The 144,179-nt window shown below is 46.5% G+C and overlaps 1 long non-coding RNA gene and 11 other non-coding genes across 12 annotated transcripts; 10 read left to right on the forward strand and 2 right to left on the reverse strand.

The window, feature by feature from the left end:
• Positions 1-6,021: 6,021 nt before the first annotated feature.
• LOC138759780 (uncharacterized) lies at positions 6,022-14,459 on the reverse strand. Its single transcript, XR_011355081.1, has 3 exons — positions 14,408-14,459; positions 6,738-6,900; positions 6,022-6,579 (listed from the first exon to the last, which is right to left on the reverse strand). It is a non-coding gene; the product is annotated as an uncharacterized lncRNA (long non-coding RNA).
• Positions 14,460-36,557: 22,098 nt separating this feature from the next.
• On the forward strand, positions 36,558-36,629 carry trnam-cau (transfer RNA methionine (anticodon CAU)). The gene has a single exon. It is a non-coding gene; the product is annotated as a tRNA-Met (tRNA).
• A 1,799-nt stretch (positions 36,630-38,428) lies between these two features.
• Positions 38,429-38,500, forward strand: trnam-cau (transfer RNA methionine (anticodon CAU)). The gene has a single exon. It is a non-coding gene; the product is annotated as a tRNA-Met (tRNA).
• Positions 38,501-44,320: 5,820 nt separating this feature from the next.
• On the forward strand, positions 44,321-44,392 carry trnam-cau (transfer RNA methionine (anticodon CAU)). The gene has a single exon. It is a non-coding gene; the product is annotated as a tRNA-Met (tRNA).
• Positions 44,393-46,191: 1,799 nt separating this feature from the next.
• Positions 46,192-46,263, forward strand: trnam-cau (transfer RNA methionine (anticodon CAU)). The gene has a single exon. It is a non-coding gene; the product is annotated as a tRNA-Met (tRNA).
• A 7,691-nt stretch (positions 46,264-53,954) lies between these two features.
• Positions 53,955-54,026, forward strand: trnam-cau (transfer RNA methionine (anticodon CAU)). The gene has a single exon. It is a non-coding gene; the product is annotated as a tRNA-Met (tRNA).
• An 8,682-nt stretch (positions 54,027-62,708) lies between these two features.
• On the forward strand, positions 62,709-62,780 carry trnam-cau (transfer RNA methionine (anticodon CAU)). The gene has a single exon. It is a non-coding gene; the product is annotated as a tRNA-Met (tRNA).
• Positions 62,781-66,762: 3,982 nt separating this feature from the next.
• Positions 66,763-66,834, forward strand: trnam-cau (transfer RNA methionine (anticodon CAU)). The gene has a single exon. It is a non-coding gene; the product is annotated as a tRNA-Met (tRNA).
• A 5,791-nt stretch (positions 66,835-72,625) lies between these two features.
• Positions 72,626-72,697, forward strand: trnam-cau (transfer RNA methionine (anticodon CAU)). Its single transcript has one exon. It is a non-coding gene; the product is annotated as a tRNA-Met (tRNA).
• A 2,790-nt stretch (positions 72,698-75,487) lies between these two features.
• Positions 75,488-75,559, forward strand: trnam-cau (transfer RNA methionine (anticodon CAU)). The gene has a single exon. It is a non-coding gene; the product is annotated as a tRNA-Met (tRNA).
• A 2,790-nt stretch (positions 75,560-78,349) lies between these two features.
• On the forward strand, positions 78,350-78,421 carry trnam-cau (transfer RNA methionine (anticodon CAU)). The gene has a single exon. It is a non-coding gene; the product is annotated as a tRNA-Met (tRNA).
• A 9,288-nt stretch (positions 78,422-87,709) lies between these two features.
• Positions 87,710-87,781, reverse strand: trnam-cau (transfer RNA methionine (anticodon CAU)). Its single transcript has one exon. It is a non-coding gene; the product is annotated as a tRNA-Met (tRNA).
• Positions 87,782-144,179: the final 56,398 nt, after the last annotated feature.

Here is a 144,179-nt window from a genome sequence, read left to right on the forward strand (position 1 = left end):
GATTTAGAACCAACAGTAGCTGCCAGACCCTGATGTACAGGCAAAGAACACAGATTAAGGAAGGTAAATCTATATACAGTGAACCACGATGGACCTCAGGTGCGCACCACGATCAAATCCCCCATCCCGCACACCACACAACTGTCCCTTGGACTTCCAGCACACCCCAGGTATTGAGTCATGCAACTTTAGGAAAGGAGGCTGGCTAAGTCGGGGGTATCTGATTTTGATTGACGAGGGAATGATTGATAAGGAAAGTGACCTTTGACCAGTGTGGTGGTGTTGTTGAGGAGTCTGATGGTGGAGGGGGAGCAGCTGTTCCTGTACCTGGTGGTGAGAGTCTTGTGGCACCGAGACCTCTTTCCTGGATGGCAGCAGTGAGAACAGAGCATTTGCTGGGTGGTGCGGATCCTTGATGATCGCTGCTGCTCTCCGATGGCAGCGCTCCCTGCAGATGTTCTTGATGGTGGGTTGGGATTTGCCTGTGATGTCCTGGGCTGTGTCCACTACCCCTTGCAGGACTTTCCTTTCACTGGTTCCAAGCCTTGATGCAGCTTGTCAGCACATTTTCCACTACACATCTGTAGAAGTGTGTGCCAGGGGTCCGAAGAATGTGGTTTCCTCCCATGTTCCAAAGATGCTCAGGTTTAGCAGGTATAACACAGAGGGTCTCCCCACTCGTAAATTCACCACCCAGGCTATGGCCTCTTCACACTGCTTTCAATAACCGGCATGGATTTAAAAGGCCGGCATCGGAGTAAATAAAATTTCAATTTAATTCAAGCTATTTGGAACTACTGAGGTTTAGAACCAACAGTAGCTGCCAGACCCTGATGTACAGGCAAAGAACACAGATTAAGGAAGGTAAATCTATATACAGTGAACCACGATGGACCTCAGGTGCGCACCACGATCAAATCCCCCATCCCGCACACCACACAAGACTAGAGGTTCCCTGACTGATTGGCTTTTATTACCATAAACAGAAGGCACATCTCACGTTGCTGAGCCAAGACTCGATCTTGTTCTGGGGGAGGGGTAATGGTGTTGCTACCTTTATTAGGAGAATCAAGGGAGAGGAGCCACGGGTGCAATCAGCAAGAAGCGGGCCAGCCATACATGTACAAACAGTATTAACAGTGGTTCCACCACATTCAGGGAGGAGGTACAGGAGCCGGAAGACGAACACCTGGCTTCTTCCCCTTCGCCATTAGACTTCTGAACCATAGACACGACCTCACTTTCTCCTCTTTGCATTTATTTATGTTTTCCTATATGTAATTTATAGCAATATTTGCAGCTGTAACACTGCCACAAAAAAAAACCAGATTTTGTGATATGGTCGTGACAATAAACTCTGATTCAGTTCAGTGTGCAGTACACAAACCTACTGGAGAAATTCAGCAGGTCACGCAGTGTCCATGGGAAGTAGCAGGAAGCCAGGTCTAAGCCAGGTCTAAGCTAGGTCTAAGCAAAACAAGCAGGGATCTAAATAATTAATTGGGGGGGGGAGGGCAGGGGGGGAAAGTCGTTCCACAGTTTGAGGGATGCAATAGTGAAGGCACGATCTTCTCTGAGTTTACGATTTGAGCGCGGAACAGCCAAGTACCCCAAATTAGCCGACCTGAGGGGTCTTGAAGCGGAATAAGGAGTTAGGGGATCAGTGATGTAAGAGCGGGCTAGCTTTACAGGCTGTGGTGGATGTCTGCCAAGCTGCCTGTCTCCCCTCTGGTGAGCCTTGCTGTACTAACATTGGCTGTGAATTATTTCTACTGTAAAGGACACTCCCCTTCGGTATAACTGTATAGGCACCTATTGTCTTTCATTATTGTACCATGAGTTTCTACTAATAAAAGCCATGATTATTGTTTGACCACCTCGTCTTTGTCGATTTCATCAACTGGGCACTTTACAGACAAACAGGAGAACTTTCAAATCAATTCTGAGCCACACTGACAGACCATGGGGGGAGGCCAGGATAAGAGTGATTGGGTCCCTCTTCCTGGCCCGTGTCGGAAGCCTGGCTGTAGCATTCTGAACCAGTTGCAGACAGGATAATGAAGACTGATTAATCTCAGTATATTGAGAGTTAGAATAGTCTAAATGGGAAAATATAAGGATATGGATAACTTTCTAAAGATCTTCAAATGAAAAAGGTATAATTTAATTTCTTCCTCCAAAGCCTGAGGAAAGTCCATCTCCCACCCTCCATCCTCACTACATTCTACAGAGGATGTATCGAGAGCATCCTGTGCAACTGCATCACCACCTTGTTTGGAAGCTGGACCTCCTCAGACCGCAAGACCCTGCGAGGATCATGAGGTCAGAAGAAAAGATCATTGGGGAACCTCTCCCTCACATGGAGGGCATCTACTACACTCGATGCAGGCGGAAAGCAATAAACATTGTGAAAGACTCCACACATCCCACATGTAAACAGTTGTGCTGTCTGGCAAAAGGATCTGTAGCACTCGGGCCCCTACATCCAGAGTGGGAAACAACATTTTCTCCCAAGCCATCAGACTCCTGAACTCCCAGTACAGATGTGCATAGTGTACTGTAACGTGGATTTTCAGGGTATAGATGTACCTTAATATTTTAATGTGTTAACTGTTTTCCTATCTTCTATCTATGTAAATATGCTCCGTGGTCCCGGAGGAATGCTATCTCGTCCTACCATGCGAGCGTGGCATGAACAATAAATAAACTTGTCTTGACTTGACTCTGGATTGAAGGCGTCCACTTAGAACAGAGATGCAGAGGAATTTCTTTAGCCAGAGCTGGTAAATCTATGAAATTTGTCACCACTGGATGGTTGTGGAGGCCAGGTCATTGGGAGTATTTAAGGCAGAGATTGATAGGTTCTTGATCAGCCAGGGCATCAAAGGTTATGGGGAGAAGGCGAGGCAGTGGGACTGAGTGAGAAAATGGTGGGGAAGACTTGATGGGCTGAATGGCCTGGTTCTGCTGCGATAGCTTATGGAGTGATGGTCTTGTGCTGGAAGATCGGTTCAGGTAGCAGTTAGCAGAACTCTATTACAGAGCCATTCAGTTTCAAATCCGAAGCTGTCTGTAAGGGGTTTGTATGTTCTTCCCCGGGAGGGCCTGGGTTTCCTCCAGGTGTTCCGATTTTCTCCATCTTTCAAAACCTGTGGGGGTTCTTGGTCAATTTGGATGTAATTGGGTGGTACATGTTTAAATGGCTGGATCGGCTTCTACCATGTTGTAAATAAATGTACCAGCAATATATTCCACTCATTTCAACAATCCCACCATATTTCATTAAAAGCTTCTCCCAAACCTGTAACCTCGACCAGCTGCAGGGTCAAGGGCAGTAGAGACATGGAAGCCACCTCTACTGCAAGCTCTCCTCTCAGGTAAGGATTTCTCTATCCCAGTAATACATTCCCTCTCTCCGTGGGAGCTCCTTCACCGGTCGGACTTCAGTGGTTGAAAGCAAAAATGGCACCGCTGCCGGAGCTGCCGTAAGAGCAGCATTGCTACTGGTGCGGACAAGGGAGAGCGGAGATACAGTGCTGTTCTGAAGGGTTCATCCGCCCAATCCTAACCCCGATGGTTCTGTACAGGCTTTAAAGGGCCTGTTAGAAGAAACATAAGTGCCTTTATTTAAAATCCTGTGCCCAAGATGGCGGCGCCTGGTCTCAGCAGCAGGCTGTGAGGGATTGCAGATTCCAACAAGCAGCGGACCAGTGCAGGACACCAGAAATGGGGAGAACACACCTTTGCTGAGAAGGAGAGACACAGGAGACAACCCACGGAACAGAGACCATGGCAGCAGACCAGCGAGGTGGGACTCAGCGGCTGAAGGACCCACACAGGCTGTGTGGTGACTTGCCATTGAAGGGTTCACAGCTCAGCGGCTGTAACCAGTACAAACAGGATGAACTTGGGGATTAGGATGCAGGAAAGCAGAGTCAGCACGATTAACATAAGAATCTTCTAGTCTTTGTGACAAGACCATAAGACTAAGATAAGGAGTGGTAAGGAACAATAGAATGTAGGAAGTTGAGGTAGTCTGGATCAGATAAGGGTCTCCTAGCCCTGGACAGAAGTACCAAGTCCTACATATCTAATTAGCTAACCTTACACAGATTTATACATATTAAATTAGCCAGCCCTAGATAGGATAATTCAACTCCGCATACCAAGAGACTGTAGCCCCGAGAATCAGGAAGGTCCGAATAAGGACAATAACATGAAGGGATACCGACAGGATACCCCCGGTCCTCCAAGTGTACTGAAATTGCACGTAGGCAGGCAGGATTGCCTAATGCCAAACCCATCCAGCAGGAGGCAGAAGAATGTAAGGGGGAGGGTATTCCTATACTGAAATCAACTGTATAAAAGTTGGGTGAGCCCCAGTATGTGTGTGTATTCCCAGGGTAAGGGGAAGCACCCAACTTTGCATTGTTGCTGTAATAAATGTTCTTTGTTCTCAATTTTTGTCTCGAGCAATTTCTTTAAAGGTACTTCTATTTCTAACAGGAACCTGGATTTAAGTTGGCGCTGAGGGCAAGAAAGGTGTAGGGAAGGCCTCAGGCACTGAAGGCTTCCTGATAATATAGGAGGTTTGGGTCTACTCTGCGGCTGCAGAGGCCGTGGGAGTGCAGGAGCCAAATCCACCGACAACAGTATCTCTGAGGGGGCTCTCTTTTGCTTCTCATTTTCTTATTGTTAGGGGCTCTGGGCAACGTTCATGGTGGCTCTTTGTTTCCCTTACACCAAACAAACTTTGAAGTATACCATGTCTGTTACATTTTTTAATGCATGATAACGTAACAATAAACCTGTAAACTTCACCTTCACCTTCTCGAGGAGCATGTGGAGTGGGCTAATATCTGGCCCAGTACTGTCAGGAGTTTGTTTGCATGTTCTCCACATGTCTGCATATTTTCTCCAAGTGGACTGGGGTTTGCAGGCTGATTGGGGTATTTGGACGGCTCAGGGTTGTGGGCCAAAAGGGCCTGCAACTGTGCTCCAGGTCTTCATTTGAAAAAAAAAAAAAACTTTTGACCTGTCAGTTGCAGCCAGATAAAATACAAAATGATTGGTTCCAATGCCCAGGGCACTTTGTGTCTATACACAGTGATTTAAGTACAAAGGCTTATATGTTTTCTCTCAAATAATTTTGAAGATAAAAACTGCAAATGATCATTTCCTTTGAGAAAGGCAAATGGATGCAATTTAATTGAAACAAAATGAAACAGAATATTTCAATAATATTGTGAATGGTGCGCTGAAGGTTGTCGTAGGTTTACATAGTATATGGACGGGTTCCAGACTTGGGCAAAAAAGTGATAGATGAGATTCAATTTGATGAAGTCTGAGGTGATGAGTTTTGGGAGGCTGAGTACATGGTTAAAGGTAGGATACTGAACAGTGTGGAAGTTTAAATCCATAGATCCCTCAAGGTTACTGTGCAGGTTGATAGGATGGTTAAGAAGGCCAATGGTTCACTGGACTTCATTAGTCAGGTGATTGAATTCTATAAATCTCTGGTGAGACCACATTTGGAATATTGTGTTCACTTCAGGTCACCTCATTACTGGAAGGATGTGCAAAGGGTGAAAAGGAAATTTACCAGGATATTGGTTGGATTGTAAAATACAACTTATGAGGTTAAGTTAGCTGAGATAGGACTTTTCACTTTTGACTGAGGAAGGATGAGAGGTGACTTAATAGAGGCCTAAAAGATTCTGAGATGCAAACGGCGAAAACAGCCAGCACCCTTTTCCCAGGGCGGGAGTAGCAAATGCCAGAGACATCAGTATGAAGTGAAGGAAGGAAAATTTACACTGATTTTGTGGGTGCCTGGGATGACGGTGGAGGTTGGAACAATAGGGGCATTTAAAAGAATCTTAGAAAGGCACACAGATACAACAAAAGTTGAGGGTTATTGTTAAGCCTCAAAACAGGAATAACAGAAGACGCAATTCAAATGGGGTTAAATTTTAATTCTATATTTATTAATGACTTTTAACAATATAATGTCTTAACCCAATTAACCCCACTAAAAGTATACAGATATCATATATTTATAAACAGTGTGTATGTAAAAATAACCCAGACCATTACAATCTGTACCCAATATTCAAAAAGAGAAAAATTCCCAAAAAACCCAGGTCAGTCAGTCCACAGTCCACAGAATTCAATCCCAAGACTCAATGTCCAAATTCAGTTCCCCAACTGAATGACAAAAGGTCGTCGTATTGAACGCTGGGGAGAAAAATGACTGATATTGAGTTGCTGTAAGCTTACATATCCTTTTTGTCAAGCCCTCCTTAGATGACTTCCCTCAGTTCTCAAATTGACTTAAGAGGCATGTCCCTTTCACACAGCTCTCCATTTGTTCTCTGCCACTCCACCTGCAGTTCTGCTGCTCCAACTGGTGCTCAAACTGCCGGCCCAACTGTCATTCGAAATGTTCCATTCTTCCTCTGACTGTACACAGAGTTCCCAGCAGAATTCCATCTTTTTTGATGACAGTCCACAGTCTAACAGGTCAGTCCCGGGGAGGTGACATGGTGGTGTAGGGAATGCAGCGCTCCCTTACGACTCCTGGGGATTTTAATTTAAAGAGTGTTAATGAAGTTTGTATTTATTAAAGTTAATTTAAAGTCTTTTTAAACTACTAATAACTTTAACTACAATGTCGCCGATAAAAGAAAAAAACACTGAAAACATGAACTGAAGAGAGAAAAAGAATCTGGGCCTACCTCTTCAGCCGTCAGAGTTCTTCCTCGACCCGCTTGAGACAGCGCTGGAAAGATGGCACCGTCCCAAAAACTTCTTCACACTGCGCATGTACGCTGCAGATGAAAAAATTAAAGGGAAAAAAAATCTTCACCCCTCTTATAGTGCCAGTCCAGTGGTGCAGGTCTGCAAGAAGAAGAAGAACAAGAAGACTTGTGCGGTATGGAAGAGAATTATAGTGAAAATCCAAAATGTAATTACAGATCCAGCAGGAATGAATCTTATTGTAAATTGTCAACTATTTTCTGAAGAATGGACTCTATTAAATATTTATGCACAGAATTTGGATAATCATAAATTCATTCAGGATACTTCTTAAAAAGATTTAGTGAATGTACGTGAAATGTTTTAGTGGGTGGTGATTTAAATTTTTGTTTAGAATCTATATTAGATAAGCCTTCAAGACATACAGTGAAATTAAAAGCAACTAAAACATTGTTACCTTTAATGAAAGATTTTAATTTTATTGAAATATGGAAACGAATGCACCCTAAGGATAGGATTATTCTTTTTATTCTAGCAGGTTTGATACGTACTCGAGAATTGATTTTTTTCTTACTCTCTGCTCAAAATCAATCAAGAGTGATTGCTCTAATTTATATCTAGATTATTATCTGACCATTCTCCTCTTTTAATTGAGTTGGAATCTGTCGAAAAACAAAAGAGAGTTTATAGATGAAGATTGAATTTTTTATTATTGAAAAGACCAGAGTTTGGTTATTTATAAGACAACATATTCAATTGTTTTGTGAAACTAATTTAAATTCAATAGATAATACGTTTGTCATTTGGGATACGTTGAAAGCCTATTTACGAGATCAAATTATGTTATTCTTCAAAACTTCAAAAAGAATATTTGGAAAGGGAGATAACTTTATTACAACGGATGACGTGAGTTAATTTTCCTTTAAATGCTGACTTGTTTCATTAGGAAATTTTGAAAGTGTAACACCTAAATTATTGTTGTCAGATTCCCAATTAATATTTGTTAAGTTGGTCTTATAATAGCAAGGAAATGTGTCACTGCAACATGGAAATCTGATGTTTCATTAACATTAGACAGATGGCACGCTGATATTCAAAGTTGTATTCCATTAGAAAAAAATTACGTATAATTTAAGGGATAAATATTTTTTTATTTTTGCAAATTTGGGGACCATATGCACCCTAAGGATAGGATTATTCTTTAAAAATCTCTTGAGCACCGGGCAAAGCTCATGGCAGCTTTTGATCAAGATATACTTATTTTATGATGTTTTTGAGGTCTTTGAATGTCAACTGATGGAATTGGACTTAATTATTTGTAATGAATAACTTGTATATTAATTTTGGGATCAGATTAGTTTGGGGGAGGGTAGGTTACTGGGGTTTTTTGTAGTTTGTTGTTTTTTCAGTTTTTAGATTTTAGTATTTTAGTTTTTATAAGTAGATTTTCAACATATATTTTTTTAATATTCTATTATGTAACTATGTTATAATGTTCTTAATATTTGACATTATATATGTTGAATAAATAAAATATTTAAAAAAATCAAAGGTCAGTCCATGGTCCATAACAGTTATGAATTAGGGAGGTTTTTTTTGGTAGGTACATATAGGTTGGCTCAACATTGTTGTCTGAAGAACGTGTATTGTGTGGTAATGATCTCTGTTGTATGTTTAGTTTTAACTTGCAAAAAGGATGAGTGAGAAATTAATAAAACAAAGGAAAGGTATTTGAGAGGGTGAGACAAGGGTTGCAGTGGGGATAAGATGTCGATAAATCTATTCGATTAAATTTGTTAATTAGAACATTTTACAAAAACAAAGGAATATGCGATAGCAGTGAAATATGTTGGAAAGGTCCATGAGATCAAGCACGTGGAGAGAAAAAAAAGTGTAAATATAGGTGCAAGGGAGATTGTTATATTAGCTCTATGCCAGAAAACTTTCAGTCCCTTTCCTGTTTTGTGTTTCATTGTTAGGATGGTGTTGGAATGGTTAGGTCTGTGCCCAAGATGGCATCATCTATGCTGGACAGTGTGCCACGAGGAGTTGCAGACTCCAGGGGCACGGCAGACCAGCACAGGACACCAGAAATGGGGTGAACCCCCACCTCTCCCTCACCGTTGAGAAGGAGCAACATGGGAGAGGACCCTACAGGACAGTGGCCACGGGAGTGGCCAGAGAGGGGCTCAGCATCTGAAGGCACCACATAGGCTGCTGGAGACTGGCTCATGGGAAATAGGTATTGGAATTGAGATTCAAGAGGACAAGAAGAGCTCCTGAAGGGCCTTGGGCATTGAAGGCTTCCTGATCATCTTGGAGGTTTGGATCTGGAGCTCGGGTTGTCGATAGTACAGCTGCAGAGACTATGGGAGCGTTGGAGGTGAATCCACGGTGGAACTTGCTTTTGCCTCCCATTCTCCTATTGTTAGGGGCACCGGGCAAAGCTCATGGCAGCTTTTGTTTGCCTTATGGCAGAAAAAACTTGAACTATATTATGAATGTGACATTTTATGTGTTATGTGAGGTGGCTCGAGTTTTCACAGGGAAGGGGGTGTATAAGATTGGTGGGAGCAGAAAGGAATGTGGAGCTCTTGTTAGCTGATCTTGTTAAGTGACAGGGAAGATTTGAGGGTCTTACTCCTGCACCCAGACTAGAGGAGTCTAAAACTGGAGGGTATAGATTGAAAGGGAAAGATTTAAAGGGGACCTGAGGGCCAACTTCTTCACATAGAGAGTAGTGGGTGTGTAGAACAAGCTGCCAGAGGAAGCGGTATGATGGCAACATGTAAAAGACATTTAGATGGTTAAGAAAGGTTTGGGGAGAGACAAGCCAAACACAGACATATGGGACTTGCTCAGTTAGTCAATGAGACCAACATAAATGAGTGGGGTCAGAGTCTTTTTCTGTAGTGTAAAACTCCAGATAGTTGCACAGCAGATCAGGAAGTACATCACAATAATGGATGTATAGGGATATATGTGAATGTATATGGATAGAAGTTAGGAGTCACATTGATGGAGTTATAGTCTTTAAAATTCATATGAACAACCTGGTAAGTCACCCTTCTGCCCACGAGCTCATGCTGTCCAAATATACCAATTAAGCTACAATGCCCATATGATTTTGGAGGGTAGGAGGAAACAGGAGCACCCAGAGGAAACCCATGCAGACACAGGGAGAATGTGCAAACTCCTTAGAACAGCACTGGATTCGAACCCAGGTGGCTGTAAGAGCATTGTATTAACCACACTATGCCACCCCCAGTAGAGATTATGAGAACAAAATATGGAGGCAAATCACAAGGGGAGCAAAAGGAGTCGATTCGATGGAGTCTACATGGTTATGTGTAGGGGAAATCTTGTCCCACAAGCCTGGTGGAATTTGTTTCAACTGGTAAGAAAATTAATGTAGATGGGACAATGCACATGATTTACAAGAACCTAAGCTAGGATTCTGGCAATAGTTGGTCTGGCAATATTTTGGTATTCTGGTCTGGATGTGGAAGAATGATTTCTATCTCACTTATATTTTAATTCTTTTGACTTATATCTCAATGCTAAAGCTTTTGCTTTTAACATTTAGAGACAGACAAGATGGCTGACGAACCTTTAGTGTGTCGTAAGATGGCTGAATACAGTTAGACAGCTGCAGATATAAACTTGCAGACATGCTGCGAGAATAGGCACCTACTGTACAGACTGCAAGGACAGATTAGAATATGGCTTGCATAGAAACAATTAGAGATAAATGTAGCATAAATATCATTCATTTGATATTTTTGGACGCAATGGCAGAATATAATATATTACATTCTGCTTGTGAAAGATAAACACCAAACAGCCAGGCATCAGGGCGGAGAAACATTTTTTTTTAATATAGAATGATGTAATATAATGAGTGAGGGTCATTTTTCCCTTACTCAATTGAAATTGTATAAATATAGAAGTATGCATCTGTATTTTTGAGGTGAGAGCGGAGACTTCAGAAAGATGTCTGCTTGAGAAATCTCCTGACAAGTTGTCCTCACTTCCTGGATACGAGTTCCTCATTTAGAATAAAAATCTGTATCCTTTCAAGAGATATTTTTTGCTGTGTGTTCTTTTGCAGTCTGATTTCATTTCAGAGCTGTGGGCTGATTCCATACAGATGTTTTGGGCACATGACAATGTCCTGCTATCCTGCATGCCAGAGGTTTAGGGCAGTGATTCTCAACCTTTTTCTTTCCACTCACATCCCACCTTAAGCAATCCCTTACTAATCACAGAGTGCTGATGGCAGAGGGATGACTTAAAGTGGGATGTGATTGGAAAGTAAAAGGTTGCAAACCATTGCCATAGGTACTCTGTGGTTGGTAAGAGGTCACTTCAAGGTGATATCTGAATAAAAAGAAAAAAGGTTGAGAACCACTAGCATATATGATTCAAGAGTTAAAGAGCTACAGAGTGTTGAAACAGAACTCTGGCCACTTGCCCAATTAATTCAGATTCTGCTGCAATCATTGCTACAATACCAAACACTACAGTGCTACTGTGACAGAGTATATAGAAATGTTTTTGGGAGATAAATTGGGAATGGTTTGTTAGAGTAGGTCACCTACAAACACTTTAAAATGATCTTATTTTAAATACTGGAGCTCCTTGGAGATTTTGCAAGAGCTTTGAAGAGTGCTTAAGGGACTTCAGTAATGGATTGTTGTTTACAAAAGGCTACAGATAAAAGAGCATGTCGGAGCCACTGCTATCTGAAAGAGAGCTTGCTGTTCTAAGAGATTCATGTGGTTTTTGAAGCAGAGAGAGTAAAATGGGCTTTCTCTCAGAGAGAGAGAGACAGAGATCACTTGTACAGTGTTACAGCCAGTAGACAGCAGCTGGGACTGGAACAGTACACGCTCGCAAGCTTGTAGAATGCCCCATTTTGGAAGATGGCCTGGTCAAAGCCCTTGTGGTTCATGCAAGAGGAGAAGACTGGTTTTCTAATGTTTCACTTGGAATAAGTGAAACAAAAAGGCAATCTGTGATGACCTGAAAGAAAGAGGTTATCATCTGGAGAACCCTGCGGGGGCAAGTTTTGTCAGCAAGACAATGAAGTGGCTGATTAGAAAGGAACCACAAATCTCTCCCTGAAAACCAACAAGAACCTTCCTGAATGGTAACCATTTACCTTTCAAGCACCAAAGCCTGGTGAACTTCATAAATGTTCAATTCTGTGCACCATATAAGAATTGTCTTCAACCAGTGAACTTGGAAGAATGCAAAGTGAGATTGGACTGTGAACCAAAGAACTTTTCTGAACTTACACACACATTACACACATGTGCTCTTAGAATTAGAAGGGGGTTAAGTCAATAGAGATAAGTTGAAGTTTGATTCAAAGATAATTAAAAGCAACTTTGGTTTAAGTAACCATTTGTCATGGTGAATATCTATTGCTGCTGGGTTTTGGGGACCTCTGGACTCATAACAGTTATCTGCAAATTTGCTAAGTTTTCACCTCAATCATTGATGTGAATGAACAACAGCAACGGGGCCAACACAGGACCCTATGACACACCACTGGTCACAGGCCTCCAGTCTGAGAAAATTCCTTTCACCCTAATCCTCTGCTCTTTTTTTACCATGAAGCCATCTTTCTATCCAATCTGATATCCCACCTTGGATCCATACCATCTAACCTTCCAGAGAAGCCGACTGTGCTATGTTAGTAAACTGGATCTAAAATTGGTCAAAGGGTGCATATCTGATGGGAAATCCGTAATCAGTGGTGTTCTGCAGGGATTGTTCCAGGACATATGTATATCAATAACTTAGATGAGAATTTCAGTGGACTGATTGGTAAGCTTTTAAATGACAAAAAAATTGGTGGAATAGCAGAGAGAAAGAAGGTCTAAGATCTGTTTGAAGGGTGTCTAAGGGTGAAATGGAAAGGTTTAGGGCAAACGTGAGGTGGAACTACACAGAGATTGGTGGGAGTGTGGAATGAACTGCCAGCTGAAGTGGGAAATGTGGGCTCAGTTCTAACATTTAAGAAGAATTTTGACCAGTACATGGATGGGAGAGGTATGGAAGGCTATGGACTGGCTACAGGTCAGTGGGATGAAGCAAATAATGGCTCGGCAGTGTGATAGAACAGATTCTATCCCCAATGTGTATGTATAGATTGTAGTGTAGGATGACTGTGATTGGCTGAGAGTGTAGCCACACCAACTGCAGGTCTTAGAGGATTGCTCCTAGCCAGATCAGGTCATCCTGGACTGGTCGACCTCCATGTGATACGCTCCAGTCTTCTAGTTAATAAAAGCCTTGGTTTGGATCAACAAGCCTTTGATTCTTTCGACATGCACTACAATTTTATTAACTAGAAAGTTTTAAAGGGATGGAGCGTATACTACGGCTGGGATCCCTCAACATCGACCCACAGTCGGCTACAGCCTCAATTGACTTTAAGCACTGGTGAGGTACTTTGAAACATACTTACAGCTCTCTGACCCTGCAGTGATAGAGGTCAGCCATCGACTACTAATATTGATGACTATGGTGTCCTCGAGAGTCTACCAGAGCATCCAGGACGTGACCACTTACGCCACAGCCTTGAAGGTGCTGAAAGGGCTCTACGAGCGACCGGTGAACAAGGTCTACACTCAGTACAAACTAGCGACAAGGAGGCAACAGCCGGTGAGTCCTGTAGAGCTTATATTCAACACTAAGGGCACTGGGCAGGGACTGTGCCTGCACAGACAGAACTGCTGCAGAGACAACAGATGATCTCATTCGGGATGCCTACGTAGCCGGGTTCCGATCGAATGAGGTGAGGCAGTGCTTGCTAGAGCACGGGGGAGAAAACCCTAGAGGACGTGATCCGAATCGCAGAGACAATGAAGGATGTGGTCTTAAGTATGGACGTGTACTCTCAGGGCTGGACCCCACACTCTGATGTGAGTAGGATGCCCTCCCTCAACCCTACTACCCCCCGGAACACTGACGGCCTATCGGCTGCTACTACACTGCCCGATATGACCCCGAAGTGCTATTTCTGTGGGAGGGCCAAGCACAGCAGGTCCCAGTGTCCGGCGAGAAAAGCCATGTGCCAGAAGTGCCTTAAAAATGGTCACTTTGCTGTAGTCTCTCACTCCAAAATGGCCACCATCAAACATAGTGCCTAGTGTGATGCCCAACTGCCACCCTCCCATTCAAACATTTCTTCCTCAGAGCTCTCATCCAATGAGAGTGAGGTCTCCACCGCACAACAGTGCCTGACGTCATGGGGCAGACACCGAGCGTGAAAGGTACAACCCACCCTCGCCGCAATGACATTGGCCAGCTTCACCCTCCCTCATGAAGCAACATCCAACCAGGCCCCAGCCCTGACTTCAACGGCTGCCGCCGCTGCCGACCAGAGACCCGACGCCACCATCACTGCTGAGCCCATCGCTGCCATCAGCGCTGAGCCCGCCACTAAAGCTGCCGACCAGGGACCTGCTGCCGCTGCTGACCAACGACACGCCACACCCGCCGCCGCTACCGACGCTGCCGACCGGGGTCCTGCCACCACGCAAGTACCCAGTACACTCCACCGTGACTGCCGATGACCACCCGACTGACCAACCCACCACCGAGAGCAAGCAGCAACCCCCAGCAGTTACGTTACCGTTGGCTGGCCGACACCCCCAGCAGGTTGCAGGCAGCAGCACCAACTCCTCGGCATTGACTGCTCTGGCCTGACTGTTTCTGTGACATCACCACGTAGGATTCCACTGTCCCCATTACAAGTCACTGCATCAGTAGCCCTAGACCAGGACTTCCCCCAGCCCCTCACAAAAACAATGAAACTGATTAAAGTGCATGGACACCGTACCAATTGCTTATTTGACTCGGGGTCAACTGACAGTTTTATCCGCCCAGACCTGGCCCACCGTTGAGGACTGGCTATTCTCCCCACTGCCCAGAGGGTTTCATTGGTGACCAGATCGTTCTCGACTGGGGTAAAGGGGTACTGCGTGGCGACCCTGAAAGTCCAGGGCATCACGTTCACAGACTTCAAACTATTAGTCCTTCCCCAATTGTGCGCCCCTGCATTGCTGGGATTGGATTTTCAGTGCCAGTTCCAAACCGTTTCCCTGCACTTTGGGGGGGCCTCACGCTCCGCTCTCTGTCTGTAACCACTCCACCCTGGAAGCCACCTGCCAGTGGCAGCCTGAGCCACCCACCCCCACGCCCCGGGGCCTCACCTTGCAGCCTCTACACCCTCTGAGTTACTCCGCCAGCGCTCTTCGCAAACCTCACTCCTAGGTGGAAGCCTGTGGCCACCAAAAGCTGGCAATATAGTTATGAAGACAGGAAATTTATCACAAGTGAGGTGCACAGACTGCTGGACGAGGGCATTATCGAACCTAGCTCAAGTCCCTGGAGGGCCCAGGTGGTGGTTGTTAAAAATGGGGAGAAGATGCAGATGGTGGTTGACTACAGCCAGACAATCAACCAATTCACGCTTCTGGATGTGTACCCCCTCCCACAGATCATGGATGTGGTGCCTCAGATCGCCCAATACCGCGTGTTCTCCACCATTGACTTATGTTCGGCCTATACCAGCTCCCGATCCGCCGAGAAGACCAAACTTTCACGGCCTTCAAAGCAATGGGCGGCTGTATCAATTCCTCAGGGTACCCTTGGGGTCACAAATGGCGTCGTGGTCTTCCAGCGGGAAATGGACCAGAACGGGCTGACTGTTACTTTCCCATATCTGGACAATGTCACCATCTACGGCCATGACACGGAGGATAATGATGCCAACCTTGAGAAATTTTTTCAGACTGCAACTCGGCTGCATTTGACTACAATTTCGACAAGTGTGTTTTCTGGACCACTCGGCTTGCAATTCTAGGTCGTGTGGTGGAGATCGGGGTGGTCATGCCTGATTTGCATGTGTCCCCTCATGGACTTGCCCTCCCCCCACCCCCCCCCCCCCACACCCAGAAGGCACTCAAACGCTGTCTGGGTTTTTTCTCTTAATACGCCCAATTGGTTCCACACAATGCAAACAAGGCCCGGCCACTCATCAAGACCACCTCCTTCCCTCTGTCAACCGAAGCCAGAGCGGCCTTCAACCGCATCAAATCGGAAATCACTGCTGCAACGCTGCACACCATCAACGAGTCCATCCCGTTCCAAGTTGAGAGCGATGCGTCCGACTTTGCACTGGCTGCCACTTTGAACCAGGCTGGCTGGCCGGTAGCCTTCTTCTCAGAACCCTCCAGGGTCCTGAGAGCCAACACTCCTCTGTCGAGAAGGAGGCCTAGGCCATTGTTGAACCAGTACGTCATTAGAGACACGACCTCATTGGCAGGCGCTTTACACTGCTGACCGACCGATGCGTGGTCTCCTTCATGTTTAGCAATACCCAGGAAGGTAAGATCAAGAATGACAAAATCGCCAGGTGGAGAATCGAACTCTCCACCTATAATTATGACATACTGAATCAGCCAGGTAAACTCAATGACCCACCAGATGCTCTCTCCAGGGGGATGCCCCAACATGCAACTGGACAGGCTGCAGAGACTCCACAAGGAGCTCTGTCATCCAGGGATCACTAGGTTTGTGCACTTTGTCAAAGCTCGCAACCTGTCCTACTGGGTCGAAAAGATTCGCTCCATACCCGAGCCTGCCCGGTGTGTGCTGAGTGCAAGCCCTACTTCTTCCATCTGGAGAACACCCACGTCATCAAAGCCACCCGCCCCTTTGAGCGTCTCAGTGTGGACTTCAAGGGGCCCCTGCCCTCGACCAACCATAATACCTACATCCTTACGGCCATCGACGAGTACTCCCGCTTCCCGTTCGCTGTGCCCTGCTCGGACATGACCGCTTCCTCAGTCATAAAGGCCCTGCACAGCATCTTCGCCATCTTTGGGTACCCCAGTGACATCCACAGTGACAGGGGGTCCTCGTTTATGAGCACAGAGGTCTGGCAGTACCTTCTGGAGTGTGGTATTGCTTCAAGCAGGACCACCAGCTATAACCCACGAGGTAATGGGCAGGTCAAAAAAGAGAATGCCACCATCTGGAAAGCGGATATGCTTGCCCTCCAGTCCAAAGGTCTCCCCTCCTCTTGCTGACAGGACGTGCTCACTAGTGCCCTACACTCCATCCGCTCCCTCCTATGCACCGTGACCAATACCACCCCCCATGAAAGGATGTTCTCTTTCCTGAGGAAATCCGAATCGGAAATGACCATACCAGCATGACTCATGGTTCCCGGGCCGGTCCTCCTGCAACGCCACATCCAGTACTCAAAGAACGACCCCTTGGTTGACCAAGTGACTCTGCTCCATGCGAACCCGTATTATGCCTACATGCATAAGGGACCTACCCCAAGCCGAATCAGGCCTAGCAGTGCTTCCAACCCAACCTCCCCCAAATCCTTTTCCCCAGGTCACGTGCTTGAACAGAGGGACCAGCACCACCCCACCAGCTCAGGCCAGACTGTCGACAACACTGTTGGGGAATTGAGCGAAGCAGTGGCCGCACCCGACGAGCCTGCCGGCGACATGACTCCAGCAACCCCAATCCCGGCACCACGGCAGTCACACTGGATGTTCAGGCCACCTGACCGGTACAGCCCATAACCTCCACCGGGTCCTTTCTTTCTCTTTTTTTTTACAGCCCTCCATCCACCCCGGGGTCAGTTCTCAAAGAAGGGGTGAATGTGATAGTACAGATTCTATCACTAATGTGTATCTGTAGAGATGGTCGTGTAGGATGACTGTGATTGGTTGAGAGTGTAGCACCACCTACTGGCAGGTCTTAAAGGATTGCTCCTAGCCAGACCAGGTCATTCTGCACTGGTCAACCTACATATGATACGCTCCAGTCTTCTAGTTAATAAAAGCCTTGGTTTGGATCAATAAGCCTTTGATTCTTTCGACGCACTCTACAGGCACAGACTAGAAAGGCCAAAGGGTTCTGTTTCTGAGATGTAATGTTCTATGGTTTATGGAAAGATGGGTGGAGAGGTGAAGGATGGAATTTAGTCTGGATAGGAAAAGGGTCTGTTTCTCTGTTTTAATTTTAGTGGTATAGCTTGGTAGAAAGGCCCTTCTGGCATGCCTCTAAATTACATCCAATTAAAATTCAACTCCTGTGCATTTTTGGAGGGTAGGACGAAACCAGAGAACCTGGGGAAAACTGCACAAGTCACGGGGAGAACATAAAAATTCCTCAGAGACAGCGCTGGATTCGAACTTAGGTCACTGGCACAGTAACAGAACTGCAGAGTTACATCATTGTGTTTGGAAAAAGCATTATACAGCTCTATAAAGCTTTAATTAATAAAGTGTTTGACACCCAATACCATCACATCTTAAATAAAATCTTTACTCCTGTATCATCTATCCAACACATGAGAGACATGCAGGAAAAGAAAGGCTTAGATTTCTGCACAGATCAGTGGGAAGTTTCTCTTTATGAACAGACAGGCAATAGATAGATAATTAACACTGTTGACAATTTCACACTTTCAAGTCTGAATTTCCTGACAACAGTGGCAGAAATCCAGAGTAAGTTCCAGTTTATTTTTAATTCTCTAAGTACATAATCCAGATGCAATAAAGACTTTACTTGCTACATACAAGTACATAAAATGGCAATTCGGTATGTCACCGAAGGCTCTCCAAAACATCTACAGGTGTATAACGGAGAGCTTTTTGCTGGATGGTATGGAGGTACCAACACTCAGGGCATGAAAATGAGAAACAACCAGAGGGTTGTTAACTCGGCATGCGGCTTCACAGGCCCCAGACTTCACTCCATCGAGGACTTCTACAAGAGGCAACGTCTTAAGAAAGCAGCCTCTGTCCTCAAAGACCCCCATCACCCAGATCATACCCTCTTCACTCTGTTACCATCAAGAAAAAGGTGCAGGAACCTGAAGACGAGCACTCAGTGGCACAAGGACAGCTGCCATCAGATTCCTGAATGAACAATGAACGACAGACACTGCCTCACCTTGACTTTTTCTTGCCATTTTTTTTAAGGTGGTTTATATAAATGACCACAGAGCCCACCTCACTGACAAAAGACAAAGGAGGAAAAACCCAACACCCAACCTCAACCAACCAATTTTCCCTTGCAACCGCTGCAACCCTGTCTGCCTGTCCCGCATCGGACTTGTCAGTCACCAACGAACCTGCAGCTGACGTGGACATTTACCCCTCCATAAATCTTCGTCCGCGAAGCCAAGCCAAAGAAAAGAAAGAAGACTGTGATGCTACAGCAAAACAATAAATTTCATGACACATTCTGAAACTGATTCTAAAGGTTACCCTAGGGTTCACGATTAGTATAACAGTGAAACGCTACTGCAGCGCCAGCAGCCCGAGTTTGAACCCACCGCTTTCTGTGTGGTGTTTGCATGCTCTCCCCGTGTATCCTCCGGGTGCTGCGAGGTTAGTTGGGTGTAATTGGGTGGGATGTTGGGCCAGAAGACCTGTAGAAATGTAGAAGGTTGTGTTCATAGGATAAATGTAGGAAGTTGTGTTTATAAGATAGCTACAAAAATTGTTTATAAGAAAACCAACAAGTTTTACTCAGTCAGAAGCTTCCAGAGAACATGTCATAGGTTTAAAGCTAACAAACCTCCCAGACAGGAATCATAGAAATATAGAAGCACAGAAAATAAGTGCAGGAGTAGGCCATTTGGCCCTTCAAGCCTACACTGCTACTCATTTTGATCATGACTGATCATCTACTTCAGTACCCAATACCTGCCTTCTCCCCATACCCCCTGGTCCCCTGAGCCACAAGTCCCAAATCCAACTCACTCTTAAATATAGATAAAGAGCTGGCTTCAACTACTTCCTGTGGCAAAAATTCCACAGATTCGCCACTCTCTGAGAGAATTTTTTTCTCAACTCAGTCCTAAAAGACTTCTCCCTTATCCTTAAACTGAGACCCCCTGGTTCTGGTTTTCCCAAACATCGGGAACAACCTTCCTGCATCAAGACTGTCCAATCCCTTAAGATTTTTATATGTGTGATGCACTGTGGTGACAGTAAGTAAACACAAGATTCAAAGAATGGACAACAGGCTTTATTCCACTTAAAGTCCCTGCTGCAGTTAGCGGAGGCTCCGTGTGACTGACCTCGAGGGGCCGGATGTGGCTTATATCCCAGCAGATGATTGGCAGCCGACTGGGTGGAGCTTGGTCCATTCAGGTCGGCTGATTGACAGCCGGCGAGGTGTGGTCTGTCCTCCGGTGCTCTTCCTGCAGGTACACAAGGTCTCCCCCTGCAGTCAGCTAGTGGTGTATCACCACATTCACCCCCTTCTTTAAAATTGGGGGGGTGAGGTTACATCCAATGTTCCACAAGGCGCTAAAATGTGTACATATTTACAAATTTAAATAGTCTGACGGCCGTTGGAGTCTCTGTGACCATGGCAGGGTTTGCGAGGGTAAGCGGGGGATAGTCAAGGGGGCTGGGGAGGGGACCGGAGTGGCTGGCATGATGCAGTGCGGTGGGGTTGCTGGGGTGGCCGGAGTTGGAGCATGTGTGAGGCATTGGATGGGTGGGGGGGGTGGGGTCATCCCCCATGGTTTGAGTGTATCCGGGGTGCCCGGAGTTGGGAAGGCACGGCAGGCCAATGTGGTCCTGGGTGCCTCACAGCTGTCCAGGGCAGGGTAGGGTGCATTGTGCCAGCATGGTCCTGGGGTTATGGAAGCTGTGGTGCTGCAGTGGGTGCTCCTGCTGGTGCCAGAACCCTGGTTGAGATGACGTCATCCATGCTCCTGGGATAACTAATGTAGGTGTAATTGTGTTGGCAAATAGGAGGAACACCTACTCAACCAGGAGGTCAGCCTTGTGGGCCCACACATGTCTACCCAACAGGATGGGGAGTTGGGTGATAGGCTGACTTCAGGTCAATAGTGGAGAAGACCCTGTAGTGGGCTGTCTCATTGACCATATCCTCAGTAAGGGGTAGGTGGCCAGCTGGGGGTATTGGTTGATGCTCTAGCTGTAATCTATGGCCATCCTCAGCTTACTGCCCCCTTTGATCATCAGGACTTGCACTCTCCATGGGCTGTTGCTGGGTTCTACGACACCTTCTACCAGAAGCCGCTGAACTTCTGCCCTCATAAAATCTCTATCAGCTGCACAATTGCACTTATTTCTGGTGCTATCAGCTCGCAATCAGGCGTGAGGTGTGCAAAGACGGTGGGGGGGGGGGGGGGGCATTGCACAGCATGGAGAGGTCGCAGGTTGGCCGGGGCTGGTTGGACGGTGCACTGTGGAGCGTGAGTGGGGATAGGCCCCCCCCCCTGAAAGTGAGGGTGATGCTCTGCAGGTGGCATTGAAAGTCTAAGGCCAGGAGGACTGGGGCGCATAGTTTGGGGGGTGACCAGGAGCCTGAACCCGGTGTATGTCTCACCCCCTCCCCCCACAGTCAGATCAGCAGAGCAGTGCTCGAGGGTGTTAATAGTTTGGTCCTGGGCAGCGAAGACGATAGAGATGGTGGTTGGGTGGATTTTGAGCTTCAGAGAATGGGCCACGTTCAGGTGAATGAAACTCTCAGTGGTGCCACTGCCGAGTAAGTTACCTGCCAATAATCTCGACATCCATTATGGAGTGCCCGAGTCCGTGAGGGATGTCTCTGGACAGTGCAGTGGCCGCTAGGACCATCTCGAGGTCTGGGTCACAGTTCCCAGACGGTGGAGGTGAGTTACAGCCGGTGTCATCCTCTGCAGGCATGGGGTGCATTGGGAGAGGTGAGTGTTGGCCGGTGGGATTCTCCGTAGACAAGGGGTGCTGTGGGTGGCGATCAGGAGTATCTGCAGGCGTGGGATGTGTCGGAAGGGCAGCCTGGTCAGCGCCCATGTTGATCTCGTCATCATTGTCGGTTCTGGTGAGGTCGGCACTGTCGCAGTGTAGGCCTGGGAGTCTCCGAGTGGCTGTGGAGTCTGCGCCCACCCAGCCTAAGATGGCTGTGGGGCATGGCTGGCCTTCTGCTTCAGCTGCGCTGGTTGTGCCGGAGGAAGTGACATCGTCACGGGCAGCGGATGTGACATCACGGAAATGGCGTCATTGTAGTCTGCAGATGCGGTGTCTTACCTGGGTGGTGCTCGCATGGCCTTGGGCTGGTCTGGATGTATGGTGAGCACATGGCGATAGTTGCTGGCAAGGCCAGAAGTAGGGCTGCTGAGGCTGGGAAGGCCGGAAGTCACTGCGGGGCAATGGCATCATCTGCAATCGCAAGTGTCCGGGACCTGGAGGGAGGGGTGTTGGTCATAGAGGGCTGCTGGGCTGGTGGCAGGCATACCTTAGCGTGGTGACTTTTCTTGCTGCATTTCGAGCAGAATTAGCTCCTGGCTGGGCAGTTTCATCGCGACTACCGATCCGACCCACATTGAGACCCACAGTACTTACAAGGGCGTGGGGTGCCCAATGCTGCGATGCTGTTGTCCATCAGCTGGTTTTGGGCCACAGCTGCAGTCCACAAGGATACCTGGGGAAGTCTGGAGTCAAAGGCTTGGTCTGTAGGACTGTTGTCTCCAAGGCTCATATTACCTCCGCAGTTTGGCCAGGGAGTAAATATTGTCCTCCAGTAGCTTCTGCCTGACGGCTCTCAAGTGCAGACCTCAGACGCAGGCATCTCTGATCAGCCTTTCAGCTTCCTTTTCGGTCACCCCGGGTTTGGCCATGCATGGTCGGGCTCACACAGAGCTCCCAGGTAGGACTCGGCTGTCTGTCTGGGCTGCTGGGCACGAATGCTTCTGAGGTACCTAGCGAAGACCAAGTTTGTTGGGGGTTTATACATGGTCTCCAGGGTGTTCATCGCCTCCAGGTACTTGGTACAGTCTTTGAGGGCCTGGAGGGTTCGGAAACCCAGCTTCGAGTGGAGCAGGGCGAGCTTTTTCCTGTCAGAGTCTAGGACGTCGGCATGTGCCTCGATGATTGTTTCTACCGTGTGCCTCCAGATTTAAAAGCGTGCTTGCACTTCTGGGTGATGTGGGTCGACTTCAAGGCTCCCTGCGCTTAGGAGCTTCTCCATAGCAGCTTAAATTTTAAGTAGAATAAATTGTGATGCACTGTGGTGACAGTGAGCAGAAACACGATTCAAAGACTGACAACAGGCTTTATTCTACTTAAAGTCTCTGCTGTAGTTAGCTGTAGCTCTGTGTGACTGACCTCGAGGGGCTGGATGTGGCTTATATCCCGGCGGATGATTGGCAGCCGGCCGGGTGAGGTCTTGGTCCATTCAGGTCAGCCTGCAGTCAGCTAGTGGTGTATCACCATGATACCTTTCTAGAAGATCCCCCCTCAATCTTCTAAATTCCAGTCGATCCAGCCTTTCTTCATATGTAAATCTTGACATCCCTGGTACCAATCTAGTGAACCTTCTCTGCACTCCCTCTATGGCAAGGATGTCTTTCCTCAGATAAGGAGACCAGAACTGCACACAATACTCCAGGTGTGGTCTCACCAAGACCCTGTCCAGCTGCAGTAGAACCTCTCTGCTCCTGTACTCAAATCGTCTTGCCATGAATGCCAACATACCATTCACTTTCCTCACTGCCTGCCGTCCCTGCACATCCACTTTCAATGAGTGGTGCACAGTGACACCCAGGTCTTGAGCATCTCTCCTTTTCCTAATCGGACACCATTGAAGTAATAATCTTCTCTCCTGTTCTTGCCTCCAAAGTGAACAACCTCACATACATCCACATTATATTGCATCTGCCATGCATTGGCCCACTCACCTCACTTGTTCAAATCACCCCACCTCCTCATAGCATCCTCTACACAGCTAACCCTAATCAATTCTCACCTCTTCTACAGAACACCCAGGCTCCAGATATCCTGATACCTGCCTGATATCTTTAATGCAATAGCGCTACTGTTAGAGTCAACGAGCTGTCAAAAGGCAGCCCGTTCATCAATGAGTTTCTCGGCCAAATACAGCTGATTGAGTTGCTACCTGTCAGGCGCGATGTAAATTGTCGAAGGCTGCATTAAGCGTCCAGCAACACTGATGGCACCACTCAGTCCCTGGTTGACATTGTTTCTGCCCAAAAGTTTTGACCACTATTGTTAACTTTAATAATTTAAGATTTGCATGTGTTAATTGAAAACCTGAAATCAGGCAGGCAGAGAATGGATGTTGATGTGTATTCAGAGCAAGCCATCCAGACTTCTGTTGATTTTTCTATACAAGAAAGATGTGTCTTAATTATGACGTACATAAGAATAAATGATTGACCACAATCCATTTCCCCATCTCTAGGAAGAGGATATGCAAAATGCAAAACATAAGATGTAACAAGACATTCAAAGAAATAATATCCAATTTGTATGCAGGAAAATACCTTAAATATTGTACCCTGTGACTGTTCTTTGAATGAGACTAAACAGTCTTAGTGAGGTGACCTTGTCTAGCCAACACTAACAACTGCTCATTCCCGTAGCGTTATTCAAATAACGTCTGTTTGAATTGTACTGTGTGGCTTGGTTGTACTTTTTGTACCTTGACAGGAGCGCGACTATCACAGACCCAAGAAAGATAATCACAGGACACTGTCCACTGATAACCCAGGTCCCAATGCCGGCCCCAAGAGTCAAGAACATACAACAACCTCACATCAGATGATCATTAAATGCATTTTGAATTGAGCATCTGATCCCATGCCCCACTGGCTTTGGACACCATCAATTGCCGCCCCCCCCCCCCCCCCACTTCTCACCAACAACCTCTATAGCTGAGGAACAGCAGATGAATTCACATGAAGTACTGTGCCCACATGTTCAAGTTCTAGTTTAGTGTCACATGCACCAAGAGGTTGATGTGGGAGAGTAGGAACAATAGGCAGTTGAGGAATCGGGCCTGACCCCTTCATCGGGCAAGATCAGCACTTCCGGATGAAGGGCTTAGGACAGAAACGTTGACTGCCTATTACTTACTATGTGTCAGAAACACAAATTCTCACAAATGAGTCTCTTTAAGATCGGTGACACGACAAGCTTTATTCTCAAGTCTGCAGAGTTGGACTCAACCGGCTTCTTGCCAAGTCGAGCCCTGATACATACAGTGCGTTGTTTTTTATACAATTTGCTTGTCCTTCGGCATCTCCACTACACTGCTTTAATTGGTTTGGAGGAACCTGGTGGCGCAGCTTGTTGTGGGTCGTCGGGGGTGTTTTGTTCCTCCTGCTTGTTTTGCCCTGCCTCATTCCCTGTCTGCGCAGCCTCGTGACTTCGATGGTCCAGCAGACAACATGCAGCCAGGGGCCCCGGGAGACCCGGTTAGGATTTTAGTCCAGCACGAGATTGATCTATCAGAAGATGGTTCTCTTCCCTGGGTTAAGATCCCCATTCAGAAATAGTACACACATTTTAAAGAAAGAAAGGGGTGGATTGTTATAGATAGAGAATTTGGGTTAAAAAGGGTTTAAGTTAAAATGTGATGATTAGTCATAAAAGGGGGCTAACCACTAGAGTTTAGCTGGAAAATGTTACAACAGACTTGCAACAGATTTAACTACAGGGAGACATGCTGGAGCCAAAGATTGATAAAGAGTGAAAAACAGGATTTGGTGTGAGCAGAGGTCATGAATGATCGTGGTGTGCGTGACTAACAGTAATCAGGATGATTCTGCAAAAACTAACCAATTAAAGCAGTGTAGTGGAGATGCCGAAGGACAAGCAAATTGTATAAAAAACAATGCACTGTATGTATCGGGGTTTGACTTGGCGAGAAGCCGGTTGAGTCCAACTCTGCAGACTTGTGAATAAATCTTGTCGTGTCACCGATCTTAAAGAGACTCATTTGTGAGAATTTGTGTTTCTGACACTATGGATGCACCCTGACCGCTTGAATTCCTCCAGTCCTTTTATGAAATGGCAGAGGTTGTTTTGCTCGAGACCAGTAGATATCTCACACATAGTACCACATATAAATGCACAGTACTAAAGTGCAGAGTTGCGAAGAGAGATCAGTTGGTATGGAGCAAAGGTGATAAATTGTACTGGTGCAAGGTTCATTCAGGAGCCTGATAATGTCCTTAAATCTGATCTCGCGTTCTTCCCCGCTGGGGGGGTGGGGGGAAGGGGGATGAGTCTTTCAAGTTAAAATGTACGTTTATTGCCATCTGACTGTACGTACTGTGTACAACTAGATGAAACAGCAATTCTCTGGACACACATACACAGTAAATAATAATCCCATATATATAGTCCTTAATGTTAGAATTTAAAATAAATATAATACTTTGAAATGATTTATTCAGTTACAGGATACTGTTTATCAATCTCACAGTCTGCAGGAAGAAGCTATTCACCAGCTTTGCAGTCCTGATATTTATGCTCCTATACCTTCTTCTTGATGGAAGTGGGTCAAAGATACTGTGTTCTGCACAAAAACGGTCCTCAATAATTTTTTGAGCTCTATTTAACCAACACTCCCAGTGAATGTCAATAGAGGAAAGGGAGACCCCAGTGATCCTCTCAGCCCATTTGATGATCCTCTGTATTGATTTACAGTCTGATGCATTGAAGTGTATCGGATTTGCATTAATCTTTAGATTAATGTTAAATTATATTTCTCATCTATACAAATATCTTATTAAAGTAAATTATAGTGTTAAAATATTCTAGCTGTATTCTTAGTTAGTTGTGGGCTGGTACAGGGTCACACACACGTCACAGCACCTTTACAGATACACATTGTACTCAGAGAAGAGTCCAGGTGTCTTTGAAATTCAGAGCTAATGGGTATGAAGTGGTTCTTAATTATTCAACAGCAATAGGTGTTATTTCAGAAACACCTGTATAAACGCATGGCCATGTTAGTTCTAAGGTAAGCAGACTTCTCGGAGACATCAGTGGACTTAAATACTTTTAGCACATTTGTGTCAAAAGATTTTATAACCTTCAAAGACAGAAATGATGTCACATACCATGTGATGAGAAATGGGCTGGAAATATATTATCGAAATGAGAGACAAAGACATCAGTGTTCAGTTTGGAGTTGACAGAAGTCAACACCCTGTGACACACAAGGGTTGAAACCTTGTGAAAGACAGGTCTGAGCTACAGTAACCCAAATTGCTGCAGTTGTGTGTTACTCCTGGGGAGAGTGGAACATAGAATCAGTGGCTTTTAAAATAAGGAGCCATTTTGCTGTCTCTTTGGAAATGAGTACAGATATCTACTGTGTTTATTTTTGTATGGCCACTTCATTTAATCCTTGCCTGGGTCTGTGAATTCATTGTGGAAGAAAACAGCCACATTCTCTATCTCAGAAGAAGGCAGAATTGTGGGTAAAGAGACCTGAAGATATGGTGTTTAAAAGCATTTTGTAATTATTTCTGAACTAAGAATTTAAGACCTTTAAGCAAGACTAAAATGATGCTGAAGTTTTAAAATTGACTTATGAGAGTGGGACTTTATTACACACACACACATTTACATTTGTGCACAGTGGGGTTAAATTTAGAGTTAAGTAAGAAATGTTATGTTATTGTTTGTTTAAAAAAAATTATTGTTTTGAATTTACCATTGTCTGGTGAATTTTCCATTGCTGTTCCTGAGTTAGTGCTAACAAAGTCCCTTTAGTCCCACAAATAATTGAAAGGGTTATTAGTTTGTAACAGCAGCTACCATCTCACACAATGATGCAGTCTGACAGGACCTTCTCAATTGTGCTCCTGTAGAGTATCGTTGAGATGGGGGAACGATAGCCTTGCCCTCCTCAACCTTGATAGGAAGTAGAGGTACTGCTGCATCTTCCTGACTAATGAGGAGGTGCTGAGAGTCCAAGATAGGTCATTCTTTTTCTGCACACCAAGGAATTTGTGTTCTTCACTCTTTCCATGAACCGTTCCTGTGACCCAGCTGCTATTGATTAATCTGCAAACTTGATTCATCTGTTTGAAATGAATCGGATAGTGCAGTCATGAGTTGGCATCATGAACAGGAGCTGACGTGCACCACTGCTCAGAGTGGTAGGATTTTGCTGCCATCCTGGACTGGCTGCGGTCTTTCAGTCAAAAAGTCCAGGATCCAGATGACAAGAGGCAGCAGGAATTATAGATGGAGTCAGTGGAAGGGTGTGTGTGCGTGTCAGAGATGGTCTTGTACTATTTCATGCCTTTCCTTAGCTATGCAGCTGCTCTCCATAGCAATACCCAGCCAGACACAACTTGTTGGCATGCTTTGTTCCTGAAGCCAATGAGAAGCTGGAGAGACTCAGCGGTCAGACAGTATCCACGGATCAGGACCATTCATCGAGTCTAAGGCGGGAAGGGAAAATAGCAAGTGTAAAACAGAGGTGGAAGGAGTTGGAGAGCAGTCAAGGTCACATAATGAAAAAGTGACATACATGTGCCTGCCATAAGGCAAAGAGTCACCATTACAGTACAAGAGAAAGGGAAGCAAAAGAGATTCCCAAAAAAAACCCCGTGATCCTCTCTGCCGCTCTCCCGTGGATTGACCTCTGATCCAATGCTGTACAGTAACGGCACCACATGGTGATAAAGCCAGCCAGGACGCTCTCGATAGAGTTCCTGCAGAAGGTTGACAGGGTGGCCGCCTCAGTCTTCTCAGGAAATACAGCCGCTGTTGCGCCTTCCTGTCATGTGTCCAGGTCAGGTCACTTCTTCAGTGGACTCCGAGGAACTTGGTGCTCTCTACTCTCTCCACTAATGTGTAGTGGAGGTTGATTGTCCCTGGTCTTCCTGAAGTCTACAATCATCTCCTTTGTCTTGTGGTCTTGTTCATGTTGAGACTCAGGTTGTCATTCGCACACTATTTCTGTGCTGTTTCCTTGTCTGAATTTATTTAATTCTAATTGAATGATGACAATTGAACTGAGAAAATGGAATGACTTCTTGAATTCTGCAATGAAAGCCATCCACTTCAAAGTTGTGTAAACCATCTTCTGCATGGTCAGGTAAGTCGTTGTGTCACCGTGGACGCACTGGCCTGCCTATCTCTGATAATACAATATTTAGGGTCATTTACATCTCCAACCTGCCTTCAGCTACACAGAGTTGAACTGACGATTACGGACCATCATTTTCCCCTGCAGATGTTAATCTTATCAGTGTTTACATATTAGCCCAGCTGGACAATTTATTATTTATTGAGTCTGCCAGCTTCAATCAATCTAAATGTCATACAACTTCACAAACTCCCCCTTATTGAAAGGAACTTGTCATCATAGACGGCAGGAGCATTTAACAAGCTGAAGTGATGACAGGAGTCATATCAAAGCATTAGCGTCGTGTGGCTGAGAAACAGGCCCATCGGCCCATCTGCTCCATTCTACATTGTGATCACTCATCCTCGCTACCAGAGCGTACTTCACAGCCTTCAGCAGCAGATGGTCAGAATCCGGTTTATTGTCACGAGCACGTGTCATGAAATTTGTGGTTGTGCAGAAGCACATACTTGGTGGGGGGGGGGGGGTATAGGTTAATTGAGTGTAATTGGGTGGCATGGGCTCATGGGCCAAAAGGGCCTTTTACCATACTTTATGTTAAAATTTGAAGCTGTTTTTATTCTGTGAAGTGAGTGTCTTCAGGCTCCTTCCTGCAGGTAGCGGTGAGAAGGGGCCATGGCCTGGGTAGTGAGGGTCCTTGAGGATAGAGGCTGCTTTCTTGAGACACCTCCTCTTATAGATGTCCCGAATGGAGTGAGGATAATGACCTAATGACTTAGTTTACAAACGTCTGTAGCATTTTGCTGTCATGTGCATTGGCACCTCCATACCAGACAGTGAAGCAACCGGTCAGAATGCTCTCCACAGACACTTGAAAGTATCTTCGGTGACATAGCAAATCTCCTCAAACTCCAAAAGCTGACGAGCCTTCTTCATGATTGCATCAACATGATGGTCCCAGGATAGATCTTCAGAGATGTTAACGCCCAGGAACCTAAAGCTCTTAACCCTTTCCACTGATAGCCCCTCGATGAGGACTGGTTTGCGTGCTCCTAGCTTCCCCTTCCTGATGTCCGCAATCAATCCTTAGTTTTCAAACTTGTTCCCCTCTCCGCCAAATCCATCTGCACCTCCCGCTGCCCTGGAAAACATTTTAAAAGATTCATTGCAGCTCTGGCCACACTCTCTTCTCTTCCCCCCATCCCACCTACCCATCAGGAAGGAGATCCATGACTGTGAGACCATGCTCCACCAGATTCAAGAGCAGCTTCTTGCCTATAGTTATCAGACGCCTGAACAAACCTCATATACCGTGAAACTAAAATGGACTTGGCTCCATCCTAACGGACTCCCCTCTGTCACTCTGCATCACATGCCTTGTTTCAACTGCTGTACAATGTACGTGTTGACTAACTGGACTGCTTTCAAAAGAAACATCTTCACTGTGCCTCAGTACATGTGCCAAAAAACTTGAACTTCCCTGCTTGGCGATTCTCAATACTCAGGTTCCAGATTCCAAACACTCTCTGCAGTAAAAGAATTCTTCCTCTAATCCCCTCTCAAATTCCTACCCCTTAGCTTTAACCTGTAACCATAGAACCATAGAACAATACAGCACAGAAAACAGGCCATTTGGCCCATCTAGTCTGTGTCAACCATCATTCTGCTAGTCCCATTGACCTGCTCCCATTCTGTAACCCTGCAAACCTCTCCCATCCATGCATTTATCTAAATCATTCTTAAAATTTAAGATCGAGCCCACATTCACCACATCAGATGGCTGGTCATTCTACACTCCCACCACTCTCTAATGTTCCCCCTAAACCTCTTCAGCTTAAAACTATGAGCTCTCATGTTTATCTCCTCCAATCTAAATGGAAAAAGCCAACTCGCATCCATTCTGTCTATACCTCTCATAATCTTGTGTACCTCGACCAAATCTCCCCTCATTCTTCTACGCTCCAAGGAATAAAGCCCTAGCCTGTTTAATGTTTCACTTTAAACCGACTCCTGAAGACCTGGCAACATCTTATAAAATCTTCTCTGCACCCTCTCAGTCTTATTGATATCCTTTCTGTAGTTAGGTAACCAGAACTGCACATAATATTCCAAATTTAGCCTCATAAACTTCTTAAATAACTTCAACATAACATCCCAACTCCTGTACTCAATACTTTGATTTATAATGGGTTAAGATACAAAAAGTTTGCTTTACAACTCTGTCCACCTACGACACCACCTTCAGGGAATTATGTATCTATGATCCCAGATCTCTTTGCCCCTCCACACTCCTCAGTGCCCTACCATTTACTGTGTATATTTTACCTTGGTTTGCCCTTCCAAAATGCATCACCTCACACTTGTCTCCATTAAACTCCATCTGCCATTTTTTGGCTCATTCTCCCAGTTGGTCTAAATCCCTCTCCAAGCTTTGGAATCTTCTTCCTGTCTACGCCTTCTATCTTCATGTCATCAGCAAATCTGATGGTCCAACTTCCTACATCATCATCCAGATCATTGATAAGCAACAAACAACGATGGTCCCAACACAGATCCCTGAGGCACACCACTCATCACAGGCCTCCAGTCTGAGAAGCTGTCATCCACTGCCACTCACTGTTTTCTCCCACTCAGCCAATTTCAAATCCAGTTTGAAACCTCTCCTTGGATACCTAATGTCTTAACCCTCTGAACTAACCTCCCATGTGGGACCTTGTTGAAGGCCTTACTAAAGTCCACGTAGACAACATCCACAGCCTTGCCTTCATCTACCTTCTTGGCAACCTCCTCGAAAAACTCTACAAAATTCGTTAAACACAACCTACCACACACAAAGCCACGCTGACTGTCCTTAATCAGCCCATGGCTGTCCAGATACTTATATATCCTATCTCTCAGAATTCCTTCCATTAATTTACCTATTACAGACATCAGACTCACCGGCCTATAGTTACCTGGTTTATTTTTGAGCCCTTTTTAAACAACGGTGCAACATGAGCTACCCTCCAGTCCTCTGGCACCTCACCCATGGCTAAGGACATTTTGAATATTTCTTGCAGGGCTCCTGCAATTACTACACGAGGCAATATCATATCTGCCCCGGGGGATTTGTCTACCTTTATCTACTCAAAGGCACCAACATCTCCTCCTTCTTAATCTCCATAGATTCCATGACTCTTCTGTTTGTTTCCTTTCCTTCCTTATGCACTATTTGCCAGTTTCTACTAATCAAAAAAAAAGCTGTTTAAAATCTCCCCCATTAAACAGATTGCACACATAGAGGACCACTCTGATCTTCTAGGGGATCAATTTTATCCCTTACTATCCTTTTAATCTAAACCCTTTGGGTTTACCTTCACATTATCCGCCAAACAACCTCATGTCTCTTTTTGCCTTCTTAATTTCCTTCTTGCATTTTCTGGACTCGCCAAGAACCTCATTAGCTCCTCGTTGCCTATACTTGCTGTACACCTTCTTAACCAAATCTCCAATATCCTTTGAAAACCAGGGATCCCTATAATCCTAACTGGAACATGCAAACTCTCCAATTTTAGACAGCATTTCAGACAATTTTAGACCCTTCTGATATTCTTTGATATGTCATTTTTTTTTCCAGGTGATTGGCTGTGTGTATAGTCTGCCGAGGTATTGGCGAATGAGGCCATGATCTAACCATGCTATTCCTACATCATTTTGTACTCTGTTACCGTGCCAGCGACTCGTATTCCAATCCCGCGCTGTCTGTAAGGAGTTTGTACGTTCTCCCCATGTCTGTGTGGGTTCCTCCAGGGTGCTCCTGTTTCCTCCACCCTTCAAAACGTATCGAGTTGTAGGTTAATTTGGGTGGGACGAGTTTAAATGGTCAGAATCAGCTTCTGTCATGCTGTAAATGAAATTTTAATAATTTTTTAAAAGCTGTGTGATGGAGGGGAGAGAAAATCGAGGGTTATAACCAGTAAAGAGTGATGTGGATGGTGCAAAGGAGGTAACAGGGAACCAAAGACAGACCCAACACTAGAGCCATGAAATACTGCAGCCGTTTTTCAGGAACCCAATAAATTATGTCGTAGAAACTGTGCTTTTCTGTTTATAGGAAATTGGATTTATTTTTAAGTTACAAACATAAAATGCAATGAAATTTAGACTCATGGTTAACTCAGGTTTCGCACCACATTGTTATAGCACCAGCTATTGGAACTGGGGTTCAAATCCCCGCTGTCTGCATGGGAGGGTGTGGGGAGGGGTGGACAGAGACCCCAGTGATCCACTCTGCCACTCTTATGGTCCTCTTTCAATCTTACTGATATCCTTCCTGTAGTTTGGTGACCAGAACTGCACACAACCCTCCAAATTTGGCCTCACCAGTGTCTTATACAACCTCACCCTAACACCCCTATAGTCAATACTAAGATTTATGAAGGCCAGGATGTCAAAAGCTTTCTTTACAACCTTTTATTTCTTCACATGAGTACGTTGTGTACAGTTGTTTTTACATGACCAATAAGTGGTCATTCTGCCTGGCCCGCAGGAAAATGGATCTGAGGATTGTCCGTGATGTCACGTATGTTCTCTGACAATAAATCTGAAATCTGAATGTTCCCGGGACTGGGGGGTTTGAATTATAAGGAGAGATTGGACAGGATGGGTCAGGGTGGGAGGCTGAGAGGTTCATCACATCATGAAAGACATGGATAAGGTAACTCGCCTTTTCCCCAAGATGTAAAACCAGAGGCAGAGATTTAAGGTGAGAGGGGGAAGGTTTAAAAAGGACCTGAGGGGCATCATTTTCACACAGAGGGCGGTGGGGCGAAGGGGACGAGCTGCCAGATGAAGAGGTGAATCCGGGGACCTTTGTAATGTTTTAAGGACATTTACCCAGGTGCAGGTTCAAAGGGATATGGGCCAGACGCAGGCGAATGAGACCAGCTGAAGTGGACAACCTGGGTGACATGGTTGAACTGGGCTGAAGGATCGGTCTCCGTGAATTACAACTCTATGAGTCTCTAATATCAGTGACTGTACAATCTCTTCCATAGACCAAGAGAATACTTGAGCACAGCAACAGGTTTTTTGGCCCATCTAGTCTGTGCTGAAGTATTATTTTGTCTAGTTTACTGATCTGTACCTGGACCATAGCCCACCATACCCCTCGCATACATGTACCTGTCCTTAGAAATCAAGCCAGTTTTCATGATTTCAGCTGGCAGCTCGTTCCACACTCCCACCATTCTCTGTGTGAAGAAGTTCCCACGAAATTTCCCTTTCAACATTTCACCTTTGACCCTTGACCCTTGCACTCTGGTTCTTGTGTCACCTAAACTCAATGGATAAAAAGCCTGCTTGCATTTATTCCATTAACACAACACATAATTCTGTGTCCATGTAAGCAGAGTGGTGCAGCAGAAGCGTGCTGGGCCCATAACCCAGAGGTTGATGGATCAAAACCATCCTTTGCTAGATATTCTTTGGGAGTAGTGGTTAGCACAACTCTTTTACATCGCCAGCGATTGGGTGCAGGGTTAAATCACTTGCTGTCTGTAAGGAGTTTGTTCGTTCTTCCTGAGTTTCCTCCGGGGGCTCTGGTTTCCTCAAACCATTCAAAATGTGCTGGGGGTGTAGGCTAATTAGGTGTAAATTGGGAAGCACAGATCCATGGGCCAAAATAGCCTGTTGCCGTGCTTTACATCTAAATCTATCAGCCTGAATTGTCCACTGCCTTTTACTTCCGATGGAGGCTGCAGGTCCTGCTGGGTTTCCCCAGTGTGTCACTGGACTGTAAACAATTGGTGGAGTTCTGCTCCCCCTGCTGGGCTATTATGGTACTGCAGAACCATGGCTGATTGAAAGGTTGTGCCAAATGGTCCTTTCCATGTTAAAGTTCATATATACATATTTAAATTTAGACATTTTAAAATCAAGACAGCATTCACCACTTTAGATCGCAGCTCGTTCCACACTCCGACCCCTCTATGCAGGAAGAAGTTCCCACGAATGTTCCCTTTCAATACTTCACATTTCACCCTTGACCCATGCCCTCTTGTTCTTGTGTCACCTAAACTCAATTAATAAAAAACCTGCTTGCATTTATTGCATCTATACCACTCATAATTATTTTTCCATGAAAGCAGAGTGGCGCAACAGAAGCACGTTGTGCCCATAACCCAGAGGTCGATGGATCGAAACGATCCTCTTCTAGATATTGTTTGGGAGCCACTGCAAACCAACTGTGGCCATTTGGCACTACCTTTCAATAAGCCATGGTCCTGCAGTACCACAACAGCCCAGCAGGAGGTGCATAACTGCACCAAAGGATTACACCTCAGTGACCCATCACACTTCCGCTGAGCCACAGGATTTTCAACAGGCTGAACTCAGAACCCACAACCCGCCTTCAAAATGGGGTTTTTCAACAAGCTGCCAGCCCCGTACTCACCCACCAGCCGCCCCAGCCCTTCAGTCCTGCGCTGGAGGGCTGTCAAGCAGCTAGGAGGGGGTTGGCAGGCAGCGAAGAGGTGGCTGTCAGGCAGCAGTTAGGAGGTTGTCAGCCAGCATGGAGGTGAGCTGCCAAATGCTGCCCCTGTCGGACTCTGGAGCTGGTGTTTGCTTTGTGGACCCACTCCCCATTTCAGATCTTTCAGATTGCAGATCACCTGCAGCGCTGGCACCCAAATTTCTCCTCACAGGCCCTTGCAGCCTGCTCCGGAGCCACATTCTCCAGGCAATTCCACCTGAAAGCAGCTAATGTCCCACTTCAGCAAATATGTTGCATTTTAAATGCGATGTTTTTTGTTTCTCAGTTTATGGAGTAACTGAAACCAAACTCCCATAATCTATATTAAAGACGTATTTTAGTATCAGTTATTCTAACCTATCCTGTAACAGGTGTAATTGTGCAGCACGGGCAAATGGGTTGAAAGGGCCGGTTACCGAGCTGTATGTCTAAATGTAAATAGTTAAATATAAAATTTAACTTAGAAACAACTAATCAGGTTCAACCTTTCAATCAGCTGTGGCCCTGCAGTACCGTATCAGTCCAGTAGGGGGCACAGAACTCCACCAAAGGTTTACACTACAATGACCCTCCAAACACTGGGGAAACCCAGCAGGTCCCGCAGCCTCCATCGGAAGTAAAACCCAGTCGACGATTCAGGCTGATGCATTTCTATCGCTGCTGGGTTTTTTATTCAAAGTCAATTTTCAGTGTCAATTCATTAATATAAGAAGAGGCTGGATATATGCATGGATAGGAGGGGGTTGGAGGGTTATGGGTGGAGAATAGGCAAGGGGATCGAGAAGAGTGGTTTGAGTGAACCGGCATAGAAGTGTTGAGATGGCCTTTTTCCATGCCATATGCCATATGTGATTATATTGACCTATTGGCTCATAACACACAAAAGTAACTTACAACCGTGGTACATTTTGAATGGTGGGAGGAAACTGGAGCATCCGATGGATCCCTACACAGACACTGGGAGAACGTACAAACATCTTACAGAGAGTGGCAATTCGGAACCCAGGCCCAGTCTCTGCCGCTGTAAGAGTGTTACACTAACTGCTGCTCTAACCGTTCAACTACAGTCCGTATGAACCCAGTCCGTATCCAATCAACCCAATCTCATCCAGGGACCTGTCCAAACTTTTATTAAATATTAAAATCAAGCCAGCATTCACCACTTCAGCTGGAAGCTCGTTCCACAATCCCACCCCTCTATGCGGGATGAAGTTCCTCCGAATGTTACCTATCAACAATTCACCTTTCACACTTGTCCCATGCCCTCTGGTTCTTGTGCCAACGCTGCAATGGATAACTCAATGGATAAAAAGCCTGCTTGCATTTATTGCATCTGGACCACTCATAATTCTGTATCCACGTAAGCAGAGTGGCGCAGCGGAAGCGTGCTGGGCCCATAACCCAGAGGTCGATGGATCGAAACCATCCTCTGCTAGATATTCTTTGGGAGCCTTGGATGGTGTAGCAGTTGGCACCCTATTTTACAGCACCAGCAATTGGGCCCAGCGTTCAAATCAAGTGCTCCCAGTGTTTGTGCGGGTTTTACCCCGGGACTCCGGTTTCAAAACATTAAATTGTGTGGAACAGACTCATGGGCCGAAAGAGACTGTTACCGCACTGTACGTCTAAACCTATCAGCCTGAATCGTCGACAGCCTTTTACTTCCGATGGAGGCTGCGGGACCTGCTGGGTTTCCCCAGTGTGTGGAGGGTCACTGTCGTATCAACCTTTGGTGGAGTTCTGCTCCCCCTACTGGGCTGATATGGTACTGCAGGGCCAAAGTTGATTGAAAGGTTGAACCTGATTAGTTGTTTTTTAGTTAAATTTTATATTTAACTACTTACATTTAGACAAACAGCTCGATAACCGGCCCTTTCGACCCATGTGCCCGTGTTGCACAATTACACCTGTTACAGGATACGTTAGAATACTTAAGTATAAAATACGTCTTTAATAGAGATTGTGGGAGTTTGGTTTAAGTTACACCACAAACTGAGAAACAAAAGACATCGCACTTAAAATGCAACAGCTTTGTTGAAGTGGGACATTAGCTGCTTTCAGGTGGAATCGGCCTGGCGAATGCGGCTCCGGAGCAGGCTGCAAGGGTCTGTGAAGAGACATTTGGGTGGCAGCGCTGCAGGAGGTGATCTGCATTCTGAAAGATCTGAAATGGGGAGTGGGTCCACAAAGCAAACACGGACTGCAGAGTCCGACAGGGACAGAATTTAGCAGCTCACCTCCCCGCTGCCTGACAGCCTCCTAACTGCTGCCTGACAACCCTCTCTTCACTGCCTGACAGTCCCCTCTTCACTGCCTGACAACCCCCTCCTAGCTGCTTGACAGCCCTCCGGCGCAGGACTGAAGGACTGGGGCGGCATGTGGGTGTGTACGGGGCTGGCAGCTTCTTGACAAACCCCATTCTGAATACGGGTTGTGGGTTCTGAGTTAAGCCTGTTCAACACCTTTATAGTCCTCACAAGAGGAAGTGACTGGTTGGAGTGTTTCTCTTGAAATAATGGAAACAAGAGGAACTCTTTGCTGACCTGCAAGTAGAGGTTATCATTTGCAAAACCCATGATGAAGCAAGTTACTTCGGCAAGAGATTGAAGTGGCTGATTGGAGGAAATCAGTTTGTGTGTGTCCGAGCAATAAAACTCTGAAATCAACAAGAACCTTCCTGAGCGATAACCACTTAACTTTAAGCTCCAGAGACTGGTGGAAATGATAAAAGATGAATTCTGTCTACAGCATGAGAATTGCCTGATACCGGTGAACTTGGAGAAGTGAAAAGTGAATGATTGGACAGTGAACCAGAGAACTTTCCTGAACATGTACCCATTACATAAATGTAAGCTTAGAGCTTGTTCAAGTAACCATTGTCTTGATGCATTTCTATTGCTGCTGGGTTTCAGAGTCGTTCTTTAATTTAAGAGGAGGATGGATATATCCATGGATAGGAGGGGGTTGGAATGTTATGGGCGGAGAATAGGTAGGGGGATCGAGCGGAGTTGTTTGAGTGAACCGGCATAGAAGGGCTGAGATGGCATTTTTCCATGACATTTGCCATATGTGATTATATGGTTTTGGTGACTTATTGGCTCATAACACACAAAATTAACTTACACCCCTGGTACGTTTTGAATGATGTGAGGAAATTGGAGCATCCAACTCAATGGATAAAAAGCCTGCTTGCATTTATTGCATCTGGACCACTTGTAATTCTGCATCCATGTAAGCAGAGTGGCGCAGCGGAAGCGTGCTGGGCCCATAACCCAGAGGTCGATGGATCGAAACCATCCTCTGCTAGATATTCTTTGGGAGCCTTGGATGGTGTAACAGTTGGCACCCTCTTTTACAGCGCCAGCAATTGGGCCCAGGGTTCAAATCAAGTGCTCCCAGTGTTTGTGCGGGTTTTACCCCGGGACTCCGGTTTCAAAACATTAAATTGTGTGGAACAGACTCATGGGCCGAAAGAGACTGTTACCGCACTGTACGTCTAAACCTATCAGCCTGAATCGTCGACAGCCTTTTACTTCCGATGGAGGCTGCGGGACCTGCTGGGTTTCCCCAGTGTGTGGAGGGTCACTGTCGTATCAACCTTTGGTGGAGTTCTGCTCCCCCTACTGGGCTGATACGGTACTGCAGGGCCACAGTTGATTGAAAGGTTGAACCTGATTAGTTGTTTTTTAGTTAAATTTTATATTTAACTACTTACATTTAGACAAACAGCTCGATAACCGGCCCTTTCGACCCATGTGCCCGTGTTGCACAATTACACCTGTTACAGGATACGTTACAATACTTAAGTATAAAATACATCTTTAATAGAGATTGTGGGAGTTTGGTTTAAGTTACACCACAAACTGAGAAACAAAAGACATCGCACTTAAAATGCAACAGCTTTGTTGAAGTGGGACATTAGCTGCTTTCAGGTGGAATCGGCCTGGCGAATGCGGCTCCGGAGCAGGCTGCAAGGGTCTGTGAAGAGACATTTGGGTGGCAGCGCTGCAGGAGGTGATCTGCATTCTGAAAGATCTGAAATGGGGAGTGGGTCCACAAAGCAAACACGGACTGCAGAGTCCGACAGGGACAGAATTTAGCAGCTCACCTCCCCGCTGCCTGACAGCCTCCTAACTGCTGCCTGACAACCCTCTCTTCACTGCCTGACAGTCCCCTCTTCACTGCCTGACAACCCTCTCCTAGCTGCTTGACAGCCCTCCGGCGCAGGACTGAAGGACTGGGGCGGCATGTGGGTGAGTACGGGGCTGGCAGCTTGTTGACAAACCCCATTCTGAATACGGGTTGTGGGTTCTGATTTAAGCCTGTTCAACACCTTTATAGTCCTCACAAGAGGAAGTGCCTGGTTGGAGTGTTTCTCTTGAAATAATGGAAACAAGAGGACCTCTTTGCTGACCTGCAAGTGGAGGTTTTCATTTGCAAAACCCATGATGAAGCAAGTTACTTCGGCAAGAGATTGAAGTGGCTGATTGGAGGAAATCAGTTTGTGTGTGTCCGAGCAATAAAACTCTGAAATCAACAAGAACCTTCCTGAGCGATAACCACTTAACTTTAAGCTCCAGAGTCTGGTGGAAATGATAAAAGTTGAATTCTGTCTACAGCATGAGAATTGCCTGATACCGGTGAACTTGGAGAAGTGAAAAGTGAATGATTGGACAGTGAACCAGAGAACTTTCCTGAACATGTACCCATTACATAAATTTAAGCTTAGAGCTTGTTCAAGTAACCATTGTCTTGATGCATTTCTATTGCTGCTGGGTTTCAGAGTCGTTCTTTAATTTAAGAGGAGGATGGATATATCCATGGATAGAAGGGGGTTGGAATGTTATGGGCGGAGAATAGGTAGGGGGATCGAGCGGAGTTGTTTGAGTGAACCGGCATAGAAGGGCTGAGATGGCCTTTTTCCATGACATATGCCATATGTGATTATATGGTTTTGGTGACTTATTGGCTCATAACACACAAAATTAACTTACACCCCTGGTACGTTTTGAATGATGTGAGGAAATTGGAGCATCCAACTCAATGGATAAAAAGCCTGCTTGCATTTATTGCATCTGGACCACTTGTAATTCTGCATCCATGTAAGCAGAGTGGCGCAGCGGAAGCGTGCTGGGCCCATAACCCAGAGGTCGATGGATCAAAACCATCCTCTGCTAGGTATTCTTTGGGAGCCACGTTTTGTGTAGTACTTGGCACCCGCTTTTACAGCACCAGAATTTGGTCCCAGGGTTCAAATCAAGTGCTGTCTGTAAGAAGTTTACACCTTCTCCCCGTGTCTGTGCGAGTTTTCCCCCGGGACTCCGGTTTCAAAACATTAAATTGTGTGGAACAGACTCATGGGCCGAAAGAGCCTGTTACCGCACTGTACGTCTAAATCTATCAGCCTGAATCGTCAACAGCCTTTTACTTCCAATGGAGGCTGCGGGACCTGCTGGGTTTCCCCAGTGTGTGGAGGGACACTGTCGTATCAACCTTTAGTGGAGTTCTGCTCCCCCTTCTGGGCTGATACGGTACTGCAGGGCCACAGCTGATTGAAAGGTTGAACCTGATTAGTTGTTTTTTAGTTAAATTTTATATTTAACTACTTACATTTAGACAAACAGCTCGATAACCGGCCCTTTCGGCCCATGAGCCCGTGCTGCACAATTACACCTGTTACAGCATAAGTTAGAATAACTGAGACTTAAATACGTCTTTAATTGAGATTCTTGAAGTTTGGTTTAAGTTACTCCACAAACTGAGAAACTAAAGACATCGCATTTAAAATGCAACAGCTTTGCTGAAGTGGGACATTATCTGCTTTCAGGTGGAATCGCCTGGTGAATGTGGCTCCGGAGCAGGCTGCAAGGGCCTGTGAAGTGACATTTGGGTGGCAGCGCTGCATGAGGTGATCTGCAATCTGAAAGATCTGAAATAGGGAGAGGGTCCACAAAGCAATCACCGGCTCCAGAGTCCAACAGGGGCAGTGTTTGGCAGCTCACCTCCCAGCTGCCTGACAACTTCCTACCCGCTGCCTGACAGCCCCCTCTTCGCTGCCTGACAGTCCACTCTTCATTGCCTGACAACCCCCTCCTAGCTGCTTGACAGCCCTCGGGCACAGGACTGAAGGGCTGGGGCGGCTGGTGAGTGAGTACAGGGCTGGCAGCTTGTTGAAAAAACACATTTTGAAGACGGGTTGTGGGTTCTGAGTTCAGCCAGTTGAAAATCCTGTGGCACAGTGGAAGTGTGATGGGTCACTGTAGTGTAAACCTTTGGTGGAGATATGCACCCCCTGCTGGGCTGTTATGGTACTGCAGGACCATGGCTGATTGAAAGGTTGTGCCTAATGCCCACGGTTGGTTTAGCAGTGGCTCCCAAAGAATATCTAGCAGAGGATGGTTTCGATTCATCGACCTCTGGGTTATGGGCACAACGTGCTTCTGTTGTGCCACTCTGCTTTCATGGAAAAATAATTATGAGCGGTATAGATGCAATAAACGCAAGCAGGTTTTTTATCCATTGAGTTTAGGTGAGACAAGAACCAGAGAGCATGGGTCAAGGGTGAAAGGTGAAGTGTTGAAAGGGAACATTCGGGGGAACATCATCCAGCATAGAGGGGTGGGAGTGTGGAACGAGCTGCCAGCTGAAGTGGTGAATGCCGGCTTGATTTTAATATTTACTAAAAGTTTGGACAGGTCCCTGGATGAGATTGGGTTGATTGGATACGGACTGAGTTCATATGGACTGGGGTTGAACGTTTAGCGCAGCAGTTAGTGTAACACTCTTAGAGCGGCAGAGACTGGGCATGGGTTCCTAATTGCCACTCTCTGTAACATGTTTGTACGTTCTCCCCATGTCTGTGCAGGGATCCATTGGGTGCTCCAGTTTCCTCCCACCATTCAAAAGGTACCAGGGCTGTAAGTTAATTTTGTGTGTTATGAGCCAATAGGTCACCAAAACCATATATTCACATACAGTTTATGGCATGGAAAAAGGCCATCGCAGCCCTTCTATGCCGGTTCACTCAAACAACTCCGCTCGATCCCCCTACCTATTCTCTGCCCATAACCCTCCAACCCACTCCCATCCATGGATATATCCATCCTCCTCTTAAATTAAAGAACGACTCTGAAACCCAGCAGAAATAGAAATTTATCAAGACAATGGTTACTTGAACAAGCTCTAAGCTCACATTTATGTAATGGGTACATGTTCAGGAAAGTTCTCTGGTTCACTGTCCAATCATTCACTTTTCACTTCTCCAGTTCACCAGTATCAGGCAATTCTTATGCTGTAGTCAGAATTCAACCTTTATTATTTCCACCAGGCTCTGGAGATTAACGTTAAGTGGTTACCATTCAGGAAGGTTCTTGGTGATTTCAGAGAGAGTTTTATTTCTCGTTGGACACACACAAACTAATTTCCTCCAATCAGCCACTTCAAATTCTTCTCGAAGAAACTTGCCTCATCATGGGTTTTGCAAATGAAAACCTCTTCTTCCAGATCAGCAAAGAGTTCCTCTTGTTTCCATTATTTCAAGAGAAACACTCCAGGCAGGCACTTCCTCTTGTAAGGACTATAAAGGTGTTGAACAGGCTTAACTCAGAACCCACAACCCGTCTTCAAAATGAGGTTTGCAAACAAGATGCCAGCCCCGTACTCACCCACATGCCGCCCCAGCCCTTCAGTCATGCGCCGGATGGCTGTCAAGCAGCTAGGAGGGGTTGTCAGGCAGCGAAGAGGGGACTGTCAGGCAGCGAAGAGGGGACTGTCAGGCAGCTGGTAGGAGGCTGTCAGGCAGCAGGGAGGTTAGCTGCCAAACGCTGCCCCTGTCGGACACTGGAGCCGATGTTTGCTTTGTGGACCCACTCCCCATTTCAGATCTTTCAGATTGCAGATCACCTGCAGCGCTGGCACCCAAATGTCTCCTCACAGGCCCTTGCAGCCTGCTCCGGAGCCACATTCTCCAGGCAATTCCACCTGAAAGCAGCTAATGTCCCACTTCAGCAAGTATGTTGCATTTTAAATGCGATGTTTTTTGTTTCTCAGTTTATGGAGTAACTGAAACCAAACTCCCATAATCTCTATTAAAGACGTATTTTAGTATCAGTTATTCTAACCTATCCTGTAACAGGTGTAATTGTGCAGCACGGGCAAATGGGTCGAAAGGGCCGGTTACCGAGCTGTATGTCTAAATGTAAATAGTTAAATATAAAATTTAACTTAGAAACAACTAATCAGGTTCAACCTTTCAATCAGCTGTGGCCCTGCAGTACCGTATCAGTCCAGTAGGGGGCGCAGAACTCCACCAAAGGTTTACACTACAATGACCCTCCAAACACTGGGGAAACCCAGCAGGTCCCGCAGCCTCCATCGGAAGTAAAACCCAGTCGACGATTCAGGCTGATGCATTTCTATCGCTGCTGGGTTTTTTATTCAAAGTCAATTTTCAGTGTCAATTCATTAATATAAGAAGAGGCTGGATATATGCATGGATAGGAGGGGGTTGGAGGGTTATGGGTGGAGAATAGGCAAGGGGATCGAGAAGAGTGGTTTGAGTGAACCGGCATAGAAGTGTTGAGATGGCCTTTTTCCATGCCATATGCCATATGTGATTATATTGACCTATTGGCTCATAACACACAAAAGTAACTTACAACCGTGGTACATTTTGAATGGTGGGAGGAAACTGGAGCATCCGATGGATCCCTACACAGACACTGGGAGAACGTACAAACATCTTACAGAGAGTGGCAATTTGGAACCCAGGCCCAGTCTCTGCCGCTGTAAGAGTGTTACACTAACTGCTGCTCTAACCGTTCAACTACAGTCCGTATGAACCCAGTCCGTATCCAATCAACCCAATCTCATCCAGGGACCTGTCCAAACTTTTATTAAATATTAAAATCAAGCCAGCATTCACCACTTCAGCTGGAAGCTCGTTCCACAATCCCACCCCTCTATGCGGGATGAAGTTCCTCCGAATGTTACCTATCAACAATTCACCTTTCACACTTGTCCCATGCCCTCTGGTTCTTGTGCCAACGCTGCAATGGATAACTCAATGGATAAAAAGCCTGCTTGCATTTATTGCATCTGGACCACTCATAATTCTGTATCCACGTAAGCAGAGTGGCGCAGCGGAAGCGTGCTGGGCCCATAACCCAGAGGTCGATGGATCGAAACCATCCTCTGCTAGATATTCTTTGGGAGCCTTGGATGGTGTAGCAGTTGGCACCCTATTTTACAGCACCAGCAATTGGGCCCAGCGTTCAAATCAAGTGCTCCCAGTGTTTGTGCGGGTTTTACCCCGGGGCTCCGTTTTCAAAACATTAAATTGTGTGGAACAGACTCATGGGCCGAAAGAGACTGTTACCGCACTGTACGTCTAAACCTATCAGCCTGAATCGTCGACAGCCTTTTACTTCCGATGGAGGCTGCGGGACCCGCTGGGTTTCCCCAGTGTGTGGAGGGTCACTGTCGTATCAACCTTTGGTGGAGTTCTGCTCCCCCTACTGGGCTGATATGGTACTGCAGGGCCAAAGTTGATTGAAAGGTTGAACCTGATTAGTTGTTTTTTAGTTAAATTTTATATTTAACTACTTACATTTAGACAAACAGCTCGATAACCGGCCCTTTCGACCCATGTGCCCGTGTTGCACAATTACACCTGTTACAGGATACGTTAGAATACTTAAGTATAAAATACGTCTTTAATAGAGATTGTGGGAGTTTGGTTTAAGTTACACCACAAACTGAGAAACAAAAGACATCGCACTTAAAATGCAACAGCTTTGTTGAAGTGGGACATTAGCTGCTTTCAGGTGGAATCGGCCTGGCGAATGCGGCTCCGGAGCAGGCTGCAAGGGTCTGTGAAGAGACATTTGGGTGGCAGCGCTGCAGGAGGTGATCTGCATTCTGAAAGATCTGAAATGGGGAGTGGGTCCACAAAGCAAACACGGACTGCAGAGTCCGACAGGGACAGAATTTAGCAGCTCACCTCCCCGCTGCCTGACAGCCTCCTAACTGCTGCCTGACAACCCTCTCTTCACTGCCTGACAGTCCCCTCTTCACTGCCTGACAACCCCCTCCTAGCTGCTTGACAGCCCTCCGGCGCAGGACTGAAGGACTGGGGCGGCATGTGGGTGTGTACGGGGCTGGCAGCTTCTTGACAAACCCCATTCTGAATACGGGTTGTGGGTTCTGAGTTAAGCCTGTTCAACACCTTTATAGTCCTCACAAGAGGAAGTGCCTGGTTGGAGTGTTTCTCTTGAAATAATGGAAACAAGAGGAACTCTTTGCTGACCTGCAAGTAGAGGTTATCATTTGCAAAACCCATGATGAAGCAAGTTACTTCGGCAAGAGATTGAAGTGGCTGATTGGAGGAAATCAGTTTGTGTGTGTCCGAGCAATAAAACTCTGAAATCAACAAGAACCTTCCTGAGCGATAACCACTTAACTTTAAGCTCCAGAGACTGGTGGAAATGATAAAAGATGAATTCTGTCTACAGCATGAGAATTGCCTGATACCGGTGAACTTGGAGAAGTGAAAAGTGAATGATTGGACAGTGAACCAGAGAACTTTCCTGAACATGTACCCATTACATAAATGTAAGCTTAGAGCTTGTTCAAGTAACCATTGTCTTGATGCATTTCTATTGCTGCTGGGTTTCAGAGTCGTTCTTTAATTTAAGAGGAGGATGGATATATCCATGGATAGGAGGGGGTTGGAATGTTATGGGCGGAGAATAGGTAGGGGGATCGAGCGGAGTTGTTTGAGTGAACCGGCATAGAAGGGCTGAGATGGCATTTTTCCATGACATTTGCCATATGTGATTATATGGTTTTGGTGACTTATTGGCTCATAACACACAAAATTAACTTACACCCCTGGTACGTTTTGAATGATGTGAGGAAATTGGAGCATCCAACTCAATGGATAAAAAGCCTGCTTGCATTTATTGCATCTGGACCACTTGTAATTCTGCATCCATGTAAGCAGAGTGGCGCAGCGGAAGCGTGCTGGGCCCATAACCCAGAGGTCGATGGATCGAAACCATCCTCTGCTAGATGTTCTTTGGGAGCCTTGGATGGTGTAGCAGTTGGCACCCTCTTTTACAGCGCCAGCAATTGGGCCCAGGGTTCAAATCAAGTGCTCCCAGTGTTTGTGCGGGTTTTACCCCGGGACTCCGGTTTCAAAACATTAAATTGTGTGGAACAGACTCATGGGCCGAAAGAGACTGTTACCGCACTGTACGTCTAAACCTATCAGCCTGAATCGTCGACAGCCTTTTACTTCCGATGGAGGCTGCGGGACCTGCTGGGTTTCCCCAGTGTGTGGAGGGTCACTGTCGTATCAACCTTTGGTGGAGTTCTGCTCCCCCTACTGGGCTGATACGGTACTGCAGGGCCACAGTTGATTGAAAGGTTGAACCTGATTAGTTGTTTTTTAGTTAAATTTTATATTTAACTACTTACATTTAGACAAACAGCTCGATAACCGGCCCTTTCGACCCATGTGCCCGTGTTGCACAATTACACCTGTTACAGGATACGTTACAATACTTAAGTATAAAATACGTCTTTAATAGAGATTGTGGGAGTTTGGTTTAAGTTACACCACAAACTGAGAAACAAAAGACATCGCACTTAAAATGCAACAGCTTTGTTGAAGTGGGACATTAGCTGCTTTCAGGTGGAATCGGCCTGGCGAATGCGGCTCCGGAGCAGGCTGCAAGGGTCTGTGAAGAGACATTTGGGTGGCAGCGCTGCAGGAGGTGATCTGCATTCTGAAAGATCTGACATGGGGAGAGGGTCCACAAAGCAAACACGGACTGTAGAGTCCGACAGGGACAGAATTTAGCAGCTCACCTCCCCGCTGCCTGACAGCCTCCTAACTGCTGCCTGACAACCCTCTCTTCACTGCCTGACAGTCCCCTCTTCACTGCCTGACAACCCCCTCCTAGCTGCTTGACAGCCCTCCGGCGCAGGACTGAAGGGCTGGGGCGGCATGTGGGTGAGTACGGGGCTGGCAGCTTGTTGACAAACCCCATTCTGAATACGGGTTGTGGGTTCTGATTTAAGCCTGTTCAACACCTTTATAGTCCTCACAAGAGGAAGTGCCTGGTTGGAGTGTTTCTCTTGAAATAATGGAAACAAGAGGACCTCTTTGCTGACCTGCAAGTGGAGGTTTTCATTTGCAAAACCCATGATGAAGCAAGTTACTTCGGCAAGAGATTGAAGTGGCTGATTGGAGGAAATCAGTTTGTGTGTGTCCGAGCAATAAAACTCTGAAATCAACAAGAACCTTCCTGAGCGATAACCACTTAACTTTAAGCTCCAGAGTCTGGTGGAAATGATAAAAGTTGAATTCTGTCTACAGCATGAGAATTGCCTGATACCGGTGAACTTGGAGAAGTGAAAAGTGAATGATTGGACAGTGAACCAGAGAACTTTCCTGAACATGTACCCATTACATAAATTTAAGCTTAGAGCTTGTTCAAGTAACCATTGTCTTGATACATTTCTATTGCTGCTGGGTTTCAGAGTCGTTCTTTAATTTAAGAGGAGGATGGATATATCCATGGATAGAAGGGGGTTGGAATGTTATGGGCGGAGAATAGGTAGGGGGATCGAGCGGAGTTGTTTGAGTGAACCGGCATAGAAGGGCTGAGATGGCCTTTTTCCATGACATATGCCATATGTGATTATATGGTTTTGGTGACTTATTGGCTCATAACACACAAAATTAACTTACACCCCTGGTACGTTTTGAATGATGTGAGGAAATTGGAGCATCCAACTCAATGGATAAAAAGCCTGCTTGCATTTATTGCATCTGGACCACTTGTAATTCTGCATCCATGTAAGCAGAGTGGCGCAGCGGAAGCGTGCTGGGCCCATAACCCAGAGGTCGATGGATCAAAACCATCCTCTGCTAGGTATTCTTTGGGAGCCACGTTTTGTGTAGTACTTGGCACCCGCTTTTACAGCACCAGAATTTGGTCCCAGGGTTCAAATCAAGTGCTGTCTGTAAGAAGTTTACACCTTCTCCCCGTGTCTGTGCGAGTTTTCCCCCGGGACTCCGGTTTCAAAACATTAAATTGTGTGGAACAGACTCATGGGCCGAAAGAGCCTGTTACCGCACTGTACGTCTAAATCTATCAGCCTGAATCGTCAACAGCCTTTTACTTCCAATGGAGGCTGCGGGACCTGCTGGGTTTCCCCAGTGTGTGGAGGGACACTGTCGTATCAACCTTTAGTGGAGTTCTGCTCCCCCTTCTGGGCTGATACGGTACTGCAGGGCCACAGCTGATTGAAAGGTTGAACCTGATTAGTTGTTTTTTAGTTAAATTTTATATTTAACTACTTACATTTAGACAAACAGCTCGATAACCGGCCCTTTCGGCCCATGAGCCCGTGCTGCACAATTACACCTGTTACAGCATAAGTTAGAATAACTGAGACTTAAATACGTCTTTAATTGAGATTCTTGAAGTTTGGTTTAAGTTACTCCACAAACTGAGAAACTAAAGACATCGCATTTAAAATGCAACAGCTTTGCTGAAGTGGGACATTATCTGCTTTCAGGTGGAATCGCCTGGTGAATGTGGCTCCGGAGCAGGCTGCAAGGGCCTGTGAAGTGACATTTGGGTGGCAGCGCTGCATGAGGTGATCTGCAATCTGAAAGATCTGAAATAGGGAGAGGGTCCACAAAGCAATCACCGGCTCCAGAGTCCAACAGGGGCAGTGTTTGGCAGCTCACCTCCCAGCTGCCTGACAACTTCCTACCCGCTGCCTGACAGCCCCCTCTTCGCTGCCTGACAGTCCACTCTTCATTGCCTGACAACCCCCTCCTAGCTGCTTGACAGCCCTCGGGCACAGGACTGAAGGGCTGGGGCGGCTGGTGAGTGAGTACAGGGCTGGCAGCTTGTTGAAAAAACACATTTTGAAGACGGGTTGTGGGTTCTGAGTTCAGCCAGTTGAAAATCCTGTGGCACAGTGGAAGTGTGATGGGTCACTGTAGTGTAAACCTTTGGTGGAGATATGCACCCCCTGCTGGGCTGTTATGGTACTGCAGGACCATGGCTGATTGAAAGGTTGTGCCTAATGCCCACGGTTGGTTTAGCAGTGGCTCCCAAAGAATATCTAGCAGAGGATGGTTTCGATTCATCGACCTCTGGGTTATGGGCACAACGTGCTTCTGTTGTGCCACTCTGCTTTCATGGAAAAATAATTATGAGCGGTATAGATGCAATAAACGCAAGCAGGTTTTTTATCCATTGAGTTTAGGTGAGACAAGAACCAGAGAGCATGGGTCAAGGGTGAAAGGTGAAGTGTTGAAAGGGAACATTCGGGGGAACATCATCCAGCATAGAGGGGTGGGAGTGTGGAACGAGCTGCCAGCTGAAGTGGTGAATGCCGGCTTGATTTTAATATTTACTAAAAGTTTGGACAGGTCCCTGGATGAGATTGGGTTGATTGGATACGGACTGAGTTCATATGGACTGGGGTTGAACGTTTAGCGCAGCAGTTAGTGTAACACTCTTAGAGCGGCAGAGACTGGGCATGGGTTCCTAATTGCCACTCTCTGTAACATGTTTGTACGTTCTCCCCATGTCTGTGCAGGGATCCATTGGGTGCTCAAGTTTCCTCCCACCATTCAAAAGGTACCAGGGCTGTAAGTTAATTTTGTGTGTTATGAGCCAATAGGTCACCAAAACCATATATTCACATACAGTTTATGGCATGGAAAAAGGCCATCGCAGCCCTTCTATGCCAGTTCACTCAAACAACTCCGCTCGATCCCCCTACCTATTCTCTGCCCATAACCCTCCAACCCACTCCCATCCATGGATATATCCATCCTCCTCTTAAATTAAAGAACGACTCTGAAACCCAGCAGAAATAGAAATTTATCAAGACAATGGTTACTTGAACAAGCTCTAAGCTCACATTTATGTAATGGGTACATGTTCAGTAAAGTTCTCTGGTTCACTGTCCAATCATTCACTTTTCACTTCTCCAGTTCACCAGTATCAGGCAATTCTTATGCTGTAGTCAGAATTCAACCTTTATTATTTCCACCAGGCTCTGGAGCTTAACGTTAAGTGGTTACCATTCAGGAAGGTTCTTGGTGATTTCAGAGAGAGTTTTATTTCTCGTTGGACACACACAAACTAATTTCCTCCAATCAGCCACTTCAAACTCTTGTCGAAGAAACTTGCCTCATCATGGGTTTTGCAAATGAAAACCTCTTCTTCCAGATCAGCAAAGAGTTCCTCTTGTTTCCATTATTTCAAGAGAAACACTCCAGGCAGGCACTTCCTCTTGTAAGGACTATAAAGGTGTTGAACAGGCTTAACTCAGAACCCACAACCCGTCTTCAAAATGGGGTTTGCAAACAAGATGCCAGCCCCATACTCACCCACATGCCGCCCCAGCCCTTCAGTCATGCGCCGGATGGCTGTCAAGCAGCTAGGAGGGGTTGTCAGGCAGCGAAGAGGGGACTGTCAGGCAGCGAAGAGGGGACTGTCAGGCAGCTGGTAGGAGGCTGTCAGGCAGCAGGGAGGCTAGCTGCCAAACGCTGCCCCTGTCGGACACTGGAGCCGATGTTTGCTTTGTGGACCCACTCCCCATTTCAGATCTTTCAGATTGCAGATCACCTGCAGCGCTGGCACCCAAATGTCTCCTCACAGGCCCTTGCAGCCTGCTCCGGAGCCACATTCTCCAGGCAATTCCACCTGAAAGCAGCTAATGTCCCACTTCAGCAAGTATGTTGCATTTTAAATGCGATGTTTTTTGTTTCTCAGTTTATGGAGTAACTGAAACCAAACTCCCATAATCTCTATTAAAGACGTATATTAGTATCAGTTATTCTACCCTATCCTGTAACAGGTGTAATTGTGCAGCACGGGCAAATGGGTCGAAAAGGCCGGTTACCGAGCTGTATGTCTAAAAGTAAATAGTTAAATATAAAATTTAACTTTGAAACAACTAATCAGGTTCAACCTTTCAATCAGCTGTGGCCCTGCAGTACCGTATCAGTCCAGTAGGGGGCGCAGAACTCCACCAAAGGTTTACACTACAATGACCCTCCAAACACTGGGGAAACCCAGCAGGTCCCGCAGCCTCCATCGGAAGTAAAACCCAGTCGACGATTCAGGCTGATGCATTTCTATCGCTGCTGGGTTTTTTATTCAAAGTCAATTTTCAGTGTCAATTCATTAATATAAGAAGAGGCTGGATATATGCATGGATAGGAGGGGGTTGGAGGGTTATGGGTGGAGAATAGGCAGGGGGATTGAGAAGAGTGGTTTGAGTGAACCGGCATAGAAGTGTTGAGATGGCCTTTTTCCATGCCATATGCCATATGTGATTATATTGACCTATTGGCTCATAACACACAAAAGTAACTTACAACCGTGGTACATTTTGAATGGTGGGAGGAAACTGGAGCATCCGATGGATCCCTACACAGACACTGGGAGAACGTACAAACATCTTACAGAGAGTGGCAATTCGGAACCCAGGCCCAGTCTCTGCCGCTGTAAGAGTGTTACACTAACTGCTGCTCTAACCGTTCAACTACAGTCCGTATGAACCCAGTCCGTATCCAATCAACCCAATCTCATCCAGGGACCTGTCCAAACTTTTATTAAATATTAAAATCAAGCCAGCATTCACCACTTCAGCTGGAAGCTCGTTCCACAATCCCACCCCTCTATGCGGGATGAAGTTCCTCCGAATGTGACCTATCAACAATTCACCTTTCACACTTGTCCCATGCCCTCTGGTTCTTGTGCCAGCGCTGCAATGGATAACTCAATGGATAAAAAGCCTGCTTGCATTTATTGCATCTGGACCACTCATAATTCTGTATCCACGTAAGCAGAGTGGCGCAGCGGAAGCGTGCTGGGCCCATAACCCAGAGGTCGATGGATTGAAACCATCCTCTGCTAGATATTCTTTGGGAGCCTTGGATGGTGTAGCAGTTGGCACCCTCTTTTACAGCGCCAGCAATTGGGCCCAGGGTTCAAATCAAGTGCTCCCCGTGTTTGTGCAGGTTTTCCCCCGGGGCTCCGGTTTCAAAACGCTAAATTGTGTGGAACAGACTCATGGGCCGAAAGAGACTGTTACCGCACTGTACGTCTAAACCTATCAGCCTGAATCGTCGACAGCCTTTTACTTCCGATGGAGGCTGCGGGACCTGCTGGGTTTCCCCAGTGTGTGGAGGGTCACTGTCGTATCAACCTTTGGTGGAGTTCTGCTCCCCCTACTGGGCTGATACGGTACTGCTGGGCCACAGTTGATTGAAAGGTTGAACCTGATTAGTTGTTTTTTAGTTAAATTTTATATTTAACTACTTACATTTAGACAAACAGCTCGAAAACCGGCCCTTTCGACCCATGTGCCCGTGTTGCACAATTACACCTGTTACAGGATACGTTAGAATACTTAAGTATAAAATACGTCTTTAATAGAGATTGTGGGAGTTTGGTTTAAGTTACACCACAAACTGAGAAACAAAAGACATCGCACTTAAAATGCAACAGCTTTGTTGAAGTGGGACATTAGCTGCTTTCAGGTGGAATCGGCCTGGCGAATGCGGCTCCGGAGCAGGCTGCAAGGGTCTGTGAAGAGACATTTGGGTGGCAGCGCTGCAGGAGGTGATCTGCATTCTGAAAGATATGAAATGGGGAGAGGGTCCACAAAGCAAACACGGACTGTAGAGTCCGACAGGGACAGAATTTAGCAGCTCACCTCCCCGCTGCCTGACAGCCTCCTAACTGCTGCCTGACAACCCTCTCTTCACTGCCTGACAGTCCCCTCTTCACTGCCTGACAACCCCCTCCTAGCTGCTTGACAGCCCTCCGGCGCAGGACTGAAGGACTGGGGCGGCATGTGGGTGAGTACGGGGCTGGCAGCTTGTTGACAAACCCCATTCTGAATACGGGTTGTGGGTTCTGAGTTAAGCCTGTTCAACACCTTTATAGTCCTCACAAGAGGAAGTGCCTGGTTGGAGTGTTTCTCTTGAAATAATGGAAACAAGAGGAACTCTTTGCTGACCTACAAGTAGAGGTTTTCATTTGCAAAACCCATGATGAAGCAAGTTACTTCGGCAAGAGATTGAAGTGGCTGATTGGAGGAAATCAGTTTGTGTGTGTCCGAGCAATAAAACTCTGAAATCAACAAGAACCCTCCTGAGCGATAACCACTTAACTTTAAGCTCCAGAGTCTGGTGGAAATGATAAAAGTTGAATTCTGTCTACAGCATGAGAATTGCCTGATACCGGTGAACTTGGAGAAGTGAAAAGTGAATGATTGGACAGTGAACCAGAGAACTTTCCTGAACATGTACCCATTACATAAATGTAAGCTTAGAGCTTGTTCAAGTAACCATTGTCTTGATGCATTTCTATTGCTGCTGGGTTTCAGAGTCGTTCTTTAATTTAAGAGGAGGATGGATATATCCATGGATAGGAAGGGGTTGGATTGTCATGGGCGGAGAATAGGTAGGGGGATCGAGCGGAGTTGTTTGAGTGAACCGGCATAGAAGGGCTGAGATGGCATTTTTCCATGACATATGCCATATGTGATTATATGGTTTTGGTGACTTATTGGCTCATAACACACAAAATTAACTTACACCCCTGGTACGTTTTGAATGATGTGAGGAAATTGGAGCATCCAACTCAATGGATAAAAAGCCTGCTTGCATTTATTGCATCTGGACCACTTGTAATTCTGCATTCATGTAAGCAGAGTGGCGCAGCGGAAGCGTGCTGGGCCCATAACCCAGAGGTCGATGGATCGAAACCATCCTCTGCTAGATATTCTTTGGGAGCCTTGGATGGTGTAGCAGTTGGCACCCTCTTTTACAGCGCCAGCAATTGGGCCCAGGGTTCAAATCAAGTGCTCCCAGTGTTTGTGCGGGTTGTCCCCCGGGGCTCCGGTTTCAAAACATTAAATTGTGTGGAACAGACTCATGGGCCGAAAGAGACTGTTACCGCACTGTACGTCTAAACCTATCAGCCTGAATCGTCGACAGCCTTTTACTTCCGATGGAGGCTGCGGGACCTGCTGGGTTTCCCCAGTGTGTGGAGGGTCACTGTCGTATCAACCTTTGGTGGAGTTCTGCTCCCCCTACTGGGCTGATGAATGGGCCATTCAGAGCCAGCTCTTCAGCGCTTGACGTCCTGCTTTGCGGAAACTGCCAAAATGTTTGGCCTGGAAGTCAGCCTGAAGAAAACTGAGGTCCTCCATCAGCCAGCTCCCCACCATGACTACCAGCCCCCCCACATCTCCATCGGGCACACAAAACTCAAAACGGTCAACCAGTTTACCTATCTCGGCTGCACCATTTCATCAGATGCAAGGATCGACAATGAGATAGACAACAGACTCGCCAAGGCAAATAGCGCCTTTGGAAGACTACACAAAAGAGTCTGGAAAAACAACCAACTGAAAAACCTCACAAAGATAAGCGTATACAGAGCCGTTGTCATACCCACACTCCTGTTCGGCTCCGAATCATGGGTCCTCTACCGGCACCACCTACGGCTCCTAGAACGCTTCCACCAGCGTTGTCTCCGCTCCATCCTCAACATCCATTGGAGCGCTCACACCCCTAACATCGAGGTACTCGAGATGGCAGAGGTCGACAGCATCGAGTCCACGCTGCTGAAGATCCAGCTGCGCTGGATGGGTCACGTCTCCAGAATGGAGGACCATCGCCTTCCCAAGATCGTATTATATGGCGAGCTCTCCACTGGCCACCGTGACAGAGGTGCACCAAAGAAAAGGTACAAGGACTGCCTAAAGAAATCTCTTGGTGCCTGCCACATTGACCACCGCCAGTGGGCTGATAACGCCTCAAACCGTGCATCTTGGCGCCTCACAGTTTGGCGGGCAGCAGCCTCCTTTGAAGAAGACCGCAGAGCCCACCTCACTGACAAAAGGCAAAGGAGGAAAAACCCAACACCCAACCCCAACCAACCAATTTTCCCTTGCAACCGATGCAATCGTGTCTGCCTGTCCCGCATCGGACTGGTCAGCCACAAACGAGCCTGCAGCTGACGTGGACTTTTTACCCCCTCCATAAATCTTCGTCCGCGAAGCCAAGCCAAAGAAGAAGAAACTGGGCTGATACGGTACTGCAGGGCCACAGTTGATTGAAAGGTTGAACCTGATTAGTTGTTTTTTAGTTAAATTTTATATTTAACTACTTACATTTAGACAAACAGCTCGATAACCGGCCCTTTCGACCCATGTACCCGTGTTGCACAATTACACCTGTTACAGGATACGTTAGAATACTTAAGTATAAAATACGTCTTTATTAGAGATTGTGGGAGTTTGGTTTAAGTTACACCACAAACTGTGAAACAAAAGACATCGCACTTAAAATGCAACAGCTTTGTTGAAGTGGGACATTAGCTGCTTTCAGGTGGAATCGGCCTGGCGAATGCGGCTCCGGAGCAGGCTGCAAGGGTCTGTGAAGAGACATTTGGGTGGCAGCGCTGCAGGAGGTGATCTGCATTCTGAAAGATCTGAAATGGGGAGAGGGTCCACAAAGCAAACACGGACTGCAGAGTCCGACAGGGACAGAATTTAGCAGCTCACCTCCCCGCTGCCTGACAGCCTCCTAACTGCTGCCTGACAACCCTCTCTTCACTGCCTGACAGTCCCCTCTTCACTGCCTGACAACCCCCTCCTAGCTGCTTGACAGCCCTCCGGCGCAGGACTGAAGGACTGGGGCGGCATGTGGGTGAGTACGGGGCTGGCAGCTTGTTGACAAACCCCATTCTGAATACGGGTTGTGGGTTCTGAGTTAAACCTGATCAACACCTTTATAGTCCTCACAAGAGGAAGTGCCTGGTTGGAGTGTTTCTCTTGAAATAATGGAAACAAGAGGAACTCTTTGCTGACCTGCAAGTAGAGGTTTTCATTTGCAAAACCCATGATGAAGCAAGTTACTTCGGCAAGAGATTGAAGTGGCTGATTGGAGGAAATCAGTTTGTGTGTGTCCGAGCAATAAAACTCTGAAATCAACAAGAACCTTCCTGAGCGATAACCACTTAACTTTAAGCTCCAAAGCCTGGTGGAAATGATAAAAGTTGAATTCTGTCTACAGCATGAGAATTGCCTGATACCGGTGAACTTGGAGAAGTGAAAAGTGAATGATTGGACAGTGAACCAGAGAACTTTCCTGAACATGTACCCATTACATAAATGTAAGCTTAGTGCTTGTTCAAGTAACCATTGTCTTGATACATTTCTATTGCTGCTGGGTTTCAGAGTCGTTCTTTAATTTAAGAGGAGGATGGATATAGCCATGGATAGGAGGGGGTTGGAATGTTATGGGCGGAGAATAGGTAGGGGGATCGAGCGGAGTTGTTTGAGTGAACCGGCATAGAAGGGCTGAGATGGCCTTTTTCCATGACATATGCCATATGTGATTATATGGTTTTGGTGACTTATTGGCTCATAACACACAAAATTAACTTACACCCCTGGTACGTTTTGAATGATGTGAGGAAATTGGAGCATCCAACTCAATGGATAAAAAGCCTGCTTGCATTTATTGCATCTGGACCACTTGTAATTCTGCATCCATGTAAGCAGAGTGGCGCAGCGGAAGCGTGCTGGGCCCATAACCCAGAGGTCGATGGATCAAAACCATCCTCTGCTAGGTATTCTTTGGGAGCCACGTTTTGTGTAGTACTTGGCACCCGCTTTTACAGCACCAGAATTTGGTCCCAGGGTTCAAATCAAGTGCTGTCTGTAAGAAGTTTACACCTTCTCCCCGTGTCTGTGCGAGTTTTCCCCCGGGACTCCGGTTTCAAAACATTAAATTGTGTGGAACAGACTCATGGGCCGAAAGAGCCTGTTACCGCACTGTACGTCTAAATCTATCAGCCTGAATCGTCAACAGCCTTTTACTTCCAATGGAGGCTGCGGGACCTGCTGGGTTTCCCCAGTGTGTGGAGGGACACTGTCGTATCAACCTTTAGTGGAGTTCTGCTCCCCCTTCTGGGCTGATACGGTACTGCAGGGCCACAGCTGATTGAAAGGTTGAACCTGATTAGTTGTTTTTTAGTTAAATTTTATATTTAACTACTTACATTTAGACAAACAGCTCGATAACCGGCCCTTTCGGCCCATGAGCCCGTGCTGCACAATTACACCTGTTACAGCATAAGTTAGAATAACTGAGACTTAAATACGTCTTTAATTCAGATTCTTGAAGTTTGGTTTAAGTTACTCCACAAACTGAGAAACTAAAGACATCGCATTTAAAATGCAACAGCTTTGCTGAAGTGGGACATTATCTGCTTTCAGGTGGAATCGCCTGGTGAATGTGGCTCCGGAGCAGGCTGCAAGGGCCTGTGAAGTGACATTTGGGTGGCAGCGCTGCATGAGGTGATCTGCAATCTGAAAGATCTGAAATAGGGAGAGGGTCCACAAAGCAAACACCGGCTCCAGAGTCCAACAGGGGCAGTGTTTTGCAGCTCACCTCCCAGCTGCCCTACAACTTCCTACCCGCTGCCTGACAGCCCCCTCTTCGCTGCCTGACAGTCCACTCTTCATTGCATGACAACCCCCTCCTAGCTGCTTGACAGCCCTCCGGCACAGGACTGAAGGGCTGGGGCGGCTGGTGGGTGAGTACGGGGCTGGCAGCTTGTTGAAAAAACACATTTTGAAGACGGGTTGTGGGTTCTGAGTTCAGCCAGTTGAAAATCCTGTGGCACAGTGGAAGTGTGATGGGTCACTGTAGTGTAAACCTTTGGTGGAGTTATGCACCCCCTGCTGGGCTATTATGGTACTGCAGGACCATGGCTGATTGAAAGGTTGTGCCAAATGCCCACGATTGGTTTAGCAGTGGCTCCCAAAGAATATCTAGCAGAGGATGGTTTCGATTCATCGACCTCTGGGTTATGGGCACAACGTGCTTCTGATGTGCCACTCTGCTTTCATGGAAAAATAATTAGGAGCGGTATAGATGCAATAAACGCAAGCAGGTTTTTTATCCATTGAGTTTAGGTGAGACAAGAACCAGAGAGCATGGGTCAAGGGTGAAAGGTGAAGTGTTGAAAGGGAACATTCGGGGGAACATCATCCAGCATAGAGGGGTGGGAGTGTGGAACGAGCTGCCAGCTGAAGTGGTGAATGCCGGCTTGATTTTAATATTTACTAAAAGTTTGGACAGGTCCCTGGATGAGATTGGGTTGATTGGATACGGACTGAGTTCATATGGACTGGGGTTGAACGTTTAGCGCAGCAGTTAGTGTAACACTCTTAGAGCGGCAGAGACTGGGCATGGGTTCCTAATTGCCACTCTCTGTAACATGTTTGTACGTTCTCCCCATGTCTGTGTAGGGATCCATTGGGTGCTCCAGTTTCCTCCCACCATTCAAAAGGTACCAGGGCTGTAAGTTAATTTTGTGTGTTATGAGCCAATAGGTCACCAAAACCATATATTCACATACAGTTTATGGCATGGAAAAAGGCCATCTCAGCCCTTCTATGCCGGTTCACTCAAACAACTCCGCTCGATCCCCCTACCTATTCTCTGCCCATAACCCTCCAACCCACTCCCATCCATGGATATATCCATCCTCCTCTTAAATTAAAGAACGACTCTGAAACCCAGCAGAAATAGAAATTTATCAAGACAATGGTTACTTGAACAAGCTCTAAGCTCACATTTATGTAATGGGTACATGTTCGGGAAAGTTCTCTGGTTCACTGTCCAATCATTCACTTTTCACTTCTCCAGTTCACCAGTATCAGGCAATTCTTATGCTGTAGTCAGAATTCAACCTTTATTATTTCCACCAGGCTCTGGAGCTTAACGTTAAGTGGTTACCATTCAGGAAGGTTCTTGGTGATTTCAGAGAGAGTTTTATTTCTCGTTGGACACACACAAACTAATTTCCTCCAATCAGCCACTTCAAACTCTTGTCGAAGAAACTTGCCTCATCATGGGTTTTGCAAATGAAAACCTCTTCTTCCAGATCAGCAAAGAGTTCCTCTTGTTTCCATTATTTCAAGAGAAACACTCCAGGCAGGCACTTCCTCTTGTAAGGACTATAAAGGTGTTGAACAGGCTTAACTCAGAACCCACAACCCGTCTTCAAAATGGGGTTTGCAAACAAGATGCCAGCCCCGTACTCACCCACATGCCGCCCCAGCCCTTCAGTCATGCGCCGGATGGCTGTCAAGCAGCTAGGAGGGGTTGTCAGGCAGCGAAGAGGGGACTGTCAGGCAGCGAAGAGGGGACTGTCAGGCAGCTGGTAGGAGGCTGTCAGGCAGCAGGGAGGTTAGCTGCCAAACGCTGCCCCTGTCGGACACTGGAGCCGATGTTTGCTTTGTGGACCCACTCCCCATTTCAGATCTTTCAGATTGCAGATCACCTGCAGCGCTGGCACCCAAATGTCTCCTCACAGGCCCTTGCAGCCTGCTCCGGAGCCACATTCTCCAGGCAATTCCACCTGAAAGCAGCTAATGTCCCACTTCAGCAAGTATGTTGCATTTTAAATGCGATGTTTTTTGTTTCTCAGTTTATGGAGTAACTGAAACCAAACTCCCATAATCTCTATTAAAGACGTATATTAGTATCAGTTATTCTAACCTATCCTGTAACAGGTGTAATTGTGCAGCACGGGCAAATGGGTCGAAAAGGCCGGTTACCGAGCTGTATGTCTAAAAGTAAATAGTTAAATATAAAATTTAACTTAGAAACAACTAATCAGGTTCAACCTTTCAATCAGCTGTGGCCCTGCAGTACCGTATCAGTCCAGTAGGGGGCGCAGAACTCCACCAAAGGTTTACACTACAATGACCCTCCAAACACTGAGGAAACCCAGCAGGTCCCGCAGCCTCCATCAGAAGTAAAACCCAGTCGACGATTCAGGCTGATGCATTTCTATCGCTGCTGGGTTTTTTATTCAAAGTCAATTTTCAGTGTCAATTCATTAATATAAGAAGAGGCTGGATATATGCATGGATAGGAGGGGGTTGGAGGGTTATGGGTGGAGAATAGGCAGGGGGATCGAGAAGAGTGGTTTGAGTGAACCGGCATAGAAGTGTTGAGATGGCCTTTTTCCATGCCATATGCCATATGTGATTATATTGACCTATTGGCTCATAACACACAAAAGTAACTTACAACCGTGGTACATTTTGAATGGTGGGAGGAAACTGGAGCATCCGATGGATCCCTACACAGACACTGGGAGAACGTACAAACATCTTACAGAGAGTGGCAATTCGGAACCCAGGCCCAGTCTCCGCCGCTCTAAGAGTGTTACACTAACTGCTGCTCTAACCGTTCAACTACAGTCCGTATGAACCCAGTCCGTATCCAATCAACCCAATCTCATCCAGGGACCTGTCCAAACTTTTATTAAATATTAAAATCAAGCCAGCATTCACCACTTCAGCTGGAAGCTCGTTCCACAATCCCACCCCTCTATGCGGGATGAAGTTCCTCCGAATGTGACCTATCTACAATTCACCTTTCACACTTGTCCCATGCCCTCTGGTTCTTGTGCCAGCGCTGCAATGGATAACTCAATGGATAAAAAGCCTGCTTGCATTTATTGCATCTGGACCACTCATAATTCTGTATCCATGTAAGCAGAGTGGCGCAGCGGAAGCGTGCTGGGCCCATAACCCAGAGGTCGATGGATTGAAACCATCCTCTGCTAAATATTCTTTGGGAGCCTTGGATGGTGTAGCAGTTGGCACCCTCTTTTACAGCGCCAGCAATTGGGCCCAGGGTTCAAATCAAGTGCTCCCCGTGTTTGTGCAGGTTTTCCCCCGGGGCTCCGGTTTCAAAACGCTAAATTGTGTGGAACAGACTCATGGGCCGAAAGAGACTGTTACCGCACTGTACGTCTAAACCTATCAGCCTGAATCGTCGACAGCCTTTTACTTCCGATGGAGGCTGCGGGACCTGCTGGGTTTCCCCAGTGTGTTGAGGGTCACTGTCGTATCAACCTTTGGTGGAGTTCTGCTCACCCTACTGGGCTGATATGGTACTGCAGGGCCAAAGTTGATTGAAAGGTTGAACCTGATTAGTTGTTTTTTAGTTAAATTTTATATTTAACTACTTACATTTAGACAAACAGCTCGATAACCGGCCCTTTCGACCCATGTGCCCGTGTTGCACAATTACACCTGTTACAGGATACGTTAGAATACTTAAGTATAAAATACGTCTTTAATAGAGATTGTGGGAGTTTGGTTTAAGTTACACCACAAACTGAGAAACAAAAGACATCGCACTTAAAATGCAACAGCTTTGTTGAAGTGGGACATTAGCTGCTTTCAGGTGGAATCGGCCTGGCGAATGCGGCTCCGGAGCAGGCTGCAAGGGTCTGTGAAGAGACATTTGGGTGGCAGCGCTGCAGGAGGTGATCTGCATTCTGAAAGATCTGAAATGGGGAGAGGGTCCACAAAGCAAACACGGACTGCAGAGTCCGACCGGGACAGAATTTAGCAGCTCACCTCCCCGCTGCCTGACAGCCTCCTAACTGCTGCCTGACAACCCTCTCTTCACTGCCTGACAGTCCCCTCTTCACTGCCTGACAACCCCCTCCTAGCTGCTTGACAGCCCTCCGGCGCAGGACTGAAGGACTGGGGCGGCATGTGGGTGAGTACGGGGCTGGCAGCTTGTTGACAAACCCCATTCTGAATACGGGTTGTGGGTTCTGAGTTAAACCTGATCAACACCTTTATAGTCCTCACAAGAGGAAGTGCCTGGTTGGAGTGTTTCTCTTGAAATAATGGAAACAAGAGGAACTCTTTGCTGACCTGCAAGTAGAGGTTTTCATTTGCAAAACCCATGATGAAGCAAGTTACTTCGGCAAGAGATTGAAGTGGCTGATTGGAGGAAATCAGTTTGTGTGTGTCCGAGCAATAAAACTCTGAAATCAACAAGAACCTTCCTGAGCGATAACCACTTAACTTTAAGCTCCAGAGCCTGGTGGAAATGATAAAAGTTGAATTCTGTCTACAGCATGAGAATTGCCTGATACCGGTGAACTTGGAGAAGTGAAAAGTGAATGATTGGACAGTGAACCAGAGAACTTTCCTGAACATGTACCCATTACATAAATGTAAGCTTAGTGCTTGTTCAAGTAACCATTGTCTTGATACATTTCTATTGCTGCTGGGTTTCAGAGTCGTTCTTTAATTTAAGAGGAGGATGGATATATCCATGGATAGAAGGGGGTTGGAATGTTATGGGCGGAGAATAGGTAGGGGGATCGAGCGGAGTTGTTTGAGTGAACCGGCATAGAAGGGCTGAGATGGCCTTTTTCCATGACATATGCCATATGTGATTATATGGTTTTGGTGACTTATTGGCTCATAACACACAAAATTAACTTACACCCCTGGTACGTTTTGAATGATGTGAGGAAATTGGAGCATCCAACTCAATGGATAAAAAGCCTGCTTGCATTTATTGCATCTGGACCACTTGTAATTCTGCATTCATGTAAGCAGAGTGGCGCAGCGGAAGCGTGCTGGGCCCATAACCCAGAGGTCGATGGATCGAAACCATCCTCTGCTAGATATTCTTTGGGAGCCTTGGATGGTGTAGCAGTTGGCACCCTCTTTTACAGCGCCAGCAATTGGGCCCAGGGTTCAAATCAAGTGCTCCCAGTGTTTGTGCGGGTTTTCCCCCGGGGCTCCGGTTTCAAAACATTAAATTGTGTGGAACAGACTCATGGGCCGAAAGAGACTGTTACCGCACTGTACGTCTAAACCTATCAGCCTGAATCGTCGACAGCCTTTTACTTCCGATGGAGGCTGTGGGACCTGCTGGGTTTCCCCAGTGTGTGGAGGGTCACTGTCGTATCAACCTTTGGTGGAGTTCTGCTCCCCCTACTGGGCTGATGAATGGGCCATTCAGAGCCAGCTCTTCAGCGCTTGACGTCCTGCTTTGCGGAAACTGCCAAAATGTTTGGCCTGGAAGTCAGCCTGAAGAAAACTGAGGTCCTCCATCAGCCAGCTCCCCACCATGACTACCAGCCCCCCCACATCTCCATCGGGCACACAAAACTCAAAACGGTCAACCAGTTTACCTATCTCGGCTGCACCATTTCATCAGATGCAAGGATCGACAATGAGATAGACAACAGATTCGCCAAGGCAAATAGCGCCTTTGGAAGACTACACAAAAGAGTCTGGAAAAACAACCAACTGAAAAACCTCACAAAGATAAGCGTATACAGAGCCGTTGTCATACCCACACTCCTGTTCGGCTCCGAATCATGGGTCCTCTACCGGCACCACCTACGGCTCCTAGAACGCTTCCACCAGCGTTGTCTCCGCTCCATCCTCAACATCCATTGGAGCGCTCACACCCCTAACATCGAGGTACTCGAGATGGCAGAGGTCGACAGCATCGAGTCCACGCTGCTGAAGATCCAGCTGCGCTGGATGGGTCACGTCTCCAGAATGGAGGACCATCGCCTTCCCAAGATCGTATTATATGGCGAGCTCTCCACTGGCCACCGTGACAGAGGTGCACCAAAGAAAAGGTACAAGGACTGCCTAAAGAAATCTCTTGGTGCCTGCCACATTGACCACCGCCAGTGGGCTGATAACGCCTCAAACCGTGCATCTTGGCGCCTCACAGTTTGGCGGGCAGCAGCCTCCTTTGAAGAAGACCGCAGAGCCCACCTCACTGACAAAAGGCAAAGGAGGAAAAACCCAACACCCAACCCCAACCAACCAATTTTCCCTTGCAACCGCTGCAATCGTGTCTGCCTGTCCCGCATCGGACTGGTCAGCCACAAACGAGCCTGCAGCTGACGTGGACTTTTTACCCCCTCCATAAATCTTCGTCCGCGAAGCCAAGCCAAAGAAGAAGAAACTGGGCTGATACGGTACTGCAGGGCCACAGTTGATTGAAAGGTTGAACCTGATTAGTTGTTTTTTAGTTAAATTTTATATTTAACTACTTCTTTCTTTGGCTTGGCTTCGCGGACGAAGATTTATGGAGGGGGTAAAAAAGTCCACGTCAGCTGCAGGCTCGTTTGTGGCTGACCAGTCCGATGCGGGACAGGCAGACACGATTGCAGCGGTTGCAAGGGAAAATTGGTTGGTTGGGGTTGGGTGTTGGGTTTTTCCTCCTTTGCCTTTTGTCAGTGAGGTGGGCTCTGCGGTCTTCTTCAAAGGAGGCTGCTGCCCGCCAAACTGTGTGGCGCCAAGATGCACGGTTTGAGGCGTTATCAGCCCACTGGCGGTGGTCAATGTGGCAGGCACCAAGAGATTTCTTTAGGCAGTCCTTGTACCTTTTCTTTGGTGCACCTCTGTCACGGTGGCCAGTGGAGAGCTCGCCATATAATACGATCTTGGGAAGGCGATGGTCCTCCATTCTGGAGACGTGACCCATCCAGCGCAGCTGGATCTTCAGCAGCGTGGACTCGATGCTGTCGACCTCTGCCATCTCGAGTACCTCGACGTTAGGGGTGTGAGCGCTCCAATGGATGTTGAGGATGGAGCGGAGACAACGCTGGTGGAAGCGTTCTAGGAGCCGTAGGTGGTGCCGGTAGAGGACCCATGATTCGGAGCCGAACAGGAGTGTGGGTATGACAACGGCTCTGTATACGCTTATCTTTGTGAGGTTTTTCAGTTGGTTGTTTTTCCAGACTCTTTTGTGTAGTCTTCCAAAGGCGCTATTTGCCTTGGCGAGTCTGTTGTCTATCTCATTGTCGATCCTTGCATCTGATGAAATGGTGCAGCCAAGATAGGTAAACTGGTTGACCGTTTTGAGTTTTGTGTGCCCGATGGAGATGTGGGGGGGCTGGTAGTCATGGTGGGGAGCTGGCTGATGGAGGACCTCAGTTTTCTTCAGGCTGACTTCCAGGCCAAACATTTTGGCAGTTTCCGCAAAGCAGGACGTCAAGCGCTGAAGAGCTGGCTCTGAATGGGCAACTAAAGCGGCATCATCTGCAAAGAGTAGTTCACGGACAAGTTTCTCTTGTGTCTTGGTGTGAGCTTGCAGGCGCCTCAGATTGAAGAGACTGCCATCCGTGCGGTACCGGATGTAAACAGCGTCTTCATTGTTGGGGTCTTTCATGGCTTGGTTCAGCATCATGCTGAAGAAGATTGAAAAGAGGGTTGGTGCGAGAACACAGCCTTGCTTCACTACTTACATTTAGACAAACAGCTCGATAACCGGCCCTTTCGACCCATGTGCCCGTGTTGCACAATTACACCTGTTACAGGATACGTTAGAATACTTAAGTATAAAATACGTCTTTAATAGAGATTTTGGGAGTTTGGTTTAAGTTACACCATAAACTGAGAAACAAAAGACATCGCACTTAAAATGCAACAGCTTTGTTGAAGTGGGACATTAGCTGCTTTCAGGTGGAATCGGCCTGGCGAATGCGGCTCCGGAGCAGGCTGCAAGGGTCTGTGAAGAGACATTTGGGTGGCAACGCTGCAGGAGGTGATCTGCATTCTGAAAGATCTGACATGGGGAGAGGGTCCACAAAGCAAACACGGACTGTAGAGTCCGACAGGGACAGAATTTAGCAGCTCACCTCCCTGCTGCCTGACAGCCTCCTAACTGCTGCCTGACAACCCTCTCTTCACCACCTGACAGTCCCCTCTTCACTGCCTGACAACCCCCTCCTTGCTGCTTGACAGCCCTCCGGCGCAGGACTGAAGGACTGGGGCGGCATGTGGGTGAGTACGGGGCTGGCAGCTTGTTGACAAACCCCATTCTGAATACGGGTTGTGGGTTCTGAGTTAAGCCTGTTCAACACCTTTATAGTCCTCACAAGAGGAAGTGCCTGGTTGGAGTGTTTCTCTTGAAATAATGGAAACAAGAGGAACTCTTTGCTGACCTGCAAGTAGAGGTTTTCATTTGCAAAACCCATGATGAAGCAAGTTACTTCGGCAAGAGATTGAAGTGGCTGATTGGAGGAAATCAGTTTGTGTGTGTCCGAGCAATAAAACTCTGAAATCAACAAGAACCTTCCTGAGCGATAACCACTTAACTTTAAGCTCCAGAGTCTGGTGGAAATGATAAAAGTTGAATTCTGTCTACAGCATGAGAATTGCCTGATACCGGTGAACTTGGAGAAGTGAAAAGTGAATGATTGGACAGTGAACCAGAGAACTTTCCTGAACATGTACCCATTACATAAATGTAAGCTTAGAGCTTGTTCAAGTAACCATTGTCTTGATGCATTTCTATTGCTGCTGGGTTTCAGTTCGTTCTTTAATTTAAGAGGAGGATGGATATATCCATGGATAGAAGGGGGTTGGAATGTTATGGGCGGAGAATAGGTAGGGGGATCGAGCGGAGTTGTTTGAGTGAACCGGCATAGAAGGGCTGAGATGGCCTTTTTCCATGACATATGCCATATGTGATTATATGGTTTTGGTGACTTATTGGCTCATAACACACAAAATTAACTTACACCCCTGGTACGTTTTGAATGATGTGAGGAAATTGAAGCATCCAACTCAATGGATAAAAAGCCTGCTTGCATTTATTGCATCTGGACCACTTGTAATTCTGCATTCATGTAAGCAGAGTGGCGCAGCGGAAGCGTGCTGGGCCCATAACCCAGAGGTCGATGGATCGAAACCATCCTCTGCTAGATATTCTTTGGAAGCCTTGGATGGTGTAGCAGTTGGCACCCTCTTTTACAGCGCCAGCAATTGGGCCCAGGGTTCAAATCAAGTGCTCCCAGTGTTTGTGCGGGTTTTCCCCCGGGGCTCCGGTTTCAAAACATTAAATTGTGTGGAACAGACTCATGGGCCGAAAGAGACTGTTACCGCACTGTACGTCTAAACCTATCAGCCTGAATCGTCGACAGCCTTTTACTTCCAATGGAGGCTGCGGGACCTGCTGGGTTTCCCCAGTGTGTGGAGGGTCACTGTCGTATCAACCTTTGGTGGAGTTCTGCTCCCCCTACTGGGCTGATACGGTACTGCAGGGCCACAGCTGATTGAAAGGTTGAACCTGATTAGTTGTTTTTTAGTTAAATTTTATATTTAACTACTTACATTTAGACAAACAGCTTGATAACCGGCCCTTTCGGCCCATGAGCCCGTGCTGCACAATTACACCTGTTACAGCATAGGTTAGAATAACTGAGACTTAAATACGTCTTTAATTGAGATTCTTGAAGTTTGGTTTAAGTTACTCCACAAACTGAGAAACTAAAGACATCGCATTTAAAATGCAACAGCTTTGCTGAAGTGGGACATTATCTGCTTTCAGGTGGAATCGCCTGGTGAATGTGGCTCCGGAGCAGGCTGCAAGGGCCTGTGAAGTGACATTTGGGTGGCAGCGCTGCATGAGGTGATCTGCAATCTGAAAGATCTGAAATAGGGAGAGGGTCCACAAAGCAATCACCGGCTCCAGAGTCCAACAGGGGCAGTGTTTGGCATCTCACCTCCCAGCTGCCTGACAACTTCCTACTCGCTGCCTGACAGCCCCATCTTCGCTGCCTGACAGTCCACTCTTCATTGCCTGACAACCCCCTCCTAGCTGCTTGACAGCCCTCGGGCACAGGACTGAAGGGCTGGGGCGGCTGGTGAGTGAGTACGGGGCTGGCAGCTTGTTGAAAAAACACATTTTGAAGACGGGTTGTGGGTTCTGAGTTCAGCCAGTTGAAAATCCTGTGGCACAGTGGAAGTGTGATGGGTCACTGTCGTGTAAACCTTTGGTGGAGTTATGCACCCCCTGCTGGGCTGTTATGGTACTGCAGGACCATGGCTGATTGAAAGGTTGTGCCAAATGCCCACGGTTGGTTTAGCAGTGGCTCCCAAAGAATATCTAGCAGAGGATGGTTTCGATTCATCGACCTCTGGGTTATGGGCACAACGTGCTTCTGTTGTGCCACTCTGCTTTCATGGAAAAATAATTATGAGCGGTATAGATGCAATAAACGCAAGCAGGTTTTTTATCCATTGAGTTTAGGTGAGACAAGAACCAGAGAGCATGGGTCAAGGGTGAAAGGTGAAGTGTTGAAAGGGAACATTCGGGGGAACATCATCCAGCATAGAGGGGTGGGAGTGTGGAACGAGCTGCCAGCTGAAGTGGTGAATGCCGGCTTGATTTTAATATTTACTAAAAGTTTGGACAGGTCCCTGGATGAGATTGGGTTGATTGGATACGGACTGGGTTCATATGGACTGGGGTTGAACGTTTAGCGCAGCAGTTAGTGTAACACTCTTAGAGCGGCAGAGACTGGGCATGGGTTCCAAATTGCCACTCTCTGTATCATGTTTGTACGTTCTCCCCATGTCTGTGTAGGAATCCATTGGGTGCTCCAGTTTCCTCCCACCATTCAAAAGGTACCAGGGCTGTAAGTTAATTTTGTGTGTTATGAGCCAATAGGTCACCAAAACCATATATTCACATACTGTTTATGGCATGGAAAAAGGCCATCTCAGCCCTTCTATGCCGGTTCACTCAAACAACTCCGCTCGATCCCCCTACCTATTCTCTGCCCATAACCCTCCAACCCACTCCCATCCATGGATATATCCATCCTCCTCTTAAATTAAAGAACGACTCTGAAACCCAGCAGAAATAGAAATTTATCAAGACAATGGTTACTTGAACAAGCTCTAAGCTTACATTTATGTAATGGGTACATGTTCAGGAAAGTTCTCTGGTTCACTGTCCAATCATTCACTTTTCACTTCTCCAAGTTCACCGGTATCAGGCAATTCTCATGCTGTAGACAGAATTCAACTTTTATCATTTCCACCAGACTCTGGAGCTTAAAGTTAAGTGGTTATCGCTCAGGAAGGTTCTTGTTGATTTCAGAGTTTTATTGCTCGGACACACACAAACTGATTTCCTCCAATCAGCCACTTCAATCTCTTGCCGAAGTAACTTGCTTCATCATGGGTTTTGCAAATGAAAACCTCCACTTGCAGGTCAGCAAAGAGGTCCTCTTGTTTCCATTATTTCAAGAGAAACACTCCAACCAGGCACTTCCTCTTGTGAGGACTATAAAGGTGTTGAACAGGCTTAAATCAGAACCCACAACCCGTATTCAGAATGGGGTTTGTCAACAAGCTGCCAGCCCCGTACTCACCCACATGCCGCCCCAGTCCTTCAGTCCTGCGCCGGAGGGCTGTCAAGCAGCTAGGAGAGGGTTGTCAGGCAGTGAAGAGGGGACTGTCAGGCAGCGAAGAGGGGACTGTCAGGCAGCTGGTAGGAGGCTGTCAGGCAGCAGGGAGGTTAGCTGCCAAACGCTGCCCCTGTCGGACACTGGAGCCGATGTTTGCTTTGTGGACCCACTCCCCATTTCAGATCTTTCAGATTGCAGATCACCTGCAGCGCTGGCACCCAAATGTCTCCTCACAGGCCCTTGCAGCCTGCTCCGGAGCCACATTCTCCAGGCAATTCCACCTGAAAGCAGCTAATGTCCCACTTCAGCAAGTATGTTGCATTTTAAATGCGATGTTTTTTGTTTCTCAGTTTATGGAGTAACTGAAACCAAACTCCCATAATCTCTATTAAAGACGTATTTTAGTATCAGTTATTCTACCCTATCCTGTAACAGGTGTAATTGTGCAGCACGGGCAAATGGGTCGAAAAGGCCGGTTACCGAGCTGTATGTCTAAAAGTAAATAGTTAAATATAAAATTTAACTTAGAAACAACTAATCAGGTTCAACCTTTCAATCAGCTGTGGCCCTGCAGTACCGTATCAGTCCAGTAGGGGGCGTAGAACTCCACCAAAGGTTTACACTACAATGACCCTCCAAACACTGGGGAAACCCAGCAGGTCCCGCAGCCTCCATCGGAAGTAAAACCCAGTCGACGATTCAGGCTGATGCATTTCTATCGCTGCTGGGTTTTTTATTCAAAGTCAATTTTCAGTGTCAATTCATTAATATAAGAAGAGGCTGGATATATGCATGGATAGGAGGGGGTTGGAGGGTTATGGGTGGAGAATAGGCAGGGGGATCGAGAAGAGTGGTTTGAGTGAACCGGCATAGAAGTGTTGAGATGGCCTTTTTCCATGCCATATGCCATATGTGATTATATTGACCTATTGGCTCATAACACACAAAAGTAACTTACAACCGTGGTACATTTTGAATGGTGGGAGGAAACTGGAGCATCCGATGGATCCCTACACAGACACTGGGAGAACGTACAAACATCTTACAGAGAGTGGCAATTCGGAACCCAGGCCCAGTCTCTGCCGCTGTAAGAGTGTTACACTAACTGCTGCTCTAACCGTTCAACTACAGTCCGTATGAACCCAGTCCGTATCCAATCAACCCAATCTCATCCAGGGACCTGTCCAAACTTTTATTAAATATTAAAATCAAGCCAGCATTCACCACTTCAGCTGGAAGCTCGTTCCACAATCCCACCCCTCTATGCGGGATGAAGTTCCTCCGAATGTGACCTATCAACAATTCACCTTTCACACTTGTCCCATGCCCTCTGGTTCTTGTGCCAGCGCTGCAATGGATAACTCAATGGATAAAAAGCATGCTTATATTTATTGCATCTGGACCACTCATAATTCTGTATCCATGTAAGCAGAGTGGCGCAGCGGAAGCGTGCTGGGCCCATAACCCAGAGGTCGATGGATTGAAACCATCCTCTGCTAGATATTCTTTGGGAGCCTTGGATGGTGTAGCAGTTGGCACCCTCTTTTACAGCGCCAGCAATTGGGCCCAGGGTTCAAATCAAGTGCCTCCCGTGTTTGTTCGGGTTTTCCCCCGGGGCTCTGGTTTCAAAACGTTAAATTGTGTGGAACAGACTCATGGGCCGAAACAGACTGTTACCGCACTGTACGTCTAAACCTATCAGCCTGAATCGTCGACAGCCTTTTACTTCCGATGGAGGCTGCGGGACCTGCTGGGTTTCCCCAGTGTGTGGAGGGTCACTGTCGTATCAACCTTTGGTGGAGTTCTGCTCACCCTACTGGGCTGATACGGTACTGCAGGGCCACAGTTGATTGAAAGGTTAAACCTGATTAGTTGTTTTTTAGTTAAATTTTATACTTAACTACTTACATTTAGACAAACAGCTCGATAACCGGCCCTTTCGACCCATGTGCCCGTGTTGCACAATTACACCTGTTACAGGATAAGTTAGAATACTTAAGTATAAAATACGTCTTTAATAGAGATTGTGGGAGTTTGGTTTAAGTTACACCACAAACTGAGAAACAAAAGACATCGCACTTAAAATGCAACAGCTTTGTTGAAGTGGGACATTAGCTGCTTTCAGGTGGAATCGGCCTGGCGAATGCGGCTCCGGAGCAGGCTGCAAGGGTCTGTGAAGAGACATTTGGGTGGCAGCGCTGCAGGAGGTGATCTGCATTCTTAAAGATCTGAAATGGGGAGTGGGTCCACAAAGCAAACACGGACTGCAGAGTCCGACAGGGACAGAATTTAGCAGCTCACCTCCCCGCTGCCTGACAGCCTCCTAACTGCTGCCTGACAACCCTCTCTTCACTGCCTGACAGTCCCCTCTTCACTGCCTGACAACCCCCTCCTAGCTGCTTGACAGCCCTCCGGCGCAGGACTGAAGGACTGGGGCGGCATGTGGGTGAGTACGGGGCTGGCAGCTTGTTGACAAACCCCATTCTGAATACGGGTTGTGGGTTCTGAGTTAAGCCTGTTCAACACCTTTATAGTCCTCACAAGAGGAAGTGCCTGGTTGGAGTGTTTCTCTTGAAATAATGGAAACAAGAGGAACTCTTTGCTGACCTGCAAGTAGAGGTTTTCATTTGCAAAACCCATGATGAAGCAAGTTACTTCGGCAAGAGATTGAAGTGGCTGATTGGAGGAAATCAGTTTGTGTGTGTCCGAGCAATAAAACTCTGAAATCAACAAGAACCTTCCTGAGCGATAACCACTTAACTTTAAGCTCCAGAGTCTGGTGCAAATGATAAAAGTTGAATTCTGTCTACAGCATGAGAATTGCCTGATACCGGTGAACTTGGAGAAGTGAAAAGTGAATGATTGGACAGTGAACCAGAGAACTTTCCTGAACATGTACCCATTACATAAATGTAAGCTTAGTGCTTGTTCAAATAACCATTGTCTTGATGCATTTCTATTGCTGCTGGGTTTCAGAGTCGTTCTTTAATTTAAGAGGAGAATGGATATATCCATGGATAGGAGGGGGTTGGAATGTTATGGGCGGAGAATAGGTAGGGGGATCGAGCGGAGTTGTTTGAGTGAACCGGCATAGAAGGGCTGAGATGGCCTTTTTCCATGACATATGCCATATGTGATTATATGGTTTTGGTGACTTATTGGCTCATAACACACAAAATTAACTTACACCCCTGGTACGTTTTGAATGATGTGAGGAAATTGGAGCATCCAACTCAATGGATAAAAAGTCTGCTTGCATTTATTGCATCTGGACCACTTGTAATTCTGCATTCATGTAAGCAGAGTGGCGCAGCGGAAGCGTGCTGGGCCCATAACCCAGAGGTCGATGGATCGAAACCATCCTCTGCTAGATATTCTTTGGGAGCCTTGGATGGTGTAGCAGTTGGCACCCTCTTTTACAGCACCAGCAATTGGGCCCAGGGTTCAAATCAAGTGCTCCCAGTGTTTGTGCGGGTTTTCCCCCGGGGCTCCGGTTTCAAAACATTAAATTGTGTGGAACAGACTCATGGGCCGAAACAGACTGTTACCGCACTGTACGTCTAAACCTATCAGCCTGAATCGTCGACAGCCTTTTACTTCCGATGGAGGCTGCGGGACCTGCTGGGTTTCCCCAGTGTGTGGAGGGTCACTGTCGTATCAACCTTTGGTGGAGTTCTGCTCCCCCTACTGGGCTGATGAATGGGCCATTCAGAGCCAGCTCTTCAGCGCTTGACGTCCTGCTTTGCGGAAACTGCCAAAATGTTTGGCCTGGAAGTCAGCCTGAAGAAAACTGAGGTCCTCCATCAGCCAGCTCCCCACCATGACTACCAGCCCCCCCACATCTCCATCGGGCACACAAAACTCAAAACGGTCAACCAGTTTACCTATCTCGGCTGCACCATTTCATCAGATGCAAGGATCGACAATGAGATAGACAACAGATTCGCCAAGGCAAATAGCGCCTTTGGAAGACTACACAAAAGAGTCTGGAAAAACAACCAACTGAAAAACCTCACAAAGATAAGCGTATACAGAGCCGTTGTCATACCCACACTCCTGTTCGGCTCCGAATCATGGGTCCTCTACCGGCACCACCTACGGCTCCTAGAACGCTTCCACCAGCGTTGTCTCCGCTCCATCCTCAACATCCATTGGAGCGCTCACACCCCTAACATCGAGGTACTCGAGATGGCAGAGGTCGACAGCATCGAGTCCACGCTGCTGAAGATCCAGCTGCGCTGGATGGGTCACGTCTCCAGAATGGAGGACCATCGCCTTCCCAAGATCGTATTATATGGCGAGCTCTCCACTGGCCACCGTGACAGAGGTGCACCAAAGAAAAGGTACAAGGACTGCCTAAAGAAATCTCTTGGTGCCTGCCACATTGACCACCGCCAGTGGGCTGATAACGCCTCAAACCGTGCATCTTGGCGCCTCACAGTTTGGCGGGCAGCAGCCTCCTTTGAAGAAGACCGCAGAGCCCACCTCACTGACAAAAGGCAAAGGAGGAAAAACCCAACACCCAACCCCAACCAACCAATTTTCCCTTGCAACCGCTGCAATCGTGTCTGCCTGTCCCGCATCGGACTGGTCAGCCACAAACGAGCCTGCAGCTGACGTGGACTTTTTACCCCCTCCATAAATCTTCGTCCGCGAAGCCAAGCCAAAGAAGAAGAAACTGGGCTGATACGGTACTGCAGGGCCACAGTTGATTGAAAGGTTGAACCTGATTAGTTGTTTTTTAGTTAAATTTTATATTTAACTACTTACATTTAGACAAACAGCTCGATAACCGGCCCTTTCGACCCATGTGCCCGTGTTGCACAATTACACCTGTTATAGGATACGTTAGAATACTTAAGTATAAAATACGTCTTTAATAGAGATTTTGGGAGTTTGGTTTAAGTTACACCATAAACTGAGAAACAAAAGACATCGCACTTAAAATGCAACAGCTTTGTTGAAGTGGGACATTAGCTGCTTTCAGGTGGAATCGGCCTGGCGAATGCGGCTCCGGAGCAGGCTGCAAGGGTCTGTGAAGAGACATTTGGGTGGCAACGCTGCAGGAGGTGATCTGCCTTCTGAAAGATCTGACATGGGGAGAGGGTCCACAAAGCAAACACGGACTGTAGAGTCCGACAGGGACAGAATTTAGCAGCTCACCTCCCTGCTGCCTGACAGCCTCCTAACTGCTGCCTGACAACCCTCTCTTCACCACCTGACAGTCCCCTCTTCACTGCCTGACAACCCCCTCCTTGCTGCTTGACAGCCCTCCGGCGCAGGACTGAAGGACTGGGGCGGCATGTGGGTGAGTACGGGGCTGGCAGCTTGTTGACAAACCCCATTCTGAATACGGGTTGTGGGTTCTGAGTTAAGCCTGTTCAACACCTTTATAGTCCTCACAAGAGGAAGTGCCTGGTTGGAGTGTTTCTCTTGAAATAATGGAAACAAGAGGAACTCTTTGCTGACCTGCAAGTAGAGGTTTTCATTTGCAAAACCCATGATGAAGCAAGTTACTTCGGCAAGAGATTGAAGTGGCTGATTGGAGGAAATCAGTTTGTGTGTGTCCGAGCAATAAAACTCTGAAATCAACAAGAACCTTCCTGAGCGATAACCACTTAACTTTAAGCTCCAGAGTCTGGTGCAAATGATAAAAGTTGAATTCTGTCTACAGCATGAGAATTGCCTGATACCGGTGAACTTGGAGAAGTGAAAAGTGAATGATTGGACAGTGAACCAGAGAACTTTCCTGAACATGTACCCATTACATAAATGTAAGCTTAGTGCTTGTTCAAATAACCATTGTCTTGATGCATTTCTATTGCTGCTGGGTTTCAGAGTCGTTCTTTAATTTAAGAGGAGAATGGATATATCCATGGATAGGAGGGGGTTGGAATGTTATGGGCGGAGAATAGGTAGGGGGATCGAGCGGAGTTGTTTGAGTGAACCGGCATAGAAGGGCTGAGATGGCCTTTTTCCATGACATATGCCATATGTGATTATATGGTTTTGGTGACTTATTGGCTCATAACACACAAAATTAACTTACACCCCTGGTACGTTTTGAATGATGTGAGGAAATTGGAGCATCCAACTCAATGGATAAAAAGTCTGCTTGCATTTATTGCATCTGGACCACTTGTAATTCTGCATTCATGTAAGCAGAGTGGCGCAGCGGAAGCGTGCTGGGCCCATAACCCAGAGGTCGATGGATCGAAACCATCCTCTGCTAGATATTCTTTGGGAGCCTTGGATGGTGTAGCAGTTGGCACCCTCTTTTACAGCACCAGCAATTGGGCCCAGGGTTCAAATCAAGTGCTCCCAGTGTTTGTGCGGGTTTTCCCCCGGGGCTCCGGTTTCAAAACATTAAATTGTGTGGAACAGACTCATGGGCCGAAACAGACTGTTACCGCACTGTACGTCTAAACCTATCAGCCTGAATCGTCGACAGCCTTTTACTTCCGATGGAGGCTGCGGGACCTGCTGGGTTTCCCCAGTGTGTGGAGGGTCACTGTCGTATCAACCTTTGGTGGAGTTCTGCTCCCCCTACTGGGCTGATGAATGGGCCATTCAGAGCCAGCTCTTCAGCGCTTGACGTCCTGCTTTGCGGAAACTGCCAAAATGTTTGGCCTGGAAGTCAGCCTGAAGAAAACTGAGGTCCTCCATCAGCCAGCTCCCCACCATGACTACCAGCCCCCCCACATCTCCATCGGGCACACAAAACTCAAAACGGTCAACCAGTTTACCTATCTCGGCTGCACCATTTCATCAGATGCAAGGATCGACAATGAGATAGACAACAGATTCGCCAAGGCAAATAGCGCCTTTGGAAGACTACACAAAAGAGTCTGGAAAAACAACCAACTGAAAAACCTCACAAAGATAAGCGTATACAGAGCCGTTGTCATACCCACACTCCTGTTCGGCTCCGAATCATGGGTCCTCTACCGGCACCACCTACGGCTCCTAGAACGCTTCCACCAGCGTTGTCTCCGCTCCATCCTCAACATCCATTGGAGCGCTCACACCCCTAACATCGAGGTACTCGAGATGGCAGAGGTCGACAGCATCGAGTCCACGCTGCTGAAGATCCAGCTGCGCTGGATGGGTCACGTCTCCAGAATGGAGGACCATCGCCTTCCCAAGATCGTATTATATGGCGAGCTCTCCACTGGCCACCGTGACAGAGGTGCACCAAAGAAAAGGTACAAGGACTGCCTAAAGAAATCTCTTGGTGCCTGCCACATTGACCACCGCCAGTGGGCTGATAACGCCTCAAACCGTGCATCTTGGCGCCTCACAGTTTGGCGGGCAGCAGCCTCCTTTGAAGAAGACCGCAGAGCCCACCTCACTGACAAAAGGCAAAGGAGGAAAAACCCAACACCCAACCCCAACCAACCAATTTTCCCTTGCAACCGCTGCAATCGTGTCTGCCTGTCCCGCATCGGACTGGTCAGCCACAAACGAGCCTGCAGCTGACGTGGACTTTTTACCCCCTCCATAAATCTTCGTCCGCGAAGCCAAGCCAAAGAAGAAGAAACTGGGCTGATACGGTACTGCAGGGCCACAGTTGATTGAAAGGTTGAACCTGATTAGTTGTTTTTTAGTTAAATTTTATATTTAACTACTTACATTTAGACAAACAGCTCGATAACCGGCCCTTTCGACCCATGTGCCCGTGTTGCACAATTACACCTGTTATAGGATACGTTAGAATACTTAAGTATAAAATACGTCTTTAATAGAGATTTTGGGAGTTTGGTTTAAGTTACACCATAAACTGAGAAACAAAAGACATCGCACTTAAAATGCAACAGCTTTGTTGAAGTGGGACATTAGCTGCTTTCAGGTGGAATCGGCCTGGCGAATGCGGCTCCGGAGCAGGCTGCAAGGGTCTGTGAAGAGACATTTGGGTGGCAACGCTGCAGGAGGTGATCTGCCTTCTGAAAGATCTGACATGGGGAGAGGGTCCACAAAGCAAACACGGACTGTAGAGTCCGACAGGGACAGAATTTAGCAGCTCACCTCCCTGCTGCCTGACAGCCTCCTAACTGCTGCCTGACAACCCTCTCTTCACCACCTGACAGTCCCCTCTTCACTGCCTGACAACCCCCTCCTTGCTGCTTGACAGCCCTCCGGCGCAGGACTGAAGGACTGGGGCGGCATGTGGGTGAGTACGGGGCTGGCAGCTTGTTGACAAACCCCATTCTGAATACGGGTTGTGGGTTCTGAGTTAAGCCTGTTCAACACCTTTATAGTCCTCACAAGAGGAAGTGCCTGGTTGGAGTGTTTCTCTTGAAATAATGGAAACAAGAGGAACTCTTTGCTGACCTGCAAGTAGAGGTTTTCATTTGCAAAACCCATGATGAAGCAAGTTACTTCGGCAAGAGATTGAAGTGGCTGATTGGAGGAAATCAGTTTGTGTGTGTCCGAGCAATAAAACTCTGAAATCAACAAGAACCTTCCTGAGCGATAACCACTTAACTTTAAGCTCCAGAGTCTGGTGGAAATGATAAAAGTTGAATTCTGTCTACAGCATGAGAATTGCCTGATACCGGTGAACTTGGAGAAGTGAAAAGTGAATGATTGGACAGTGAACCAGAGAACTTTCCTGAACATGTACCCATTACATAAATGTAAGCTTAGAGCTTGTTCAAGTAACCATTGTCTTGATGCATTTCTATTGCTGCTGGGTTTCAGAGTCGTTCTTTAATTTAAGAGGAGGATGGATATATCCATGGATAGAAGGGGGTTGGAATGTTATGGGCGGAGAATAGGTAGGGGGATCGAGCGGAGTTGTTTGAGTGAACCGGCATAGAAGGGCTGAGATGGCCTTTTTCCATGACATATGCCATATGTGATTATATGGTTTTGGTGACTTATTGGCTCATAACACACAAAATTAACTTACACCCCTGGTACGTTTTGAATGATGTGAGGAAATTGGAGCATCCAACTCAATGGATAAAAAGCCTGCTTGCATTTATTGCATCTGGACCACTTGTAATTCTGCATTCATGTAAGCAGAGTGGCGCAGCGGAAGCGTGCTGGGCCCATAACCCAGAGGTCGATGGATCGAAACCATCCTCTGCTAGATATTCTTTGGGAGCCTTGGATGGTGTAGCAGTTGGCACCCTCTTTTACAGCGCCAGCAATTGGGCCCAGGGTTCAAATCAAGTGCTCCCAGTGTTTGTGCGGGTTTTACCCCGGGGCTCCGGTTTCAAAACATTAAATTGTGTGGAACAGACTCATGGGCCGAAAGAGACTGTTACCGCACTGTACGTCTAAACCTATCAGCCTGAATCGTCGACAGCCTTTTACTTCCAATGGAGGCTGCGGGACCTGCTGGATTTCCCCAGTGTGTGGAGGGACACTGTCGTATCAACCTTTAGTGGAGTTCTGCTCCCACTTCTGGGCCGATACGGTACTGCAGGGCCACAGCTGATTGAAAGGTTGAACCTGATTAGTTGTTTTTTAGTTAAATTTTATATTTAACTACTTACATTTAGACAAACAGCTCGATAACCGGCCCTTTCGGCCCATGAGCCCGTGCTGCACAATTACACCTGTTACAGCATAAGTTAGAATAACTGAGACTTAAATACGTCTTTAATTGAGATTCTTGAAGTTTGGTTTAAGTTACTCCACAAACTGAGAAACTAAAGACATCGCATTTAAAATGCAACAGCTTTGCTGAAGTGGGACATTATCTGCTTTCAGGTGGAATCGCCTGGTGAATGTGGCTCCGGAGCAGGCTGCAAGGGCCTGTGAAGTGACATTTGGGTGGCAGCGCTGCATGAGGTGATCTGCAATCTGAAAGATCTGAAATAGGGAGAGGGTCCACAAAGCAATCACCGGCTCCAGAGTCCAACAGGGGCAGTGTTTGGCAGCTCACCTCCCAGCTGCCTGACAACTTCCTACCCGCTGCCTGACAGCCCCCTCTTCGCTGCCTGACAGTCCACTCTTCATTGCCTGACAACCCCCTCCTAGCTGCTTGACAGCCCTCGGGCACAGGACTGAAGGGCTGGGGCGGCTGGTGAGTGAGTACGGGGCTGGCAGCTTGTTGAAAAAACACATTTTGAAGACGGGTTGTGGGTTCTGAGTTCAGCCAGTTGAAAATCCTGTGGCACAGTGGAAGTGTGATGGGTCACTGTAGTGTAAACCTTTGGTGGAGTTATGCACCCCCTGCTGGGCTGTTATGGTACTGCAGGACCATGGCTGATTGAAAGGTTGTGCCTAATGCCCACGTTTGGTTTAGCAGTGGCTCCCAAAGAATATCTAGCAGAGGATGGTTTCGATTCATCGACCTCTGGGTTATGGGCACAACGTGCTTCTGTTGTGCCACTCTGCTTTCATGGAAAAATAATTATGAGCGGTATAGATGCAATAAACGCAAGCAGGTTTTTTATCCATTGAGTTTAGGTGAGACAAGAACCAGAGAGCATGGGTCAAGGGTGAAAGGTGAAGTGTTGAAAGGGAACATTCGGGGGAACATCATCCAGCATAGAGGGGTGGGAGTGTGGAACGAGCTGCCAGCTGAAGTGGTGAATGCCGGCTTGATTTTAATATTTACTAAAAGTTTGGACAGGTCCCTGGATGAGATTGGGTTGATTGGATACGGACTGAGTTCATATGGACTGGGGTTGAACGTTTAGCGCAGCAGTTAGTGTAACACTCTTAGAGCGGCAGAGACTGGGCATGGGTTCCTAATTGCCACTCTCTGTAACATGTTTGTACGTTCTCCCCATGTCTGTGCAGGGATCCATTGGGTGCTCAAGTTTCCTCCCACCATTCAAAAGGTACCAGGGCTGTAAGTTAATTTTGTGTGTTATGAGCCAATAGGTCACCAAAACCATATAATCAAATATGGCATATGGCATGGAAAAAGGCCATCTCAGCCCTTCTATGCCGGTTCACTCAAACAACTCCGCTCGATCCCCCTACCTATTCTCTGCCCATAACCCTCCAACCCACTCCCATCCATGGATATATCCATCCTCCTCTTAAATTAAAGAACGACTCTGAAACCCAGCAGAAATAGAAATTTATCAAGACAATGGTTACTTGAACAAGCTCTAAGCTCACATTTATGTAATGGGTACATGTTCGGGAAAGTTCTCTGGTTCACTGTCCAATCATTCACTTTTCACTTCTCCAGTTCACCAGTATCAGGCAATTCTTATGCTGTAGTCAGAATTCAACCTTTATTATTTCCACCAGGCTCTGGAGCTTAACGTTAAGTGGTTACCATTCAGGAAGGTTCTTGGTGATTTCAGAGAGAGTTTTATTTCTCGTTGGACACACACAAACTAATTTCCTCCAATCAGCCACTTCAAATTCTTCTCGAAGAAACTTGCCTCATCATGGGTTTTGCAAATGAAAACCTCTTCTTCCAGATCAGCAAAGAGTTCCTCTTGTTTCCATTATTTCAAGAGAAACACTCCAGGCAGGCACTTCCTCTTGTAAGGACTATAAAGGTGTTGAACAGGCTTAACTCAGAACCCACAACCCGTCTTCAAAATGAGGTTTGCAAACAAGATGCCAGCCCCGTACTCACCCACATGCCGCCCCAGCCCTTCAGTCATGCGCCGGATGGCTGTCAAGCAGCTAGGAGGGGTTGTCAGGCAGCGAAGAGGGGACTGTCAGGCAGCGAAGAGGGGACTGTCAGGCAGCTGGTAGGAGGCTGTCAGGCAGCAGGGAGGTTAGCTGCCAAACGCTGCCCCTGTCGGACACTGGAGCCGATGTTTGCTTTGTGGACCCACTCCCCATTTCAGATCTTTCAGATTGCAGATCACCTGCAGCGCTGGCACCCAAATGTCTCCTCACAGGCCCTTGCAGCCTGCTCCGGAGCCACATTCTCCAGGCAATTCCACCTGAAAGCAGCTAATGTCCCACTTCAGCAAGTATGTTGCATTTTAAATGCGATGTTTTTTGTTTCTCAGTTTATGGAGTAACTGAAACCAAACTCCCATAATCTCTATTAAAGACGTATATTAGTATCAGTTATTCTACCCTATCCTGTAACAGGTGTAATTGTGCAGCACGGGCAAATGGGTCGAAAAGGCCGGTTACCGAGCTGTATGTCTAAAAGTAAATAGTTAAATATAAAATTTAACTTAGAAACAACTAATCAGGTTCAACCTTTCAATCAGCTGTGGCCCTGCAGTACCGTATCAGTCCAGTAGGGGGCGCAGAACTCCACCAAAGGTTTACACTACAATGACCCTCCAAACACTGGGGAAACCCAGCAGGTCCCGCAGCCTCCATCGGAAGTAAAACCCAGTCGACGATTCAGGCTGATGCATTTCTATCGCTGCTGGGTTTTTTATTCAAAGTCAATTTTCAGTGTCAATTCATTAATATAAGAAGAGGCTGGATATATGCATGGATAGGAGGGGGTTGGAGGGTTATGGGTGGAGAATAGGCAGGGGGATCGAGAAGAGTGGTTTGAGTGAACCGGCATAGAAGTGTTGAGATGGCCTTTTTCCATGCCATATGCCATATGTGATTATATTGACCTATTGGCTCATAACACACAAAAGTAACTTACAACCGTGGTACATTTTGAATGGTGGGAGGAAACTGGAGCATCCGATGGATCCCTACACAGACACTGGGAGAACGTACAAACATCTTACAGAGAGTGGCAATTCGGAACCCAGGCCCAGTCTCTGCCGCTCTAAGAGTGTTACACTAACTGCTGCTCTAACTGTTCAACTACAGTCCGTATGAACCCAGTCCGTATCCAATCAACCCAATCTCATCCAGGGACCTGTCCAAACTTTTATTAAATATTAAAATCAAGCCAGCATTCACCACTTCAGCTGGAAGCTCGTTCCACAATCCCACCCCTCTATGCGGGATGAAGTTCCTCCGAATGTGACCTATCAACAATTCACCTTTCACACTTGTCCCATGCCCTCTGGTTCTTGTGCCAGCGCTGCAATGGATAACTCAATGGATAAAAAGCCTGCTTGCATTTATTGCATCTGGACCACTCATAATTCTGTATCCATGTAAGCAGAGTGGCGCAGCGGAAGCGTGCTGGGCCCATAACCCAGAGGTCGATGGATCAAAACCATCCTCTGCTAGATATTCTTTGGGAGCCTTGGATGGTGTAGCAGTTGGCACCCTCTTTTACAGCACCAGCAATTGGGCCCAGGGTTCAAATCAAGTGCTCCCAGTGTTTGTGCGGGTTTTCCCCCGGGGCTCCGGTTTCAAAACGTTAAATTGTGTGGAACAGACTCATGGGCCGAAACAGACTGTTACCGCACTGTACGTCTAAACCTATCAGCCTGAATCGTCGACAGCCTTTTACTTCCGATGGAGGCTGCGGGACCTGCTGGGTTTCCCCAGTGTGTGGAGGGTCACTGTCGTATCAACCTTTGGTGGAGTTCTGCTCCCCCTACTGGGCTGATACGGTACTGCAGGGCCACAGTTGATTGAAAGGTTGAACCTGATTAGTTGTTTTTTAGTTAAATTTTATATTTAACTACTTACATTTAGACAAACAGCTCGATAACCGGCCCTTTCGACCCATGTGCCCGTGTTGCACAATTACACCTGTTACAGGATACGTTAGAATACTTAAGTATAAAAAACGTCTTTAATAGAGATTGTGGGAGTTTGGTTTAAGTTACACCACAAACTGAGAAACAAAAGACATCGCACTTAAAATGCAACAGCTTTGTTGAAGTGGGACATTAGCTGCTTTCAGGTGGAATCGGCCTGGCGAATGCGGCTCCGGGGCAGGCTGCAAGGGTCTGTGAAGAGACATTTGGGTGGCAGCGCTGCAGGAGGTGATCTGCATTCTGAAAGATCTGAAATGGGGAGTGGGTCCACAAAGCAAACACGGACTGCAGAGTCCGACAGGGACAGAATTTAGCAGCTCACCTCCCCGCTGCCTGACAGCCTCCTAACTGCTGCCTGACAACCCTCTCTTCACTGCCTGACAGTCCCCTCTTCACTGTCTGCAACCCCCTCCTAGCTGCTTGACAGCCCTCCGGCACAGGACTGAAGGACTGGGGCGGCATGTGGGTGAGTACGGGGCTGGCAGCTTGTTGACAAACCCCATTCTGAATACGGGTTGTGGGTTCTGAGTTAAGCCTGTTCAACACCTTTATAGTCCTCACAAGAGGAAGTGCCTGGTTGGAGTGTTTCTCTTGAAATAATGGAAACAAGAGGAACTCTTTGCTGACCTGCAAGTAGAGGTTTTCATTTGCAAAACCCATGATGAAGCAAGTTACTTCGGCAAGAGATTGAAGTGGCTGATTGGAGGAAATCAGTTTGTGTGTGTCCGAGCAATAAAACTCTGAAATCAACAAGAACCTTCCTGAGCGATAACCACTTAACTTTAAGCTCCAGAGCCTGGTGGAAATGATAAAAGTTGAATTCTGTCTACAGCATGAGAATTGCCTGATACCGGTGAACTTGGAGAAGTGAAAAGTGAATGATTGGACAGTGAACCAGAGAACTTTCCTGAACATGTACCCATTACATAAATGTAAGCTTAGAGCTTGTTCAAGTAACCATTGTCTTGATGCATTTCTATTGCTGCTGGGTTTCAGAGTCGTTCTTTAATTTAAGAGGAGGATGGATATATCCATGGATAGGAGGGGGTTGGAATGTTATGGGCGGAGAATAGGTAGGGGGATCGAGCAGAGTTGTTTGAGTGAACCGGCATAGAAGGGCTGACATGGCCTTTTTCCATGACATATGCCATATGTGATTATATGGTTTTGGTGACTTATTGGCTCATAACACTCAAAATTAACTTACACCCCAGGTACGTTTTGAATGATGTGAGGAAATTGGAGCATCCAACTCAATGGATAAAAAGCCTGCTTGCATTTATTGCATCTGGACCACTTGTAATTCTGCATCCATGTAAGCAGAGTGGCGCAGCGGAAGCGTGCTGGGCCCATAACCCAGAGGTCGATGGATCAAAACCATCCTCTGCTAGGTATTCTTTGGCACCCGCTTTTACAGCACCAGAATTTGGTCCCAGGGTTCAAATCAAGTGCTGTCTGTAAGAAGTTTACACCTTCTCCCCGTGTCTGTGCGAGTTTTCCCCCAGGACTCCGGTTTCAAAACATTAAATTGTGTGGAACAGACTCATGGGCCGAAAGAGCCTGTTACCGCACTGTACGTCTAAATCTATCAGCCTGAATCGTCAACAGCCTTTTACTTCCAATGGAGGCTGCGGGACCTGCTGGGTTTCCCCAGTGTGTGGAAGGACACTGTCGTATCAACCTTTAGTGGAGTTCTGCTCCCCCTTCTGGGCTGATACGGTACTGCAGGGCCACAGCTGATTTAAAGGTTGAACCTGATTAGTTGTTTTTTAGTTAAATTTTATATTTAACTACTTACATTTAGACAAACAGCTCGATAACCGGCCCTTTCGGCCCATGAGCCCGTGCTGCACAATTACACCTGTTACAGGATAGGTTAGAATAACTGAGACTTAAATACGTCTTTAATTGAGATTCTTGAAGTTTGGTTTAAGTTACTCCACAAACTGAGAAACTAAAGACATCGCATTTAAAATGCAACAGCTTTGCTGAAGTGGGACATTATCTGCTTTCAGGTGGAATCGCCTGGTGAATGTGGCTCCGGAGCAGGCTGCAAGGGCCTGTGAAGTGACATTTGGGTGGCAGCGCTGCATGAGGTGATCTGCAATCTGAAAGATCTGAAATAGGGAGAGGGTCCACAAAGCAATCACAGGCTCCAGAGTCCAACAGGGGCAGTGTTTGGCAGCTCACCTCCCAGCTGCCTGACAACTTCCTACCCGCTGCCTGACAGCCCCCTCTTCGCTGCCTGACAGTCCACTCTTCATTGCCTGACAACCCCCTCCTAGCTGCTTGACAGCCCTCGGGCACAGGACTGAAGGGCTGGGGCGGCTGGTGAGTGAGTACGGGGCTGGCAGCTTGTTGAAAAAACACATTTTGAAGACGGGTTGTGGGTTCTGAGTTCAGCCAGTTGAAAATCCTGTGGCACAGTGGAAGTGTGATGGGTCACTGTAGTGTAAACCTTTGGTGGAGTTATGCACCCCCTGCTGGGCTGTTATGGTACTGCAGGACCATGGCTGATTGAAAGGTTGTGCCTAATGCCCACGGTTGGTTTAGCAGTGGCTCCCAAAGAATATCTAGCAGAGGATGGTTTCGATTCATCGACCTCTGGGTTATGGGCACACCGTGCTTCTGTTGTGCCACTCTGCTTTCATGGAAAAGTAATTATGAGCGGTATAGATGCAATAAACGCAAGCAGGTTTTTTATCCATTGAGTTTAGGTGAGACAAGAACCAGAGAGCATGGGTCAAGGGTGAAAGGTGAAGTGTTGAAAGGGAACATTCGGGGGAACATCATCCAGCATAGAGGGGTGGGAGTGTGGAACGAGCTGCCAGCTGAAGTGGTGAATGCCGGCTTGATTTTAATATTTACTAAAAGTTTGGACAGGTCCCTGGATGAGATTGGGTTGATTGGATACGGACTGAGTTCATATGGACTGGGGTTGAACGTTTAGCGCAGCAGTTAGTGTAACACTCTTAGAGCGGCAGAGACTGGGCATGGGTTCCGAATTGCCACTCTCTGTAACATGTTTGTACGTTCTCCCCATGTCTGTGTAGGGATCCATTGGGTGCTCCAGTTTCCTCCCACCATTCAAAAGGTACCAGGGCTGTAAGTTAATTTTGTGTGTTATGAGCCAATAGGTCACCAAAACCATATAATCAAATATGGCATATGGCATGGAAAAAGGCCATCTCAGCCCTTCTATGCCGGTTCACTCAAACAACTCCGCTCGATCCCCCTACCTATTCTCTGCCCATAACCCTCCAACCCACTCCCATCCATGGATATATCCATCCTCCTCTTAAATTAAAGAACGACTCTGAAACCCAGCAGAAATAGAAATTTATCAAGACAATGGTTACTTGAACAAGCTCTAAGCTCACATTTATGTAATGGGTACATGTTCGGGAAAGTTCTCTGGTTCACTGTCCAATCATTCACTTTTCACTTCTCCAGTTCACCAGTATCAGGCAATTCTTATGCTGTAGTCAGAATTCAACCTTTATTATTTCCACCAGGCTCTCGAGCTTAACGTTAAGTGGTTACCATTCAGGAAGGTTCTTGGTGATTTCAGAGAGAGTTTTATTTCTCGTTGGACACACACAAACTAATTTCCTCCAATCAGCCACTTCAAACTCTTGTCGAAGAAACTTGCCTCATCATGGGTTTTGCAAATGAAAACCTCTTCTTCCAGATCAGCAAAGAGTTCCTCTTGTTTCCATTATTTCAAGAGAAACACTCCAGGCAGGCACTTCCTCTTGTAAGGACTATAAAGGTGTTGAACAGGCTTAACTGAGAACCCACAACCCGTCTTCAAAATGGGGTTTGCAAACAAGATGCCAGCCCCGTACTCACCCACATGCCGCCCCAGCCCTTCAGTCATGCGCCAGATGGCTGTCAAGCAGCTAGGAGGGGTTGTCAGGCAGCGAAGAGGGGACTGTCAGGCAGCGAAGAGGGGACTGTCAGGCAGCTGGTAGGAGGCTGTCAGGCAGCAGGGAGGTTAGCTGCCATACGCTGCCCGTGTCGGACACTAGAGCCGATGTTTGCTTTGTGGCCCCTCTCCCTATTTCAGATCTTTCAGATGGCAGATCACCTCATGCAGCGCTGGCACCCAAATGTCTCTTCACAGACCCTTGCAGAGCTGATCTGGAGCCACATTCTCCAGGCGATTCCACCTGAAAGCAGCTCTAATGTCCCACTTCAGCAAAGCTGTTGCATTTTAAATGTGATGTCTTTTTTTTCTCAGTTTGTGATGTGACTTAACCAAGCTCCCACAATCTCTTTTAAAGACGTATTTTAGTTTTAATTATTCTAACAGGTGTAATTGTGCAGAACGGGCTCATGGGTCGAAAGGTCCGGTTATCGAGCTGTTTGTCTAAATGTAAATAGTTAAATATAAAATTTAATTGAGAAACAACTAATCAGGTTCAACCTTTCAATCAGCTGTGGTCCTGCGGTACCGCATCAGCCCAGTAGGGGGAGCAGAACTCCACCAAAGGTTTAGACAACAGTGACCCTCCACACACTGGGGTAACCCAGCAGGTCCCGCGGCCTCCATCGGAAGTAAATGGCAGTCGACGATTCAGGCTGATAGATTGAAATGTACAGTGCGGTAACAGGCTCTTTCGGCCTACGAGTCTGTGCCACACAATTTAACGTTTTGGAACCGGAGCCCCGGGTCAAAACTCACACAGACACGGGGAGAACGTGTAAACTTCTTACAGACACCGCTTGATTTGAACCCTGGGCCCAATTGCTGGCGCTGTAAAAGAGGGTGCCAACTGCTACACCATCCAAGGATCCCAAAGAATATCTAGCAGAGGATGGTTTCGATCCATCGACCTCTGGGTTATGGGCCCAGCACGCTTCCGCTGCGCCACTCTGCTTACATGGAGATATAATTATGAGTGGTCCAGATGCAATAAATGCAAGCAGGCTTTTTATCCATTGAGTTTAGGTGAAACAAGAACCAGGGGGCATGAGACAAGGGTGAAAGTTGAATTGTTTAAAGGGAACATTCGGCTGAACTTCTTCCCGCATAGAGGGGTAGGAGTGTGGAACGAGCTTCCAGCTGAAGTGGTGAATGCCGGCTTGATTTTAATATTTAATAAAAGTTTGGACAGGTTCCTGGATGAGATTGGGTTGATTGTATACGGACTGGGTTCATATGGACTGGGGTTGAACGGTTAGAGCAGCAGTTAGTGTAACACTCTTACAGCGGCAGAGACTGGGCCTGGGTTCCAAATTGCCACTCTCTGTAACATGTTTGTACGTTCTCCCCGTGTCTGTGTAGGGATCCATCTGGTGCTCCAGTTTCCTCCCACAATTCAAAACGTACCAGGGCTGTAAGTTAATTTTGTGTGTTATGAGCCAATAGGTCACCAACACCATATAACCACATATGTCATATGGCATGGAAAAAGGCCATCTCAACACTTCTATGCCGGTTCACTCAAACAACTCCGCTCGATCCCCCTGCCTATTCTCTACCCATAACCCTCCAACCCCCTCCTATCCATGCATATATCCAGCCTCCTCTTATATTAAAGAATTGACACTGAAAATTGACTTTGAATAAAAAACCCAGCAGCGATAGAAATGCATCAGCCTGAATCGTCGACAGCCTTTTACTTCCGATGGAGGCCGTGGGACCTGCTGGGTTTCCCCAGTGTGGGGAGGGTCACTGTAGTATAAACCTTTGGTGGAGTTCTGCCCCCCCCCCCCTACTGGGCTGATACGGTACTGCAGGGCCACAGCTGATTGAAAGGTTGAACCTGATTAGTTGTTTCTAAGTTAAATTTTATATTTAACTATTTACATTTAGACAAACAGCTCGATAACCGGCCCTTTCGGCCCATGAGCCCGTGTCGCACAATTACACCTGTTACAGGATAGGTTAGAATAACTGAGACTTAAATACGTCTTTAAAAGAGATTGTGGGAGTTTGGTTTAAGTTACTCCACAAACTGAGAAACTAAAGACATCACATTTAAAATGCAACAGCTTTGCTGAAGTGGGACATTATCTGCTTTTAGGTGGAATCGCCTGGTGAATGTGGCTCCAGAGCAGGCTGCAAGGGCCTGTGAAGAGACATTTGGGTGGCAGCGCTGCAGGAGGTGATCTGCAATCTGAAAGATCTGAAATGGGGATAGGGTCCACAAAGGAAACACCGGCTCCAGAGTTCGACAGGGTCAGCGTTTGGCAGCTCACCTCCCCGCTGCATGACAACCCCCTAACTGCTGCCTGACAGCCTCTTAACTGCTGCCTGACAGCCCTCTCTTCGTTGCCTGACAGTCCCCTCTTCGCTGCCTGACAACACCCTCCTAGCAGCTTGACAGCCCTCCGGCGCAGGAATGAAGGACTGGGGCAGCATGTGGGTGAGTACGGGGCTGGCAGTTTGTTGAAAAACCACATTTTGAAGACGGGTTGTGGGTTCTGAGTTCAGCCTGTTGAAAACCGTTCAGGTTCTTCAAAGAGGAAATGGGTGGCTGGAGTGTTTCTACTGAAATAATGGAAACAAGAGGAACTCTGTGGTGACCTGGAAGAAGAGGTTTTCATTTGCAAAACCCATTAAGGGGCAAGTTTCTTTGGCAAGACATTGAAGTGGCTGATTGGAAGAAATCAGTTTGCGTGTGTCCAACAGGTAACAATCTCTCTCTAAAATCAACAAGAATCTTCCTGAATACTAACCAATTAACGTTAAGCACCGAAATCTGATAGAAATTATAATTGTTGAATTCTGTGCACAGTTTAAGAATTGCCTGACACCGCTGAACATGGAGAAGAGAAAAGTGAATGATTGGACAATAAACCAGGGAACTTTCCTGAACATGTACCCATTACATAGACATGCGTTTAGAACAAAAAGTGGTTTAATTCAGGTTACATTAATAGTAGTAAGTTTTAGATTGTTTTAGATGTTTAAAGAATATTAAAAGCAACTTTTGTTCCCATTGTCTTAGTGAATTTCTATTGCTGCTGGGTTATGGGGACCTCTGGGCTCATAACACATCCAATTAACCTCCACCCTGGTACATTTTGAATGGTGGGAGGAAACTGGAGCACCCGGAGGGTCCCGACACAGACACCGGAGAACCACTAAATACCTTACAGATAGTGGTGATTCGAAGACCGGACCTGGTCTCTGGCGCTGTAAGAGTGTTGAACTAACCACTACATTAGTTAATAACCACTACCCTAATGTGTAACCCGTCTATATGAACCCAGTCCATATCCCTTCATCCCACTCTCATCCAAGTACCTGTCCAAATTTTTCTTCAATGTCAGAATCAAGTTGTCATTCATCAAGTGGCAATTCGGAACCCAGGCCCAGTCTCTGCCGCTGTAAGAGTGTTACACTAGCTGCTATGCTAACCAATCAACCCGAGTCCATATGAACCCAGTCCGTATACAATCAACCCCATCTCATCCAGGGACCTGTCCAAATTCTTCTTAATTATTAAAATCAAGCCAGCATTCACCACTTCAGCTGGCAGCTCGTTCCACACTCCCACCCCTCTATACGGGATGAAGTTCACCAGAATGTTCCCTTTCAACAATTTACCTTTCACCCTTGACCCATCCCTCGGGTTCCTGTGTCACCTATACTCAATGGATAAAAAGCCTGCTTATATTTATTGCATCTGGACCACTCATAATTCTGCATCCATGTAAGCAGAGTGGCGCAGCGGAAGCGTGCTGGGCCCATAACCCAGAGGTTGATGGATCAAAACCATCCTCTGCTAGATATTCTTTGGGAGCCTTGGTTGGTGTAGTAGTTGGCACTCTCTTTTACAGCGCGAGAAATTGGGCCCAGGGTTCAAATCAAGTGCTGTCTGTAAGAAGTTTGCATGTTCTCCCCATGTCTGTGTGAGTTTTCCCCCGGGGCACCGGTTTCAAAACGTTAAATTGTGTGGCACAGACGCGTGGGCCGAAAGGGCCTGTTACCGCACTGTACGTCTTAATCTATCAGCCTGAATCGTCGACTGCCTTTTACTTCCGATGGAGGCTGCGGGACCTGCTGGGTTTCCCCAGTGTGTCACTGGAGTGTAAACATTTGGTGGAGTTCTGCTACCCCTACTGGGCTGATATGATACTGCAGGGCCACAGCTGATTGAATGGTTGAACCTGATTAGTTGTTTCTAAGTTAAATTTTATATTTAACTATTTACATTTAGACATACAGCTCGGTAACTGGCCCTTTCGACCCATTTGCCCGTGCTGCACAATTACACCTGTTACAGGATACGTTAGAATAATTAAGACTAAAATACGTCTTTAAAAGAGATTGTGGGAGTTTGGTTTAAGTTACTTCACAAACTGAGAAACAAAAGACATCACATGGCGAATCACCTGGCGAATGCGGCTCCGGAGCAGGCTGCAAGGGCCTGTGAAGGGACATTTGGGTGGCAGCGCTGCAGGTGATCTGCAATCTGAAAGATCTGAAATGGGGAGAGGGTCCAACGTGGAAACAGGCCCTTAAGATTTATGGTTAGAGTACCCAAGGTAAGGATGTCACATACAACCCTAGATTCTTTTGCCTGTGGGCGAGGCAGAGTGACCACGTATTGGTAATGCTAAAGAGAAACAACTCAGCGTAGGCATGGAAATAAATAAAGAACCACAGGAAACAAACGGTGCAAAACAGATTCTGATTTATTGTCATGTACACACATGGCATCACATCAAACCCTGAGATTCATTTTATCTATGGGACAGACACAATTACCACTTATTAATGGTCCAAAAATACTGTACACAACGTACACGTGAAAACCTAATCAAGATCTGTAAAATGGGTTTGTTGTTGGATGGTGGAGGGGTAGCAGCCGTTCCTGAACTTCATGATGCGAGTCTTGTGGAAACTCTAGCTCTTTCCTGATGGTAGTGTGAGAGATGGGAAAACTGATCTAAAATTATGAACATTAAGGAAACTAAAATTCATACATCAGTTAATGGCTGTAACCAGTACAAACAGGATGAGCTTGGGGATTAGGATGCAGGAAAGCAGAGTCAGCACGATTAACATAAGAATCTTCTAGTCTTTGTGACAAGACCATAAGACTAAGATAAGGAGTGGTAAGGAACAATAGAATGTAGGAAGTTGAGGTAGTCTGGATCAGATAAGGGTCTCCTAGCCCTAGACAGAAGTACCAAGTCCTACATATCTAATTAGTTAACCTTTCACAGATTTATACATATTAAATTAGCCAACCCTAGATAGGATGAGTCAACTCTGCATACCAAGAGACTGTAGCCCCGAGAATCAGGAAGGTGTGAATAAGGACAATGACATGATGGGACACCCACAGGATACCCCCTGGTCCTCCAAGTGTACTGAAACTGCACGTAGACAGGAAGGATTGCCTATGCCAAACCCATCCAGGGGGCAAATAATGTAAGGGGGAGGGTATTCTGATAATGAAATTCACTGTATAAAAGTTGGGTGAGCCCCAGTGTATGTGTGTATTCCCAAGGTAAGGGGAAGCACCCAACTTTGCATTGTTGTTATAATAAATGTTCTTTGTTCTCAATTTTTGTCTCGAGCAATTTCTTTAAAGGTAAATTCTGTTTCTAACAAATGGGGGCTCGTCCGGGATCACACTCCCCCCACTGACAGAGTGCCCCGACGACGAGAGTAGGTGCACCCCGGCTGATTCAGCTGGACTCACGGGCAACGGGTGGCTGGTCAGTGGAAGAAGCAAGTGATATCCGAGAAGAGGCATTGAGAACAAACGACGGGAGGAAGCGCACTAGAACATTGCTACTAGAACCCGGTAAGAGGAATTTTAATTGCCTATCAGTATGGGAAGTATGAGTAGCAAGGAAGAGAGTCCTGGTACAGGATGTGATAACCAGATAGCGTAATTTTAAGAAAGAATTGACCTCCCTGATAGAAGATCCCCAGGGATGTGCCAAACAGTTAGACCAATTTTTGGGACCAAACCTGTGTACTTGGGAGGAATTAACATCCATCTTTAAGACTCTGTTTACCTTAGATGAGCGGGGAATGATCCGACAGGCAGGCATTAGAGTCTGGGATAAGGAACACCAAGGGGGGGCATGAGGCGACACCTGGAGAAGCCAAATTTCCCCTCACAAAACCTAATTGGGACAAAAATACCAGTGGTGGCCGCACACTGATGGAAGAATACAGGATTAATTTGATCAAAGGAATCAGAGAATCTGTCCGCAAAGGACAGAATTTCAAAAAAGCCTTTGAGGTTCCCCAAGGTCCCGAGGAGACCCCCTCTGCATTTCTCAATAGATTGTGCACGGCAATTCAACAATATGGGGGTCTCGACATAGAATCTCCAGCAGGGGAACAATTGGTTCTAACGGGTTTTGTTACCAACTCAGCCCCAGACATCAGAAGAAAATTACAAAAGACAAAAAATTGGCACGAGCAAGGAATTACCCAGCTACTGCAGATTGCTCAGAGAGCATTTGTCCAGAGGGCGGAAGATAAACAGAAAGGGAAAGCTAAAGTTTTAATGCAAGCAGTCAAAGGAATAGTAGATGAGCATCACGAAAAAGATAGGGATTACGGGTCAACCTCTGTATGCGGTGAGGGGAGCCACGGGTGGGGAAGTGGGGACCCCAGGAGGTGGAGGAGTAGAGGAGGATTCCGGGGATGACGGGTGCCTCCTGGAAACTTTGGGAGAGATTGGGAAACAGGACCTCTTATCTGTTTCCATTGTAAAAAGGAAGGACACTTTAAAAAGGATTGCCCACTGCGAGCCAGGGACACATGCTCCTATGCCCTGATGGAAGCTGATTACGAATAGGGGGGTCACGGTTCTCAGCCAAAACACACCGTGGGGCTGCATGAAGAACCATTAGTTAATTTATGCATAGGACCCCACAGTGACAAGATGATATTTTTAGTCGATTCTGGAGCCGCCCGATCTAGCATTCTACACCAACCCAAGGGGGTTAAAATAGAAGGGACAGTTATAGTTTCAGGGGTGGGAGGATGAGACTTTCCAGTCCCGGTATTGCGAGAGGTCAGAATCCAAATGGGAGATAAGATCATAATCGAGGATCTTCTATTACTTCCCCAAGCCGGAGTATGCTTGCTAGGAAGAGACTTACAGGACCAATTGGCTATCGGTACCCGACCTTTACAATCAGGCATTGGAGTACAATTCTATGTTTTGAGCGAGGAGGATCGAAAACTTATAATTCCGAGAGTATGGGCAGAAAAAGGCAATAGAGGAATCCTCGACATTCCTCCACTACAAGTCACTTTAAAGTACACTCAACAAATTGTTAGACAGGAACAGTACCCGATTCCGATGGCTGGCCGAAAAGGTTTACAGCCCGTAATTGACCTGTTGATTCAGGAAGGCATACTCGAACCCTGTATGTCTCCCTTTAATACCCCGATTTTACCTGTTCAAAAACCAGACGGCACCTACCGCCTAGTACAGGACTTGAGGGAACTTAACAAATTCATTCTTACCCGTCACCCGGTTGTACCTAACCCCAATACCATTATGAGTAAAATTGATCCCCATAATCAACGGTTTAGTGTCATTGATCTCAAGGATGCATTTTGGACTTGTCCATTAGCTACAGAGAGCAGAGACATGTTCGCCTTTGAATGGGAAAACCCCTTTACTGGCCGTAAAAACCAATACCGGTGGACTGTCCTTCCCCAGGGCTTTACAGAATCACCCAATTTATTCAGTCAGGTCCTAGAACAAATATTAGATGAGGCTCCTCGGAGAGAAAATTGCCAACTCATACAATACGCTGATGACTTGTTAATTACAGCGAGAACTTATGAATTAGCTAAAGATTTTACTGTTGCACTTTTAAATTTTCTAGAGAAGAAAGGTCTGAGAGTCAGCGAGTCCAAACTACAATTTGTGCAATCCGAAGTTAAATACTTAGGACATCTAGTGAGTCAAGGAACCAGGAAAATTAGCCCAGAGAGAATAACTGGTATTATGCAGATTCCCCCTCCCAAAAATGCCCAGTAACTCAGGAAATTCCTTGGGTTAGTGGGATTCTGTAGAATCTGGATGGAAAATTATTCTAACCTGGTCAAATTCCTTTATGATAAACTTCCCAGTATAGGAACTGAACCTCTTGACTGGACGGATGAAGAGATCAAAGATTTTGACTTCGTTAAACATTGCCTTACGCATGCCCCAGTTTTAGCGCTACCCGACCTAAACAAACCTTTTGATTTATACACTAATATCAAAGCTGGGGCAGCCACAGGAGTGCTCACCCAAAACAGGGCAGGCTATAGACAACCAGTGACTTTCCTGTCAAAACTTTTAGACCCCGTTTGTCGCGGCTGGCCAGAATGTGTACAAGCCATCGCAGCCACTGCAATTTTAGTTGAGGAAGGGTGAAAGATTACTTTCGGCGCCCCTATGATAGTTCACACCCCTCATACTGTCCTCAATATTCTCTTACAGTGGGCTGGAAGGTGGCTCACGGACTCGAGAATTTTAAAATATGAAATGATCCTAATGGATAGCAACGATTTGACCTTACTTACAACTAAAACTCTCAACCCAGCAGCCTTCCTCATCTCTCCAACTACTGACCAATCCTCAAACGATTTAGAACATGTGTGTTTAGAGGTTATCGACTTACAAACCAAACTTAGGGAAGACCTAACTGATGTCCCTTTAAATGAAGGAGAAAGATTGTTTATTGACGGCTCTTCACGTTGCATTGCAGGAACCCGCTATAGTGGGTATAGTGTAGTGGATGGTAAGCAAGGACTGGTGATCGAAGCCGGTCACCTCCCTGGTCATTGGTCAGCACAATCCTGTGAGCTATATGCCCTCTGTAGAGCACTCCACGAACTAGAGAACAAGGTAGGAACTATCTACACTGACTCTAAGTATGCTTTCGGTGTAGTCCATACCTTCGGTAAGATATGGAAAGAACGAGGGATGATAACTGGCAAAGGACAGAAGTTAGCCCGTGAACAGTTAATTACCCAATCCCTAGATGCTTTAACACCGTCCGAAATTGCCATAGTACATGTGCGGGGACCCCAGACTGGTAACAGTCCTGAAGCTAGAGGCAACAGGCAGGCTGATGCAGCTGCCAAACAGGCGGCACTCGCAGAAAAGATTCACATGCACCAGCTACTGCCCACACCGATAGAGATTAAAAAGACCCCCATCTTTTCACGGGAAGATGAGGTCTCAATGAAAGATAAGGGATTTCGCCAGACTGCCGACGGGTTGTGGTGGACAGCAGACGGACGGCAAGTCCTTAACAAAGCCATAACTCGCCAAGTTATAGATCAGCTACATCAACAAACACATTGGGGAACCCAGTCCCTTGTTGATACCTTTGGACGTTTCCTTCACTGCCCTGGCATATACAATATTACTAAGCTCGCTACTAGATCTTGTCCCATCTGTCAGAAGATCAATAAAAAATCGATGCGCCCTGTACTGCCTGGCGGTCGCGACATTGCCGTTTGCCCGTTCCAGCGCATACAAATAGACTTCACTGAACTTCCTAAAATCGGTATTTACAAATTTCTCCTTGTCATGGTCGATCATTTTACACGATGGGTTGAAGCTTTTCCTACCCCGAATGATCGCGCCAACACTGTTATCAGAATACTCATTGAATGTGTCATTCCACGATACGGTATGATGCAGACCATTGATTCAGATCGAGGTACGCATTTCACCTCTCAGGTTCTCCAGGGTGTCTGCAAGACTGGCAACTACATACCCCATGGCATCCCCAAAGTTCGGGTCGAGTCGAACGTATGAATCAAACTTTGAAACTTCAACTCACCCGACTTCATGAAGAGACTGGTCTTTCCTGGATTAAATCGTTACCATTAGCCCTGATTAGAATTCGCACAGCCCCTCATAAAGACCTTGCAGTCTCACCGTACGAGATGATGTTTGGGCTTCCATTTATGGGGTTCCACACTGATTCTCCCATCCCCGAGGCCAATGACCAATACATTTCAAAATTTTTACAAGGGCTTTCTACTTCCATCCATGACTTGAAACAAAAGGGACTATTAGCCCAAACTCCACCCTTAGACTTTCCTATACATTCTATTAAACCTGGTGATTGGGTTTATGTCAAAGCATGGCAAGATGACCAACTAAAACCTGCCTGGGATGGTCCCTACTGTGTACTTTTAATTACAGACACCGCCGTACGAACAAGAGAAAAAGGCTGGACCCACATTCAAAGAATCAAACCAGCTTCCGAACCACAACATCACGACACACAGACTCAGCCATCAACCTGGCGTGCAGTTCCTCGTCCTTCAGACCTGAAACTTACACTGCGCCTCGACAAAGTGCCGTAACGTTACATTTATTGTTGTATTGCTTTTTTTAACTGTTTTTGTCACTTCATTACTCGCTATGTTTTAAGTCCTCCTGGAATAGGGGCAGCAGAGGTTACAATTGTGCTACTTTACAGTGTAGACAGGGCATAGATTTCAGACAGATATTTTTTTCATAAGGCATTCCAATACGGACCAGGGGAACAGAGTAGCGATAGTCAGTTAACAGCCTACATAGGTATTATTACTAATCAATGTACATTTCGCACACAGGGAGAGAATACATGTTCTCATTCACACACATTGGCTTCTATTCACAACCTCACTGATACTCGGACTAAGCTTAACAGGCAAGCTGCAATACACAGTTAAATCACAAGAAACAATCCCCCCCAGCTTGGTCTCTTTTCATCACAAACACCACCCCGTGAAGGGGGGCACCAGTTACAAACAACGTGAGCTGCTACAGTACTCTAAAGCTGCTTGGCATTTCAATATCAGACTCCAGACAGCCTTCGGAGATCGGTGGCCCTAGGGTTCGGGGCTGAAGAGGAACGTCAGATACGAGCCACAATTCAACGGAACCGCCTGACTCTCGCTACTCGTTCGCTGCTGAAGGCAGCGTTTCTCACAGACTTCTTCAGGACTCGTTCGCTGCTGAAGGCAGCGTTTCTCACAGACTTCTTCAGGACAATGCTTACAACAGTCGGGCGGTTAAAGACACTGCTTCAAGACTTCAACGAGAATCTGCCCATGCCCATGTTCAGACTTGGCAACCTCGGACTGATGTGGGATGGACTAGACTCTTTACTGAGAACTGGAGCCTGATACACACAACCCTAATAGCAGCTGGACTTTCTACTCTGACCTTTATGGTGCTCCCCTACCTAAAGACTTTAAATTCATCGAACCCTTCTGCAGAACACTACACCCCAAAGCCTTAACTCTCCAATGACACAGAGATTACAATTCGGTTATTGACCAGCTGGGAAAAACAACACCTTACACTTTACAGCATCAGTAATACTGATCTAAAAGAAAAGTGAGGATTGTGAGAGATGGGAAAACTGATCTAAAACTATGAACATGAAGGAAACTAAAATTCATACATCAGTTAATGGCTGTAACCAATACAAGCAGGATGAGCTTGGGAATTAGGATGCAGGAAAGCAGAGTCAGCACGATTAACATCAGAATCTTCTAGTCTTTGTGACAAGAGCCACCATAAGACTAAGATAAGGAGTGGTAAGGAACAATAGAATGTAGGAAGTTGAGGTAGTCTGGATCAGATAAGGGTCTCCTAGCCCTAGACAGAAGTACCAAGTCCTACATATCTAATTAGTTAACCTTTCACAGATTTATACATATGAAACTAGCCAACCCTAGATAGGATGAGTCAACTCTGCATACCAAGAGACTGTAGCCCCGAGAATCAGGAAGGTGTGAATAAGGACAATGACATGATGGGACACCCACAGGATACCCCCTGGTCCTCCAAGTGTACTGAAACTGCACGTAGGCAGGAAGGATTGCCTCTGCCAAACCCATCCAGGGGGCAGAAGAATGTAAGGGGGAGGGTATTCTGATACTGAAATTGACTGTATAAAAGTTGGGTGAGACCCAGTGTATGTGTGTATATTCCCAGGGTAAGGGGAAGCACCCAACTTTGCATTGCTGTTATAATAAATGTTCTTTGTTCTCAATTTTTGTCTCGAGCAATTTCTTTAAAGGTAAATTCTATTTCTAACACTGAACATATCCAAATTACATAAATGTGAGCTTAGAACTTGTTCAAGTAAGCATTTTCTTGATGCATTTCTATCGCTGCTGGGTTTTTTATTCAGTCAATTTTCAAAGCCAATTCTTTAATTCATGAAGAGGATGGATATATCCATGGATAGGAGGGGTTGGAGGGTTATTGGCGGATAATAGGTGGGGGGGGATCGAGTGGAGTTGATTGATTAAACTGGCATAGAAGTGATGAGATGGCTTTTTTTCATACCATAAACTGTATGTGGTTATATGGTTACATGGGTTTTGGTGACTTATTGGCTCATAACACAAAAAATTAACTTACAGCCCTGGTACGATTTGAATGGTGGGAGGAAACTGGAGCACCCAATGGATCCCTACACAGACATGGGGAGAACGTACAAACATGTTACAGAGAGTGGCAATTCGGAACCAGGCCCAGTCTCTGCCGCTCTAAGAGTGTATGTTAACTGCTACTCCAACCGTTCCACCCCAGTCCATACGAACACAGTTCATATCAAATCAACCCCATCTCATCCAGGGACGAGTCCAAATTTTTATTAAATATTATAATCTAGACAGCATTCACCACTTCAGCTGGCAGCTCGTTCCACACTCCCACCCTTCTATACGAGATGAAGTTCACCCGAATGTTCCCTTTCAACTCTTCACCTTTCACCCTCGACCCATGCCCCCTGGTTCTTGTGTCACCTAAACTCAATGGATAAAAAGCCTGCTTGCATTTATTGCATCTGGACCACTCATAATTCTGTGTCCATGTAAGCAGAGTGGCGCAGCGGAAGCATGCTGGGCCCATAACCCAGAGGTCGATGGATCAAAACCATCCTCTGCTAGATATTCTTTGGGAGCTACGGTTGGTGTAGTAGTTGGCACCCTCTTTTACAACGCCAGCAATTGGGCCCAGGGTTAAAATCAAGTGCTGTCTGTAAGAAGTTTGCATGTTCTCCCAATGTCTGTGTGAGTTTTCCCACGGGGCTCCGGTTTCAAAACGTTAAATTGTGTGGCACAGACTCGTGGACCGAAAGGGCTTGTTACCGCACTGTTCATCTAAATCTATCATCCTGAATCATCGACAGCCTTTTACTTCCAATGGAGGCTGCGGGACCTGCTGGGTTTCCCCAGTATGGGGAGGGTCACTGTAGAGTAAACCTTTGGGGGATTTCTGCTCCCCCTACTGGGCCCATACGGTACCGCAGGGCCACAGCTGATTGAAAGGTTAAACCTGATTAGTTGTTTCTCAGTTAAATTTTATATTTAACTATTTACGTTAAGACAAACAGCTCAGTAACCGGCCCTTTCTACCCCTGAGCCCGTGCGGCACAATTACACCTTTTACAGGATACGTTAGAATAATTAAGACTAAAATACATTTTTAATAGAGATTGTGGGAGTTTGGTTTAAGTTACTCCACAAACTGAGAAACAAAAGACATCGCATTTAAAATGCAACATCTTTGCTGAAGTGGGACATTAGCTGCTTTCAGGTGGAATCGCCTGCAGAATGTGGCTCTAGAGCAGGGTGCAAGGGTCTGTGAGGAGACATTTGGGTGGCAGCGCTGCAGGTGATCTGCATTCTGAAAGATCTGAAATGGGGAGAGGGTCCACAAAGCAAACACCGGCTCCAGAGTCCGAGAGGGGCAGCTGTCTGGCAGCTCACCTCCCCACTGCCTGACAACCTCCTACCCGCTGGATGACACCCTCCTACCCGCTGCCTGACAGCCCCCACTTCACTGCCTGACAAACCCCTCCTAGCTGCTTGAAATCCCTCTGGCGCAGGACTGAAGCGTGGGGGCGGACGGTGGGTGAGTACGGGGCTGGCATTTTGTTGAAAATCCCCATTCAGAAGACGGGTTGTGGGTCCTGCTGAATTAATAATAATTTTAATAATTTAATAATGCAAGCAGGCTTTTAATCCACTGTGTTTCGGAGAGACAAGAACCAGAGGGCATGGGTCAAGGGTGAAAGGTGAAATTTTCAAAGGGAATTTTTGGAAAACCTCTTACCACAGAGAGTGGTGGGAGTGTGGAATGAGCTGACAGCTGAAGTGGTGAATGTCGGCTTGATTTTAAAATTGAAAAAAAACTTTGATGGGTACCTGTGTGACAGAAGTATGTAGGGATATGGACTGGGTTCATATGGACAGGGATGGCACGGTTAACATCGTGGTTAGTGCAACACTCTTACTGCGCCAGTGAGTGGGACCGGGGTTCGAATCACCACTGTCTAAGGTGTTGGTCGTTCTCCCTGTGTCTGTTTAGGGAACCTCTGGGTGCTCCACTGTTCAAAACATAGCAGGTTGGAGGTATGTTTTGAAAAGTGGAAATGTTGGCTAGACTGTTTCTCCTGATATAATGGAAACAAGAGGAACTCTGTGGTGACCTGGAAGAAGAGGTTTTCATTTGCAAAACCCACGATGGGGCAAGTTTCTTTGGCAAGACATTGAAGTGGCTGATTGGAGGAAATCACTTTGCGTGTGTCCAACGAGCAATACATCTCTCTCTGAAACCAACAAGAACCTTCCTGAACACTAACTAATTAATTTTAAGCACCGGAGTCTGATAGAAATTATAATTGTTGAATTCTGTGCACAGTTTAAGAATTGCCTGACACCGCTGAAGATGGAGAAGAGAAAAGTGAATGATTGGACAATAAACCAGGGAACTTTCCTGAACATGTACCCATTACATAGAAATGCATTTAGAACTAAAAGGGGTTTAATTAAGGTTAAGTTAATAGTAGTAAGTTTTAAATGATAATGCTGTTATTTTAAAGAAAATGAAAGCAATGTTTGTTCAAATAACCATTGTCTTGGTGAATTTCTATTGCTGCTGGGTTTTGGGGTCCTCTGGGCTCATAACACTCAGAATTAACCACTACCCTGGTATGTTTTGAACAGTGGGAGGAAACTGGAGCACACGGAGGATCTCTACACAGACACAGGGAGAATGTACAAACACCTTACAGACAGTGGTGATTCGAACCACGGTCCCACTCGCTGGCGCAGTAAGAATGTTGCACTAACCACGATGTTAACCGTGCCATCCCTGTCCATATGAACCCAGTCCATATCCCTACATCCTCCTGTCACACAGGTATCTATCAAAGTTTTTCTTCAATTTTAAAATCAAGCCGACATTCACCACTTCAGCTGTCAGCTCATTCCACACTCCCACCACTCTCTGTGGTGAGGTTTTCCAAAAATTCCCTTTGAAATTTTCACCTTTCACCCTTGACCCATGCCCTCTGGTTCTTGTCTCTCCTAAACACAGTGGATTAAAAGTCTGCTTGCATTATTAAATCTATGCCATTCATAATTCTATGTCCATGTAAGCAGGGTGGCACCGCGGAAGAGTGATGGGCCCATAACTCACAGGTTGATGATTAGAAACCATCCTCTGCTAGATATTCTTTGAGAGCGACGTTTGGAGTAGTGTTTAACATAACTCTTTTACAGCGCCAGCAATTTGGCCCGGGGTTTGAATCACATTCTTCTGTAAGGAGATTGTACGTTTTCCCTTTATCTGAGTGGGTTTTCCCCAGGGGCACCGGTTTCCTCCCACCGTTCAAAAGTTCTGGATGTGTTGGTTAATTAGGCACAGACCCATGGTTCAAAAGGACCTGTTACCGCGCTATACGTCTAAATCTATCAGCCTGAATCGTTGATTGCCTTTTACTTCCGATGGATGCTGCGGGACCTGCTGGGTTTCCCCAGTGGGGGGAGGGTCACTGTAGTGTAAACCCTTGCTGGAGTGCTGCTCCCCTACTGGGCTGTCACAGCACTGAAGGACCACGGGTGATTCAAAGGTTGAACTAAATTGGTTGTTTCCAAGTTAAATTTTATATTTAAGTATTTACATTTACAAATACAACACGGTAACAGTCCATTTCAATCCACAAGCCCGTGGCGCCCAATTTCACCTGTTACAGGATAAGTTAGAATAATTATAGATAAAATATGTTTTTAAAAGTGATAGATTGTGGGGGCTTGGTTTAAGTTACTCTTCACGCGAACTGAGAAACACTTCACAAAAGACTTTGCATTTAAAGTGCAACAGATTTGCTGAAGTGGGACATTGTGTCACCAGAGATTTTGCAGAGATAATGGAACTGCTTGGAGAGAAGTTGAACAGGAGGGGAAAATGGAACATAATGTTGATCATGTCCAGGCTCAGAGTCTGATAATATCCTTTGAAAATTGTGTTTGGACCTTATAACAGGTCAAGCAGTTTTTACAAGCAGAGAGGAAAAAACCAAGGACTGATTTCTCTTTTAGAGATAAAGGGGATTCAGTTCTAGAGTATTAATTGAGGTGGAAAAATGACAAGCTGGCAAATTGTTGAAAAACCCCATTTTGAAGACGGGTTGTGGGTTCTGAGTTAAGTATGTTCAAAACCTTTATAGTCCTAACAAGAGGAAGTGCCTGGCTGCAGTGTTTCTCCAGAAATAATGGAAACAAGAGGAACTCTGTGGTGACCTGGAAGAAGAGGTGTTCATTGGGGAAACCCATTAAGAGGCAAGTTTCTATGGCAAGTCATTGAATTGGCTGATTGGAAGAAATCAGTTTGCGTGTGTCCAACAGGCAACAATCTCTCTCTAAAATCAACAAGAACCATCCTGAACAGTAATCACTTAACTTTAGGCACCAGAGCCTGGTGGAAATTATAAATGTTCAATTCTGTGCATAGTTTAAGAATTGCCTGATACCAGAGAACTTGGAGAAGTGAAAAGTGAATGATTGGACAGTGAACCAGAGGACCTTCCTAAATATGTACCCTTTACATACACATGAGCTTAGAATGAGATCGGGATTAACTTAGGTTAAATTAAGAGTAATATCTTTTAGATTGATATTGCTATTAAATTTAAAGAAAATTAAAAGCAGCTTTTGTTCAAGTAACCATTGACTATTGCTGCTGGATTTTGGGATCCTCTTGGGCCCTTGGGCTCCTCTTGAGCTCCTCTGGGCTCATAACACACCCAAATAACCTCCACCCCTGGTACGTTTTGAATGGTGGGAGGAAACCAACATAGACATGGGGAGAACGTACTAACACCTTACAGACAGTAGCGATTGGAACCCCGGTCCCGGTCACTGGGGCTGTAAGTGTGTTGCACAAACCGCGACGCTAACCATACCATCCCTATACATATGCACCCTGTCGCTATCCCTTCACCCCCATCCCATCCAGGGACCTGTCCAAATTTTTATTAAAAGACAAAATCAAGTCGTCATTCACCACTTCAGCTGGCAGCTCGTTCCACACTCCCACCACTCTCTGCAGGAAGAAGTTGCCCCGAATGTTACCTTTCAACATTTCACCTTTCACCCTTGACCCATGCCCTCTGGTTCTTTTGTCACCTAAACTCAATAGATAAAATGTCTGCTTACATTTATTGCATCTGGACCACTCATAATTATGTTTCCATGTGAGCAGAGTGGCGGAGCGGAAGTGTGCTGGGCCCATAACCCAGAGGTCGATGGATTGAAACCATCCTCTGCTAGACATTCTTTGGGTGTAATTGTTAGTACAACTCTTTTACAGCCACAGCGAATGGGCCTGGAGTTCAAATCACACAATGTCTGTAAGGAGTTTGTACGTTCTCTCCGTGTCTGAGTGGGTTTTCCACAGGGGCTCTGGTTCCTTCCCACCATTCGAAACATATTGGGGATATAGGTTATTTGGGTGTAAATTGGGTGGCACAGACTCATGGGCCGAAATGGCCTGTTCTCGCACTGTACGTCTAAATCTATCAGCCTGAATTGTCGACTGCCTTTTACTTCCGATGGAGGCTGCGGGAGCTGCTGGGTTTCCCCAGTGTGGGGAGGGGAACTGGAGTGTAAACATTTGGTGGAGTTGTGCCTCCCCCTATGGGCTGTTACGGTACTGCAGGGCCTTGGCGGATTGATAGGTTGAACCAAATTGGTTGTTTCAATGTTTAATTTTATATCTAAATATTTAAATTTAGGCACAGAGCACGAAAACAGGCCCTTTCAACCCACAAAATCAAAAGATATTGCATTTAAAATGCAACAGTTTTTCTGAAGTGGGACGTTGTTTCACCAGTGAGTTTTCAGAGACACTGGAACTGCCTGGAGAGAACTTCAACAGAAATGGAACATAATATTGACCATGATTCTGATAAGATCCTTCGAAAATTGGGTTTGGACCCTATAACAGGTCACTTGGTTTTTACAAGAAGAGAGGAAAAAACCGACAGGTGATTTCTCTTTGAAAAAGAGAGAGAGAGAAAGAGAGAGAGAGAGAGAGGGAAAGAATAAGAGAAAGAGAGAGTGAGAGAGGGAGAGAGAGAGAGAGGGAGAGAGAGTGAGAGAGGGAGAGACAGACGGAGAGAGAGGTCAGTTCTACAGATTCAGTTGAGGCTGCAAAATAAGAATCTGGCAGTTTGTTGAAAAACACCATTTTGAAGACGGCTTCTGAGTTCTGAGTTCAGCCTGTTCAAAAGACTTGTAGTTCATAAATGAGGAAACGGATGGCTAGAGAGTTTCTCCTGATATAAGGGAAACAAGAGGAACTCTGTGATGACCTGGAAAAAGAGATTATCATTTGCAAAACCCATGATGTGTTAAGTTTCTTCGGCAAGGCACTGATGTGGCTAATTGGAGGAAATCAGTTTGTGTGTGTGCAACGAGCAAAAAATCTCTTTCTGCCTGGGTTTAAGCATCTGGAGTATGGGGAGAGATTGGACAGATTGGGTCTTTATTCTTTGGAGCGTAGAAGGTTGAGAGGGGATTTGATAGAAGTATTTAAGATTATGAAAGGGATAGACAGAATGGATGTGGATAGACTATTTCCGTAAAGAGGAGGAAAGTTTAAAACAAAAGGACATGAGTTAAGAATTAAGGGGCAGAGGTTTAGAGGTAACATGAGGGGGAACTTCTTTACTCAGAGAGTGGTAGCTGTGTGGAATGATCTTCCGGGAGAAATAGTGGCGGCGGAGTCAATTGTATTATTTAAGAAAAGGTTGGACAGGTATATGGATGAGAAGAAGATGGAGGGTTATGGGCATTGTGCAGGGAGGTGGGACTAGAAAGGGGTGTTTGGTTCGGTGCGGACTAGAAGGGCCTAATGGCCTGTTTCCGTGCTGTAATTGTTATGTTATGTTATGTTATGTTATGTTAAACCAACAAGAAGCTTCCTGAATGGTAGCAATTTAACGTTAAGCACCAGAGCCTGGTGGAAATTGTAAATATTGAATTCTGTGCACATTTTAAGAATTGCCTGATACCATTGAACTTGGAGAAATTAAAAGTGAATAAATGGACAGTGAATCAGAGAACTTTCCTGAATATGTACCCATTCCATACACGTGTGCTTAGAACTAGAAGGGGGTTAATTTGGGATAAGTTAATAGTACTAAGTTTTAGACTGATATTGCTGTTACATTTAAAGAAAATTAAAAGCAACTTTTGTTCCCATTGTCTTAGTGAATTTCTATTGCTGCTGGGTTTTGAGGTCCTCTGGGCTCATAACACATCCATTTAACCTCCACCCTGGTACATTTTGAGGAAACTGGAGCACCCAGATGATCCCTACACAGACACGGGGATAACGACCAAACACCTTACAGACAGTGGTGATTCGAAAACTGGACCTGGTCTCTGGCGCTGTAAGAGTGTTGAACTAACCACTACGTTAGTTAATAACCACTACCCTAATGTGTCACCCGTCTATATGAACCCAGTCCATATCCCTTCATCCCCCTCTCATCCAAGTACGTGTCCAAATTTTTCTTCAATGTCAAAATAAAGTTGTCATTCATCAAGTGGCAATTAGGAACCCAGGCCCAGTCTCTGCCGCTGTAAGAGTGTTACACTAACTGCTACGCTAACCATTCAACCCAAGTCCATATGAACCCAGTCCGTATCCAATCAACCCCATCTCATCCAGGGACCTGTCCAAATTTTTATTAAATATTAAAATCAAGCCAGCATTCACCACTTCAGCTGGCAGCTCGTTCCACACTCCCACCCCTCTATGTGGGATGAAGTTCACCCAAATGTTCCCTTTCAACAATTCACCTTTCACCCTTGACCCATGCCCTCGGGTTCTTGTGTCATCTAAACTCAATGGATAAAAAGCCTGCTTGCATTTATTCCTTCTACATCGCTCATAATTATGCTTCCATGTAAGCAGAGTGGCGCAGCGGAAGCGTGCTGGGCCCATAACCCAGGTTGATGGATTGAAACCATCCTCTGCTAGAAATACTTTGGAACCCACGGTTTGTGTAGCAGTTGGCACCCTCTTTTACAGCGCCAGAAATTGGGCCCAGGGTTCAAATCAAGCGCTGTCTGTAAGAAGTTTGCACGTTCTCCCCGTGTCTGTGCGAGTTTTTCCCCAGGGCCCCGGTTTCAAAACGTTAAATTGTGTGGCACAGACTTGTGGGCCGAAAGAGCCTGTTACCCCACTGTACATCTAAATCTATCAGCCTGAATCGTTGACTGGGTTTTACTTCCGATGGAGGCTGCGGGACCAGCTGGGTTTCCCCAGTGTGGGGAGGGTCACTGTAGTGTAAATCTTTGGGGGAGTTCTGCGCCAGGGCCACAGATGATTTAAAGGTTGAACCTGATGACTTGTTTCTACGTTAAATTTTATATTTAACTATTTACATTTAGACATACTGCTCGATAACCGGCCCTTTCGACCCCTGAGCCCGTGTTGCACAATTACACCTGTTACAGGATACGTTAGAATAATTAAGACTAAAATATGTCTTTAAAAGAGTGTGATAGTACAGATCTATCACCAATGTACATAGTGTATATAGTTACTGTATCTAGACTGTGCTTACAGCGATTGGCTGAGAGCTAAGCCACACCTATTGTTTGGGCCTTAAAGGGTTGTGTCCCTAGCCAGGTCGGATCATTCCGGACTGGTCGGCCACCTGTGAAGAGCTCCGGTCTTTTGCTAATAAAAGCCTTGGTTTGGATCAACAAGTCTTTGGTTCTTTCGACGAGCTCTACAATTTTATTAGCAAAAGGAATTTTTTTTTGAAAGGGATGGAGCGTTTAACTCGGCCAGAAAAACTTGATATCGACCCACAGTCAGCTACAGCCTTCAAAGCCTTTAAGTTCTGGCTGCTGAACTTTGAAAACTTCCTGAGATTCATTCAGGTAGAGGAGGATAACCAGCGTCTAACAGCATTGCTGTCTATGGTGTCCTTGAGAGTCTATGAGAACATCCAGGATGAGACCACTTACACCGCAGCCATAAAGGTACTGAAAGAACTGTATGATCAACCGGTGAACAGAGTTCATGCCCGGCTCATGCTTGCGTCGAGGAAGCAACAGCCCGGCGAGTCCAGCAGGGCATATTTACAAGTACTAAAGGCATTGGGCAAGGACTGTAACTGTGTGGACAAAACTGCTGCCGAGATCACTAGCGACCTCGTCCGGGATGCCTATGTGGCTGGGCTCCGATCGAACGAAGTGAGGCTGCGTTTGCTCGAACAAGGGGTAGAAAAACTAGAGGACGTGGCCCGGATTGCAATCACAATGGAGGATGCAGCCTTAAAGTCCACCGAGCTCTCTAGGGACTGGACCCCTCGTTCTGATGTGAGTAAAGTGCCCTCCTACCCTACCCCTGACGGCCTGTCGGCTGCTGCTACCCTGCCCCGTGCGAACCCGAAATGTTATTTCTGCGGGAGGGACAAGCACAGCAGATCCCAGTGCCCAGCAAGAAAAGCCAGGTGCCAGAAGTGCCTTAAAAACGGCCACTTTGCTGCAGTCTGTAGGTCTAAAATGGCCGCCAGCAAACACAGTGCCTCGTGTGAAGCCCAACCGCCACTATCCCATTCAAACTCTTCTTCCCCAGAGCTCTCGTCCAATGAGAGCGAGGGCTCCCCTGCACGGCAACGCCTGACGTCACGGAGACGCCGAACCCGGAAGGGGCAACCCACCGTCGCAACCATGGTGATGGCCTGCCTCTCGCCCGCCGCTGCTGCCGCCCCCGGGGCCGACGCTACCGCCGCTGCTGCCACCGCCACGGACACCCCCGGGGCCGACGCTACCGCCGCTGCTGCCGCCGCCACGGACAGCCCCGGGGCCGACGCTACAGCCGCTGCTGCCGCCGCCACGGACACCCCCGGGGCCGACGCTACCGCCGCTGCTGCTGCCGCCACAGACACCCCCGGGGCCGACGCTACCGCCGCCGCAGCCACCCCCGCGGCCATCGCTGACGACCGCCAGGGCTCGACCACCGATCACGAGCAACTACAAACCCCACTACTTACCATTCACCCGCCACAACAGCACTTCCGGGAGGTTCTCCAACCTGCTCCTCGAGCGTTGACTACGTCATCCCGTTGCGTGACGTCATCCCGTTGCGTGACGTCATCGCGCAAAACTCGCCTGTCAACTGCTTCAATAACATTAAACCAGCAATGCTCTCATCCCCTCACCAGAGCAATGGAACTGATTAAAGTGCATGGACACTACACCAATTGCTTATTTGACTCTGGGTCAACTGACAGTTTTATCCAGCCAGATCTGGCCCTCCATTGGGGACTTGACATTATCCCCACTACCCAGAGGATCTCATTAGCGACGAGGTCGCACTCGACTGGGATAAAGGGGTATTGCATCGCCACGCTGGAAGTACAGGGCGTGACGGTCACCCACTTTAAATTATTCGTCCTTCCCCAATTGTGCGCCCCAGTGTTGCTGGGATTAGACTTCCAGTGTCAGTTCCAAACGGTGTCCCTACACTTTGGGGGACCCCACGCCCCCCTCTCGGTCTGCCATCGCCATCGCCCCACTCCCGAAGCACCCGAGCAACCCGCCCCCGTGCCCCGGGGCCAATCCTGCGGCCTTTCCACACTCCGGATTGCCCCGCCAGCACTCTTCGCAAACCTCACCCCTGGCTGGAAGCCTGTGGCCACCAAAAGTCGGCAATATAGTTACGAAAACAGGCAATTCATTAGGAGTGAGGTGCGTAGATTGCTGGATGAGGGCATCATCGAACCCAGTTCAAGCCCCTGGAGAGCCCAGGTGGTGGTTGTCAAGAATGGGGAAAAACTACGGATGGTGGTCGACTACAGCCAGACCATTAACCGCTTCACACTCCTGGATGCGTACCCCCTGCCACGCATCACGGATGTGGTGAACCAGATCGCCCAGTACCGCATTTTCTCCACTATTGACCTACGTTCGGCCTACCACCAGCTCCCGATCCGCTGCGAGGACCGACCATTCACGGCCTTTGAAGCGAATGGGCGGCTATATCAATTTCTCAGGGTACCATTCGGGGTCACAAATGGTGTCGCGGTCTTCCAGCGGGAAATGGACAGGATGGTGGACCAGAACGGGCTAACCGCTACCTTCCCGTATCTGGACAATATCACCATCTGCGGCCACGACATGCAGGACCATGACGCCAACCTAGACAAATTTCTTCAAACTGCCCGTCAGCTAAACCTGACTTACAATTTGGACAAGTGTGTTTTCCGGACCACACGACTCGCTATTCTAGGTTGTGTGGTGGAAAACGGGATAGTCATGCCAGATCCTGACCGCATGCGTCCCTTAATGGACTTACCCCCCCCACATACCCAGAAAGCTCTCAAACGCTGCCTGGGCCTTTTCTCTTATTACGCACAATGGGTTCCAAACTACGCCGACAAGGCACGTCCTCTTATCAAGACCACCTCTTTTCCCCTCTCGACCGAAGCCACAGCGGCTTTCGATCGAATCAAATCTGACATCGCTGCTGCGACGCTGCACGCGATCGATGAGTCTGTCCCGTTTCAAGTCGAGAGCGATGCATCCGACTTCGCCCTGGCAGCCACCTTGAACCAGGCCGGTCGGCCTGTAGCCTTCTTCTCCAGAACCCTCCAGGGTCCGGAGAGTAGACACTCCTCGATCGAGAAGGAGGCCCAGGCCATAGTTGAAGCGGTACGTCGTTGGAGACATTACCTCGCTGGGAGGCGCTTTACACTGTTGACTGATCAACGCGCGGTCTCCTTCATGTTCAGCAACACCCAGCGTGGTAAGATAAAAAACGACAAAATCGCCAGATGGAGAATCGAACTCTCCACCTTTAACTATGACATCCTGTACCGGCCTGGTAAGCTCAACGACCCGCCTGACGCGCTCTCCAGGGGGACGTGCGCCAGCATACAGATGGACAGACTACGGAAACTCCATGAGGCGCTCTGTCATCCAGGGGTCACTAGGTTTGCTCACTTTGTCAAGGCGCGCAACTTACCCTACACAATTGAGGAGATCCGCTCCATGACCCGAGCCTGTTCGGTGTGCGCCGAATGCAAGCCCCACTTCTTCCGTCCGGATAACTCCCACGTCATCAAAGCCACCCGCCCCTTCGAGCGTCTTAGCGTAGACTTTAAGGGACCCCTACCGTCGACCAACCGTAATACCTACATCCTTACGGCCATCGACGAATACTCCCGCTTCCCATTCGCTGTGGCCTGCCCAGACACCACTGCCACCTCAGTGATACAGGCCCTTCACAGTATTTTCACCATCTTCGGGTACCCCAATTCCATCCACAGTGATAGGGGGTCCTCATTCATGAGTTCAGAGCTGCAACAGTACCTTCTGGAGTGTGGCATTGCTTCAAGCAGGACCACGAGCTATAACCCACGCGGTAATGGCCAGGTCGAGAGGGAGAATGCCACCATATGGAGAGCGGTTACACTGGCTCTCCGGTCTAAAGGTCTCCCCACCTCTCACTGGCAGGAGGTTCTCACTAGTGCCTTACACTCTATCCGCTCCCTCCTATGTACTGCAACAAATGCCACCCCCCACGAAAGGATGTTCCTTTTCCCGAGGAAATCCGAATCGGGAACCACTGTACCGGCATGGCTCACCGTCCCTGGCCCCGTCCTTTTGCGACGCCACGTCCGGCACTCAAAGAATGACCCCTTGGTCGACCGAGTGACTCTACTCCACGCGAACCCACATTACGCATACGTGGAGTTCCCAGACGGGCGGGAGGACACTGTTTCGGTGCGGGACCTAGCTCAGGACGCGGTAGACCCAGCAAACCCCCCAACTCCTTATGCTCCAGGCCCCGTGCCGCAACAGAAGGACCAACAGCACCCCAATGACTCGGGCCACCCTGCCGACAAAACGACTGGGGAATTGAGCGACGGAGCAGTCGCACCCGATGAGCCCGCTGGTGACACCACTCCAGCGACCCCAATCCCGGCACCACGGCGGTCACGCCGGATGGTCAGACCCCCTGACCGCTACAGTCCTTGACCTACCCCTTTTCATTCTCTCCCTCGTTTTTGTTTTTTTTTTTTTCCCCGGGTCAATTCTCCAAGAAGGGGTGAATGTGATAGTACAGATCTATCACCAATGTACATAGTGTATATAGTTACTGTATCTAGACTGTGCTTACAGCGATTGGCTGAGAGCTAAGCCACACCTATTGTTTGGGCCTTAAAGGGTTGTGTCCCTAGCCAGGTCGGATCATTCCGGACTGGTCGGCCACCTGTGAAGAGCTCCGGTCTTTTGCTAATAAAAGCCTTGGTTTGGATCAACAAGTCTTTGGTTCTTTCGACGAGCTCTACAAAGAGATTGTGGGAGTTTGGTTTAAGTTACACCACAAACTGAGAAACAAAAGACATCACATTTAAAATGCAACATCTTTGCTGAAGTGGGACATTGCCTGCTTTCAGGTGGAATCGCCTGCAGAATGCGACTCCAGAGCAGGCTGCGACTCCAGAGCAGGCTGCAAGGGTCTGTGAAGAGACATTTGGGTGGCAGCGCTGCAGGAGGTGATCTGCAATCTGAAAGATCTGAAATGGGGAGAGGGTCCACAAAGCAAACACCGGATCCAGAGTCCGACAAGGTCAGCGTTTGGCAGCTAACCTCCCCGCTGCCTTACAGCCTCCTAACTGCTGCCTGACAGCCCTCTTTCGTTGCCTGACAACCCCCTCCTAGCTGCTTGACAGCCCTCCGGCGCAGGAATGAAGGCCTGGGGCAGCATGTGGGTAAGTACGGGGCTGGCAGCTTGTTGAAAGACCACATTTTGAAGACGGGTTGTGGGTTCTGAGTTCAGCCTGTTGAAAACCTTTCAGGTTCTTCAAAGAGGAAATGGGTGGCTGGAGTGTTTCTACTGAAATAATGGAAACAAGAGGAACTCTGTGGTGACCTGGAAGAAGAGGTGTTCATTGGGGAAACCCATTAAGGGGCAAGTTTCTTTGGCAAGTCATTGAATTGGCTGATTGGAAGAAATCAGTTTGCGTGTGTCCAACAGGCAATAATCTCTCTCTAAAATCAACAAGAACCTTCCTGAATATTAACCATTTAACTTTAAGCACCGGAGTCTGATGGAAATTATAATTGTTGAATTCTGTGCACAGTTTAAGAATTGCCTGACACCGCTGAAGTGAAAAGTGAATGATTGGACAATAAACCAGGGAACTTTCCTGAACATGTACCCATTACATAGACATGCGTTTAGAACTAAAACGGGTTTAATTTAGGATAAGTTAATAGTAGTAAGTTTTAGATTGATAATGCTGATATGTTTAAAGCAAATGAAAGCAATCTTTGTTCAAGTAACCATTGTCTTGGTGAATTTCTATTGCTGCTGGGTTTTGGGGTCCTCTGGGCTGATAACACACAACATTAACTTCCATCCTGGTATGTTTTCAACAGTGGGAGGAAACTGGAGCACACGGAGGATCTCTCCACAGGCACAGGGAAAACGACCAACACCTTGCAGACAGTGGTGATTCGAACCCCGGTCCCACTCGCTGGCGCAGTAAGAATGTTGCACTAACCATCCCTGTCCATGTGAACCCAGTCCATATCCCTACATACTCCTGTCACACAGGTACCTATCAAAATTTTTCTTCAATTTTAAAATCAAGCTGACATTCCCCACTTCAGCTGTCAGCTCATTCCACACTCCCACAACTCTCTGTGGTAAGAGGTTTTCCAAAAATTCACTTTGAAAATTTCACCTTTCACCCTTGACCCATGCACTCTGGTTCTTGTCTCTCCGAAACACAGTGGATTAAAAGCCTACTTGCATTATTAAATCTACGCCATTTATAATTCTATCTCCACATAAGCAGGGTGGCACAATGGAAGAGTGATGGGCACATAACTCACAGATTATCATTTGCAAAACCCATGATGTGTTAAGTTTCTTCGGCAAGGCAATAAAGTGGCTGATTTGAGAAATGGATTTGTGTGTGTGCAACGAGCAAAAAATCTCTCTCTGACACCAGCAAGAAGCTTCCTGAATGGTAACCAATAAAGTTTAAGCACCGGAGCCTGGTGGAAATTATAAATATTGAATTCTGTGCACAGTTTAAGAATTGCCTGATACCAGTGAACATGGAGAAGTGAAAAGTGAATAAATGGACAGTGAACCAAAGAACTTTCCTCAACATGTACCCATTCCATACACGTGTGCTTAGAACTAGAAGGGGGTTAATTTGGGATAAGTTAATAGTACTAAGGTTTAGATTGATATTGCTGTTACATTTAAAGAAAATTAAAAGCAACTTTTGTTCCCATTGTCTTAGTGAATATCTATTGCTGCTGGGTTTTGAGGTCCTCTGGGCTCATAACACATCCATTTAACCTCCACCCTGGTACATTTTGAGGAAACTGGAGCACCCAGATGATCCCTACACAGACACGGGGATAACGACCAAACACCTTACAGACAGTGGTGATTCGAAAACTGGACCTGGTCTCTGGCGCTGTAAGAGTGTTGAACTAACCACTACGTTAGTTAATAACCACTACCCTAATGTGTCACCCGTCTATATGAACCCAGTCCATATCCCTTCAACCCCCTCTCATCCACGTACCTGTCCAAATTTTTCTTCAATGTCAAAATAAAGTTGTCATTCATCAAGTGGCAATTCGGAACCCAGGCCCAGTCTCTGCCGCTGTAAGAGTGTTACACTAACTGCTACTCTAACCGTTCAACCCCAGTCCATATGAACCCAGTCCGTATCCAATCAACCCCACCTCATCCAGGGACCTGTCCAAATGTTTATTAAATATTAAAATCAAGCCAGCATTCACCACTTCAGCTGGCAGCTCGTTCCACACTCCCACCCCTATATGTGGGATGAAGTTCACCCGAATGTTCCCTTTAAACAATTCACCTTTCACCCTTGACCCATGCCCCCTGGTTCTTGTGTCACCTAAACTCAATGGATAAAAAGTCTGCTTGCATTTATTGCATCTGGACCACTCATAATTCTCTGTCCATGTAAGCAGAGTGGCGCAGCGGAAGCGTGCTGGGCCCATAACCCAGAGGTCGATGGATGGAAACCATCCTCTGCTAGATATACTTTGGGACCCACAGTTGGTGTAGTAGTTGGCACCCTCTTTTACAGCGCCAGAAATTAGGACCAGGGTTCAAATCAAGTGCTGTCTGTAAGAAGTTTGCACGTTCTCCCCATGTCTGTGTGAGTTTTCCCCCGGGTCCCCAGTTTCAAAATGTTAAATTGTGTGGCACAGACTCGTGAGCCGAAAGGGCCTGTTACCGCACTGTACGTCTAAATCTATCAGCCTGAATCGTCGACTGCCTTTTACTTCCGATGGAGGCTGCGGGACCTGCTGGGTTTCCCCAGTGTTTGGAGGGTCACTGGAGTGTAAACATTTGGTGGAGTTCTGCTACCCCTACTGGGCCCATACGGTACTGCAGGGCCACAGCTGATTGAAAGGTTGAACCTGATTAGTTGTTTCTACGTTAAATTTTATATTTAACTATTTACATTTAGACAAACAGCTCGGTAACAGGCCCTTTCGACCCATGTACCCGTGCGGCACAATTACACCTGTTACAGGATAGGTTAGAATAATTAAGCATAAAATACGTCTTTAAAAGAGATTGTGGGAGTTTGGTTTAAGTTACTTCACAAGCTGAGAACCAAAAGACATCGCATTTAAAATGCAACAGCTTTGCTGAAGTGGGACAGTAGAGCTGCTTTCAGGTGGAATCGCCTGGAGAATGTGGCTCCAGGGCAGGCTGCAAGGGTCTGTGAAGAGACATTTGGGTGGCAGCGCTGCAGGAGGTAATCTGCAATCTGAAAGATCTGAAATGGGGAGAGGGGCCACAAAGCAAACACAGGCTCCAGAGTCCGGCAGGGGCAGCGTTTGGCAGCTAACCTCCCCGCTGCCTGACAGTCTCCTACCAGCTGCCTGACAGCCAACTCTTCGCTGCCTCACAGTCCCCTCTTCACTGCCTGACAGTCCCCTCTTCGCTGCCTGACAACCTCCTCGTAACTGCTTGACAGCCCTCCGGTGCAGGACTGAAGGGCTGGGGCGGCATGTGGGTGAGTACGGGATTGGCAGCTTGTTGACAAACCCCATTCTGAATACGGGTTGTGGGTTCTGAGTTAAGCCTGTTCAACACCTTTATAGAAATATAGAAAACATAGAAGATAGGAGCAGGAATAGGTCATTCGACAATTTGATCTCCGCCATTCAACGAGATCATGGCTGATCTTAAAGTTCAGTACCCCGTCCCCGCCTTCTCTCCATAACCTTTTATACCCTTATACTGAAGAAATATATCTAATTCCCTCTTAAATATATTCAATGAACCTGCCTCTACTGCCCTCTGTGGCAATGAATTCCACAGATTCACCACCCTCTGGGTAAAGAAATTCCTCCTCATCTCAGTCCTAAATGGTTTGCCTATTATCCTCAAACCATGGCCCCGGGTTCTGGATTTTCCCATCCTTGTAAACATCCCATCTGCATCCATTCTGTCCAGTCCTGCCAGAATTTTATATGTCTCTATGAGATCCCCTCTCAATCTTCTAAACTCCAGCGAGTACAATCCCAATTTGCGCAATCTTTCCTCCTAAGTCATTCCTGCCATTCCAGGTATCAGCCTGGTGAATCGCCTCTGCACTCTCTCCATTGCAAGAACATCCTTCCTTAGATAAGGCGTCTAAAACTGCACACAATACTCCAGGTGGGGTCTCACCAAGGCTCCGTACAGCTGTAGTAAGGTATCCTTGTTCCTATACTCAAACCCTCTTGATATGAAGGCCAACATACCATTTGCCTTTTTAACCGCCTGCTGTACCTGCATGCTCGCCTTCAGAGACTGGTGTACAAGTACCCCTAGGTCTCTCTGCACTTCCCCATCTCTTAATCTATTGCCAATCAAGAAGAAGTGCCTGGCTGGAGTGTTTCTCCTGATATAATGGAAACAAGAGGAACTGTTTGCTGACCTGCAAGTAGAGGTTTTCATTTGCAAAACCCATGATGAATCAAATTACTTCGGCAAGAGATTGAAGTGGCTGATTGGAGGAAATCAGTTTGTGTGTGTCCGAGCAATAAAACTCTGAAATCAATAAGAACCTTCCTGAGCGATAACCACTTAACTTTAAGCTCCAGAGCCTGGTGGAAATTATAAAAGTTGAATTCTGTCTACAGTATGAGAATTGCCTGATACCGGTGAACTGGAAGAAGTGAAAAGTGAATGATTGGACAGTGAACCAGAGAACTTTCCTGAACATGTACCCATTACATAAATGTAAGCTTAGAACTTGTTCAAGTAACCATTGTCTTGATGCATTTCTATTGCTGCTGGGTTTCAGAGTCGTTCTTTAATTTAAGAGGAGGATGGATATATCCATGGATGGGAGTGGGTTGGAGGGTTATGGGCAGAGAATAGGTAGGGGGATCGAGCGGAGTTGTTTGAGTGAACCGGCATAGAAGGGCTGAGATGGCCTTTTTCCATGCCATAAACTGTATGTGAATATATGGTTTTGGTGACCTATTGGCTCATAACACACAAAATTAACTTACAGCCCTGGTACGTTTTGAATGTGGGAGGAAACTGGAGCACCAGATGGATCCCTACACAGACACGGGGAGAACGTACAAACATCTTACAGAGAGTGGCAATTAGGAACCCAGGCCCAGTCTCTGCCGCTGTAAGAGTGTTACACTAACTGCTACGCTAAACGTTCAACCCCAGTCCATATGAACCCAGTCCGTATACAATCAACCCAATCTCATCCAGGAACCTGTCCAAACTTTTATTAAATATTAAAATCAAGCCGGCATTAACCACTTCAGCTGGCAGCTCATTCCACTTTCCCACCCCTCTATGCTGGATGATGTTCCCTCGAATGTTCCCTTTCAACACTTCACCTTTCACCCTTGACCCATGCTCTCTGGTTCTTGTCTCACCTAAACTCAATGGATAAAAAGCCTGCTTGCATTTATTGCATCTGGACCGCTCATAATTCTGTGTCCATGTAAGCAGAGTGGCGCAGCGGAAGCGTGCTGGGCCCATAACCCAGAGGTCAATGGATCAAAACCATCCTCTGCTAGATATACTTTGGGACCCACGGTTTGTGTAGCAGTTGGCACCCTCTTTTACAGTGCCAGAAATTGGGCCCAGGGTTCAAATCAAGTGCTGTCTGTAAGAAGTTTGCACGTTCTCCCCATGTCTGTGCGAGTTTTCCCCCGGGGCTACAGTTTCAAATCGTTAAATTGTGTGGCACAGACTCGTAGGCCGAAAGGGCTTGTTACCGCACTGTACGTCTAAATCCATCAGCCTGAATCGTCGACTGCATTTTACTTCCGATGGAGGCTGCGGGACCTGCTGGGTTTCCCCAGTGTGTGGAGGGTCACTGTCGGGTAAACCTTTGGTGGAGTTCTGCTCCCCCTACTGGGCTGATGTGGTACTGCAGGGCCACAGCTGATTGAAAGGTTGAACCAGATTAGTTGTTTCTAAGTTAAATTTTATATTTAACTATTTACATTTAGACAAAAGCTCGGTAACCGGCCCTTTCAACTCCTGAGCCCGTGTCTCACAATTACACCTGTTACAGGATAGGTTAGAATAATTAAGACTAAAATACGTCTTTAATAGAGATTGTGGAAGTTTGGTTAAAGTTACTCTACAAACTGAGAAACAAAAGACATCGCATTTAAAATGCAACATCTTTGCTGAAGTGGGACATTATCTGCTTTCAGGTAGAAATGCCTGGGGAATGCGGCTCCAGAGCAGTCTGCAAGGGTCTGTGAAGAGACATTTGGGTGGCAGCGCTGCAGGAGATGATCTGCAATCTGAAAGATCTGAAATGGGGAGAGGGTCCACCGTGGAAACAGGCCCTTAAGATTTATGGTTAGACTTACATGCAGGATGTCACATACAACCCTGAGATTCTTTTGCCTGTGGGCGAGGCAGAGAGACCACGTATTGGTAATGCTAAAGAGAAGCAACTCAGCGTAGGCATGGAAACAAATAAAGAACCACTGGAAACAAACGGTGCAAAACAGATTCTGATTTATTGTCATGTACACACATTGCATCACATCAAACCCTGAGATTCATTTTATCCATGGGCCAGACACAATTACCACTTATTAATGGTCCAAAAATACTGTACACAACGTACACGTGAAAAGTTAATCAAGATCTGTAAAATGGGTTTGTTGTTGGATGGTGGAGGGGTAGCAGCTGTTCCTGAACTTCGTGATGCGAGTCTTGCAGAAACTCTAGCTCTTTCCTGATGGTAGCAACGAGAACAGAGAGGCGCAGAGTGTTGTGAATCCTTGGTGATCGCTGCTGCTCTCCGACGGCAGCATTCCCTGAAGCCGTTTTCAGTGGTGAGGAGGGTTTTACCTGTGATGTCCTGGGCTGTGTCCTCTACATTTGACAGGGATTTACATTCAGAGGTGTTGGCGTCCCCGTACCAGACCGTGATGCACACATTCTACCACACATCACAGAACAATACAGCGCAGGCCTTTCATCCCTCAAAGATGTGCTGACCTATATGTTCCTACCTAATAAAGTACTAAACCCTCCCTACACTCTTTCCCTGCCTCCTGACATTTCGGGGTGACTGCCTCCCTGAAGCTCCTATCAAGACCTTTGTCTCCCTTAAAATCCGACTCCAGCTCTAGGTCCCTACGTCAGTTTGTCAGGAACTGCAGCCTGATGCACCTTTTACAGGTATTGTCATCAGGAACAAATTTGCTATTCCTGACTTCCCACATCCTACAACCAGAGCAATGGACGGCCCTAAACACTGCTCCATTACCGACTCCAAAGTTCATTAAATTTCTCAAAGAAACTCACCTCTCCAGGAGCAAGCTCTTCCTCAGCCTTGAGGGGTTTACAAATTGGATTGTAACACAAGTTTAACCTGCCAATTTGGCAGGTTTTCTGCCTGTGTGCAGGATAATTTGTGGGTGGAATTATAAAAACTGCACAGAAAATGACATCCATGCTTGCGGGGCCTCCAGTGATGTGGTTAGTGCGTGGCATGTCACTGGCCAAGCCTTAAAAAAGGGGTGTGCGCCCTTAAATTGCCCCTTCGGTAACGTGGTGAGTGACGTGTCATGCACTCACCGTGCCACCTGAGGTCCCACAGTGAATCCCCTGTTCCTTGCGTTGACCTCCAAAACATGTGGTCTGGGTGGGTGCAGAATCGGGACAGAGTGGAGCGCTGTTGGGGCTAGGCCAAGCTTGGAGTTGGAATGCTGTCAGAGCTGGAAGATGGACACAGAATCAGGCCCAAGTGGCAACTTTGTCGATGGCGGGGAAGAAGGCTGTCAGGGCCAGGGGTGAGAATGGTGTCTGGGCTAGGGTGTGGCACAGCTAATGGGCCAACAGACAAATGTTGTTGGACTGGTGGTGAGTAGATTGGGTTGTCAGGGGTTGATAGTGCGCCAGTGGGTAATGGTATTGTGGGAGGTGCAATGGCTGATTTCTTACCCAAAATCCACAGTGCTCCAGGTACCGCTCTGACTTTCCTGTTCCGTGGAAGATTATGGGTTGTATTTGGTTGTACCCAAGCATTGATATCATTTTATGTGCAGTTTTTTGTTTAAATTCTAACCACCAATTGACCTGTACACAGGTAGAAAGCCTACCAAATTGGCAGGTTAAACTCGCATTACAATCTAATTTGTAAACCCCTACTGTATAACCCTGACTTGATTTTAAAGGCACTTACCCTCAGCCCATCTCACTCACCTCTCTCATGCTCCTCTTAGTCAAACAATGGCCCCGAGAAGACTGCATCTGTAGAAATTTGCCAGGGTTTCTGGTATCATTCCAATCCTCCGCAAACTCTCTGCACCTTTGGGGTCCAGGTGATCCAGGGCTGCTACAATTGATGGCTGTTTGAAACAGGAGGATGCCATGTCCTGCTGGAGTGAGATGTTGAAGATTTCTGTGAATTATGTTGGCAAGTTTGTCTGCACAGAGTTTAATCTCTCTAGAAAACAACGGCTCCCATGAACATTTGGCCTTGCCTTTTATCCAGACAGGAACATAAATATTCTGCTCTCTCAATATCTCACCGTTAAAAGCTCCCCAACTCTGCACAACACCCTTTCCAGAAAAAAAAATAGCTGAAATTATTCTCTGCAAATCCCTTCTCATCTCTTCAAATCTGGCTTTCCACCACTCAAAGACATTTATCTTCGGATCAGACCTATCCCTTTCCAGAATTCAGCTGAAACTAATTGAGATATGATCACTGGATCCTTAGTGCTCCCCAACACACACCTCCATTACCTCTGATATTTCATTCCCCAACAGTAGATGTAACACTACCCACACTCTAGTCGGTACATCAACATATTGATGCAAAATGCAATCCCGCACTCATATACAAACTATAAGCCATTCAGCCCACTCACAGTCTGTGACCTCGAATCTATGTTGAGATAATTGAAAACCCCAACTAACACCACCCCGTCCTAACTGCACATCTCAGCTATTTCCCTACACATTTGCTCTTCTAGTTCCCTCTCCATTTGGGGGTCTATAATACACACCTATAAGCGTAATCTCACCTCATTTCCACCCACACTGCCTCCATTGACAAGCCCTCCAATCTATCACGCCTCAGTACTACTGTAATATCCTCCTTGTTAGGTAATGCCACACCCCCTTACCCCTTCAATTCGATCACACCTAAAGCAGTGAAATCCTGGAATATTTAACTGCCAGTTACATCCCTCCTTCAGCCACGTCTCACTAATCAGGACATCCTACCGCCAAGTGTCTTACCACACCATCAGCTCATCCCCCTTACAACATTCCTTGCATTGAAGTCAATGCATCACAGTGACATCCCGCATCTTCCCTTCTGACTATCCCCCACTCTGCCGTCCATACTATTATTTGTTACAAACCTCCATTCCCCATCAAAACATGTCGCCCTTTCCTCCTCAATCAAATGCTGTTCTACCCCCACATTTTGTGAATAAGCCTTTTCCCTTTGCCTACAATACCTCTCTCTTCTGTCCTTCCTTATGTGGACCCCTTTCCCCAACCATATTAGTTTAAAGCCGCTCCCCGGTAGTACTAGCAATCACCCCCAGCAGGATACTGTGACCTCTGGGATTCAGATGTAACCCGTCCTTACTGTATAGGTCCCATCTATCCCAAAAAAGGTCCCAGTTATCCAAGAACCTGTATCCCTGACTTCTACTCCACCACTTTAACCACACATTCAGCCTCCACCTGATTCTATTTCTGCCCTCACTATCACGTGGCACAGGAGGTAATCCAGAGGTTACTCCCGTTACGGTCCTTCTTCTGAGCTCAATACATAACTCCCTATATTCATTCTTTAGGTCCACACCCTACTTCCTCCCAATGATGTTGGTACCAACATGTACCACGATCTCTGATACCTTACCCTCCCGTTTCAGGATGTCTTGGACTCACGACCCACATAGTTATATCCCAGACACTGGCACAGGGAGGAAAATCACCATTAAATTTTTTATGACTTCCCACATCTGATATTGTGAGCAGCAATCTTCCCTCACACTCCTCCCACCTCTTTCTTCTCTCATGTTACAAGAGAAAAATAAAAAGATATATTAAATTAAATGTGACCGTCTTACCTTAGCCCTGATATACTCATCTTCAGCCTCTACTCGTCGAAGCCTCCAGAAGGAGATCCATACCACATCCGGCAGGAGGTCCATACCACATCCGGCAGGAGGTTCATACCACATCCGGCAGGAGATCCATACCACATCCGGCAGGAGGTCCATACCACATCCAGCAGGAGATCCATACCACATCCGGCAGGAGGTCCATACCTAATCCGGCAGGAGGTCCATACCGCATCTGGCAGGAGGTCCATACCATATCCGGCAGGAGATCCATACCACATCCGGCAGGAGGTCCATATCACATCCGGCAGGAGATCCATACCACATCCGGCAGGAGGTCCATACCTAATCCGGCAGGAGGTCCATACCGCATCTGGCAGGAGGTCCATACCACATCCGGCAGGAGATCCATACCACATCCAGCAGGAGGTCCATATCACATCCGGCAGGAGATCCATACCACATCCGGCAGGAGGTCCATACCACATCCGGCAGGAGATCCATACCACATCCAGCAGGAGGTCCATACCACATCTGGCAGGAGATCCATACCACATCCGGCAGGAGGTCCATACCTAATCCGGCAGAATTGAGATCTTGTACAGGTATTATATGGAGAAAATAACATAATTTACATGATAATTATTCTACTTTTGTTCCAATGTGGTCATCTTATTTAGAGTGTATGGGTTTAGAAATATCTTTAAATGCTGTGTTGTTTATTCATATTTGTAATTTTTTTTGGCTGCACTTGCGGGGCTGGCTGAGGTTGGTGGGGACCGAGGAGGGAGAGTTGTTTGTATTTTTTATGTAATTTTTAATATTATTCTTAATTGTTTTAAATTAAGTTTTAAAAAAAGATCACCCGGCCCCAAAAGCCGATAAGTGTCGAGCAGGGTGACAAACCTCTCCCGGAACGGACTGCAAAAATGCTCGCAGAGCCAGAAAAATAAACGCAACTGCATATTAGATAGAAGACACCAACAGAAGAGGGGCCCAGCAGCGGGACACGACCAAAACAACTGTGGGACCCAGGGAGGTGACATCGAGGGAAGAGGAGGCACTAAGAGGACAAGAGAAGGAGCAAAAGAAGGAAGAAAAAGACAAAGAACCGCAAGGGAAAGCAGAAGGTAAAAAAGATAAGCAGCTTATATTTAAGGATTATGTTGACGAACAAATGAAGAATTTGTGACAGAATTTAACATAATTTTTTTTAAAATGGAAAATGCAAAAGACAGAATGCAGAGAATGGAACTGGCTGTGGAAGATATAGGATAAAGAGTAGACAAAGTGGAAGAAAGAGAGGCAGTTGTGGAAATAGAGATGAATGTACCAAGAGAAAAGCTTGGTTGTCTGGCAAGTAATCAAAGACAACCCAATACAGGGGTGGGGGGGATGGTTAAAGTTATTTCGGTTAGGTGTAAATTTTGAGTTAATCCACAATAACCCTAGAGAAAGGATCACCAACAACAGGAATAGTTTGCAATGGAGCTACTGGAGGACACTTGTTTGGTTTCCCCACAACCTAACAAACGTGACATGTCTGGCACCAATTTACAACATCTTTCATCAAACCAGTCCCAAAAAAAATTCTCTCAAAATCTCATTCATGCTTTTCCTTCCACCAAGATGACCACCCAAAGGTATACTGTGTACAACATTTAAAATTTCATGCCGGTAATTTCTAAGAAGAACCACCTGATGAATCACCACCATCCACCCCACTCTTCATTAACAGGAATACCAAGAAGTCTCCATTTTATCAACAATTCACTCTTCATGTTATATCCCCAAGCCATTTCTTTACTCTCCTGTTCAGTTACTGCTTTGTCCCTTAAGACAACAAGATCTGTATCTGATTTCTGCTGTTGAATTCATACTTTCCTTGTCAAAGAGAATTCTTTAATCTCAAAATTACCCTGCTCTTTCAAAACTATTTCAGAAGCGCTGGGCAAGTCTCTCATCAACTGGATTTTCTGCAGCTCTCATCATTTTCTTAGACACAGACCATGTTACAGCACATACAGGATATATCTCACAATCCTTTTCAACCTCATCCTTACTAAGTCGATTCGTTAACCTCAAAACTGGCGCAACTTTATTCTCTGCCAAACCATTCCCAAATAAAAATGAGACCCCTGCATGGATAATTTTGAAATTACTCCTTCTTCAACAGATCCTTTAACTAATTCTGAATTTAGCCCAATATAGTGAAGAGATTATAGACTCTGTGACAAGAGTATTTAGAGGTGGTTTTGGAGGAATTGTTAGGGTAGCTTGCACACATATATTTTAAAACACAGAATATTTGCAGGACTTTTGCAGAATGCTTTTAGCAAGAGACAACAGAGTATCGGACGCAGCTTGGCTGGGAGAGCATGTGATCTTTGTAGGTTGAGGTGAACGGTTTTGCTCTCAGATAGGAAGGGTGTGAAATAGAGAGAGTGGAGACAGAAATCAGTTCCAGAAGGACAAGATGGCAAACTTTGGAAGGTTGCCTGGTCAAAAGAGGAGATTGGCGGTGTGAGAGGTGACCTGAAAGAAAGAGGATCAACTGGAGAACCCCGAAGGGACATGTTTCATCAACAAGACTGATTGAGAAAGATTCAGTTGCGGATCTCCTAGAAAAGGAATCTCTCTCTGAAAACCAGCAAGACCCCTCCTGAGTGGTAACCATTTACCTGTTAAGCACCAAACCCTGGTGAACTTTGTTAATGCACAGTACAAGAATTGCCTGCAACCAGTGAGATTGGATTGTGATCCAAAGAACTTTTCAAATCTTAAATATACATTATACACATCTGCACTTAGTATTAGAGGCAGAATTAAGTAGTTAGGTAGGTTAAGTAATGTTAAAGTTCAATTCTGTTATCTTAGGTCACATACAAACAATTTTAAACAGCCTTATTTAAAATATGGCTGCTCTGCTCCATGTTAAACGCATCGGCTCCAGAGCTTTTTAAAAGTACTCAAAGGCTTCACTAATTATAAGACGATTTAGACAAAGCCCTTGTGGTTCATGCAAGAGGAGAAAACTGTCTAATGTTTCACTTGGAATAAGAGAAAGAAAAAGGAACACTCTGGTGACCTGAAAAAAAAGAGGTTATCATGTGGAGAAACCTGAAGGCACAATTTTTGTCAGTAAGACACTGGAGTGGCTGATTAAAAAGGTACAACAAATCTCTCTCTCACAAAACTGACAAGAACCTTCCTGAGAGGTAACCATTTACCTTTCGAGGACCAAAGCCTGGTGAACTTTATACATGTTAAATTCTGTGCACAGTATAGGAATTGCCTGCAGCCAGTGAACGTGGATGAAAGAGAACTGAGATTGGACTGTGAACCAAAGGACTGTTCAAAACTTACAGACAAATTACATATACGTGCTCTTAGAATTTGAAGGGGATTAAGTTAGGTTAAATGAGTCAATAGAGATAAGTTAAAGTTTGATTCTATTTTCATGTTTACAGATAAGTAAAAGCAACTTTTGTTTAAGTAACCATTTGTCGTGGTGAATATCTATTGCAGCTGGGTTTTGGGGGCCTCTGGGCTAGTATCAACTAAAACAGTACATTGACCTCTTTCTATGGCTCTCCCTCTCAATAGAACACCTCCCTATGTCTCTCTGGGCCACCTCCCCTCTCACTCTTTCAGGCAGATATCCCTGTCCCTCTGGCACATCTCTCCCTCAGATAATTCTATCTCTTCCCACTTTGGACTAAGCCTTCTCTCTTTCACATGACAACTCTCTGTCTGCCCGTTTCTCTCCCTATCTCAGACATCACCATCTCATTCTTTGTGGGACAATTCTCACTCTCTCTATCTCTCTCTCTCTCTCTCTCTCTCTCCGTCTGTCTCTCCCTCTCTCTCTCTCTCTCTCTCTTCTCTCTCTCTCTCTCTCACTCTCTCTCTCTCTGACTCTCTATCTCCCTCTCTCTCTCTCTCTCCCTCTCTCTCTCCCTCTCTCCGCTCACCCATCCACCTGTGACAACACCTTCTTATCTATGGGACAACCCCCTCTCTCTCTGGGCTGGACAGATCTGCCTTGTTGACTCTGGTGACCGGGCTCCCTTTCAGGTGTCCGGAGATCACTCACCGATACTTGAGGTGTAGTCTGTAGTTCCAAAGATGTGCTCTGGTGCTCGATAATCCCAGGAGCAGATCAATGTGACGTTAGGTTCACCTTTGACCCGCGGCTTTGCTCTGTGATCATCGTCCACTCACGTTAAGTATCCTCACCTGCAACACTGCCTCAACCACAGCCCCAATTGCCACCCTGTGACATCATCTCACCCACTGTGATATCATCTCACCTTCTGTGACATCATCTCACCTTCTGTGACATCATCTCACCCCTCCTGTGATATCATCCCACCTCTGTGACATCATCTCCCCATCTGTGGCATCATCATCCCCCCGTGACATTCTCATCCCTCTGTTACATCATCTCACCCCTCCTGTGACATCATCTCACCCCCTGTGACATCATCTCACCCACTGTGACATCATCCCCCCCCTGTGACATCATCTCCCCCCCACCCCATGATCTGGATTTGCTAATTTTGGCGAATATCCTGCCCTCCTATTGGTTGAGGTTTTCCTGATTTTTAAGTCTTATGTCCATTATGTTTCCCAATAAGAACAACTCAAGGTCCTGCGGGAATTGTTTGCCTGTGATTCTTCCTAGGACTTGGCCTAACTCCACCCAAAGGTCCCTCACTTTTGTTCACGTCAAGGTTGTGTGAATAAAGGTTCCCATCTTCGCGCCACATCCAGAACATTGATCTGACAATTCTGGTTTAGATCTGTGCAATTTTTGCAGTGTCAGGTAAAGCAGGTGCAGAAAGTTAGTGAATGGCATAATTTCACTCATATTCTAATTAACCCTGTAGTCCGAGTCCTCCCCATAATCCTAGATCGAAGAGTCCAGCCTGGACAATGAGTTTACTCCCTACAAAATCCAATACATCAGTACGTCATCTGAAAATAAGTTGATTTGATGTATTTTCTGGCCTGTGCTAAAACCTTTAATGTCTGGATCCTGTTGAATATCTTTGGCTAACGGACCTGTGACCAATATGAACTGGGCTGGAGAGAGCGGGGATCCTTTTCGACTTCATCTTGTCACTGGGGATGCTGGAGAAGTTTGTCCATTAGTCTCAACTTTAACCTTTGCCACATGATCCAGGGCCCTTATCCAATTTGTAAAAGTTGGCTCGAACCCCAAATTTTCCAGCAAATTGAATAGAAAATCCCACTCCAGCCTGTCAAATGCCTTCTCTGCATGCAAAGCCACAGTGAGACCCTACTCATTCCTGGTTTGTGCCCGGTGTATAATTCAACAGTCGGCCAATATTTTCCGCTGTCTTTCTCTTTTGGACAAAGCCTGCTTGGCCTTGTTTATAGTTTTGGAAATATTTCGTCAATCAGATTTGGCAAGAATCCTATAATCTGTATTTAACAGTGAGATTGGTCGATAGGAAGACGTCAGTTGCGGATGCAATGAACTGGAATTAACAGTCTATGGGTAGATTAGTTTACCGGCCCCCTCTCTTGGCTGCGCACATGTCGGTCCAGATATAAACTCTGCTTTCCCAACTTACCTGAAGATCATTGCAGAAAACGGCTGTTAATTGTAAGCTATAAAAGCGTGTTTGCACTCCTCACAATTCTCTGAGCTGGGAAAAATGTGCTGGTAGACCCCACCCAATCTAAGCCCCTCATAATCCTACATACTTCTATTAAATCACCTCTCATCCTTCATCGCTCCAAAGAGAAAATCCCTAGTTCTGTCAACCTTGCATCTTACGACATCTTCTCCTCCCCAAAAGTCATTAAACCCCTATGAAACTCTGGTTAGACCACCCGTGGAGCATTACGTTCAATTCTGGTCTCCTCCTTACAGAATGGATAAGGATGCCTTAGAGAGGGTGCAAGGGAGGTTCAAGGGAGGTTCACCAGGATGTTGCCTGGATTGGAGAACATGTCGTAAGTGAGATGAGAACAAGAGCTAGTCCTCCCACAAAGACTGCGTCCTAACCCCAGCCACGCTCTCTTCACCCCCTTCTCTGTCCCCTTGTCAGGACGATTCACAAGTGAGAGATCACACAACACCAGATTTGAGGATCCACCGTTACCAGACAATGGAGCCTTTCAATCATGAAGTGATGTTGAACAAGAAAGTTGCAGACTTTGTGATTGTTATAAATAAACAAAAGTGCTGGACAAACTCAGCAGCTCAGACCAACAGGTGACCATAAGATATAGCAGCAGAAGTAGGTATTTTGGCCCATCAAGTCCATCCTGCCATCAATCTTGAGCTGATCTTTTCTCCCACTCAGCCCCACCCCCTGCCTCCTCACCATAACCTTTCACAATTTAAAAAAAATTTAGACATACAGCATGGTAACAGAACATTTTACCGGACGAGTCCGTCTCACCCAATTTACACCCCATTAACATTGAAACTCCGATATTTAGGCACAGAGCACGGTAATAGGCCCATTCGACACACGAGCGCGTTCCGCCCAAATACTCCTATTACAGGATATGTTAGAATAGTTATGGGTAAAATATGTCTTTAATAGAGATAGATTGAGGAGTTAGGTTTAGGTTACACTTCACAAACTGAGTAAAACTTCACAAAATACATCGCATTTAAAATGCAACATATTTGCTGAAGTGTGAAATTTTGTCTCCAGGGTGTTTGCAGAGACATTGGAACTGCCAGGAGAGAACTTGAACAGGAGGGACAAATGGAACATAAATTTGATCATGTCCAGGCTCAGATACTGATACTATCCTTTGAAAATTGAGTTTGGGCCCTATAACCGGTCAGTTGATTTTTACAAGCAGAAAGGAAAAAACTGACAGGTGATATCACTTTGGAGGAGAGAGTGAGAAAGAGAGAGAGAGTGGGGGGGTGGGGTCAATTCAACAGTATCAGTTTAGGCTGGAAACTTGTTGAAAAACCCTATTTTGAAGACGGGCTCTGAGTTCTGAGTTCAGCCTGTTCAAAACACTTGTAGTTCTTAAATGAGGAAACGGGTGGCGAGAGAGTTTCTACTGAAATAAGGTGAACAAGAGGAACTCTGTGGTGACCTGTCAGAAGAGGTTATCATTTGCAAAACCCTTAATGAGGCAAGTTTCTTTAGCAAGAGATTGAAGTGGCTGATTGGAGGAAACAGTTTGTGTGTGTCCGATGATCAACAAATCTCTCTCTGAAACCCAAAATAAGCTTCCTGAGCAATAGCCATTTAACTTTAAACTTCAGAGCCTGGTGGAAATTATAAATGTTGAATTCTGTGCACAGTTTAAGAATTGCCTGATACTAGTGAACTTGGAGAAGTGAAAAGTGAATGATTGGACAGTGAACCAGAGGACTTTCCTGAACATGTAGCCATTACATACACGTGAGCTTAGAACAAGATGGGGATTAATTTAGGTTAAATTAAGAGTAATATCTTTTAAATTGATATTTCTATTATGTTTAAAGAAAATTAAAAGCAACTTTTGTTCAAGTAACCATTGTCTTGGTGAATGTCTATTGCTGCTGGGTTTTGAGCTCCTCTGTGCTCATAACACATCCAATTTACCTCCACCCCTGGTACGTTTTGAATGGTGAGAGGAAACCAACATAGACACGGGGAGAATGTGCAAACACCTTACAGACAGTGGCGATTCAAACCCCGGTCCCGGTCACTGGTGCTGTAAGTGTGTTGCATTACGCTAACCATACCATCCCTATGGTTATATCCCTTCATCCCCATCCCATCCAGGGACCTGTCCAAATTTTTATTAAAAGATGAAATCAAGTCGTCATTCACCACTTCAGCTGGCAGCTCGTTCCACACTCCCACCATTCTCTGCGGGAAGAAATTCCCCCGAATGTTACCTTTCAACATTTCACATTTCACCCTTGACCTATGCCCTCTGGTCCTTGTCTCATCTAAATTCAGTGGATAAAAAGCATGCTTGCATTTATTCCATCTACACCACATATAATTATGTGTCCATGTAAGCAGAGTGGCACAGCGGAAGCGTGCTGGGCCCATAACCCAGAGGTCGATGGATTGAAACCATCCTCTGCTAGATATTTTTTTGGGAACCATTGTTGGAGTAGCAGTTAGTACAATTCTTTTACAGCGCCAGCCATTGGGCCCGGGTTACGAATCACAGGTTGCCTGTCGGAGTTCCTATGTTCTCTCCGTGTCTGAGTGTGTTTTCCCCAGGGGCTTTGGTTCCGTCCCACCATTCGAAACATATTGGGGATATAGGTTACTTGGGTGTAAATTGGGTGGCACAGACTAATGGGCCGAAATGGCCTGTTCTCTCACTGTACGTCTAAATCTATCAGCCTGAATTGTTGACTGCCTTTTACTTCCGATGGAGGCTGCGGGACCTGCTGGGTTTCCCCAGTGTGGGGAGGGGAACTGGAGTGTAAACATTTGGTGGAGTTGTGCCTCCCCCTATGGGCTGTTACGGTACTGCAGGGCCTTGGCAGATTGATAGATTGAACCAAATTGGTTGTTTCAATGTTTAATTTTATATCTAAATATTTAAATTTAGGCACAGAGCACGAAAACAGGCCCTTTCAACCCACAAAATCAAAAGATATTGCATTTAAAATGCAACAGTTTTTCTGAAGTGGGACGTTGTGTCACCAGTGAGTTTTCAGAGACATTGGAACTGCCTGGAGAGAACTTCAACAGAAATGGAACATAATATTGACCATGATTCTGATAAGATCCTTCGAAAATTGGGTTTGGACCCTATAACAGGTCACTTGGTTTTTACAAGAGAGAGAGAGAGAGAGAGTGAGAGAGAGAGAGAGGGAGAGAGAGAGAGAGAGACAGAGAGAGAGAGAGAGAGAGAGAGTGAGAGAGAGAGAGAGGGAGAGAGGGAGAGAGAGTGAGAGAGGGAGAGAGGGAGAGAGAGTGAGAGAGGGAGAGACAGACAGAGAGAGAGGTCAGTTCTACAGTATCAGTTGAGGCTGCAAAATAACAATCTGGCAGCTTGTTGAAAAACTCCATTTTGAAGACGGCTTCTGAGTTCTGAGTTCAGCCTGTTCAAATGATTTGTAGTTTATTAATGAGGAAACGGATGGCTAGAGAGTTTCTCCTGATATAAGGGAAACGAGAGGAACTCTGATGACCTGGAAAAAGAGATTATCATTTACAAAACCCATGATGTGTTAAGTTTCTTCGGCAAGGCACTGAAGTGGCTGATTGGAGGAAATCAGTTTGTGTGTGTACAACGAGCAAAAAATCTCTCTCTGAAACCAACAAGAACCTTCCTGAATGGTAGCAATTTAACGTTAAGCACCAGAGCCTGGTTGAAATGATAAATATTGAATTCTGTGCACAGTTTAAGAATTGCCTGATACCATTGAACATGGAGAAGTGAAAAGTGAATAAATGGACAGTGAACCAAAGAACTTTCCTAAACATGTACCCATTACATACACATGTGCTTAGAACTAGAAGGGGGTTAATTTAGGATAAGTTAATAGTACTAAGTTTTAGATTGATATTGCTGTTATGTTTAAAGAAAATTAAAAGCAACTTTTGTTCCCATTGTCTTAGTGAATTTCTATTGCTGCTGGGTTATGGGGTCCTCTGGGCTCATAACACATCCAATTAACCTCCACCCTGGTACATTTTGAATGGTGGGAGGAAACTGGAGCACCCGGAGGATCCCTACACAGACACGGGGAGAACAACCAAACACCTTCGAAGTCCGGACCTGGTCTCTGGCGCTGTAAGAGTGTTGAACTAACCACTACCCTAATGTGTCACCCATCTATATGAACCCAGTCCATATCCTTTCATCCCCCTCTCATTCAAGTACCTGTCCAAACTTTTCTTCAATGTCAAAATCAAGTCGTCATTCACCACTTCAGCTGTCAGCGCTTTCCACATTCCCACCACTCTCTGCGGGAAGAAGTTCCCCCGAAATTTCCCTTTCAACATTTCACCTTTCACCCTTGGCCCATGCCCTCTGGTCCTTGTCTCACCTAAACTCAATGGATAAAAAGCCTGCTTGCATTTATTGCATCTGGACCACTCATAATTTTGTGTCCATGTAAGCAGAGTGGTGCAGCAGAAGTGTGCTGGGCCCATAACCCAGAGGTCGATGGATCAAAACCATCCTCTGCTAGATATTCTTTGGGAGTAGTGGTTAGCACAACTCTTTTACATCGCCAGGGATTGGGTGCAGGGTTCGAATCAAGTGCTGTCTGTAAGGAGTTTGTACGTTCTCTCTGAGTTTCCTCCCGGGGCTCTGGTTTCCTCCCACCATTCGAAATGTGCTGGGGATGTAGGTTAATTGGGTGTAAATTGGGAGGCACAGATCCATCGGCCAAAATAGCCTGTACATCTAAATCTATCAGCCTGAATCGTCGCCTGCCTTTTACTTCCGATGGAGGCTGCAGGTCCTGCTGGGTTTCCCCAGTGTGTCACTGGACTGTAAACATTTGGTGGAGTTCTGCTCTCCCTGCTGGGCTATTATGGTACTGCAGAACCATGGCTGATTGAAAGGTTGTGCCAAATGGTTCTTTCCATGTTAAAGTTTATATATAAATATTTAAATTTAGACATTTTAAAATCAAGACAGCATTCACCACTTTAGATCGCAGCTCCTTCCACACTCACACCCCTCTATGCAGGAAGAAGTTCCCATGAAGGTTCCCTTTCAACACTTCACCTTTCACCCTTCACCCATGCCCTCTCGTTCTTGTGTCACCTAAACTCAGTGGATAAAAAACCTGCTTGCAGTTATTGCATCTATACCACTCATAATTATTTTTCCATGGAAGCAGAGTGGCGCAACAGAAGCACGTTGTGCCCATAACCCAGAGGTCGATGGATTGAAACCATCCTCTGCTAGAACCAACCGTGGCCATTTGGCACAAGCTTTCAATCAGCCATGGTCCTGCAGAACCAAAACAGCCCAGCAGGGGGAGCAGCACTCCACCAAAGGTTTACACTACAGTCACCCTCCGCACACACTCGTGAAACCCAGCAGGCCCCGCAGCTGACATCAGAAGTAAAAGGCAGTCGACAATACAGGCTGATAGATTTAGTCGTACAGTGCGGTAACAAGCCGTTTCGGCCCACGAGTCTGTGCCTCCCAATTTACACCCAATTAACCTACACCCCCAGTACGTTTCGAACAGAGCCCCCGGGGAAAAACCCACTCAGATATGGTGAGAACATGTCCTTATAGACAGCGTGATTCGAACCCCGGGCCCAGTCACTGGTGTGTAAAAGAGTTATACAATCGGCTACACCAACTGTGGCTCCCAAAGGATATCTAGCAGAGAATGGTTTTGATCCATCGACCTCTGGGTTATGCACCCAGCACACTTCCACTGCTCCACTCTGCTTACATGGTCACAGAATTAGGAACGAATGGTGTAGATGGAATAAATGCAAGCAGAGTTTAGGTGACACAAGAACCAGAGGGCATGAGTCAAGGGTGAAATGTGAAATGTTGAAAGGGAACATTCGGGGGAAATGGTGGGAGTGTGGAATGAGGTGCCAGCTGAAGTGGTGACAACCGGATTGATTTCCGCAGTTACTTTGGACAGGTACTTGAATGGGTGGCTATGGTCCAGGCCCGTGTCGGTGGAACTGGACAAAATAATACTTCAGCACAGACTAGATGGGCCGAAAGACCTGTTGCTGTGCTCGAGGATTCTATGGGTCTACGGAAGAGATTGTGTAGACACTGATATTAGAGACTCATAGAGTTGCAATCCACGGAGACCAATCCTTCAGCCCAGCTTGACCATGTCACCCAGGTTGTCCACTTCAGCTGGTCCCATTCGCCTGCGTCTGGCCCATATCCCTTTGAACCTGCACCTGGGTAAATGTCCTTAAAACATTACAAAGGTCCCCGGATTCACCACTTCATCTGGCAGCTCGTTTCCTTCGCCCCACCGCCCTTTGTGTGAAAATTATGCCCCTCAGGTCCTTTTTAAACCTTCCCCCTCTCACCTTAAATCTCTGCCTCTGGTTTTACATCTTGGGGAAAAGGCGAGTTACCTTATCCATGTCTTTCATGATGTGATGAACCTCTCAGCCTCCCACCCTGACCCAGCCTGTCCAATCTCTCCTTATAATTCAAAGCCCCCAGTCCCGGGAACATTCAGATTTATTGTCAGAGAATTTACGTGACATCACGGACAATCCTCAAATCCCTTTTCCTGCGGGACAGGCAGAATGACCACTTATTGGTCGTGTAAAAACAATTGTACACAATGTACTCACGTGAAGAAATAAGGAATGTAAAGAAAGCTTTTGGCATCTTGGCTTCATAAATCAAAGTATTGAGTACAGGAGTTGGGATGTTAGGGTGAAGTTGTATCAGACATTGGTGAGGCCAAATTTGGAGGATTGTGTGCAGTTCTGGTCGTCTAACTACAGGAAGGATATCAGTAAGATTGAAAGAGTGCAGAGAAGATTTACTAGGATGTTGCCAGGTCTTCAGGGGTTGAGATACAAGAAAAGATTAAACAGGTTAGGACTTTATTCATTGGAGCATCAAAGATTGAAGGGAGATTTGATTGAGGTTTATAAAATAATGAGGGAAATAGACAGACTAAATGAGAGTAGGCTCTTTCCACTTAGATTAGGAAAGGACATGGCTTTAGGGTGAAAGGGGAAAGTTTTAGGGGGAACATTAGGGGGAACATCTTCATTCAGAGAGTGGTGGGAGTGTGGAACGAGCTGCCGTCTGATGTGGTGAATGTGGGCTCACTCGTAAGATGTAAGAATAAATTGGATAGATACACAGATGGGAGCGGTCTGGAGGGTTATGGACTGGCTGCTGGTCAATAGGTTTAGCAGAATAAAATTTAGTACAGACTTAAAGGGCTGAATGGCCTGTTTCTTGTGCCGTCGTGTTCTATGCTTCTAACGGTAAGCAGATAATGAATATAATCAAACTGACTGTCCAGAGAGAATTTTTTAAAACTCAATAAAGTTTACATAAGAGTGCTAACCTGTTTAATCCAGCTCCAATACTCTCATCCGGTTTATAAATGACACCGCAGTCGTCCTCGTCAGCAACAATATTTATTTATTTGCATATATGAATACTTGTCCTGCATATGTATTGTTTGCCTGTATGTGTCTCATGTCCAGTTGGGTGTCTGTGTGTTTTGCACTGAGGACCGGAGAACGCTGTTTCATCGGGTTGTACTTTACGATCAGATGACAGTAAACTTGACTTGACTTGCAGTCTGCTCCATCTGGTGGTGCTACTGAGCCACATTTGATGATTGATCCCCATCCAAGCGTTGATCAGGATGGGCAGCTCTGAGTCATCAGCGGAATGGGTCAGAACAGAATCTGAAAATAATTCTGAGGTAGGCCATTCATTAAGATGAATTTTACTGTATATTGTCACGTGTACTGGGATACAGTGAAGAAGCCTAATTTTCTGTGCTATCCAGGAAAGTCAACGCATACTTCAGGTGGTGTGATAACAAATAAATACACCAATAAGACGACAGCGTGGGGAGGAGTGCGGGAAAGTACAGTTCGTAACAGTGAAGGCACCATCTTTTATCAGTGACATCCATTCAAGAGCCTGATAACACCAATGAAGAAACTACCCTTGAATCCATAGCCTAATGTTCCCAATCTCACTATCTTCTGCCCATCGGAAGTGGGGAAGCAGAGGACATGTCCGGGGAGGGACTGGTCCTTCAAAGTTTTGGCAGCTTTCCTGATTGGGGGTGAGGGGGAGGGGTTGGTGCATTCGTCTGAGCTGCCTTTATCATTCTGCATCTTTTTTGTTCCCCCTGCCGTTACCGGACTCCTGAATGAACCTCACACCATTAAAATGATATGCCTTTCCTGAAAACTGACAGAACCCTCACTGAAACTCTGCACGGTGTTTGTAACTGCTGTACTATGGCTGGGTTGACTACCTGGACTGCTCGCAAAATAAACTTTCTCTCTGTACCTCGGTATAAAACACTTTGCAGCTGTGAATATTTATTTATCCATCTGTTCAGGTACATCTTTTGATGACAAAGTTCCCCACTGGAAGTTAGGAAAAAAGGTGGAGGTATAAATGAGGAGGTAGTGAAATGGATTCAGCAATGGTTGGATGGGAGGTGTCAGAGAGTAGTGGTAGAAAATTGTTTGTTAAACTGAAGGCCTGAAGGGGAGATTGGGGATAAATAAGATAGAAATAGGAGAATAAGGAAAATGTTAGATGTTGTAGGAATGTTGTCTTATGAAGAGTTGAAAATAAGAAAACAGAAATGGAAAAGGAGGAAAGGTAATGATGGAAAAACGGAAAGAGAAGATAAACAAAATATAAAAGGGCTACGCTGAACTATATGTCTTTAAATATTAATGGAATACATAACCAAATTAAAAGGAAGAAACTACCAAATTTAAATGAATAAATGTATTCCATTAGAAAAAAATAACATATTGGTTAAGAAATAATATTGAAATATTCGAACAAGTATAGGAGCCTTACATTAAATACAATAGCGAAAACCTACCGGGGACAAACATTACCTAAGTTGATAGAAGGAGAAGGAAAGAAAAGAATGGACTCAGTAGAATTTCTGGTGTAATTTTGTTGAATGACAACATTGTCTGACTGGATTAATGCAACCTAGATTGTATACCTAAAATGGATGAGAGGGGGGGGTGGGGGGGTGGTTTGGGAGGAAAGGGGGGGGGGGAGAAAAAGTCACTGTATATGTGTGAAAAGAAATAGTGTATATCATGGCTAATGTGATTTATGGTGTGAAAAATAAAAAAATTTAAAAAAAAAAAAAAAAAAACTGAAGGCCGGTGACTAGTGGAGTTCCTCAGGGATCGGTCCTCAGTCCACTATTGTTTGTTATATATATTAACGATCTGGAAGTTGGGGTGGAGAATTGGATAAGCAAGTTTGCGGATGATACAAAGATTGGTGGTGTTGTGGACAGTGAGGAAGATTACCGTAGATTAAAAGGTGATTTAGGAAGGCTGGAGGTGTGGGCTGAGAAATGGCTGATGGAATTTAATACAGATAAGAGTGAGGTGTTACATTTTGGAAAGGCAAATCTAAATAGGTCATATGCATTAAATGGTAGACAATTGAGGAGTGCAGAGCAACAAAGGGATTTAGGAGTTGTGGTAAATAGTTCCCTCAAGGCTGACACTCAGGTAGATGGTGTGGTGAAGAAGGCATTTGGAATGTTGGCCTTCATAAATCGGAGTTTTGAATTCAAGAGTAGGGAGGTTATGATGAAATTGTACAAGGCATTGGTGAGGCCAAATTTGGAGTACTGTGTACAGTTTTGGTCACCAAATTATAGGAAAGATATAAACAAAATAGAGAGAGTGCAGAGAAGGTTCACGAGAATGTTGACAGGATTTCAAGGTTTGAGTTACAGGGAAAGGTTGTGCAGACTGGGGCTTTTTTCTCTGGAGCGTAGAAGATTGAGGGGGGACTTGATAGAGGTGTTTAAGATTTTAAAAGGGACAGAGAGTAAACGTGGATAGGCTTTTTCAATTAAGAGTGGGGGAGATTCAAACTAGAGGGCATGGTTTAAGATTGAAGGGGGAAATTATAAGGGGAACATGAGGGGAAATTTCTTTACGCAAAGGGTGGTGGGGATGTGGAATGAGCTTCCGACAGACGTGGTTGAGGCTGGATCATTGGTTACATTTAAGGAAAGACTGAATAGTTACATGGATAGGAGAGGACTGGAGGGGTACGGACCGGGACTAGGAGGGTGGGGATTTGTTACGGCATGGACCAGTAGGGCCGAACTGGCCTGTTCTGTGCTGTAAGTGGATATATGGTTATATGGTTATCTTGCACAACTATGTGGCTGGTGCAAGTAAAAATTTTAGTTCTCCTTGGTATTGTATTTAAAGTTCAAAACTTTTTTTAAAAATCTGAAAGCAAATACAACTACAAGAGGTAGCGCGGATAGTGCAACGTCTTTACAGTGCCAGCGGCCAGGACCGGGGTTCGAATCCCGCGCTGTCTGTAAGGAGTTCGTACGTTCTCCCCGTGGCTGCGTGGGTTATCCCCGGAGGCTCCAGTTTCCTCCCACCATTCGAAACATAACGGGAGTGCAGGTTAATTGGGTGGAAGTTGGGCAGCTTGAACTGGTGGGCCGAAAAGGCCTGCTACCGTGTTAAATTTGAAAAAAAACTTCATTGAATTAAAAAGAGAAATTAAGTACTAAAAAAGATTATAAAAGTTATAATCTTTTATAGTCAAAGTTATCGTTCCACAAAACAAGTGACTTGTAATGGAGCAGACAGCCCCTTTGTAGTATCAGACCAGGCCCTGATTAGTGTAACAAGGGGAGGGTCAAGAGCCTGATCGCTATCGGAAAGAAACTGTCCTTGAACCGAGAGGTGCTTCTGTACCTTCTGCCCAAAGGAGGCAGTGAGAAGAGGTTGTGACCAGGGTGATGAGGGTCCTTCATGAAGTCAGCTGCCTTCTTGAGGCACTGGCTCACCATCAATGTCTGCAATGGATGGCAACGCAGTAAACTGGCTCAGCAAGTTTTCAGATGGCGCCAAGATTGAAGGTGCACTGGACCATGAGGAAGGCTTTCCAAGCTTGCAGCGGGATCTGGACGCACTGGGAATGGGCTGCCACATGGCAGATGGAATTTAATGTGGGAAAGTGTGAGGTGTTTCACTTTGGTAGGACAAACCAAGAAAAGACGTACACGGTGAATGATCGGGCACTGAGGAGACCGGTGTATCAGAGGTATCTGGGAATGCAGATACATAATTTCCTGAAAGTGGAGACGGGGTTGTAAAGAGAGCTTTTGGCATCTTGCCCTTTTGTGGTGCAACCATTGTATTGTATGTCCAGTGTAGACTGACCTGCCCCCTGAACCTGTGACTCCTCCCTCCCAGAAATCCCCATAAAGGCTGTTACGCCCAAACCCCTCCCTCAGTACCTGCCTTGGAACCAGACCAGCCACATATGAGATGTGTTGGTGTCTTAAGGTGATTAAACGCTATTAGTCACAGCTCTCTGTCTAATGTGGCTGGTCAATAGCGTTACAATTTAATCGCCTTAAATTCTGGGCCATGGACAAGGCAACATGGGCGGATAAACTGGACACCGGCCCTAAAGATCCGGAGGCTTCAGTCAAATTCGATCAATGGCTGCCCTGCCTCAACGGGTTCATGAGACTCAATGACGAGCAGAGTGAGGAAGGCAAACGAGATCTACTCTTTGCTCAGGTCGTCCACCACGTTTTTCAGATGATTAGGGGCTGAACTACTTACTTAGCCATAATGGAGCTCCTGCAGAAACAGTATCGGACCCCAACGAATGTTGTCTATGCCAGGTACCTTCTGGGCAGTCCCAGACAAGTGCCCGGTAAGTCGTTGGATGAATACATGCGGGTCCTGTGGGAGTTGGGGTGAGCCTGCGACTGCAGAGATGTCTCTGTTGCTGCCTGTCTCGAAAGCCTGATACGCGATGCCTGTGGGATCACATCAGACAGAGACTCCTGGAAAAGGACGATCGAAGCCTGCAAGAAGTCGACAACTGGCTCAAACGCTTGAGATAGTGCAGCTGAAGGCGAAGGTCTTCTCCTCGGAGAACGCAGCTACCATGTGGGGAGCTTGGGCGCAGCCATCTTGGGAAGTGGGGTCCCAAGTCACCGCCACCGCCATCGAGTACCCAGAGCGCAATTTCTGCAGGAATGCAAACCATCCCCGGAAGAGCTGTCTGACCGGAAACTCTACATGTTCCGCCTGCGGGTAGAAGGGACACTACGGGAAGGTATGTCGGTCCCAACCTTCCTCACTGTGGCCAGCATCTGCCACCATCTTGGATCGCACCACTTCCAGCTCCACTTCCAGTCCTGTGGAATGGCTCAGCGGGACCATGGAGATGGCATACCTGGACGGCGTCACTTCTGGTCACAAGAAGCAGCACCATGTGCACAGCATGGGGGCAGCCACCATGGGGAGCGTCCCCGAACCAGTACTGCAACAGCGATTCAGACAGCGACCAGACATTGGCCTCAATAACCCTGGACCAGGACAGTCCACATCAACTAGCCAGAGGTATGATGGACATCGAGGTAATTGGCCATGCACAAACTGCCTATTTGATACCGGGAGCACGGAGAGCTTCATTCACCTGGACTCAGTACAGTGCTACTCCCTTGTGGTAACCCCAGCATAACATGAAGAGTCCCTGGCCTCCAAATCCCACTCGGCTGAGATCCATTGCAGCTGCACCGTGATACTGACTGTGCGGGCCACAAGAGTATAAGAACTTTAAACTCATTATCGTGTCACAGTTCTGTGCACCAGTCATACTGGGTGAGGACAAACCCTTCATCAAAGAAGAAGTCAAATGGCTTCTGGCAGAGGGGATCATAGAACCCAGCACCAGCCCCTGGAGGGCACAGGTGGTGGTAGTCATCCACTACAGCCAGACCATAAACTATTTTACCTAGCTGGACGTCTACCCACTCTCCCCATCGCCGACATGGTGAATGAGATCACCCAGTACCAGGTCTTCTCAACCATTGACCTCAAGTCGGCCTACCACCAACTCTCAATCTGTCCGGAGGACAGCTCGTACACTGCCTTTGAGGTGGACAGCCTCCTCTACCACTTCCTCCAAGTCCCTTTTGGGGTCACCAATGGGGTTTCTTGTCTTCCAGAGGAAGATGGACTGAATAATGGATGATTATGGACTCAAGGCCACATTTCCTTACCTGGACAATGTGACCACCTGCAGCCATGTCCAGCAGGATCATGAAGCTAACCTGCAGGAATTTCTCCAGATGGCCAAAAGCCTCAACCTCACATAAAACCAAAAGAAGTACATGCTCAGCTCTTCACGGCTAGCCATCCTGGGCTGCGTGGTGGAGAATAGCATCATTGGGCCTGACCATGACCACATGCGCCCCCTGCTGGAGCTCCCATATCCTCAAGGCCCTGAAAAGGTGCTTGGGGTTCTTCTCTTATTACGCCTAGTGGGTCCCTAATTACCCGAACAAAACCCATCTCCTGGTGAAATCTACCACTTTTCCCCGTCGGCAGAACCCTAAGTGGCATTCACATGCATCAAGGACGATATCGCCAAGATGGCGATACACACTGTGGTTGAATTCATCCCTTTCCAGGTGGAGAGCGATACCTCTGACTTCACCCTGGCTGCCATGGTCAACCAGGCCCATGGCATTTTTTTTCTGAACCTCCAGTGCCCTGAACTTCAGCACTCAGCCATCGAGAAGGAGGCCCGGGCCATAGTGGAAGCTGTGCGCCATTGGAGGCACTGCCTGTCCGGTGAACCAACGTGCAGTCACTTTTATGTTCAATAACAAACAGCGGGAAAAAATCAAGAACGACAAGATCCTGAGGTTGAGAATTGAGCTGTCCACCTACAACTACGAGATCTTGTGCTGGCCCGGGAAGCTCAACGAGCCTCCCGATGCCCTGTCTCAGGAGATATGCTCCAACACGCAGTTGGACCACCTTCAAGTTCCCTACCACAACCTCGGCCATCCCAGGGTCCAGACTCTACCATTTCATTAGAGCTTGCAACCTCCCCTATCCGGTTGAGGATATCAGGGAACTGTCCCAGAGCTGCCCAAACAGCACAAAATGTAGACCCCAATTCTATTGGCCAGACTTCAAAGCCATCTGGCCTTTTGAATGCCTGAGTATGGACTTAGAGGGCCCCCTTACTTCCACCAACAGGAACGTATAGTTCCTGAATATCATTGACAAATTCTCTCGCTTCCCCTTCGCCATCCCCTGCCCAGACATGACCATGACCACAGTCATAAAGTCACCACGCAACATATTTACTCTGTTTGGATACCCCTGCTATATCCATAGTGACCAGGGATGTCGTTTATGAGTGAGAAACTGCGCCAGTACCTGATGCCCAAGGGCATAACCACGAGCTGGACCACGGGCTATAAACTGTGGGGGAATGGCCAGATAACCATCTAACCGCACCAGTTCACTAGAACCACTCCACTAGCTCAACCCTCCCACACTCTGCCCATAACCCTCCAACCCCCTCACCTCCAACCTTCTCATAAATGACAGAAGTGACCCTGCCACAACTATCTCATTTGGAATATCATTGATAGAAAGGGAGAATGCCACCGTCTGGAAGGCAATCCTCCTAGCCCTCAGGTCGAAAGCCTACCCATCTCCTGGTGGCAGGATGTCCTCTCTGAGGTGCTCCACACCACCAGGTACCTGGATGGGAGAGGTACAGAGGGTTATCGCCTGGATGCAAGTCAGTAGGAGGAGAAGGCTGAATAATAGTTTGGCACTGACTAGAAGGGCCAAAGGGCCTGTTTCTGTGCTGTAATGCTCTATGGATGCGAGATTGAGGCTTGTGATGGACCAGGTTAGGTTTATGTGGTGATACGACCATTAGCCTACTGCAGGGGCGATCTCTGTACCTGAAGAAGGACCACCTGAGGGCTGACTCCACCTGGCCGGCTGTCAATCAGCCGACCCGAATATAAGCATGAGCCGGCCCTTCCGGAGCCAGTCACTTGGGAGCCATCGCAACTGAAACTGGTATGTACAGACTTTTAGCAGAATAAAGCCTGGAGTAGTCTTCTGTGTTTTGTGTCTGCTTGCGTCACAGTTTACGACCTTTTGTAGATTCTCATCTATATTCCAAGATTCCTCTTTTTCCAGAACATTTACACACACACAGACACAAGCACACACACACACACACACACACACACACAGAGACACACACTCACACAGACAGACACACACACACATGCACGCAGATACACACATGCACACAGACACACACACCCACATACATACACACACACACTGTGCAGAAAATCTTTGCAGAGAGCCTATCATTTCCAATTATAATTGAACTTGAGGACATTGACTGCAGAGGCCTTTTTCACACGGTTTGTTGCCAACAGGATATCTTTGTCTGTGCATTCCACACCATTTGCCTGGGTTTTGTTTACAGTCAGTGAAACCACTGAGTTGCCTGGTAACGTGTTTCTAGGTCTCCTGCACTCCTGCTGATGCTGTAACCTCACTCCCTGAAAGCAGGTACAGGTTTTCTGCAACTTCCTTGTCACCACCGGTAGCCCAATAATGACGCAGACAGAAGACTGAGGGGAACGAGAGGCTTTATTAAGCAAGAGACTGCTTGCCCCGGTCAAGGCTAGAAAAATGAGCGGGAAGGAGAGGGGACTCGGCCTTTATGGCCTGGGGTAACATGGGTAGGATCAAGGGAGGAGCTAAGGCAGGGAGACCCTGGAGGGCGGGCCAGCCAGTACATGCAGCCATATCACTACATTGACACCCACCCCCCCCCCCCCCACCCGGTTT

Source organism: Narcine bancroftii, chromosome 4 (assembly GCF_036971445.1).
Source record: "Narcine bancroftii isolate sNarBan1 chromosome 4, sNarBan1.hap1, whole genome shotgun sequence".
In the NCBI taxonomy this organism is placed as follows: domain Eukaryota; kingdom Metazoa; phylum Chordata; class Chondrichthyes; order Torpediniformes; family Narcinidae; genus Narcine; species Narcine bancroftii.